Raw genomic sequence first — 144,179 nt, forward strand, 5'->3', positions numbered from 1 at the left:
GTAATTAAGATTAAATGAGTTCATTAGGACAGGCCCTAATCCAATTTGACTGATATCCTTATAAATAGATATTAGGTTGTTGATAGTACAGAGGAAAGACTATGTGAAGCTACAGGGAAAAGAAGGCCATCTACAAACGAAGGAGAGGTCTCAGAAAAAGCCTGTGGACATTGATCACAGACTTTTGGTCTCTAGAATAGTGAGAAAATGAGTCTCTGTTTTTAATCTACCCCGCCTGTGTGGTATTTTGTGAAGACAGCCATAGCAGAAAAGTACAGATGGATAGAGATTCTAAATAAAATTGAATTGGGCAAAACTCCCCACTGTGATTTAGTATTTATGCCTTGCTATTGAACAGTTGTTTCTATTCACTAGTGAGATGAAATGAGTAAACTTAGGTGAAGCAAGAGAAATTAAGACAGTGTGAAATAAGATGAGCCTTAGAAACAGCTTTAGTTCTTTCAAATTAAAATTTATTCCCTATGAACTTGTCCATTCCAACCCTAACCATAACGGCAATGATTGCTCTTACTTAATTCTTTACTCCACAAGAGTATGTAATGATTTTTATGAAGTTTCCTTGTGTATCTACAGTACCGCTTTACTCACCAGATCTCTTGATACCATTTTCCCTGACAGCTACTGTGCACCATACTGCCTGAAATGGTCTACTACTAAGTAAAAGCTGCGCCTGAATCCTTCTTTTCGTTACATATCGGAGGAAAATGAAAATAGAAAATAGAAAATAAACTTAGTGCCATTTTAAAAGTATTCCTGAACGGTTGTAATTACACTTTACAAAAAGTAACTCTATCATTTCTTGAACTGAACCCTCAAAAGAAACTACAGCAGAGTCAAGACCCAGCCGTCCGCTTTTAAAACGGAGCGAGATGTGGCGAGATGAACACAACGGATCCATCTGCAGCTGGGGAAATGTTCACAGACACACCCCGTTTCCCGTAGCTCGCCTGGTCTAACATCCTTTCCTTTTTTTAATCTTATTTTTACAAAACCATTTGGTGGCCTTTGTTAAAAGAGTGCAAATAGTACTAAGGGATCAGACCCCCCGAAAAAAAAACTGCAGACCATTGACACTTGCGCTTCAGGAACAGCAATTCCAGGGGAGAGAAGTACTAACAAAGAGACAAAAAATCAGCTAGCTCCATATAAATTAGTAAGGTTAAGCGGAGAACTTCGAACTTGGCGTGTCAGTAACAACAGTGAGTTTTTTTCCCTTCACCTGTTTCACCCATTCCCCCCACCGCCCCTCCCCTACGGTAACCACCAGTCTGTTCTCTTGTGTTTATGAATCGATTTCAATTTTGTTTGTTAATTTGTTTTTTAGATTCTACATGTAAGCGAAATCATACGGTACTTGTCTAAAATAACTACCCTGAAGAAAACAGGGTTAAGTGCCGTCTCTTCACCTTCACAGGCGGTGAGCACCAGCATCAGTTCCCCGGTCCCGCGAACTTCTGGACACCCTGTATGCGCATGCGTCACAATCTTGGGCGGTAGAGCGGCCCAGACCTAAAGGATGGGCTGGAGAAGTTCCGAAGAGGAGATGAGGGAGGGGCCACCAAGGAAGGGGCGGGGCAGAGGGCGAAATAGGCATAGGCACCGCCCGTCGCAGAGCGGCCCGGAATGGCGTCATCAGCTGTATAAGAGAGCGTGCGCAGACCGCCGCGCCCTTCTAATTCGGAAGCGTCGCTTGGCGGTGAGAGGGTTCGGTGGAATTTTGTATTTTGAAATAATTGGGACAGAACTTTTTGACTTAGTTAAGATGCAGGAGATTCAAGAGTGTAGTAGTGGTAGATCGAAGCCAGCATTGAAAACCTCCAGGTTCCAAAGCCTGAACGAACTTAGACGTTCAGTAAGTCGCGCGGTCGCCACGTGCAGCCCTGAGCGCTGAGACCAAGAGGGGTCGCTCGTGGGCAGCTGGCAGTCGGCCAGAGTTCCGGGCACCCTGACTTCGGTGAAGGTCGTTAGTTAATGCTGTCGATACCGTGAGGCAGTCTGGAGCCTACTCCGGTACTATTTAAATAGTAACGCCGCACGCTGTAAGGCGCCACAGTGGACCCTCTGGGTGAGTGCTGTCTGGAATGGTGCTTGCTGATCAGTTCTGAGATTGTGGATCTCCATGTGTCTTTGGGATCTGTCAGCTGTGGCAGTCTCCCTTCCTAGCCATGGAAGAGTATATTCTTGTTTATTGGCAAAGCTGTCACCATTTAATTGGTATCAGATTCTGACTTGCACAAGTAACATTTAGTTTAAAAACCTGGAGGGCGCTGAGTTATTGGGAAAACTGTTCTTCAAATGTTTGCAGGAGGCTGAACTAATTCTTCCTATAGGTGATGAAAGATACAAGGTACGTTTCTTTATGTCGTATACCCGAGTTTATCTGAAAAACTTGGTGCTAAAAAGTTGGAAGGTCAAAGTCGGCCCATTTTTTAAAGAGTAGCCAGCTGAGTAGAAAGTCATAAAAATGGCTAAGATCTGAGCACAGTAAGGTTAGTAAGTACACAGAGTTTTATAAAGCTGGTTTTCTTCTATTGCAGGTATCAAGAAATCCAAATAGGGATGAAGTGTGTTAAGCAGCTTGCAGTGCACTGCCAAACGTGATACTAAATCTCAGCAGCTTGGGGATTCAGTGGCGAATGATGTCTGGAAACACCTGGTGCAGTATTTTCAGTATAGGCCTGAATGTTATTTTTTTATAAGTATGGCATTTAAGGAAAAAATTAGTGCTTTATAATTATAATTAAATAAAATGATTTTTCATCTCAATCAGTGTTCCCTGACTGAATGATTAATAATAGATGGAAAATATTTACAAATAATAGACTACCTCTTGTTCTGTGAAGAGCTCTTGTAGATAGAGGTAGTGTGAATGAGTACTGTAAGACGGTACAGCATTTTGGGGGAAAACTGGTAACATAAAAACCAGGTTACCCTTGAGGGGGAGAGAACAGAGTCAAAGATCAAGGCAGCTATATAAGTGAACAGCTATGCACTTTATTTATGCAAATGTGCACTGAACACTTGTTACCTTTCACGTGTTAACAAAAAGTTAGCTATCATTAATGCATATTTCATGAACCCTATCCTCAGAGGTTTAAGGCCACCTATTACTGTCCATTAAGTTTCCCATTCTCAGGTCTAGTTAAAATTTAAATATCAATGTTGCTTTCATTCACACTAATTGTAATGGTGGCCTGTGAGAAAGTTTCAGTAAAGACAGGTTTTCTTGGCTTTATTGCACTTTTTTCCCAAACCTTTGAACAAATGGGCACTGTCTGTAGCTGTATACTATAGATGTAAATGCTTGAAAAGTTTCTCCTTTATCAAAATCTTGAGTTTTTAGAAAAGTTTTAATGCTTTCTGCCTGACACAGCATTGCAGTTATGCAGGGTAGTAAACTACAAAACACCTTTAGGTTAGCACCAGTTTTTAAGAAAGCTGAGGATTTACAAAAGAATTTGATGCAGAAGGGAAAGGGGTCAAGTCCCTCCGTGATGACTTAGCTATTTAAAAGGACTACTACCATTAAGTTCACACTGACCTCTTTACCTCTTGATTCATCTATCACTTGGATATACAAACTGGTGTATGAATCAAATTGGTTGAAACAGGTTATTTTAGAGCATTTTCCTTCCCACTGTATAGTCGGGGGAAGAATTTTTAATAGTGCATTTTTGTAAGATACGACTTTATGGGGATAGTCAGTAAATCAACAGGTTCATGTCAGTTACCAGAGAGTTGCAGTAGATGGCCCAGAAAAGGAGCATGATGCTAAGAAGAGTCTACCAACTTAAATATTTGAAGTGGTCATTAAATAATCAAAGTAGATAATATTAACAAGTAAGGTAGAAAATGAGGTTGTACATCCAGCAACCTGAAGGCATTACTATATTGGGAATTACTCCAAACTTTCTAGTGACATACAAGGTAAGCTAAAAGGTGTTTGTCATTGTTGCCATCGTGCTTGGGTACAACAGCTTCATTTAGGAACGTACTGTGACTGTTAAACCAGCCTGGGTTTATAATGGAATTCCTTTTCTTTTTTGGCCCTGAGTTCCTCACTTAACAAAGGCTACAGAGACTGTGAAGATGTCTTGTCAGCCTTCTGAAAAAAATCTTAGAAATTACACAAACAATGCCGCTCTTATTTTGAGTGTAGTAATGAGTACTTTATGTCAAGTGGGCATTTGATATGAATTCATATACTATACTGATTCAGTTATAGCATTCTCAATCCAAGTGTAAAAACAGCCTTATTGCACAAGCAATATAAAAAAATCACTGGAGAATGTTGACAAATAGGCAGAAGGGCTAAGTTAAGGCTCAAATGGGAATAAGGAATTTAAGTCTCAGGACACCAATCTGGGAAGGTAGCAATGCTAATTAAGGATAAAAAGTACTACACCGAGTATCTAACCAAAATTGTTCACATCACAAATTTCTCAAGCAGCAAAGGGGTACACAATTTTTATCACAACACGAAACATGGATCTCAGTCCCCATTAGTTGGCATCTCTGCTTAAGTGCTAGTGTGGAGGTTGAAATTTTTCCACCAGAATCTTTACATAGTTTCCCTTGAGGTGTCCATGAATTACAATTTGGTGACACTTTTTATCCAAGGTACGAAAGCAGAGACTTTAGTATAAACACCAGGTGAGTCCTTGACTCCACAGCCATACCCCCAGGAGGTCACCCCATATACAACCCAGCTCTCTCCTGGCCGAACACACATGAGGGGTCCTCCGCTGTCTCCTTGGCAGCTGTCCACACGTTTGTGTTCATGGAGATTTCCAGCACAGAGCATCCTTCCTGTAAACCGACCCTTATAACGTTCTTCACAGAACCTCTTGGGAAGTAAAGGTATGGCTGCTTGTTGTAGGGTTCTTGAATAGGCTCGTCCTACTCAGACCAAATAAAACGAATTAGATTCCAGCTAAAATCCTAACAAAAAAACTTTGACAATTTAATGAACATTTAAGTCTTGAAAATAAAAACTATTGTGGCATTAGTGTTTAAATGAGGGACTACAACAGTGTCATTAGCTGCTTTTGTAAATGTTTGCGCTAAACATTACTTTTACCTGTCACTAATCTGTCAGTACTGAATTTTTTGAGGAATGATGTAACATTTAGGGATTAAGCTACAGAAAAAGGTAACCTAAAGAAGGCACATTGGTGCAGGCTTTAGTATTTGAATTCCATATGTTAAAAAGCTGGGGATGTATTCATGCTGATTTTGTATTAGCATATCCGTTCCTCTAAAGATTTATCTACTTCATTTACTTTTGAGGATTAATTACAAGTGACAATTACATAGGCATAAAAGGTGGCAATAACTATGTTACATAGAAAAATGGCATTTCATAAAGATGATTCAGAAACAAAACATTCCTATATACAGGCTTAAGCTGAACCACTTGATGTTAGTATACTCTACTAGTAAACCACTCATTTCTTTTTAGTGGCTAAAATGTCTAATTGATATGTCCTCCATGATAGGTTTTTCTTAGATCTAAATTCCACCATTTTTCTTTGGCCCCATTTACTCAACTGGAATAATTCACCATAATAAAACATTCTGTAAAATTTACTTCCTTAGTCATTTCTGTTCAGATGTGTGAAAAGGAAGGTGACTGAACCCTCCCTGATGAAGTAACTGTAATTCTAAGTATACTTTGACCTCCAAGATTGGATTTCCCTCATGCATCAGCACAAGAGAAGTGTACTGAGGAGGCAGTAACTTTGGTTTTTACTGTATCACTAAGGAAATGTTTAGTGTATCTCAGGATTGGTCCCAGTGCTTTTTCAGTATTCTGTATCTGCTACAGATGTTCTACACTACTGCTATGAAATGTAACAAATCTAAAATCCAGATTTAATGTAGCATGGGATAAAATGAACAATGAAATATTTTTATTAATAACACCTTATTGAAATTATCACCTGTAGAAATACTTGATGCTCTTTTAAGAATACAGTTATCAGTGGTAGTCATTTTTAATGGCACACAATCAGCCAATCATTTCTCTGTATTCAGGAATCATTTGTGGGACCTAGATTTGATGGTTTGTGGATTGTTGTGAGCAAGCACTAGCTGATACCCATGGATTTAACTCTATAGCAAGACAATACAACACAGAAAGCAGTTGCCTGAGATAAACATTATACTTTTGCTTGGGGATTGGGAGGTGGGAAGAATGGGAAAGGAGAGGGAATGAAGAGAAAAAACTGGATTTGGTCCCTCAAATTCAGCAGCTCTGCTTTTGTCTGTTCCATATTTAAGAATTCTCCCTGAGATTTTGTTTGATAAAGAGCTCTATTACAAAGAAACAGCAAAGTCTGGGGTGGCTAAATCAAATCATCTGGGAAAGAAAGTTTTAAAATCTAGACAGTGAGGCCCAAGCCTTGGGGTAGGCTCTTAAAATCTGTGTCCTCAGTAGTCTGGGGAACCAAAAGTCCAGGATTTATCCCTTAAGCCCCACAGGCAATAGAGTTTTATTGGGTTTGTGTTAAAGCTGGTAATGGGGACCAACGAGTAACCTCAGGACATGAATCCAAGTTATATGCATGCATCTCACTCTTGTCAGAATTTCCAAATAACTAAGCCTGAACCTTTTAGGATTTTACTACCCATTGTCGGCCAAATGCATAGATAACCCCAGATACAAGATGTCCAGATCTCATTTGTTCCTCTGCACCATTTACCTGTGTCTCCCCATCCCGTTATGTAACAGTTGGAGGCTGTTCTCTGAGGCCTTTCTCTCCGGAATGGCAAACAGGCTGGCAAAACATGACTGCTGAACCTGGCACATTGCTCTTCTGGTCCCTGTAACCTAACCAGGGCGATATCATAGTCACTGATGTCAGGTCGATAATCCCGGTGAATAACGATCTGTTCAACTCCAAGTTCTTCTTCAAATTCCTCTGGCACCAGAGTATGATAATCCCCAACTCGAATGGCATAGCTCCTAGTGCTGTTCCCATACCTGAGAGGCAGAGAGCAAAGAAGGCTTGCTGTAAATGCTTGGTCGTTGCTGAAAACTGGTGGTTGTCAGCAAGGAAGTTTAATAGAGATGCTGGGTGCCTTTCTTCTGAATCATTAGCCCCTTTTCTAAATCTAACACTTCTTTCCATTTCTTTGACCCCACTGCTGTTGGGCCTGTACACAAGACCCAGTGCCAACACTCCCCCTCCTCTCACCATTTAACCCAGGCCACCATCTAACCTTCCTGAGAAGCAGCGGCTGCCGAAGGTGAGTGAGAAATAAGGGCTGATCATTAACCTGTTCTCTCCCCACCGCGAAAAGGTATCAAAATAGGAACAAACAATATAGGTCAAAATTAATGTCCTGCGTTGGATGCCTTTGTTTTTCTACCATTTCCAAGATAACTTAGTTCATCATGAAGTTCCATGAGAGGAGAACTATATGTGACCTAACTTTGCATCCCTCTAAGCACTTAGCACAATCTACTCCCTTTTCCTGTGAACGGAAGGCAAGCCAAAACTGCATTTTCAGGGCAATATATATTCATTATATTCCCTCATTTCTTTTAAATCTGTTCAGACATCACCTCAGTGAGACTTTGATGCACTCATTTAACATTGCAACCCACCCTTTGTCCTCCCCTCTCCCAGTGCTCCAGTGTCCTTAATCTGCCATATTTTTTTTTACACTGCTTTCAAACACTATCTAATTTATTATTTGTTATGTTTAATTGTTCTATTTCCCCTACTTAAACAAAAGGTATTCAAGGGCAGGGTCTTTTATCTTCACTGATGAGTCTTAAACACTTGGAGTAGTGGTACTCTGTTAAGGAGGACTGCACCATGTCTGTTGATTTAGTGAGTGAATGAATGTGTATTTTTAATGTGTATTTTTTTCATAAATTACTCAAAACAGAAAATCATGATTTACTGGATTCATAGTTCTCAGCCTGTTTTTTAACCAACATTTATACCCTGATTCTGATACATTTGCCCAGAGCAGAGTTTTTCTGAACCTCAGCACTACTGACATCAGGGGCCAGGAATTCTTTGTTGTAAAGGAACTGTTCTGTGTGTCGTAGGATGTTTAGAAGCATCCTAGCCTCTATTCACTAGTAGTATCCCAATATATCTCTTCATCTGCTATTAAACTTGCATCCTTTATGGTATCCTCTGTTAAACTGGTAAACAGATGTTTTCCTGAGCTCTGTGAGATGCTATGGCACACTAAGCCCAAGAGGAGGTCTGGCATCTAAAGTCATGGGTGGAGGGCAGTCTTGCAGGATGGAGCCCTTACCCTGGGGAATGTGCTGCTGTCTCCAGGCAGATAGTATCAGAACTGAGTTCTTGGACACCATGCTGGTGTTCGCTTGGTGAAGTCCATGGGAAGAACACACACACACACACAGGAATTGGGTCCAGGAACCCAAAAGGAGTACCTGTACTTTTAAAGTTGTCCTGATTTAAGGATGTGGACAAACTAAACCTAAGCAATGACTCCCACATTCCTTTCACTCTAGTTATTATTACATTTATGCTTGGAATTTGAAGGGCATCTGACAGAAGACTGGATAAGTTTACTAACCAGATGTATGTCTTCTAGTGTCACCTCTCCTTATGGGTGTAATTATATACTTCAGGCAGAACAATGTGGCTGAGGTTCCCAATATGACTGAACTTTAAAAGCATTTATATGGTTCTAGGCTTCTCAAGAAAATATATCAAGGAAACCTCTTCAAGGTATTTTAAGATCTTTCTAGTTGAGCTTTGGTTATTTCAACTACTTTATTATGTTAAAAAATGCTCCTAAAACACACATTTCAGGTTCTGGCTGACACATCATTCAGTTGTTTGTTTTGTTGAAATGCCTTCAACTCCCCCGCAATTGAAAATTGAATGAAATTCCCAGACAAGCTTGAGCAAGAGAGGATCTGAGACAGAGCAGTTCAGTAAAACCCAATATCCCAATTTCTGAGATTTTAGAGTTTAAAAAACAACAAAAAATTACCAGTATTAAAAATAGAAGAATTAATTCAGTTGCAGGTCACATTCTTTATGTGTGTTCTCTACATAGATTCATCTCTTCAAAAAGAGTTATTTTACATCAGCCTGTGCACATCTGCTACTACTAGAATCTGTTTTTCTCTGTTGTCTGGATGAAATTCAAAAAATAGTTGACTGGAGTTGCTTATGTAAATGGTTCCAGGTGACCTCTGTAGAACTCTGCATTGTCTTATATACATATATATAGAGAGAGACACAATTCAGGAAATGGTTTTAGCATGACTGATGATATAGGTATATCACCAAAGATCATGTTCTTAAGAACTCTACCATATACTAGGTCATGATGAAACATATGTTAAGTATCTGACACACTGTTCTTAAAAAGTAAGTTCCATTACCTCTGTGGCTCATCTTTCTAATTAGACACTTGATTTTCAGAGTAACAATTTCTAACATTTTGTAGCTGCTATGGCATTTCCAGGCAAAAAAGTCAAAATGATAAATCAAGTAAGGCTATATTCTTAATCTAATCAAATTTGCAGTAGATTTACAGAAATAAGAGAATCCTTGTTTGGGGTACATTCTTTCCTTCAAAATGGTCTTTTTTGTCAGAATAAAGTAAAAGGAATTAAATATTCAGGAATTTATCTCTCAATTATATTGCTGTACCACCATAAAGAGATGGTTATTTCATGGTACTTGTAGTTCTGATTTAGAATAGAAAGTAGCAAAAGTAAGCTATTTATATTGTAAATTGATAGGGCAACTACACAAAACTTAATTTACCCAAGTTTCCACTTCAAACTGCCAATGGCATATTTCATTCCAAAGTCTGTATTGCATTAACACTAGGGAAAATGTGAAAAATAAGGGGTTTAAAATGGTGATTGGCCAACTACCTCAGTTATCTTTGTTATGCTGGCATCAAAGACTGTTTTGGACACCTCACACTATGTGAAAGCTGCAAACTAATCACAGTTGGATTATTGGAACTCTGTCAGCCTTCCAGTAAAGTACCCTTATCATGTAGGGACTACTCTGTACAAATGACTGTAATAGGATGATGGATCTGAAGTTAACACATTCTGATCTCATTCCCCCTAAACCATCATCCCAGATTACTCTGATACGAGGATTGTATAAAAGTGACTGCCCTACAAAGGCAAGTTAAATGAACATAAAAAGTTGTCACCCCACATAATAAAATAACATTGCTAGTAGTAGCAAACTATGCCTTATTGTTCCAAAATGGCTGCTCAAAAGCACTGGCTTGTACCCCCACTGCAAAATTAGGCAACAAAGAAGGCCAATGAGCAAGAAACCATTGTATACATATATAAAATATTTATGTGTGTGTGTGTATATATACATATACATACATATATATATGTGTGTGTATATATATAAGTCCAGTTGTTAAAGCAGTGGAGATACAAAAAGAAAAAGCATGTGAGAGCTAATTTCAAACTATGAAATCTAGGTCCCCTACTAGTAGACCTTAAATTAGACTATCAAGAAATCTAAAAGGAAGGTAACCTCTTAGAACATGATTTTATTGCTTCTGCACTACAGTCTCTACAGTTCCAGAGAATCTATTTTTGCAAGGTTTAGAGTTTTGATGTTTAAAGGAGGATTATTTTAATCCAAAGTCCCTGAGCCCAGAAAAAAAAATTTGGAGCTTGTTCTAATCACTGGTAACTGTCCTTATGCCTTTTAATAAACTTAACTGCAATAAGGATGTGAGTTGTACCCTCCTTAGGCACTTCAAAACAGGAAATCTATGAAATCTGGTAAAGGTTACAGACCAAGTTGCATGGATATATAACACATGTGAAAAACAATTTTCTCCCTACTCACATCAAAAGAGTCTCGCATTATGTCCAAAGCACATCAAAACGCTGCATATCGTAATCTCTGCTTTTAAATCAACTGTCTTATACTTTGCAGATAACGAGAAGAAATTCAGAATGACATATGGAAAGAGTTTTCTGCTGATTTAGGTTTAAAATACCACCAAACTCTAAAGAGTCCAACATTCTTACATATATCCACTATCTGGCAGCTGCACCCACAGCTTCATCATGCAGCAATCATTTAGTAGTATCTACTATGTGCCAAGTAGTACACAAGACACTTGGTTTATAAACACAAATGAAGTGATTGCTGACTTGAAGCAATAAACTAGAAGAAGCCGGCCAAGGGAGAAATAATGACATGTAAACAAACATATACCTAAAAAAATAAAAAAGAAACAGAAAGAAAAAGACCTTCCAGGGAACCCGAAAGTCAAATCAAAATTTTCAACCTCAAGTATAATTTTGGGGTAATTTCCCTACTTTAATACTTTAAGCCTTGAACCTCTAAGTCTGTAACTTTTAGCAGACACTTGATAGACAAGGAGTCTTGAATAAGAGGCAGATAATCTAAAGTGAACCTACTGAATTAATTTTGCCTAATCTCTAAACTGCCCAAACAGGCTTTCCCAGATTCTCTGCAGTTTCCTCCCTTACTCTTCTCTAGTAGTCAGTAAAATAAAATCATCCTGGATTCCCTGCTTTTGCTAATAATAATCTGATTCCTGTTTTGGGAATTATGTTTCCAACATAATAATAGCTAATGTGTTCTGAATTTTACAGTTCATAAAATACTTTCACATACTTTGCAGATCATTTGTTACTCACTACGGAACATTACTGCTGTCATTTTACAGATGAAAAAACTGCGGATCCAAGAGATTAACTAGTTTCCACAAAATTAAGCAATTGACCATTGAAGGAGTTAGAACTGTAACTCTGGTGTTGATGGCCAGATCCATGTCTCTTGTCATACAGTACCATGTTCTGATGTCTATCACAGTGTCTCTACCTTCTCTTCCACCGTTTGTTTCCACCTTCTACTATAATAGCTTTATAATCAGTCTCCCTCCAGTTCCCCTACCATACTGTTTCAATCACTTGGTAACAGACCAGTTTAAGTCACTCCAATTTTAGTCACACAAAATGCAAAGATTTCATGAAATTTGAAACTCATTCAGACCCTCACATTAGTAACTTTGCTTTACCACCTCATTTCGATCCCATATATTTTCAAAGTACTCATCTCCTAAAATTCCTCTGTGGTCATATTCAAGGCTCAAAAACCTTTAGTGGTTTCCACTGCTTGGTGAATTAAACAGAAATTCACTACCCTGGCATTCCAGGCCTTTCCTGCTTCTCTACCGCAAGTTCACTAGACAAATTCCAGATCCACTATGCTAACTAATAACTGCCATCCTTCAAATATGTTTTATGCTTTCTCACCACTATGCTCCCAATGTTTGATGTTACCTACCTCCTACTACTAATACATAAATCCAGCCGCTCTGCTCAGAGACTCTGCAACAGAACTCACTCTTCCTCCCATATCCATCTTTGAACTGTTCCAGTGCTAAAGAAATAAAAACAAAAAACAAAACCTCTTTCTTATGTTAAAATGAAAATTATCTGATCTTCCACGAACATCTGTGGTATTTGAAGCCATGGATAACAAATCTAATCCAATTCCACGCATCTCCCCTTTGTTTGCCTGCCGTGTGCACCACGTGGCATTTTCGCGGTGCAGCCCGGGAACTGAGCACAGTTCTCCCCCAGAGCGACAGCACTCTTGTCCCCGCCAGGAGCTTGAGCACAGGCAGCGGGCTCTGCTGCTCTGCCTGGACACCGTTGTGTCAGCGCTGCCCAAAACTGATTAACCTAATGGGCAACTGCCTGACACCGCTGACTCATATGAGGGCTGCAGGACACCAAAACTCATGAGGTCTTTTTCACTTGTGCTTCATTTAAGCCAAGTTCCCAGGAACTAATGCTGGCATTTTACTTCCTCCTTATTCCACACTGTTTGTTAGAAAAATGAATCAAGATCTTTCACCATCTTGGATCCTATCTTCCAACATACATCTTTTCCCTCCCAGTCTCCTAGCGTCCAAAAATAGAATTACCTTACTATCAGTATTCTTTTTCAGTTTAGTGATTAATACATTGAATGGGACAAGGATAAGTATCCAGTCAACTCAGTTACATTCTTCCTCATCATTCTTCAAACATTCAGATCACATTCTATTCTACCCACTAAGCAAGTGGGTCTTAACCTTTAGCGTTCATAAGAATCATCTGAGATTCTTGATAAAAATGCAAGCTCCTAGGTCTTCAGCTCCAAAGATCTAGTAGATTTGAGTAGGGACCCAGGAAACTGGATTTTTAACAAGATGTATATATCTAATATTGTGGTGAAAAGACCACACTTTAAAAACAGTGCCATAACTTTTTCTGTTCCTATCATCCAGCTACACTGAAAATTATTAAGATAGCAAAGATCCTATCTGTCTTGTTCTCCACTACATCTTTAGTGCATACCATAATCCTGGGAATATTAGGGGCTCAATGATTTTTTGTTAAGTTAATGGATGACTATAATCATTACTGTCTGTGCCATTCATGTAACATATGAAGGTATTAAACTCACTAGTATACAGGTGAACTCTCAAACTCAGTTATTATCCCAGAAATGACAAAGGCTATGTAAAATATAGATTTTTATCTTCTGCAGCACCTTGAATATGGATGTTTATATGTATCAAAATGTTAAGAGGAAGTGAATAGAGACCCTAGAAACATAGGTACATGAAAATTTGGCATATAACATAGTTGACATAAATAAATGGGTAAGGAATGGAATGGTCCATAAAAAGTGTTGGGAAAACAAGCTTTCCTTAAAAAAAGTATAAAATTAGGTCCTTTCTCATACTGTATGCCATACACAAAAATAAATTATAAACAGTAAAACTCTAAACATGAAAAGCAAAACTGTAAAGTTTTTTAGTAAAAAATTAAGATAATATCTTCATTAGATGGTGTTAGAGAAGGATTTCTTAAATAAGATAAAGTTTTAATCAACTTTAAAAAATTGACACATTTAAAAATATTGCAATTAAAATATCTTCATAAGAAAAAGACCTTAAACAAGACAAAGAACATGCCTCAGCTTGAGAAAAGGCATTTGTAACATATGGTAACAAAGACTTTGTGCCCAGAATATATCTAAAAATTTGAAAAATCAATTACAAAAAGATAATCCAACAGAAAAATAAGCAAAGGATATGGACAAATAATTCATGAAAGAAGACAATAACCAGAGAAATGGAATTTAAAAAGAAGTCCCAAAACTCTAAAATTGGCAAGTTTTAAGTGTAAGTGCTGATAGCATCAAGTTGAGGTGAGGATGTGAGGAACTGGGAACTTACACATTGCTGTGATATAAATGGATACAATTACTTTAGAAAGTATAGTTAGTAGTCCCTAGTAAAACTGAATGGAGCCTGTACTTCAGGACCCAACAAAATGCTCACACATTTATGTACCCAATGAGATATATGAATATCTACTGCAGAAACCATTTTTTCATAATAAAAGAATGGAAATGGAAACCACCTAATTATCCATCAGTAGGGGAATAAATAAACTGTGGTTTCATCTTACAAAAAGGCATTAAAATTCAAATAGTGGTTAAAGTGAATAAAATCTACATGGAGGGACTGCAAATATACAGTGAGGCCATATGATACCACATATGAAAAAATAAAGAACAAATTTTTGCTTATAAAAACTTCAATGAAAGGTACATGTTTTAAAATAAAACTTTTTATTATGACTATTTTCAAATAAACAATTCTCTTACTCATTACCTTGCTTCATCAATTATCAATACTTTGACAAGCACTGGTGTACATTTGTAAATACCAAAATTCCTGCTAAGGAAATGGCCATTAACAGGGCCCACAAAAGAGCACAGGACAGGAAAAGGACAACTGGTGTCTAGTGTAGGCACAGTGAGCAGTGTGATGCTGGCACCTGATTTTCTCTGCATGGGCTCCCCTCTGAACTGGGAAAACTTCAGACTGTACTGATAAAACGTTTGGGACAAGAGGAAATAATCAGGATGCAACCTGACTCTCTACAAGGTACAAATAGAAAAATCTCAAAGACAAAAAACACCAAGAAGAACCAAAGGGTCAAAAATCTAAAACTCCCTATTCCTTAGCATTCATTTCGAGGTAATCTGAGGTCTCCTCTAGCTCTACAGGGATATGATTTCACCTTCAGACACATTCTTGCAGGGGAAGCACTAACATACAGCTGCCTTCCTTCCAAAAACCCATCCTCTCTTCTCCCTAAATCTAGAGTTTGCTTTATTACCAGGTAGCCAGGAGCTTCCTGAGGGTGCTCTTTTCTCCTTATATTACCTCCCTCGATACCAAGATGGTGCCACTGGACTGGATGTGGAAGTCTTTAGCCTGCCTCTGCCACTTCAAGTTTCTAGTATGTTGTAGAGCAGGAAGGGATTGGAAGACCTGTCAAATAAGAGCCAAACTTAGTTGTTTGTTAAGGTGGACACACACCTCTTGAAGCAGTGTGCTGCTGTAAGGACCCAGCAGCTGCTCAGGAGTGTGGCCCCACAGAGGAGCCTGCCATCTCCACGGCGTGACTTCAGTCGAAGGGACACTTGCCAAGGCCAGCCACCCCTGAGAAAAAAGTGAACCACCCATCAATATCCATAAAAGGCAGAAAAGCACAGTAAAGCATCTAAGACATTAAACAATGACTTGGAAGGTTTGCAGGTAAGAGGAAAGGAATAAAAAAGGGATTCTAGGATGTAAGACCCTTCGTACTTTGAGAATGATGCCCCTACAACTTGGAGCAGACCACCTTAAGATTTGCTTATAGGCATTTGTATGCATCTGCGTATCTTTGACATTCTTGGAAACAAGCTGGGTCTTCTTTATATTTCATGATTTGAAGTATATTTTCTCTCCTCACTACTCTACCAAAGCAGATTTAAGAAGTATTTAATATGCAAAATGCTAGTTTTCCATTAGAAAATTCAGCAAAAAAGTATATTAAAGCAAGTCTAAAACATATATTCTAAGTCTAATGAACTGTGTAGTTAGACATTTTTTCAGATCTTTTGAACAAGTTTCTTTCTACCACATAAGTTCTCAGCAACACATCTATTTCATAAAGCAGGAGATAGTGATATAAGAACACGGTCCATGTTCTTATACATGTCAGAGGACAGTAAAATTAGAGTAATCTGAATTTAATTTAGAAAAATAAGTTTTAAAAATCCCTTATAAAATAGTAGACAATTCCCAATTTGTAATACTATGTATACAAATAATTCTGCAGTATGGAAAATCTCTTCTGAAGAACCTTTTACCTCAAAGAATTTTTCCCACCAATGATCCGCTTCTGCCGACGGTGCAGTAATCTCAAACCACAAACGGATGAGAGGGACTCTGAAACAGAAACAGGTTATTAAGTAAACCACCATGTTGCTGATAGGGGGATAAAGACACAGTGACACATACCCCTGCTGCTTCCTCTTCTATTTTAAAATACCTCTTCTCCTCAAATTACAGAATACTTTTTCTTCTAGTAATAAACAAAAGTTGCTTTTGTTGCCCATTTAAACAGGGCAACAATAATTTGCAAGCACAGGAGGAACTTTAAGAGGTTTCCCACATTCAGCTCTGAAGAGGTTCCACAGGCTGCTGAATGTTGATAACCCGTCCAGTACATTATCCTTGTAGTTACACCTACATCTCCAACTCTCCTGATTATGGAGATTGTTTTGGAGTTCAGGAACATTAAACAAGAGACCTACAAAGGCAATAATAGTCTAATCACTTTCTTTCTACATACAGCACTCTTCTAAGCCAAAAGCACAAATGTAACTAAGAAGAGCAAAGCACATTACCAGAATGGAATTTTGGTCTAAATTTACATTTGCTCATATAGCATATTTATATGTGTAAAGGATTTGGTAAGCCAATTTAAGAAGCAAATTATATTTAAGGGCATGTAGTCAAGCTTCCCAAGATAACAAACCTCTGTCAAAACCATTAAAAAAAAGAAGAATTAAATTTAAAATATGTGAAAAGGAAGAATATGTAATATAAGGTATGGCTAGTTTTTAAAATAATTTAGGAAGTCAGAGAATATACAGAAGGTGTTATTATTTCTTGGTTAAGTGTAAGTATGTATATAAGTGTGTATATATATATAATATATATATTATATCTATATGCACGTATATATATATCTATATGCATGTATATGCATGTAAGTATATACATGTGTATAAAGTGTAGATACTACTAAAAAAATGTGGAAATTGTGTCATGACCATGAAAGTCTAGTCACACTAATGGTCTCCCATAATAACCAGGTGGAAGGGAGCTCAGTGGAGAATCAAACCAGCTATTTCTTAAGAGAAAGAGGTTTAACAATGTGTACCAAAATCATTCATTGCCAAATGATCTCAGAAGCATGCTGTGAAACTTTAATCCTCATCTCTTAGGATATGAATTCTCTAGACGACACTGCAAATTATAAGATTTCAGAAAAATATAATTTTTCTGACTATTTTTTTAAATAACTAAGGACTATGTAATGTATAGGCAAAAAGTCAATATATATAATGCCAAGACAAGTAATGATGTAATACTGAGCCAGCAAAACTGAAAGTTTACATCATTCTTTGGGGCAAAGCACTGGATTACAATAAAGTAAAATCTATTTAAAGCTATAAAATACACTGATAGAAAAGAAAGCAAAATGAAGTTCATTTATTAAAGGATCTCATCATATGAACAATAACTAATGGCTTGAGTTTGAATCACCTTATAGAAATCACTAGGTTTTGAGCCTCAACACAAAACCAACAGGCTATTAAGCCAAATTTAGTAATCAAGCTGGTCTAACATGAAATCTTTTTAAGGTATGGTAGCATTGAAACCATGGAAAGGTATCAAAGTAAGTCTTGCTACAACTCTAGAATGGCATAAAAACAAATGTATAAATGAAGAAGAAATAAACATGGTACTTCATATTTTAAAATAGGTTTACATTGAAACATAATAAAACCTTTTATAATTATTGAATTTTTATGTTTTTCTACCACTTGAGAAATTCAGCAGAATACAAGGAATTAGTTATATTCAATTTGTAACTGTAGTTTAAATTATTTAAGAGAATTTAATACATTCATATATTAATCAATACTGAGGAAAAACTGGCTTACCAAATCATAGGTAATATAAAACAAAGCACAAAAGGTTGTATGCATTCTTCTCCACATTCAAAAGCCCCTCAGATACTGAAAAATCATATCAACAGCATCCAATTTATTTACTGCACTGTCTTTGCCAGTTATTAAAAGATGTTAGAAAAAGAGAATACTGAAGTATAGATGCACCTGATTTTAAGAAAATCCAATGTGTTAAAACTGTGGAACAAAGAGGCAATTGTTCTTTTCATAAGAGTAACCATGTTTTTTTCCAAAATAGCTAATTCTTTCCCTTATTCAGTTAAAGCAGTATTTTTTGACAAAATTAAATTCAGAGCTTTCAAGAACTCTTACACTTATTTAAGTAAGAAACATCTGTAACTATTATACTAAAAAATTACTTTTCACTTTTCTTACATTTTTAAATTTCAGAAAATAAAATCTGCAAAAGATTTGCAAGAATTTTAAAAGTTAGCTCTGTTATTTATAATATTAGTAAGGGTAGAAGCACTTATGATTCATATTTACATTTTCATTTCTCTCTTTCTTTTTATGAAGTAAACACCAATTCTGAATCTTTAAGGATACCAGAAAGTTTGACAGTTTTATTACATCCCAAGAAAGACTGGTACAGAAATGGCTGAGTATGTCAAGAGGGGATGATCCAGAGATTACAAAATACTGGAAGTCCACTTCTGCCCTCTGCAAACCCTACTCTCCCTATAAGCACCCCCTAGTCAAGTTTGTCAAGAAGGAACAAGGGGTGGTATATATTCTTTCAGAAGGGCATTTTTGTTATCCTGGTACTGCTTTTAATAATGAACTGGGGTTAGTATTCTTTGACTTGTGTAGTCCCCAAAAGTGACTTACCTTTATTACTGTTACCTGATGCTTTCTTACCAAAATAATCACAAATAACTCCTGCATCTTCACTGTGGCGGCAGTTGTGTCTTCCGATATCCTTTTTGATACAGTCAGCCAGGGACCTCTCATTTCCTGCGCACTTCACATTATCCACATGGATGGGTCCTTTTCCTTCCCCAAAATAAGCCATGGTTCTTGCTCTGGCAGGACCCCTGCAAACAATGCATTCTTAAGGATGTGGTGAATCAGTCAATCATAAATTTGAATAAATCACAACATAACCCTCTTTCAATTATACTTCTTAACTTTCATATATTAACATTAGCATCTGTACATGCTAAAAAACATTTATTTCATGACAGTCAAAGAAAAGCTTAAAAGAGAGAATAACTGTACCTTCTTATTGTTTTCATACCCCACAGCTGCCTCTAATTTAGCTTCTACTAAGAAAGTCACATTTAATGGCATATCAAAAATTCATGAGAGTTTTTAACTGTTTAAGCATGAAGGAAAATCATTTCAAAATTTTATACTCCTTACAAAGCATAATAGTTTCTCAAAATTGGTAACATATTGCCAAGAAAAGTATGAGATTAAGTAATTACCTCAGGAGCTAAGAATTTTAAAGCCTATTTTAGAAGTAAAAACACAATTTTTAATAAAGAAAGATTAAACCAGGAATCATCAATAGAAGGCAGACCTACTCTTGGTATAAACTTTTTAAATTAACTTCTTTTTAAATATCCAAATATAATTACTAATAAATTAATGACAATTATGAAAAGCAAATACATTAATTGAATGCCTCAGTTTGACCCACTCTTACATGCTTGCAATAGACTTTGAGGTACATTGTTTAAAAACACTATTGGATTAAATTTGTTAATATTTTGTTTAGAATTCTTTATGTAGATTCATGAGATGGGATACAGCTCTTTTTGTTTGTGTGTGTGTACTGACCTCATCTTGAAATCAAGTTAGATTAGCCTCATAAAGTGAATGGAAAGATTTCCATCTATTTTTTTTTTTGCTCTGTAACAATTTATATAACTCAGGGATTATCTGTGTCTTGAAGACTGGATAAAATGCTTCAAAATCAGTCATTTCTTTCACAGTCATTAGTTTATTTTGGTTTTCTATCAGTTTTCATAATTATATTTTTGTTGAAAATGTACAGTTGCTTAGATAATTGTCAATTTCCTCTAGATTTCCAAATTTACTAGCTAAAAGTAGTTCATAGTATTCTTCTACATGGGTTAACCTTCTGTGTGGCTGGTTTTGTATTCCTTTCTTTTCTCTAATGTTTACTTGTATTCTCGCTCCTTTTTCTGAGTGGGAGTTGCCAGACATTGTTGTTTACTTTATTAGTCTTTTTTTTAAAAAGGAAATAATTGCTGATAATGTGGATGTGAAATGTAAAGCAATTTGAAATTCAAATAAGCATAATTTGAAAAAAACTTAATAGCATTCTGAAATTAAAGTCCCAGGTGATTCCCATCAGTTTGTGGAGTGAGAATGAGGGGAGACAGAAAGTAAACAGTAGTTTGCTAAATGTCTTGAAATTTTTCAGGAAAGGGAAAGAAAAAAATACTAATTTTTGACATTGGTAAGAAAATATGCTAGTTTGCTAAAAATTTAAGGAGAAAGACTAGTAAAACTGTAATAATGCTGAAGTTCTAATCACTTAGAGAAAAGAAAGAAAACATAAAATTGGATTGTTCGCAAATCAAAAACAGGTTACACAAAGAACAGACAATAAAGTATGATCGCATAAGAGTAGATGACAAGTAGAAGTAAACAGAAAATAAAATTACACTCATTAAACAAAACAAAAGGATGACTTCTTAGAGATTTAGCAATCAACTTACAGACTAAAAGGAAGGCACCATTTTAGAAAAGCAATAAATAGAAATTAGAGAACACTTTAACAATAAAAGGCCATGATTAAATTAAAGAGTGACATCTAATAAATATTCTTTTGACTATTTTTTTAAATAACTAAGGACTATGTCATGTATAGGCAAAAGGGAAGAAACTTCCCACTGGGATACAGGCACGCAGTAATTCAAAGCTAAGATTTCAAAGAAACAATAGGCTCTAATGTATCAGTCTTTAACCAGGGGTTAGAGTGCTCCTGGTAGTAGACAGTAACTTTCCAAGGTATACCTGGACTTTAAGGAAATAAATATTCAGCTTCTCCAATTCCAGTTATGGTCCCTCCTAAAACTGGTCTTGCTGAATCAAGATCAACTTCTCTTTCAAAATTTTCTTTCTCCTATCCCTCAAAAGAAAGGCATATTTTTTATTTATCCCAAATCCTACCACAGTTCATTGCTCCAAGACTTAAAAACCTCTAAAGTGGCCGAAAGAACAGTTCAAAAACATGACAGCAAAGGAGCCTCCTTTAATCAAGAACATAAATCCAACCCATCAATCAAAGTAAGAAATGAGAACTGGTCAGCTTTTACTTCCTATGTTTCATAATTCTTTATCAAATTTTTGGTTGTTGTTTTTAGTAAGTTGCATATTAGAAATCATAAAATCAAGATAGGATCTTGTTAGAAGAATTTCTTTTCTCTCACTTTTGCTCTCTTCATGTGCGTATGTAAGTACATATGTGTATACTCACACATTTTTATAAGCATTGTAACATTAGGATTCTGTGGGGAAAGAAAATTTAAAATACAATTTCAAAAAGTAAAAAGAATTATGCAGACGTTTTGAAGGTCAAAGAAGCGTTTGCTCATGTATTTTTTAAGTGGATGACAGAGAATAGCAAATCACTGTCATATTTATGTTCCACTGGAAATAACTAAAAGAGTGATGATATGTGTTCTTTTTTCAAACACCATACACAAATATGTAATAAATTAAATCCTTTGAAGCTATTTAACTGTTAAGATAAAATTAGATATATTTAATTTTATGTCTCTACCAAATTAGTAGGTGTACCCCATTTTCTAAGGGATTCTTTTAAGGGATACCACTCGAATATATATGCAGTTCAAGAACAATGTCATGTTGAAATACATGCTAATGGATTCACACAAAGTTCAAAAAGAATGGAATGTTCATCATGGCTATTTATTTAATCTTAGTGAGTTTAACTGATATCAACACATTCTCTCTCAACCCTCTAAAACAATATGATCATATGCTCGACTTTGTCAGACATTATGTAACACATCATTATGCATTACTTTTTATTTTCCATCTAAATCTAAGCATTTTCTATATTACTTGCTATTCATGTTTCCTGGTTTTTATTACTTCATTTCTGTCTCTCCCATTGTGAAAAAATTTTCTAAAGCTATTTTGATTCTCACTGTTACCAAGGACTAATCCTCACATATGATACAATTGGCTGTGGAACAGATCTCTGGAATTCCCATTAATAAGACTCAAGCCTTCAACAGCTTAAGTTTTCTGGATTGATTTCTTGAAACAAATGCTTTATTAAGGATTTTTAACAATTCAAAGTGGACGTGAGGGAAAAAAATCCCCTACTCTAGTCACACGCTAGTTTACAATTATATGCATATTTGTTCTTATATGAAATTCCATTTCCCCTCAGTGGAAAATTAAAAAATGGCCAAGGATGTTTAGATTGATCAAATATCTAAATGATTCTCATTTAAATATTATCTGATGGCAAATTATAGATTGTGCACAGATGATTTCCAATTTGTATGCAACATTGTTACTGGTTTAACTTATTAAGAGACTTTATTTAAAGAACAATTACACAATGATCTCCTTTCAATGCTTTTCCTGATAATTATTAGAAATAGTATTGAAAATTGCTACAAACTTTGTTCAACTAATTTGTATTATTTGTCCCTAAATTCACCGAGTTGAATGTAAAATGGAGTAAATGATGATAAGTAAAAAGCAATGAAAGATATAGAAAGAAATAAAGGTGCAAATGTATAATGAGTATGCTTATGAATTTATCCCTCCTTAAACCTGGCTTAGACATGTGATTCAAGGATCAAATTTAATCTTACCCTTCCTATTTCCTTTCATATTTCCAAAGGTAATACTAGGTTTCCTGGATCACTAAATCCAAAAATATAAAAGTATGGCAAAGAAACCAGTCTCGAATAGCAATATACTTTATTGGCTGATTTTTGGATAATGAGATTCACTGGGGATGAAAACAATAATTTTTTTTCAAACATTGGATGGAGTTTCACAAATGTAGTAAGCAAAGAAAACTTATATTGCTGATTAAATTAACCTAGGCATCTAATGTAGACTCCTCCCATCTTCCTCTGCTATCCCATATTTTGAAAGCTGAAAATCTATGTCACATGCCAATTTTGAACACTGAAAATTTATATCACCAAATAATGGGCCCATTGATCATAAGACACTTGGAATTGCAATTGGGGCCAAAACTGAGCAGTAAATTGTAGTAGTATTTAATTTAAAAAAAACACAAAACTTTGAATTAAAACTTTAGGAAAAAACACTTGAACTTTTATTAAAATAGAAATACTTTTAAAAAATAAAAATATATTCTGTATAGGAATAACCAGTTAAATTTATCAATATTTAACATACACATATATAATTAAACATATATTTTTAAATTGAAATCACGGTTAGTAATCTACTTGAGTAATATACCTAGGCAATTTATGTATATTTACTTAAATTTCAAAACCCTTTAACTGTAACATGTTCCATATATTTGCAGCTCCAAAATAAATACCTGAAATGCTTTCACAGTCATTTGCAGACTTGCACAAAGCCTCAAAAAATTTGCATTGCCCGTAAAGATCTCACAAGACAATCTGCCTTTTGATTTCAGCTCTCAAACATAAACAAGTGTCCTTTTCCCAGTATACTTAGTGCTGTGTTTTTCCACTACATCTCATGCCTGAATGAAGCCTATCTAACATGCTTATTTTCTCCATAAAGCACATCATAGCTTCTTGCACTTAAGAATGCTACAGAGCACTTCAGCACTAAACAGTGGAGGCCACATTAAACAGTGAAACTATCAAAAAAAATACTAGTAAAACACAAAAAGGACAATTGTTAGGAAGTAGAAGAGCTAAAACAAGAAGGCAGAGGATTGCCTTGTTCAACGTCAGTTCTTGAAGCAATGATTCAGTATTTGTTAATTCAGCATTCACAGTGACTTTAGAGAACACAGCTGCTATAAATATAGGGAACCAACTGCAATTTCAATAAATCTAGAATCTCTTAAAAGGTTACAGTGTTGAAACATAAATCACAAAGCAAAGTTTAACACCTTTGCCTGACAAAGGAAGTATTAAGAAGAGTCATGAGTTTAAATTAGACTGTTTGGTATTAGATAAAAGCGACATTTCTCATGTAACATAATTGTATATTTCTTGTGAGAAATGGGAAAATTTTAAATAGACTCTACTTAGTATTTCTTTATAATTCAAAATTACATCAACATACTGCCAGTATTTTCAACTGAATAACAAATTAATTTTAGGTAAGAAACAACTCATTAGAACAACCCTAAAAAGTCAGAAATATTCATCACATAACCAACCCAAATAATTAGGTTTTCCTTACTTGTAGCCAAGCTGGCGACAGATCACAGCTGCATCTTTATCAGTCCACCCATCATCACAAATTGTTCCCCACTGGCCGTTGATAAAAACCTCCACTCGCCCTTCTTTCTTATTTTCTCCATCCATCAGTCTGATAGGAAAACCTAAGTCACAATTCAAAATATCAGAAAAGCCAAATCAAGAAAACTGATGTTAAAGCATGACAGACTTTATAAAATACAATTCATCTTAAAAATCAACTATAAAATCAGCTGGGCAATTCAATAGAGAAGAGGTGTCAATAAAAAACTGTCCCCACTTTTGCTGTACCTTTTAAAGCCCTGAAGTCAGAGTGCTCAGTGTTTGCCTTTGTATCCCAGCACTTGGAACAGCGCCTGGCATACAGAAGACATGCAATAGCTGTTTGTTGAATAAATGAATGAATGAATAGCACTGTAAAATTGTGAATGGTTTTATCACCACTAACATAGTAAAAGACATTTCCTTAGAATTGTTTTGTTTCATGTCTTTCATTTATCTGTGAATATAGCTAGAAATTTATATCCCAAGGCTAAGGTTTTGGGGAAAGTATAAATAGATATACCTTTGGAATGCATGAGAACTTGTATTCCAGAGAGAAAAAGGAAGGCAGTTAACAAGGAAAATTTCCATCGCAGGCTTTCTATTTACTAGTGATTCGAAAGGAAGTGCTTAACTCGTAAAACTACTGAGATTTAAAAGTTCAGTGGGAATGTAAGAACAGCATGGTGACTATAGCTAACAATACTGTATTGTATATTTGAAAGCTGCTAAGAGAGTAGATCTCAAAAGTTCTCATTGCAATTTAAAAAAGCTTTTTGTAACTGTGTCAAGTGACAGATGTTAGACTTACGTGATCATTTCTCAGTGTATACAACTATCTAATCATTATGTTGTACATCTGAAACTAATATACATCAACTATAACCAGAAAATTGAAAAATAATAATAAATAAATAAATCATTCAATTTTTTTTTATAATTGAAAAGCTGATCTCTTGCAAACTGAAGTTATAAAAATGAAGTGACTTGTAGAGTCTCACACATTTCTATTGACTCCAATAAATACGGTGAATTGTAACTGGAAGTCCTCACTGTAGCTTGCACACTATCATGGGTTGAATTGTGGGGTCATTAGGGTGGACCCTAGTCCAGTACTACTGGTGCCCTCATAAAAAGGGAAAATTTGGACACAAAGTAAAGACAGTGTGAAGAGTTACAGGAAGAAGATGGTCATCTACAAGACAAGGGGAGAGAGGCCTAGAATAGATCCTTCCATCCCAGCCCTGCTGACCCCTTGATTTTGGATTTCTAGTCTCCAGAACTGACAAAATAAAAAACCTGTCATTTAAAAACCCAATCTCTGGTACTTCGTTGCACAGCCCAAGCAAACTAAGACACATATTTTAGATTACCTAGTTATTGGAAGAGTCTCCAGCTTCCGAACACCAAAGATTTACTGATAGGGATGTAGGGAATACAAAGAAGCAAGTGAAATTATCAAAACTAAGAAGGTAGAGTAAGCAGCTAATAAACAAAGTATCACTTAATATATGTTTAAACCAACATACTGAAATTAATAGATTGACATTTGTTAACTGAAGGAAAACACTGATGGCAAGATGGACAAATTCTATTGATTCTTCTAATCCATTTATACTTCTGATTCCTTCTTTGTTACACCCCAAGTTGCTGGCTCTGTAGTTTCGGTCCCTGATTATACTCACTTCATGGGACAGGCATCCTAGTAGAATCAATATAGCAAAGCCAAAATTTACAAATGCTTATGGAGTGCCTACACTATGCACTGCTTACATTAGCTAAAAAACTGGGGATTTTTGCTGTGTCACAAAATACAGTATATTTGAAACTTTACATTTCTTATTAATGAATCTGAAATTTTGGGTTCTTTGTAAGAGGGCTGGGTAAAAAAGTGTTCCTCAAAGAGTAAATCAAAACAGATGAAATTCTTTTCTTAAAGTTTTCGATTTTTACATTTTTGGATCTTTGGCCTAATATTAAGAAAACACATGCACACAGAATTAGATCTCCACATTTCATCCCAGTTGTTTTATGGGCAGTTTTTCATACACCATAAAAATTTAAATGATAAAGTACTTTTAAGCCTATGTTGCATGCTTTATAAAAATAACACATAAATACTTCTGAACCTAAGTTTAGCCATTCATTTTACAAAGTCATTGCATTTTCAATGCTTGAAGGGAAACTGAATGACAAAAGCCATTCTATCAATACCACCTCACTGTTTAAGTTCGTTCTGTTATGTAGTAATAATATACATGATATTTTATTTCTAAAATCTTAAATATAAAATGCTTGGAAAAAATTAACAGTCCTAGTATTTTTAATTGTATATCTCAGCCTTTCACTACCAATAGTGCTGTCTTTAATTTTCCTGTAACAGTATTTTAATATACTATTTTTTAAACAATATTTTTTTGAAAATCTAGCATAAATGTAAATTAAAAGTCAAAGTTTATATTGTAAGATTGAGTAACAGACAATCTCACTGTGAAAGAAATCTGATAGGATTTACTACTCTGAAGTTAGAATTAATGCAGTATTAAAACAAGAAATCCACATCTTTACCATCCCACAAATTTTCCCCTTAATTCACAGACATTAAATGAATTCTTCCTAAAATTACTTTTATTCACTTAGAATAGTGCTTTTGAGCATTATATCTACCACACACCCAAATACAGAAAGTGTCTACTGAACTATTACTAATTTTGAGAACAGCTTCATTCACATTTAAAGTTAAGGTCCACAAATTACACTTCAAATAGTTGAAAACAATAATAGTCCAACAGCTCATTATCTTAGTGCCAAAAAAGTAAAAAAACTGAACTGTTTTTAAAATGATATTGTTATATCATTCTTCTACAATCCCCTTCTCTAAGCTTCACTTTTAAATGTGAGTGGGAAAGTAATGATCTCTTTGGAGGAATCAATGGTAGTGTGATTCTATTCCAAAAGTATATTTGGCTCAGACATAATGTTCCTCAGACAAATGAATAGTTAATAGCTATATTACTAAAATTAGGATCACAGAGATTCATAAAAATGGTTTTATTAATAATTGTTTTATTAATAATTAATAAAACATGTTTTATTAATAATTACCACCCTCAGCTTTTTAAATTTTTTAAAAATGTATCTAGAATTCTAGAATTAAACAGATTTTCAGGGGAACTGAAAAGATTAGTTGTCCTAATTATATGCATATATTTAACCAAATAGGCCTTCAGAGAATTTAGATTATGGCATTTTGTATAGTATTTATGGTATTTCATTACCTGGAGTATTTACAGTATAGTATTTATAGTATTTCATCACACTGATAGAGTGTGCCTGAATAGATCAATCCATGACCCAAATACCCGCTACCGGGGGCTAAGAGGATCCATTCCCAGCAAAAAGAGAACTATCTCCCCAAACCACATGTAATCATTCATTATAAACCCTGGAAGGATCATAAATCTTCCATAAAAAGAAAGAAGCAAGGGAAGAGAATAAATGAAAAGACACAAAATTGGAAGCATGTCCTATAAGAGATGGAGTAAAATGTTGTATATCTAACTTGGTATTATGTTGATTAGTGCAGTGAGTCACCATCACCTCACAGTTCAGAGTACACTGAGGAACCATCCATATACTCTGACAACCTCAAATATACAATATGGTTAATATTGTGGGATTCCATAAGTTCTGTTATTTTATAATGGAAGTATTTAAGCTTCACAGTCTCAAAACGGGAGGATACAAAGGGGGTTGATTCAGCCCTGAGGGGAAAAGAAAGGACCACCTGTGGTTACTTTAACATCTATCCACAAAAATACATGTGTAGATATAAGAGAACTATGGTAGTGTCCTGGCAAGTCTTTTGAATACGTCCATCTGTATTTTTCATTCATACTTATTTTGTCCTCCTCACGACATGTTAAGTCTATCAAAGACATGTAGGTACACTCTGCTCACAAAGGGATCTTTTCCCACAAATATCGCGAGACTGTTAGACAAGCTTTCTCACCTTCTATCCAATTACAAGTAGAAGGAAATTTGGAACTGGGGAGTAGGAAAGGACCCTGATGGGTTTCTAGAGTAACAGGGTATCTTAGAAAAATGGGTAGGTGATTTGCTCCAGATAATCCACTGAGAGACCTGAAAAACCTAGGTTAGGACATGGTAGTGGATTGGATGGCTGGCGACCAGTGATTGACAAGGGCTCAGGAATAAAGAAGAAATGAATCATGGGGAGTCTGGAAGAGAGAGTTATTGTTTTGTTCTGATTTTTTTTTAAATTCTGTCTCAAATCATTCATCAGAATGTAAGGTAAAGGAAAGTCAGAATAGGTGACCAATGAGTTTGGGAATGGGTATTGCAGCTTCATCTTTCAGATATGCATGATTATAAACATTTTTAGTGAGAAACTTAGGCTGTAGGAGAAAATATGTTAGGAGTTGAAATTTTATATTGGTGGGAAGACTCAAAAATCATTTTTCTCTGAATGTAAATTATTGAAAATTAGTGCGTTATAGGAAATTGATTATTAAAAGTCAAAGACAAGATTGAGATTACAGATGGCGGGGAGAGAGGAGAGACAGAGGCTTCCTCCTAAAACTGGATGCAATTAGAAAATTTAATTGGCACAACTAATCCTGAGAGAGCAACAGGAAAGAGGACAGCGTCAGACTGCACACACCTGGAGAAAAGAGCAGACCTCACAGAACGGGGCACCAGTACCAAGCCCCTGCAACCCTGGACATTGCTTCAGGGGCTGAGCAGCTCCAGAAGAGTTTCTGGACACTAGAGGGCGTCATATACAAACATGAAACACCAAAGGAACCTTGTCCAGAGTAAAATTGTTAAGACAACTCCCGAGAAAGATTTAAATGATATGGTCCTTGTGACTCTTCCTGAAAGGGAGTGCAAAATAAAAATCATCAACATTCTAATGGAGGTACGGAAAGACATCCCAGAACTCAGGAATGAATTCAGGTCAGAGATCCAATCATTGAAGAACACGATGGAGGGTATTAAAAGCAGGTTGGATACAGTGGAGGAGACAATAAATGAAATAGAAACTAGAGAAGAAGAATACAAAGAAGCTGAGGCACAAAGAAAAAAAAGGATCTCTAAAAATGAAAGAATATTGAGAGAACTGTGTGACCAATCAAAGCGGAACAATATTCGCATTATAGGGATACCAGAAGAAGAAGAGAGAGAAAAAGGGATAGAAAGTGTCTTTGAGGAGGTAGTTGCAGAAAACTTCCCCAATCTGGGGAAGGAGATAGTCTCTCAGGCCATGGAAATCCACAGATGCCCCTACACAAGGGACCCAAGGAAGATAACAGCAAGACACACAGTAATTAAAATGGGAAAGATCAAGGATAAGGACAGACTATTAAAAGCAGCCAGAGGCAGAAATAAGATCACATACAAAGGAAAGCCCATCAAGCTAACAGCAGACTTCTGACCAGAAACCTTACAGGCCAGAAGGGAGTGGCATGATGTATTTAATGCCATGAAGCAGAAGGGCCTGGAACCAGGATTACTTTTTCCAGTGATATTATCATTTAAATTTGAAGGAGGGACTAAACACTTTCCAGATAAGCAAAAGCTGAGAGAGTTTACCTCCCACAAACCATCTCTGCAGTCTATTTGGAGGGACTGCTATAGATGGAAGTGTTCCTAGGGTAGGATAGCTGTCACCAGAGGTAGTAAAACCACAGTAGGGAGGATGGAGCAGCTGATTGCGAGGCAAACACAAAATTAAATTGACTATCCCCAAAGTCAATCAAGGGATAGACAAAAAGTACAGAATTTGATACCTAATATACAAAGAACGAAGGAGGAAGAAAAAAGGAGGAGAAATAGAAAAGAACCTTTAGATTGTGTTTGTAAAAGCATACTAAGTGAGTTAATTTAGACTCTTACATAGTAAGGAAAGTAACCTGGAACCTTTGGTAACCATGAATCTAAAGCCTGAAATGGCAATAAGTACATACCTATCTCTAATCACCCTAAATGTAAATGGACTGAACGCACCAATCAAAAGACATAGAGTCAGTGAATGGATAAAAAAACAAGACCCATCTATATGCCGCTTACAAGAGACTCACCTCAAACCGAAAGACATGCACAGACTAAAAGTCAAGGGTTGGAAAAAGATATCTCAGGCAAACAATAGGGAGAGAAAAGCAGGTGTTGCAGTACTAGTGTCAGACAAAATAGACCTCAAAACAAAGAAAGTAACAAGAGATAAAGAAGAACATTACATAATGATAAGGGGCTCAGTCCAACAAGAGGATATAACCATTATAAATATATATGCACCCAACACAGGAGCACCAGCATACGTGAAACAAATACTAACAGAACTAAAGGAGGAAATAGAATGCACTGCAATCATTTTAGAAGACTTCAACACATCATTCACTCCAAAGGACAGATCCACCAGACAGAAAATAAGTAAGGACACACAGGCACTGAACAACACAATAGAACAGATGGACCTAATAGACATCTATAGAACTCTACACCCAAAAGCAACAGGATACACATTCTTCTCAAGTGCACATGGAACATTCTCCAGAATAGACCACATACTAGGCCACAAAAAGAGCCTCAGTAAATTCAGAAAGATTGAAATCCTACCAACCAACTTTTCAGACCACAAAGGTATAAAACTAGAAATAAATTGTACAAAGAAAGCAAAAAGGCTCACAAACACATGGAGGCTTAACAACACGCTTCTAAATAGTCAATGGATCAACGACCAAATTAAAATGGAGATCCAGCAATATATGGAAATAAATGACAACAACAACACAAAGCCCCAACTTCTGTGGGACGCAGCAAAAGCAGTCTTAAGAGGAAAGTATATAGCAATCCAAGCATATTTAAAGAAGGAAGAACAAACCCAAATGAATAGTCTAACATCACAATTATCAAAATTGGAAAAAGAAGAACAAATGAGGCCTAAAGTCAGTAGAAGGAGGGAAATAATAAAGATCAGAGAAGAAATAGATAAAATTGAGAAGAATAAAACAACAGAAAAAAATCAATGAAACCAAGAGCTGGTTCTTTGAGAAAATAAACAAAATACATAAGCCTCTAGCCAAACTTATTAAGAAAGAAAGAGAGTCAACACAGCAACAGAATCAGAAATGAGAAAGGAAACATCACAATGGACCCAACAGAAATACAAAGAATTATTAGAGACTACTATGAAAACCTATATGCTAAGGAGCTGGAAAACCTAGGGAAATGGACAACTTCCTAGAAAAATACAACCTTCCAAGACAGACCAAGGAAGAAATACAAAATCTAAACAAAACAATTACCAGCAAAGAAATTGAAGCAGTAATCAAAAAACTACCCAAGAAACAAACGCCTGGGCCAGATGGATTTACCTCGGAATTTTATTAGACATACAGAGAAGATATAATACCTATTCTCCTTAATGTTTTCCAAAAAATAAGAGGAGGGAATACTCCCAAACTCATTCTGTGAAGCCAACATCACCCTAATACCAAAACCAGGCAAAGACCCCACCAAAAAAGAAAATTACAGACCAATATCCCTGATGAATGTAGATGCAAAAATACTCAACAAAATATTAGCAAACTGAATTCAAAAATACATCAAAAGGATTGTACACCATGACCAAGTGGGATTCATCCCAGGAATGCAAGGATGGTACAACATTCCAAAGTCCATCAACATCATCCACCACATCAACAAAAAGAAGGACAAAAACCACATGATCATCTCCATAGATGCTGAAAAAGCATTTGACAAAATTCAATATCCATTCATGATAAAAACTCAGCAAAATGGGTATAGAGGGCAAGTACCTCAACATAATAAAGGCCATATATGATAAACCCACAGCCAACATCATACTGAACAGCGAGAGGCTGAAAGCTTTTCCTCTGAGATCAGGAACAAGACAGGGATGCCCACTCTCCCCACTGTTATTCAACGTGGTACTGGAGGTCCTAGCCATGACAATCTGACAAAACAAAGAAATACAAGGCATCCAGATTGGTAAAGAAGAAGTCAAACTGTCACTATTTGCAGATGACATGATATTGTACATAAAAAACCCTAAAGACTCCACTCCAAAACTACTAGAACTGATATCAGAATACAGCAAAGTTGCAGGATACAATATTAACACACAGAAATTTGTGGCTTTTCTATACACTAACAATGAACCAATAGAAAGAGAAATCAGGAAAATTCCATTCACAATTGCATCAAAAAGAATAAAATACCTAGGAATAAACCTAACCAAAGAAGTGAAAGACCTATACCCTGAAAACTATAAGACACTCTTAAGAGAAATTAGAGAGGACAATAACAAATGGTAACTCATCCCATGTTCCTGGATAGCAAGAATTAATATCGTCAAAATGGCCATCCTGCCCAATGCAATATACAGATTTGATGTAATCCCAATCAAATTACCAGCAACATTCTTCAACGAACTGGGACAAATAATTCAAAAATTCATATGGAAACACCAAAGACCCCGAATAGCCAAAGCAATCGTGAGAAGGAAGAATAAAGTGGCAGGGATCTCACTCCCCAACTTCAAGCTCTACTACAAAGCCACAGTAATCAAGACAATTTGGTACTGGCACAAGAACAGAGCCACAGACCAGTGGAACAGATTAGAGACTCCAGACATTAACCCAAACATATATGGTCAATTACTATTCGATAAAGGAGCCATAGACATACAATGGGGAAATGACAGTCTCTTCAACAGATGGTGCTGGCAAAACTGGACAGCTATATGTAAGAGAATGAAACTGGATCACTGTCTAACCCCATACACAAAAGTAAATTCAAAATGGATCAAAGACCTGAATGTAAGTCATGATACCATAAAACTTAGAAAAAAGCATAGGCAAAAATCTCTTGGACATAAACATTAGTGACTTCTTCATGAACATATCTCCCTGGGCAAGGAAAACAAAAGCAAAAATGAACAAGTGGGACTATATCAAGCTGAAAAGCTTCTGTACAGCAACGGACACCATCAACAGAACAAAAAGGTACCCTACAGTATGGGAGAATATATTCGCAAATGACATTTCCGATAAAGGCTTGACATCCAAAATATATAAAGATCTCGTGCACCTCAACAAACAAAAAGCAAATAATCCAATTAAAAAATGGGCAGAGGAACTGAACAGACAGTTGTCCAAAAAAGAAATACAGATGGCCAACAGACACATGAAAAGATGCTCCACATCGCTAGTTATCAGAGAAATGCAAATTAAAACCACAATGAGATATCACCTCACACCAGTAAGGATGGCTACCATCCAAGACAAACAAAAACAAATGTTGGCGAGGTTGTGGATAAAGGGGAACCCACCTACACTGCTGGTGGGAATGTAAATTAATTCAACCATTGTGGAAAGCAGTATGGAGGTTCCTCAAAATGCTCAAAATAGACTTACCATTTGACCCAGGAATTCCACTTCTAGGAATTTACCCTAAGAGTGCAGCACTCCAGTTTGAAAAAGACAGATGCACCTCTATGTTTATTGCAGCACTATTTACAATAGCCAAGAAATGGAAGCAACCTAAGTGTCCATCAGTAGATGAATGGATAAAGAAGATGTGGTACATATACACAATGGAATATTATTCAGCCATAAGAAGAAAACAAATCCTACCATTTGCAACAACATGGATGGAGCTAGAGGGTATTATGCTCAGTGAAATAAGCCAAGCGGAGAAAGATAAATAGCAAATGATTTCACTCATCTGTGGAGTATAAGAACAATAGAAAAACTGAAGGAACAAAACAGCAGCAGAATCACAGAACCCAAGAATGGATTAACAGTTACCAAAGGGAAAGAGACTGGGGAGAATGGGAGGGTAGAGAGGGATAAGGGCGGGGAAGAAGAAAAGAGGTATTATGATTAGCATGTATAATGTGGGGGGTGGGGGAAAGGGGAGGGCTGTGCAACACAGAGAAGACAAGTAGTGATTCTACAACATCTTACTATGCTGATGGACAGTGACTGTAATGGGGTTTGTGGGGGGTCTTGGGGTAGGGGAAAGCCTAGTAAATATAATGTTCTTCATGTAATTGTAGATTAATCATAACAAAATTAAAAATTATAAATAAATAAATAAATGAATAAATAAAAAGTCAAAGACAAGAAATGTTTCACATTCTGAACCAGTGGATAGAGGTGCAGTGGCCACTGAATCATGGCTACTTCAGATCCATGGCCAGTCCTCACCCAAAGAGAGTCTCTGCCCATCGCCACTGGGGTAGCAGGCAATACCAACGTCTTCCCGATGGCTGCAGTCATGCCTCCCCCACTGTCTCCGGGAACACTGAAGGACACTGGTTTCCTTGCCTGAGCAGCAGACATCATCCAACCATATGGGCCCCATGCTTTCCTCAAAGTGGCTTGCAGAGGCTTGTCTGCCATACCTGTGGCAATAAAGTAAGCATCGTCCATACAACTGCTGTCTCTTGTTTCAAAGAACTGCAAACATAAAACAAACCTAATTAAGTGTCGTGACCTCAGAGGATAAGTATTTTCGTTCTCTTAGGGACTCACTTCTAAGAGCAGTGTTTGCTCCATCAACATTTTGATCATCTTAACCAATTTGTGATTGATTCAATGGGTAACTTATGAAGAATTAATCTTTTCTTCCCCATTCATTCTTACGTTTTGTCTGCAGTATAATCCACCAACCAGAGAGAATGCACACAGAGATAAACCTCAAGTTCCTGACCATGGCAACAATACCACAAACCAGAAAGTGAGAATGCCTGTCTTGTATCAGCCTCCAAGGAGTCCTCTGAGATCATTTGATTTCATCAGCTTCTCCTGGAGTCTTTGATATCCTCTCCAAAACAAAAATGTGTATTAGCACAGTAATTCCTCAATCACTAGACTAAATCCATGATGAAACTTGGACTTTAGCCCATCAAAATCAGGATAATGATAATGTTCTTAGTTTTTCATAAAGTGACACAAGTTGGATGTTTAAATTTTTATAAATTATATTTGTGTCCCAATTAACTTTATTTGTAACCTTGCCTTCCAAAAAAAATTTTTTTGATGTATTATAATAAGCATATCTGCTATAGAAATAGAAAGATCTTCAAAATAAAAAATTGGTAAATGAATCTGTACTTTGATTCATCCTTCCACCAGTTTTGTCTCTCTTTTAAATCCAAACCTCCAGAAATCACTAGCTAAAAGATACTTCTTGTATCTTTCAGTTCTAAGAGTGTGTTTCCTTACTGGAAGTTTTCATTATTTTTTATACTAAGAATATGAGAGATCTTTCTACCTGGCTTGAATTTTCCTGATTTTTTTCCTATATGCACTTATTATTTAGTTTATTTAACAAAGTGAAAATTTTAATCAATTAAAACAATGAAACTTTTTAATTAATCATCATTCTAAGACTTCTATTTTGCTGACTCATCAAGTCTGAGCTAGAAAAATACTTTATAAGTAAAATTACCATATTACTATTGCTTGCAATTTATACCATTTTCCACAAAATGCATCAATCTGATTATCAATCCGTATCAACTATGTAACAGATAACAGTAGGACATTTTACTTTGGGATCTCATTTACACAACGAAACCCAGAGTTCACATGTTTTTCTCATTCCAAAGGTATTTTATTCTTTCAGAAATTCCTCTGTAAACTAAAAGTAAATATAGAACAGGCCTATTCTACCTTCTAACAGAACAATTTAGAACTTTTAACAAATATTATTGAGAATATTTTTAGAACCATAAAGATCTGATACTCCGCATATGCAGGAAAAAATAAATGTATTTGTGAAACAAATAAAATATGGAAAAAAATCAGTGTCACCCAACTGCCTTCATTAATAAGGCAAAACATGAAAATGCTAAATAATAGTATTTATAAATCTTTCTAAATCTATGAAACAAGACACAATTCTTAGCTTAACAAAGATTCACTTAAAATGAAATGGTATTTATTAATTCTCATTCATTAAATATCAATAATTATTTGTCTGGTATGTCAGCCACTTGACCTGATAATTATAATAACTGCACTGCCCATGAAAATTCAAAACATTGGGCAATAATGCATTTCTATCTTCATAGCATTATTATTTATAACAGGAAAATTAAACTAAAATAGCAAATGAATTATGGCAGGAATATTCTATGGATATTACATTAACATTAAAAATTAAAAATTACTTATTACAGATCTGTTATAAAATTATATACACAATTATAATAATGATGGTATAAGAATGGGAAAATTATGGGTAGTCTTTTATTCTCTTTATTTTCCAAATTATCTCTAATGTTTTCTATTACTTTTATAAATTAAAAAGTGTATGTTTAAACAGAGTCATACCTAGCTTGAATGAAAATATGTTTTTAAAGTTTAATGAGTGTTTTAAAATTAGTTCCATCTCAAGTTGAAATGAAATAATTTTGCCAATTATTTCAAGCATAAGATCATTACTTCAAGCATGACATAGAAATACAGAAAATAAGAAAGAAGGGGCATTCATGGGCTTCATTCAAATATTAACTCAAAGGCATCATTTGCAGTTACTTCACCCAACTTAAGTCTTTATTCTGGAATGCATTGTATGTGTGACATGAAATATATCACCCAAAGCATGTGATACTCAGCTTTTAAGAGAGTGATGTCAAGGGTGAGTTTCAAAGGTCTTCCCATGACAAGAAGGCTGTTTTTCTCAAATAAAAGTGATAATTATCACCACATTCTGAGAAAGGGAATAATGTAACACCAAAGCATCTGACACTGGACTTCCCTGCAATTTTAGACACAATGATGTCAGAACTGACAACATCCAATAGTAGTGATGCATCAGAATAAAACTGAGCATTCAAAGCACACAGTCTTACTTCAACAGACACAAAGGGCCTAAAAGTCACCCATGGCTCTAACCAATTACTCAGAAGAGGGGTGGTGGCAGGAAAGGTAAATGAGATAAAAAGCAAGATATAGTTAGTCATTATCATAAAATATTATTTATTTTTAAAGGTTATTTTTGTACTTCCATATATAGATAGGTAAATAGGTAAGTAGGTAGACAGGTAACGAGATGATAGAAAATATGTATTTTTAGTATTATAGAAATTGCAAAGATTACAAAATGACACTTTTAAAAATGTAATTTGATATTTAGCTGTCTCATATCGATGGTCTTACTTAAACCCCAGCTGCCGGCAAACCACGTATGTATTCAGCCCAGTCCAACCATCATCACAGACAGTTCCCCACTGCCCGCCATAGTACACCTCCAGGCGACCCTCGTGGCGGCCATCACCACCTGCAAGTCTGATGACTCCATCTGTGACAAGAAGAAGACACAGAGACTAAGCAAGTCAATTATCAGAACAAGATGGAACAACATTTTAATTTCACTAGAAATATCACCCCAGTCAGGTCTCTCTCCTGGTCTTTTGTTAATCTTAGTTTATGACTATGCTCAATGATCTGAGGTCATCAGATTTTGTCTTAAATACAGCACAACACTTAAAAACAGTCTTTGTTTTTCATTTCTACTCCTATTTACTGAGTAGAAAAATATCTTCTGAAATAATTCCAAAGTAGATACTTAGATTTTTACTAATTAAATAATATTTGGAAAATTTCCTATGGCTTTAATTTCTTTTAAGTATGAGAAATATCAGCCATTTAAATTTAAAAAGAAGGAAAACAGCATCTTGGAAATAGTTCAAAACTTGAACTGCAAATGAAAAAATACTGAAATACAAAGAGAGAAAAAGCTTTTCTGGTTAAATAATGATCTATCATGTCCATTCACTTATTATTCCTTAGGCATTTATAACTTATAAAAACTGGGATACCTTTCTTGACTTTGTTCCTTTATTGATAATACAGATCTGAACTTGGATCTTATGAATTCAATGAATAATTAATTCCCAGAGAATCCTGTAAAAAGCTTCTAAGCAGATATACAATAAAACAAATTATCCCACAAAAAGTAGATTTAAAAGCCATTTCCAACCAAAAAGCCCAAAGAGCCCCAAATTAAACACAATCCTAGAGATTCATGTATCTCTAGGATCTTTTAAAGTAAATTAAGTTCTCAGCAACACAATCACTTACTAATGTAATATTTACTGTCGGAAAAACCACCTTACACTATTATTACCTTATATTTGACAACAACACTATAAGGCTAACCTCACTTTAAAGAAGAGGAAAAGGAAACTGAAGAAGATGAAGTGTTCTATCTTGAAAGGTGGTGTAAATTTTGTATTTGTATAACTTTATAAAAATTTTTCCGCATTTTGTAAAAGTTGTGAAATTTTCTATTTGTATAAATGTGCTATTCTGCTAATAAAACAAGTGTTAATAGAACAATGTATATGAAAAGCTGTAACTTCAATATTTCATAAGCCCTAAGAAGTTTTTCTTTTGATTTTTAAAAAAAAGATTAGAGGAGGAGCCAAGATGGCAGCATGAGTAGGGCAGTGGAAATCTCCTCCCAAAACCATATATATTTTTAAAAACACAACAAATACAAGTATTCCTAAAAGAGAGACCAGAGGATACAGTACAACAGCCAGGCTACATACACATCTGCGAGAATCCAGCATCTCACAAAGGTGGTAAGATAAAAGCGGTGGCCCAGTAGGACCTGAGCGCTCCCCCAACCCCAGCTCATTGGCCAGAGGAAAGGAGTCAGAGCATGGAGGGAGTGGAAGCGTAAGACTGCTAAACAACCAGCTCTAGTAATCCGCACTGAGAGTGCAGACACACATCGCATGGTGTGCTAGGTATTAGGTAAACAGAAAAGTAAAATCTGCGAGTGGGTCCCTGCAGCCAGCTCCCCTGGGACCAAAAAAAAAAAGCAAGTGCTTTTTGAAAGTCTTAAAGGGACAGGGGCCTCAGAGCTGGATGGAATCATCCCGGCACACTCAGCCCAGCAGGCTTGGAATCCTGAGGAACTTCAGTTGCCCCAGCCCCCTGGGTGGCAACGAAGCCCTGAAGACCCTCACAGCGATAAGCAGCCTGCCATTCATTCCCCCGGCGCAGCCCAACCACAGCGGCTGAGCAGCCGGAGAGCGGCCGCACCCACAGCAGCCACCGAAAGTCTCCTCTGAGCATGCAGCTGCCTAGGCCAGAACCAGAAGCCGCCGTCAGTGTGCACCTGCCCGGCGCAGGCAGAGGAAGCTGGGGCAATGCGCAAAGGGGCTCTGTTCTCTCAGGAGAGCACACCCACTGCGCCTGCCACTACCTGCAGGGCTCTGGGCTGCCCTGCACATGACGGCTCAAGGGATTAACCGAGAGGCGGCACCCGGTGTGCGGGTAACTGATACAGGCAGTGGAGAAGGGGAAGGTGACCAGCAACAAGGAAGGGACTTTGTTTTCCCAGCTGATAAATGCGCCACCTGCCTGCGACTACCTCTATCACCATGAAAAGGCAGAAGAATTTGGCCCAGTCCAGAATTACCCAGACAACCCATGACAGAGGGCCTGGGGAGATAGATATAAAAAATATTCCTGAAAAAGAATTCAAAATAAAGGTCATAACCATGCTGATGGACCAGAAGAGAAATATGCAAGAGGTAACTGTTCAAGTCAGGAGGGAGAATAAAGAAATAAAACAATCTCTGGAAGGATTTAAGAGCAGACTGGATGAGGTACAACTGACGGTTAATGGAATAGAAGTCAGAAAACAGGAATACAGAGAAGCTGAGGCAGAGAGGGATAAAAGTATCTCCAGGAATGAAAGAATATTAAGAGAACTGTGTGACCAATCCAATGGAACAATATTCGCATTATAGGGGTACCAGAAGAAGAAGAGAGAGAAAAAGGGACAGACAGTGTCTTTGAAGAAATAATTGCTGAAAACTTCCCCAAACTCGGGGAGGAAATAGTCTCTCAGACCATGGAAGCCCACAATCTCCCAACACAAGGGACCCAAAGAGGACAAAACCAAGACATATAATAATTAAAATGGAAAAGATCAAAGACAAGGACACAGTATTAAAGGCAACCAGAGACAGAAAAAAGGTCACCTACAAAGGAAAACCCATCAGGCCATCATCAGACTTCTCAACAGAAACCTTACAGGCTATAAGAGAAAGGCATGACATATTTAATGCAATGAAACAGAAGGGCCTTGAGCCTAGAATACTGTATCCAGCACAATTCTCACTTAAATATGAAGGAGGGATTAAACAATTCCCAGACAAGCAAAAGTGGAGGGAATTTGCCTCACACAAATCACCTCTACAGGATATTTTATAGGGCTGCTCTAGATGGGAGCACTCTTAAGGCTAAATAGATGTCACCAAAGAAAATAAAATCACACCAAAGAAAGCAGAGCAAACAAATACTAACTAAAGGCAAAAATAAATAAAATCAACTATTCACAAAACCACTGAAAGAAAACACAAAAGAGTACAGAATAAACACCTAACATATAAAGAATGGAGGAAGAGGATTAAGAAGCGAGAAAAAATAAAGAACCATCAGACTGTGTTTATGATAGCTTAATAAGCGAGTTAAGTTAGATGGTTACATAGTAAAGAAGCTACCCTTGAACCTTTGATAGCCAAAATCTAAAGCCTACAATGGCAGTAAGTACATATCTTTCAATAATCACCTTAAATGTGAATGTACTGAATGCACCAATCAAAAGACACAGAGTAAGAGAATGGATAAAAAAGGAAGACCCATCTATATGCTGCTTACAAGAGACTACCTCAAACTCGAAGACATACATGGACTAAAAGCCAAGGGATGGAAAAAGAAATTTCATGCAATCATTAGGGAGAAAAAAGCAGATGTTGCAGTACTGATAGCAGACAAAATAGACTTCAAAACAAAGAAAGTAGTATGAGATAAAGAAAGACATTACATAATGATAAAGGGGTCAGTCCAACAAGAGGATATAACCATTATAAATATATATATGCACAAAACACAGGAGCACCAGCATAGGTGAAACAAATACTAACAGAATTAAAGGAGGAAATAGAATGCAATGCAATCATTTTAGAAGACTTCAACACATCATTCACTCCAAAGGACAGATCCACCAGACAGAAAATAAGTAAGGACACAGAGGCACTGAGCAACACACTAGAACAGATGGAACTAACACACATCTACAGAACACTACACCCAAAACAGCAGGATACACATTCTTCTCAAGGGCACATGGAACATTTTCCAGAATAGATGACAAACTAGACCACAAAAAGAGCCTCAGTAAATTCAAAATGATTGAAATTCTATGAACCAACTTCTTAGACCACAAATGGATAAAACTAGAACTAAATTGTACAAAGAAAACAAAAAGGTCACAAACACATGGATGCTTAACAACATGCTCCTAAATAATCAATAGATCAATGACCAAATTAAAATAGAGATCAAGCGATAAATGGAGACCAATGACAACTACAGCATAAAGCCCCATCTTCTGTGGGACCCAGCGAAGGCAGTTCTAAGAGGAAAGTATATAGCAGTCCAGGCCTATTTAAAGAAGGAAGAACAATCCCAAATGAATGGTCTAAAGTCACAACTATTGAAACTGGAAAAAGAAGAACAAATGAGGTTCAAAGTCAGCAGAAGGAGGGACATAATAAAGATCAGAGAAGAAATAAATAAAATTGAGAAGAATAGAACAATAGAAAAAAATCAATGAAAACTAAGAGCTGGTTCTTTGAGAAAATAAAACAAAATAGATAAGCCCTTAGCCAGACTTATTAAGAGAAAAAGATAATCTATACACATCAACAGAATCAGAAATGGGAAAGGAAAAATCACGACAGAACCCACAGAAATACAAAGAGTTATTAGAGAATAATATGGAAATCTATACGCTAACAAACTGGATAATGTAGAAGAAATGGACAACTTTCTAGAAAAATACAACCTTTCAAGACTGACAAAGGAAGAAACAGAAAATCTACGCAGACCAATAACCAGCAATGAAATTGGATCAGTAATCAAAAAACAACCCAAGAACAAAACCACCAGGCCAGACGGATTCATGGCTGAATTTTATCAGACATATAGAGAAGACATAATACCAATTCTCCTTAAAGTTTTCCAAAAAATAGAAGAGGAGGGAATACTCCCAAACTCATTCTATGAAGCCAGCATCACTCTAATACCAAAACTAGGCAAAGACACCACCAAAAAAGAATATTACAGGCCAATATCCACGATGAACATAGATGCAAAAATACTCAACAAAATATTAGCAAACCAAATTCAAAAATATATCAAGAGGATCATACACCACTATCAAGTGGGACTCATCTCAGGGATGCAAGGATGGTACAACATTTGGAAATCCATCAACATCATCCATAACATCAATAAAAAGGACAAAAACCACATGATCATCTCCATACATGCTGAAAAAGCATTTGACAAAATTCAACATCCATTCATGATAATAACTCTCAACAAAATGGGCATAGAGGCCAAGTACCTCAACATAATAAAGGCCATATATGACAAACCCACCCGCAGCCAACATCATAATTAACAGTGAGAGGCTGAAAGCTTTTCCTCTAAGATCAGGAATAAGACAGGGATGCCCACTCTCCCCACTGTTATTCAACATAGTACTGGAGGTCCTAGCCATGGCAATCAGATAAAACAAAGATATACAAGGCATCCAGATTGGTAAAGAAGAAGTCAAACTGTCACTATTTGCAGATGACATGATATTGTACATAAAAAACACCAAAGACTCCACACCAAAACTACTGGAACTAATATCGGAATTCATCAAAGTTGCAGGATACAAAATTAATACACAGAAATGTGTTGCATTCCTTCACACTAATAATGAACTAGCAGAAAGAGAAATCAGGAAAACAATTCCATTCACAATTGCATCAAAAAGAATAAAATACCTACGAATAAACCTAACCAAGGAAGTGAAAGACCTATACCCTGAAAACTACAAGACACTCTTAAGAGAAACTATAGAGGACACTAACAAATGGAAACTCTTCCCATGCACTTGGCTAGGAAGAATTAATAAAGTCAAAATGGCCATCCTTCCCAAAGCAATGTACAGATTCAATGCAATCCCTATCAAATTACCAACAGCATTCTTCAATGAACTGGAACAAATAGTTCCAAAATTCATATGGATACACCAAAGACCCCAAATAGCCAAAGCAATCGTGAGAAGGAAGAATAAAGTGGGGGGATCTCACTCCCCAACTTCAAGCTGCACTACAAAGCCACAGAAATCAAGACAATTTGGTACTGGCACAAGAACAGACCCACAGAACAGTGGAACAGAAGAGAGAGCCCAGATATTAACCCAAACATATATGGTCAATTAATAGACAATAAAGGAGCCATGGACATACAATGGGGAAATGACAGTCTCTTCAACAGATGGTGCTGGCAAAACTGGACAGCTACATGTAAGAGAATGAAACTGGATCTTTATCTAACCCCATACACAAAAGAAATTTGAAATGGATCAAAGACCTGAATGTAAGTCATGAAACCATAAAACTCTTAGAAGAAAACATAGGCAAAAATTTCTTGGACATAAACATGAGCAACTTCTTCATGAACATATCTCCCTGGGCAAGGGAAACAAAAGCAAAAATAAACAGGTGGGACTATATCAAGCTGAAAAGCTTCTGTATAGCAAAGGACACCACCTTTGCTTTGTAGAACAAAAAGGCATCCTACAGTATGGGAGAATATATTCATAAATGACATATCCGATTAAGGGTTGACATCCAAAATATATAAAGAGCTCAAGCACCTCAACAAACACACAGCAAATAAACCAATAAACCAATTAAAAAATGGGCAGAGGATCTAAACAGACACTTGTCCAAAAAGAAATTCAGATGGCCAACAGGCATATGAAAAGATGCTCCATATTCCTAATCATCAGAGAAATGCATATTAAAACCACAATGAGATATGACCTCACACCAGTTAAGATGGCCAACATCCAAAAGACAAATAACAACAAATGTTGGGCGGATGTGGAGAAAGGGGAACCCTCCTACACTGCTGGTGGGAATGTAAATTAGTTCAACCACTATGGAAAGTAGTACAGAGGTTCCTCAAACAGTTCGAAATAGAAATACCATTTGACCCAGGAATTCCACTTTTAGGAATTTACCCTAAGAATGCAGCAGTCCAGTTTGAAAAACACAGATGCACCCCTATGTTTATCGCAGCACTATTTACAATAGCCAAGAAATGGAAGCAACCTAAGTGTCCATCAGTAGATGAATGGATAAAGAAGATGTAGTACATATACACAATGGAATATTATTCGGCCATAAGAAGAAAACAAATCGTACCATTTCAACATGGATGGAGCTAGAGAGTATTATGCTCAGTGAAATAAGCCAGGTGGAGAAAGACAAGTATCAAATGATTTCACTTATCTGTGGAGTATAGGAACAAAGAAAAACTGAAGAAACAAAACAGCAGCAGACTCACAGAACCCAAGAATGGACTAATAGTTACCAAAGGGAAAGGGACTGGGGAGGATAGGTGGAAAGGGAGAGATAAGGGGGGGTAAAAAAAAAATGGGGCATTATGATTAGCATGTATAATGTGGGGGTCGGGGCTTGGGGAGGGCTGTACAACACAGAGAAGACAAGTACTGATTCTACAGCATCTTACTACGCTGATGGGCAGTGACTGTAATGGGGTATGTGGGGGGGACTTGGTGATGGGGGGAGTCTAGTAAACATAATGTTCCTCATGTAATTGTAGATTAATGATACCAAAATAAAATAAATAAATAGGTAGATAAGTAAATAAATAAATAAATAAGAAAGATTAAAACCCCAAATTTCTTTCAAGTTCTTGTTAGTATAGAAACAATGGATGTGCTGTTCCAACTTCTCTTGCCTGCCCATTTCCCTCTACTTCCCTCCAAACAGGTAAGTACATACACACACACTCATTGCACTCAGACATACCCTTGTTATTAATACGCCTGACACATCTCGACAAGCATGCTGTGATTTGGAATGGTCTAAAAATCGAGGACAGGAAAGTTAACTTGCTTCTTGCTTTAACCAACAATCCCATCAATACAGTTTTATCAGCTACAAGCACATCCTGAGAGTCAAGACAGACTAGTGCATTAATGAACTAAACAATAATTATATTTAATACCTAGTACTTGAAAGTTATCATTGCACACTGATTTTTATTACTGGGTACTATGTATTGCAACAAAAGTATATTTTTTATCTACCTTTACAGGACTGTATAGTCTTAAATTGAAACCCTCAGAAATATATGTGACTGAGGAGGTAGCATTTTTGGGGGAGTATCATTAATGTACAATTACATGAGCAACACTATGGTTACTAGAGTCCCCCCATCATCAAGTCCCCAGCACATATCCCAGTACAGTCACTGCCCATCAGCGTAGTAAGGTGCTATAGAATCATTACTTGTATTCTCTGTTATACTGCCTTCCCTGTGCCCCTTGCCACCACATTATGTGTGCTAACCGTAAAGGAGGTAGCATTTTAATACAGAATTTGTGTTACTTTTTTTTTAGTTTTATTTGGGGTATTTGTGTGCTGGTTTACTAATATTATCTAAATTGAGGAGAAGGGAAGGTAAGTCCAAATGGTGCTGGGGGCAAGAGTTGGAGGATTAATATGGTGAGATTCTTACCTGTTAGAGGGGTACAGGACACTCCAGCATCTTCCTTGTGGTCACAGTTATGCTCTCCCCAGGAACTCTTTGGACATTGCTCAATAGAAAGCTCATTCCCAGTGCAACGTACTTCATCCAACATTACTGGACCAGATCCTTCCCCAAAATATGCCTGATTCCATGCTTTGGCAATGCCACTAAACAAATATAAGACCATAAGAATTCCGGATTAGACACCAAACATTGGTTTGGCTTATGTCTTTTGCCCCTGGCAAAGATCTAATTATGACTGATACATACTTTCCCTTAAAAATTCATTCCATAGCAGACATGACCTGCTGTATTTTGTTTGTTTCTTTGTTGCTCTTTATATTTTTGGCCATCACGAATGTTTCAAAGCCTGCTAGTTATCCCCCAATATTTACTCTCCTTTTCTTCATTAGTACTGGAACCTCAGATTTTTAGGAGGGCAATGGCTATCCAGAAGAAAGACCACATTTCCCAGCCTCCTCTCCTTCTAGATGACTACATTTGTTTGTTTTCAAATCTATGTAACAGGTTCCTGTTGGCGGCCTTGAGAATCCGATATGGAGAAGAGAGGTGGGGCTCGCACGGGGGCCCTGCACCGCCCCCCAGGCGCACCTCCCCCGGCCGCCCACCGCTCCCGAACCGTGACTGGCCTGGGCCCCGGGGGGCGACCTGGAACCGAGCCCCGAAGCGCGGCCGGCGCTCTCCTCCTCCTCCTCTCGGCCCTTGCCGCTCCACGCCGCGCCTGTTCTGCTCCTCCTCGACCCCCACTGCCGTCTCCGGCCCAAATCTCTCCCCCTCCGCGCTCCTGAGCCCCCGGAGCCCCTGCCCGCCTAGTCCCTCGGCGCTGCGGCGCCCACTCCCTCGCATTCTGCCTTTGCACCCCTGCCTCCAAAAACCTCACCCTGCGCTGCTCAGGTCGCCCAGCTTCCCCTTCAGCCTCTGCGGCGCCCCCTTCATCTGTAGCCGCCCCACCATCCCAGCCAAAGGAGGCGATCTCCGGAGATGTGAAGAAGGGGGGTGAGCGGACAGGAAGATGAAGGGAGCAGAGCTGCCCGTCGAGGGGCAGGAGTCTAGGTGAACAGGAAAATGACTTAAGAAACACACCCAGACGAATATATTCCCTGTCGTCCATTCGTAAATGCTTAAAGATTAATCATCAGGGGTCCCTCCTAGAACTGCAAGAATTGGGGTACTCAGACTTGGTGTGGGGGATATCCCTTCATCCAGAGCATGAACAGAGCTGCATACTCTTTCTAGAATCCCTTAACAAGTTCTTCAAGTTGTTTTTAGCAAAAGTTCTTGGTGAATGCCAGGAGGCCCAAGAGATCTATCATTTACAAAGAAACAGAAATGCCAGCACTTGGTGTGTCATGTCTGACAGCTGGCATTCTGCACCTTCCAGAAGTCAGTCTTGTACAGAAAGCCTGCTGCCCTGGGAAGCAAGCAAACTCAGCCCTAGAAGAAATCACAGGAAGTAATTAAACAGAGAGGGAAGGTGATCAAAGACTTAAGGTCCCTACCCCACTCCCTAGCATTTAGATACTCCATCTGAAGTCTTGAACTGATGCCACAACCCAGCAGTTCCCAAACAACTAGCTGAAAACGCATAAGCATGGCAAGGGTTTATGAACCAAATACATAATGTCACCCACACATATCTGTTACTCTCGCAATGTGCGTAGCTCATTTATAGAATAATAAAAACACAACCTCATTAAGACACTACCGAATTAAAAAAGTTAATGAATAAAAATAAAATAAAATATATGTAACATAAAATTTACCAGTTCAACCAATTTTTAAGTGTGCAGCTCAGTTCCACTAAGTACGTTCACACTGTTGTGCAGCCATCACCTCCATCATCTCCAGAACTTTTTAATCATCTCAAGTGAAATTCTGTACCCACTTAGGATGACTAAGTTTCGCACAAATGGTATTTAGGTAGAAGTGTCCCGTATCACTTCCAGGAATTATCCTTGTTTTACTTCTTCCTTCCTGCTGACTGCATGGCAGAGGTGATAGCTGGAGTTTGAGAAGCTGTCTTAGTCCGTAAGGTGCCATACTAAGAATGACAGAACCACAAGCAAGAAAGAGCCTGGGGCCCTGATGACCTCAGAACCACCATACTAGCCTTGAGCTGGCTACCTCTGGTCTCTCTTGAGAGAAATAAACTCTTGTCTTGCTTGTGCCATTATTTTCAGTTCTCTTTTACTCAGCGCCAAACATGTTTCTAACGAAAACATCACTTCACTCGTTCCTTCTCCCATAATTCTGATACCACATTCTATAATTCCAGATCTCAGTAAAGATCATGATGACCTGTCAAAATGGTTATGACTTCAGAAATTGCATTTTCAGCCCCATTTAGCCTTTTAATTTTTAGATGAGGGCATTTATATTTTAGTTTGTTTTTCAATGTTTCTGCATATATTCCCCATTATTTTAGTTATCCTTTTCTCGAAACATAACTATCTTGAGAATTTACAACCAAAATATAATAAAGAAAAGTTTGCTAAATGGTTACATTACGCCAGTAATGGAAAAGTCTTGGAGAGTCAACTTTGTGGTTAAAGATTAGTATGTTTGACTAATTTATTACATACTACAGAAGTTTCTTTTAAGAGAACACATGTCAAAAAAAACCACAAAGAAACAAACCCCAACACTTCTGAGAGTTAAACAATCAAATACCATTAAAGCAAATATTAATTCCATTATCACTTAACTTGCTTTCTGTTAAAAAGTCAGAGAGATAAAGGAGTGTTTACAGCAGGAGGCATGAGGGAAGCTGAGACAAAATATGTTGCTTATGCAGGATGTTTTGGTGGAATTAAAATTTTTTAATTTAGAATCCTAACACTTGAATCACTATGTTATTTCTCATGTAGTGAACTCTGAGAAGTGTGCCCCAACAAATATTGAAGACTAATACCCAGAGTGAATCAGACAAATGTAAAAGAATAAATTAAAAGGAATCCTAACATAAATGACATTGTCATAGGACATAATTTTTGAGTGAATTTGTTTTTTTTTGCTAAACATAATGAAGAACAGATAGCCACTTCAACTCTTCTGGAAAGAAGGAATAAGAGCTCAACTAATAGGACTTCTTTAAAATAAAATTTTCAGTTGTTTCCGTATTCTGTGCATGCACACAGAGGAGTGTAATAGACACATGTAAATGTGCATATGTTAGTGACCATGTCAATGAATTTATTCTTCCCACACTAAATTTAAAGAAGAAAATGAAATGTGCAAACAGACCCTGGAGTTCAAATCTGGGTTTACTTGAACCAGCTGGGCTTCCTTGAGTAAATTACTAAAACTTTCTAAGCCTAATATGCATGTTTTGAACATAGGAATCATAACTGCTCCCTTTCAGGCAGGGCTGTAAGAATCAAACTGATACAAAGTAGGAACTCAAAAAATGTTAGTTTTCCTTTCCCCCTCTGGCACTGTTAAGAAGCTTCCCCCTAAAGGCTGATGAATAACATAAATTTGCTGTGCAATTTATCTAAAAAATATTTGGTATTCAGTGTAAACAAAGATCACAGTTTCTGTTTTCCCTACTCCCCAAAAGGTAGGTTTAGGTGAGTGGTGAGGAAGACAGGATCAATTAAAATTTGAATATTTTCTGGCTTTAATGTTGTAAATATGTTTTATTTATTTGGTTTAAAGTAGTTTTTAAAAGGATATACTTCTGGAAGTAATTAGTAGCCTAAAAGACACTGGATAAATCTATGTGTTGTTTTTTATTAAGGATTATAAAATAATGACCCAAAAGATCATTAAGCTCTGACTTGCATCACTCAACTCGGGATTCTTATGGCAGAAACATAGATAGATAATCAGAGGCAAACAACTTCAAGAGTTTTAGTACATAAGGTATTTTACCAAAAAACACTGTATTGGCCAAAACACAACTCTTTTTCTATAGATAGCATTTATGCTCCCAGAAAAATATTTCTTATACCAAAAAGATCTTGTAGTAGTGGTCTGTAAGGCTGTAAAGAAATGAAAATGTTTTCAAAGTTACTCACAGTGGAATAGATATACCCTTCCAGAAAAAAAATCTCAATATTTACACTTAAATTGGGCAAGGAAACAGTGTAACACCCACTGAAAATAAACTCCAAAGTTATGTATTGATCATGTTAGTCCCAGAATTTGGAGCATTTGAATAACCGAAATGTGTCATTTCAAACATGTTAACGTTTATACAAATGCTGGCTCAAAGAAGAAGGGAACTGCTTGGAATTCTGTGCATGAGACACGTGGCTCCTCTTTTAAAAGGGAAAACCCAGGAAGGGAGCAAAAAAGCCCTAGCTAGTGGCTCTAGAGCAGAGATCAGCAAACTACAATCCAAGGGCCGAATTCAGCACACCACCTGCTTTTAAGTGAACTGTAAGCTAAGACTAGTTTTACATTTTATAAATGGTTGGGGAAAAAAATCAGAATAGGAATACAATTTTGGACATGTGACAATCAAATTTCACTGTCCATAAATAAGGTTTTGTTGGAACAAAGCTGCACTCATTCCCAACTTTGGCCTGTGGCTGCTCTTGTACTACACAGACACAGTTGAGCGATTGCAAAGTCCAAAATAGTTGCTATCTGGCCCTTCACAGGAAAAGTTTGTTGACCTTTGCCCAGAGGAAAGAGGTTAATGAAAGCGAATATGGAAAGTGATTTAGAGAACACTGCAAGTTGGAGAACAGAAGAGGAGAAGACAGGATAACTGACGCAGGTCATGGAGAAGACAGACAGGAAAGCTTCGGAGAAAAAAAGATTAACAGCCTCGGTGGATCTTTGTCCTGTGATAAAGTCTAGATAAGATCTACTAAAGAAAATGTCAGTGGGTACAATTCACTGAGCCAGGATTGGGTGCTCTAAGAAAACCAGGACCAATCTGGAAGAATACAAAATTTGATCCCAAACGCATAATGGAAACAAAAAACAAACTCCAGATAGTTCAAAGACATAAGTATTAGGAAGAAAGAAAGAGAGTGGTGGGGGCAGGAGGCAGAAGAAGGGAGGAAGGAGGCAGGGAGGGAGGGAGGGAACGAAGGAGGTGTGGAGGGAGGGAGGGGAGGACGGAATGAGACAGAGAAAGAGAGAAGGAGAGCAAGCCAGTGAGAGTTATTGGGAAAAAAAACAAAACACAGTACTACTAACCTTGGGGTAAAAGGGTTTCTTGAGTAAGATGAGAAACTAAGAAGTCAGAGAACAAAGACTAAAAAAGCTAAATTAAACCATATCATTTTTAAACTACGGTACAGCAAAATAAGCCACAGAGAGAGTCAAAAGGCAAACCAACAAGCTGGAAGATACATTTGTAAGACAGAACAGCAATCAAATAACAATTTACATAAATTAACAATAACATTATTATGCTATAATGAAGTAATAATATAAATTATTTTTATGTTATAAGGAGAATGCAGGATGGAAGGGTAGAAGTCCCAGATAGTTACTCTGGGGAAAGCCATCTATGTTAAAGTACTCAAGAAACACCATTTGGGTGTTTTATTTTCTTGTTTATTTATTTATATTTTCCATTGTTTATAAACATCATTTTAATGATCACAGGAATGTATAATTAAAATAATCAGAAAAACTAATAGAATTTGAGAAAAAAATTAACTACATTATCTAAGAAACTATGATGCAACAAACGAGTTTTTCTAGCTAATTTTTGAGTTTACTAAAATTAAGAAGATAATATTACATAAATACACTTTCTTTCAGCCAGTCACTAGTGTTTCCTGGTGCCCTGGACTGTGCTGGCTTCTAAGGGAACAGCAAAGAAACTGATGACTCTGCCCTCAAAGAGATTTTGCGATACTGGGGACAGTAACGTAAGACTCATGGACTGTTAACGTCGAACAACTGCTATGTGAATTCAATAAAACTCTGGGTTCTCTGTCCTTGCTTGGCAGAACTCATACGCACACCAGCCCTGGCAGTTCATTTCTAGGAAAAATCCCAGTGTTGCCCACTTTCTTACCCTCTGACTATAGAATAAATTTGTGGAATAGGGATGCTCTGATATAATACATTGCTTTATTAGGTTATTTTCTGTAAAGCTGTTTGACCTACTTAACAGCAATCACCAATAAACACTGAATTGGTTCTATGTCCAATCCTTATCCAAAACATTCTTCAACCTATTAGGTTAATCTGACTGGATGCATATAAAGTTTGCTTTTTCATAGAAAAAGACTAAACAAACAGCACCATCTGAGTAACTCAATCCTCAGGCTTACCTACTACTTTGAATAGACACAGAATCGAATTAGGCAATTCTATTGTGCAAGATAATTACTTGGTAGGTTATAAAACAAACTGGTTCTTTAACTGCAAATATCATTTTGTAACCCTTGTAAATCTATGGATGGAAAAATCATTTTTCACGATCAATATTCTAGATTTCTCTCTAAAAAACAATCACTTCCACCTCCAGTAATTATTTTTGACATAAATGGAATGCTTACTGTAGGCCAGGCACTGGTCTCACAGCTTTATACTCCCTATAACCCCATGATATATTATCCTCAATTTACCCATGAAACAACTGAGGCCCAGAAGGTAAAAAATTTGCCCAGCATTATACCACCACTAGGTGGTAAACGTGGTCTGGCTACAAAGCAAACCCTGGAACACTTCGCTATCCGGCGGCATTTTTAATAAGGTGCCTATCACACTTAAAACACAGTCTCTCTAAAACATGTTCATCATCATCTTCTTCCTAAAATTAGCTTTTCTCTCTTGACTTCCCTATTTCTTTCAGCCCTATATTTCTTCTTATTCTCATTAACACCTAGCTATTTTACAAACAAGGTAACATGAAAGAAAAAAATCTTACAGTGGGAGCCACAGACCTTAAGGTTCAGGCTCTCACTAACAGAATGATTCCAGGGCCTTGGGTAATCTCAGAGGGCCTGACTTCCCCATCTGTTAAATAAGGTCTCTTTCTCACTCAGTGATTCTCTGTACCAGGTTACCCTAATCGTAAAGTTTTTAATATACTAAGAAATTAATGAAATGGTGAAATAAAAGAGTGAAGAAACATTTTTTTAAGAAGCCAGTTAGAAAAACTTTTATTCTGACAACTCAATAAAATGTTTTATACAATTTTATAGCAAAAAAACTAAGAAATGTTTAAAATGTTCAAATTCCTATGTAAATTACGGCATATCCACATAACAAAATATGATGTTACAGTTCTTGGCTATGTTTAAGAGTTTCAAAAGACATGGGAAATACTTTAATACTGAACTACTTAAAACGTCTCCACCTGAAACTTCACTGGATACATACACATTCTCAAGTTCAATTTTCTAACAACCGGCTACCTCCTTTCCTGGTCCTCACCTTTCCCCAAGTTCTGGGTTAATCAAATCTAATGACAGTAACTCCTTTTGTATTTAGAAAGCTTGCCAGCTACCACCACCTAGGGATACCATTAAAAGATGAGGGTCAACAGAAACAGCTTCCCCAAAGAAACTGTACCCACTGCTCCAGGGAGGCACGATGGAGCTTCCCTGTGGGAATTCAACAAAGCAAGTAAGACTGCGATGAAATTTGCTTAAGAGCAAATCATAAACGGAGACAAGCAACAGTTATGTTATCTCCTACCAACAATGTGCCATTAAATACCATTTCATCTGAAAGTACTGCACCCTTAAGCAAGCAAAACAAATGAAACAGGGAGTGGTTGCAGAATCTTACTTTAAAGCAAACTTACAAGAGAACTATAAAATCAAGGCAAATGGACAATGACAGCTCAGAGCATCCGAGTGCTTATATGACAACAAACCTCTCCTTCTGGATTGTTGGTTGTTACACAGACTTTCTGCTCTTGTGTATTTGGAGCTATTTTTCCCTTTTTAATCACTTTTTCAAACATGAGTCTCCTCATATGAAAGACGGCAATAAACTAATGCTTGAGAAAGACGTAAACACTTTATTTAACCCATGCATGTGTTCACATTATTACACTCTTCATTGTGATACCACTTGTATATTCTATGTAGTAGACCATTGTTTGTCCACATGGTCTTTAAGAACTGTTAATTTAAGTGAAACAAAAATTGGCTATCAAGAAAGAACCCTACATTTCAACATGAATTTTCAGAATCACTCCATAACTGTAAATACGATTCATATTCAGTATTTAATTTAAATTTTCTATGCATTTTCTAAGCAACAAAAGCTTGCCTTTTGCCACAGAAACATAATAATAAAAAACGTATTATAGCTTAAGTTTAGAGTAATCCATACTGTAACTGTAATGTTAAATATGTTATTACTATACCGTGAAAGTTCTTACTATTTTTGGCAAAGATGTTTCTTAGTAACTAACATGAAAATCAATTAGCGCTCCAGTGACCACATCATTGATAAAACCCAGTAAATAGACATAGACACATAATAGTGTTTTAAAGTATGAAATTCATAGATATAGCTAACTAAATAGAAGTTCTGAATAGAGGTATAGTGTTTGATGATCTCACCACTAAATGCTCTGCTTACTTTGAATGTTTAATAGCATCTTTCTTTGAATATTTAATAACATCTTTCAGCTATAAAAGCCCCTAATAAGACTGACCTTGATAGTCAATATATATTGTGCACTTACAAGTGTGCTAACTGCTTTATAGACACTAAACCCTATACATTAGGAAATATGTTGTAGATGAGGAAATTGCAACTAAGAGATATTCTGCAACTTTTCTCACTCCCAGAAGTAGGACTCAAATCCAGATCATTCCCAGGACAGGGCACCTGCTCGAAATCTTATGCTATGCTGACTCCAATGGCAACAACTGGAATTTTGAAGAAAATTGCTCTTGAGACTGATACCCAGTCAGAACATTTAAAAAATCTAGTCTCAAAAAAATTAATGATTAAAAACAATTTTCTCAAAAAGAACCAGTTGGTTCTATTACTGACCCACTCAAAGAAAATGATCATTCCAGTAAATTTACCACCGCTGGTAACTATAAACCCTATGGACACAGGGTTTGCCAGGCTTCTTCCTGTCCCACATGTGAACTGCAAAACAGCAGTTAGGTCCCAAAATCGGCGATGGGGGAAACTGCAAGTTCACAGTGAAAGAGCAGGCCTCAGCATGGGGAGAACCCGAGCTGGCCTAAGATGCTGATGAGATGTAAGACAAGCAAATATCACCGGGGGTGATTTTTAGCCAAAACATGGTGATCTAATCAAGCCTTTGGATCTAGTCACCAATTTCAGGACTTGCAAGAAACAGAGGAGTAAACTAAATGAAGAAGGGAGAAACTAGGAAGGAGTGAGACAAATCCAGAAGGTGGACACTCTCCAGAACGGGCTTGGTCTCTTCAACAAATCAGTGTGATGGAAAACAAGAAGCAGTTCTAGATTCAAGGAGACTTGAGGGGCACGACATCCCAGTGGGTTGCGCTAGGATAGATTCTGCTTCCGACAGATCAGCTGTCAAGGACTTTGTAAGGGCAATGGTGCGAATTTTAATATGATGGGGTATTAGACAATATTAAGAAGGATTACTGATTCTCTAGGTTGTGATCATGTTAATTTGGCTACGTAAGACAATGTTCTTATTTATTTTAAGAGATGTACTGAAGTACAGGTAAAATATTATAATGCCTATTAAAATACTTCAATATAAACACAGAATTTTTAAAAAAGAGGGGGGTCAGTTGCAAAAACCAATTGCCAAAAAAATAAGAATTGGTCCAAGTTTCAAAAATCATGGTCCAGTGTCAAGGATTACACTTAATTGGACAAAATGTTACATGGACAGAGAAACCTTAATCTCAAGAGGTTCCTCCCCACCCCACACCACAACCAAGTGCTAAATGAAAAAGTTTACGAATTCAAAGTAAAATATCAGCTTTTAAAAGATCCCCTAGTATAATTTTAGAGAACCTTTTAGGCTTCTTATACCAATATTCAGAATCACTCCAGGGACGGATTTAAAAATACCAAATTGTAACATACTACTAACTGCAGAAAAATCACAACTCAGGCAACATGAAATGTTGATTTTCATACTGCTGTCTTTATTACACATGCTTCATTTACATCCCTACATGGCAAGTATTTCCACTGAATATTAATAAACATCCTTTATTCTAACATACCTAACAAAGAAGGAAGCAAATGTCAGAAGTTTAGAAAATATCTGGGGAGAAGAATTGAGTTTCAGCTGAAACCTAACACTAGTTTCATAGCATGACTGATAAGTTGATGTGGCTGACAGTGCTGGTCATTCCCTGGGAGAAATATAAAGGCTATTAACGAAAAGCAGTAAAAGGCTTAGATTCCTCGGGATATAAAATCAATTGAATTCAGATACAAACAGCTGAACCCTCAGAATAAACATAAATTCTCTGCAGGGAGCCTGGAGTCTAGTACAAAATCAAAAGGTACCTTTTTCTATTTGTTCAAGGAAATGCACAATTTAAACACACAGCCACCTGCCTTTGCGTATGGGAATAACAGATTTTAAAATGTTAGCAAAACAAAACAAAACAAGAACAAACACAAACCTCAGGCCCAGCTGCCTGCAGATCACTTCTGCATCCGCATCATCCCACTGGTCGTCACAGATGGTCCCCCACTGACCAGCATGGTAGAGCTCCACTCGGCCTTCATGCATGCTGCTCCCGCCAGCGAGGCGGATGATGGGGAATGCTGGGCCTGCACAGTGTGGAATTAAAAACAAATGAAGCCTACATATTTACATTGAGTGGTGAAATAAGGTATATTCTATTTCTCTCTCATTCTCAATAATTAATACTTATTAAGACATTTCAGTGATTTGGACTACACACACACATATCTAATATATGTAATGGTAATCTCAACCAATTAAAACACTCCATATTGAATGCTATTTATACAAACAGCTCTTGAGAGAAACTAGCCTAATTTGCTTTTCCCTAACAACCTCAGAAACCAGAAAAGACACACTCAAAACTGCAGTTTACTGGAAACTCATTTGATTTTTATGGTATTATGGTGGGACACTGATGTTTTTACTTATAGAAACTGAAGCATCACCAACATGTAATTATTAAGAATGGCACTTATATCTGTAACATACTTGTTTTAGTATGTATATTTGTAGAACTCAAGTTAAAGTTACCATCAAACTCAGTATACCAAATTGTGGGACATTGGGGCGAGTACTTTCAAAAAAACAACATTGTAAATTCATTTGGATATGAATCAGTTCATATTTATTTGATCTGTTAAGAACCACCGGCACCTTCCCATCGTAAACTCCTTATTATGGTCCATTAAGGCCCTGATTTAGCCCGCAACTCTCTGAACACCTTTCTCCACCCCTGGACTCATTCACTGGGCTACAGCCCTCTTCCTCCTGTCCCCTAAACACTCAAAGTTGGTCTCACCTCAGGGTATGTTCCCTTGCTATCCCTTCTGCTTGGATACTTCCCTTGGAGTACTTCCCACTGTTCTTCCCATGGCTGCCTCCCTCTCTCATCATTCAGTTCTCAACTCTGAAACTGTTCTTTCTTCAGGAGGCCTGCCCTGACTGGAGCTAACCCAGGACCCTAACACACTTTCTACTAAATTGCCTAATTTGCCTACAACATTGCCTTCAGAGTATTTACTTTAACTAGAATTGTCACTGATTTAGTGTTTTTTTTGTCAGTTCTCTGCCACCTATCAACTAGAATCGAGGACAGAGATGGCGCCTTCCCTTCACCTGCACATCTCAGGTACCCAGCATACAGAAGGCATGTAATAAATATGTGTTGATGGATTGGATTGGCAAGTGATAGTCAAAAAGCCTAGAAAGAAGATAACAAACAGTTACTAGGCACCTGCTGTGTGCAAGGTGTTGGAGCAGGTGCTGCAGGGCATTCAGAGGGGCACCAGGCAGGTGCTGCCCTAAAGTCACTGCCTCATCATGTACAAAATGAGTACAGAGAAAAGATCATCAAGAAGACCTTGCAGGGGTTCAGAAGCAAGGGGGCTTGCTCATCACTAGGGGTAGTTAGGGAATCACTGCTGAATAAGCTGGTATCTGAAGATGGATGGATGGGATTCCAGAAATCACAGATGGAGGAAGTACAGCTCAGGCCAGGGGAATGGGATGAACACAAGCACAGAGGTACAAAGTTGAATGTGTTTGAGAAACTGTAAGCAATCTAATTTTTCTGGAATAAAGCACACAATATGGTGAAAGGGTCAAATAGGCTGGGACCCTATTCAGAAGTCCGGTTGTACCTTTTGTTAAATGTTGATAGTGTATCCACATATGCTTCTAATTCCTCCACAGTGTAAGTGGCTGTCAGGAAATGGTATTTATATTATTTATATTTGTATTCAAATATCATACTTGAGTTTTATAGCAGAGATTTTCAGATCACTGAATATTTGCAAATACCTGTATTCTGATATTTATAATACTATTTACTTACCTAAGTCAAATAGCACTTATAATTTGTAAAAGAATAAAGACCGGTTTAATAAACATAACTGTTCTCAATATTATACACTAGGTTCTTATAATTAACATGACTAAATGACGGTAAGAAACAAATTTGCTTGTTATATATATTTTTCCTTTAAAATCCTTGGAAAATATAGTAAAAATGATGGGGAAATGTATATTTTTTAGGGTATCATGTTCTCTTCTTCTTCCCCTCCCTGTACAACCATGGTAAGCTTGGAGAAACCAGAAAAATTTTTTAAAGAGAAAATTTTAAATCACCTACAATCCAGAACTATTATGGCCTACTACATTTTTTTAGTGTGGTGCTCTCTTTTAAAATGTGGGTTTTTTCCTGGTTGTATAAGTAATTGTGAAAATATAGCAAAGCTCAAGAACAAAACTTAGTTAACATCCCCCACCCTCCCAACAGACACACAAAAAATCATTTGAAGGAGAATTCAGTGGCAGAGTTGCCTCTCGTTTAACTTAAGGACAAATAAAATTCCCAAGCACTTGCATTTAGACTGCCACTTTCCATGCCAGTACTGGTCCCTGATCTTCTACGTCGTGAGTGTCGGAAACGCAACAAGCACTACAGGGCAGACACTAAATGTAATTACCAAACTAAAAGGACGATTTAATGTCTATCACTGTGCCTTCAGGAAGACCCACTGTGATCTGAGCTTTCACACTCTCATTTAATCTTCCATAAGAGAACTTTTTACATTCTCACTTCTAAATCATCCCAACTTCGTATATTTTTTTGTATGCTTATAAAAAACCTTAAATTTATCTTTGTAACCAGAGTGTAAGCAGATGGATAGATTATAAAGAGTGGAAGGAATTTTTTAAGTCATCTTGAAAGAAAAATAACTGTTCTCAAGATTTTACTTACTTCACTACTTTTAAAATGTTAAAATATTGTCCATCAGGTTGAACATAGTATTCAAGCAGTCATCTACAAAAAGCAGGGCATTATTGAGCCCAGGCACATCATCCTCGAAGCACTGATGTAAAAACATGTACTTGTCAAAAGCAGCATTACCCGAAGGTGGAGACTCATAAGAAGACCTTACAAAACATCAAGACTTAAGACATACCCACAAAAGGGCTGTGGCTCTCAGAGCACACACTGCACCCATCCTCCCGTTGCTTCTCCCAGCCAGTTCACAGGAATCACTCTAAACTGGGCCTCTATATTTTGTGACAAGGGATTTTCTATTCCTTTTGACCTCAAACAAAAACTACTACCCTGAGCTGGCTGTTAGCTTTTCAAGGCCTGAGACATCTAACCACGCTGCTGTTTCCAAGGCAAATGCACAGAAATGCTGTATCAGTGTGGCGGTCATGGCCACCCGTTATAGTACACCATGTTCCCCAGAAAACCCATCAGCCATCATGAAAGGCAGCTGTTCCCTCCTCTACTTACGTTCACATGAATATATGCATATATGCGCACTGAAACTGTACTGCCAATCACCTCATGCCTAAGATACTGTTCTTGGAAGGGGCCTTTACAGAATGTGCCACCTGCCACTCACAGGAGAACACTGCTCCCATGATTACATGTCATCCTATGAACTGAAATTATTTTGTTGGAGCTGCTATACTACAGATTTCATTTCAAGTGATTTTCTATCTTGACTCCATCATGATTTTCCATTGGCAAAATAAATGTTTCATATACAGTATATAATATTTCTGTAAGCAAATTGGGTAAGACAGAAAACATATTAAAAGTCTAATACTATTTAGAAAATCAAAAGTAATTCAAATTGTTAGATGCATTCCTATTGAAGGCATTTAATTAGACTGTTAAGTCCTACAGAATATGATGATTCAGGCTTATGTATTTAAACGCTTAGGAAATTATTTAACTAAGACACTTTTATCATCTGGAATCATGGTTGAAAACACAATGGAAGTAAAACATGAGGATATTTTTTTTTACCATGGGAAAAGATACACGTGACAGCAGCTGCCATCTTCTGAGGACACACCCGACCCTGCCAGATGTCTTTTTCACAAAGCAGTATATTTTCTTCATCTCCTCGGCAACGGACATTGCTCCAATAAATGGGAATAAGGCCCAGTCCAGAAAAGGGCGTTTGTTTTGCTACTCCTTTGCCTCTGGAAGTACAATGATTGGTGGTTAGGGTTTATCAAATGTAGGAGAATTTTTTTATAGAAGCATTTAGATTTTTAAAAAATATAATAAATCAATAAAGATGAGTGTGGAAAAGAAAAACAATGGTTTATGTAAGTTTCAAGTAGCTTCAAAACATCAGATCAGAACTTGAGCTGACTACCTATGGCAATCTTTTTAATCAATCTTAAATAATTAATGTACACACGTGCCTTCACTGTCTATGGTTGATTTTAGAAGAAAAGGAACACGTACTATGGATATAAAAAGGAAGCCAGGTGACTATGCGGAAAAAGTATATCATGTGGCCCAGTGAGACTTGGATTCTAGTCTGGACTCAGCTGTGAATCACTCTCAGCTGCAACCTTCTGTTAGTTCTGCCTTCCGACCTATAAAAGATGCTACAAGATTCTTTCCTTCACCAGCACTTTAGGCAAGCGTTTTCAAATGATTATTATTACTACACATAAGCAAGGTAATACCAAGATAGGCAATAAATTCACAATTTTTAAAACTATAAATAGTATTTGCTAGCAAAACTTTGAAACCAACTAGTAAAATGAAAACTTGCTGGTGGGCTCTGCTTCTAACTCGTTTAATCTATGTACATTGTAAGTAAACTCTGATATGTACAAACTGATATTAAATATAAAAAATGAAATGCTTATCTGACTAACATGGTAATCTAAAGAATTGTCACAATACAAAAACTTCCATCAACTAAACACTATATATATGGGGTGTATCTAAAATATGAGAGTGTCTTAATAGCAGTAAAACCGGGTTGCTCCACTCTTACTGCACGATTCTTTTTTTTAATGGACTACTAAGAGCTGATATAAGCACCCGGACCAGCTTTATCTGAAGTTTATGTCTACAGAATGATAGCAACATTCTTTCATCAACAGAAAGACTGGTAACCACACTGCAGGGCACACGTCCACCATAGTGTTCTTGCTTATGTCGCAATCTCATTGGAAATTTTATCCTTCCCTGGTTTTCAGGGGTAATAAAAGCACATGAAGATACGTATATAAAGGAAGACACGGACACCAACCTACAAACTTGTTGTATCTTCAGTCCATCAAAACAAAAAGCATCAAGTCCACATTCTTTATGACCTGCCCATCTGCCGATGACTCTTTTGTCAGACAAAATATTCATTGATTAAATCAGTAATTAACATTCCTCACGACCCTAACACTTGACAGGCTTTTGCCTTACTTTCTTTCACGCTGATATATACCAACACTCATTTTTAAAACTAGTTAATTAAGTACATTAATTCTATTTGCTTCTCTAATAGCATCAAAAGTCTGAATAAAACTTAAGCCTTCATGATCTTCAATAGGAGGAATTCTGCAGTAGTAGGAGAGAAATTGTTTAAATGTTTTAAACTATGTATAAAGATAGTGAGTCCATATGAATCTTAAGTGAAATTGACTTGTGTGAATGGAAACAGAATGTTTTAAAATCAGCTCACACCACTAACTTGTTATGTGATCCTGATCATGTCTCTTAACCTTGCTGGACCTCATTTTCACTGTTTATAAAATGAAGGATGAGAAAAAAAACAAAACAAAAACTTAAGCCTTCAAAGTTTGCCTTTACTAAATACTCATTCCATGCCTTCCTAGGGGGAAGACAGGAGGTAGATGGAAAATTAAGTTTGTACTTATTTCACTGGAGTTGACTAGCCTTCATTTATATCATCATATTAGATATTACTGCTCACAATTATTAATCTAAACCATTCCTGAATTGCAAGCCTTTCTTTCGGCCTTTTAGACGTCCATTTTTCATAACAAGATATTTTCCATGCTTTCTAAAGTTCTCTGATGATAAAGGTCAAGAAAAAATTTATCAATGTGTACTTAGGAAAAATAAATGAGACACAAAAACAGAACAATGAGAACAATAACAAAAACAAAACGTTTTGTACCAAAATGGAGGCTTCTGCTCCCCTTGGCATAAGAGCTAAAGGTGCTGGGACTGGTGGAAGGCAGGGCACCCTGCCTGTGCATACAGACTGCCTAGAGTGGGGTGGGGCTGACCCGGCCTCCAGGCGCTGCTGGGCTGAGAGCTGCCCTGTCTCAAAGGATGTTGCAGGGAAGAGCCCCGAGGGCCAGGCACCACCCCTCACACACCTCAGGAGAAGCACACAGATGGACACTGTCTCCTTCACACACACAAATGGAATTTGTGGGTGGCCAAAAGTAGAAAGTTCAAAGCAAGTGAGAGCAGTCTAGAGATGCGTGAGCTGCTGAGAAATTACTATTCTTAGACTCAAATTCCCTGCTTCTTAGGACTAAACAATTATTTTGTTAAAGACAAAGACCAAAAGAGGCTTTTGACTTCTGGCCACTTAGCATCTGCCCACTTCCTAGTCTGAGGGGCAGTAATATGTGAAGCACATTTGTAATGAAGAGAACTCATTCCATCTTCTGGGGCCCTTTCTTTAGAACTCTTTTGTGAGAGGTGAGACTGAGGAAGGAAGATGTGACCCCTGCCCAGCAATGATGGGTGCCCACCATTCTTCTCAGGCTGACGGGGCCAAGGACGGGGAACTCACCCCGGCTGCAGCTGGCGACAAATGACTGATGCATCAGAATCATCCCAGTGGCTGCTACAGACTGTGCCCCAAATTCCATTTGCATATATCTCCACTGTGCCTTCAAACTCATTTTTGCCACCGTGAAGTCGTACGGATCCTACAGCAGAAAAGAATCCCTAAGTCCTTTAACAGTGAATAAGCATCTGAACAAACTGAACCAGTTCTCGGTTCACATGATTTTCCCATGGAAGTGGTGAGAGATCCACTCAGAATAATTTGGCCTCACTCTTCACAGCATGTGCTTCTTTCTTCAAATGAGGATTCAGCAGGCTCTATTTCTTTTTGTAACTAACATCCTGATGTCAATGCTAATTACACTTTCTTTTTTAGCTAGGCAAACAGGAAGCCCAATTATAATTTTGGAAAGGCAAAAGTGGAAGAGTGTGACTAATGTTTAATATTACATCCCCAAATTAGGTCACATCACAAATGAAATTATCATTTATTTATCACCTTCCATCTTCACATGAGGTCATAGAAAAAAAGACAAAATTTAATGCTCTGCTTATAAATTAGCTGTTATTGGCTGTATTATATCTTTCTTTAATCTCATTTGTTCATCCACTAAAGAGTAAAATGCTTTTTTCCCCTTTTAGCCTCAAGCAGTAGCCACGAAAATTCTAAAGACTATCTGTAGTTACAAAAAGGAGTTAGTGTTGAAAACATTTCAAGTCTTATCCCTTCCTTGTGATCAAGGCTCCACATTTCTCTCTTCACTGGCCCTGGTTTGCAGAGTGGAGGCTGGGAGGCAGCAACTGGGACGTGTGACTGGAAAGAGAATCAAACTCAGTCAATGAAGAATTTCACAGCATTCTGTTAAAAGTCACTTGTGATACCTTTATTTCATAGGTAAAGAAATGGAGAAATTAAGTGCTATAAAAAGATTCCAGCATGTTCTGCATATTTCAAAGTTCTTATGTATAGTTTTAAAATAATTTTTCAAAGCTATTACATTCATAAATTCTCCATTTCATTTGCACTGGGCTAGTCAGCTGCCACTGTTATTTCCACGTCATCATCTATAAAAACTGTAACTATTGAAGAAAAACATATCCTATTTCTCATGACAAACATAAACTGTCATTTAATTCAGGAAAAAAGACAATCATAAATGGAGACAAAATAGTGCACTGCTAAATCCTGATTATTCAGAAGAGAACATGGAGCATTCATATGGCAGATAAATCTGTAAGTCATTCATATATTCCAAGCCTCTTTAACTCACATTAAGCAAGAGGAAGCCCCTCTAGCTCAGTGAAAGGTGTGAACTGCAAAGCACTTTTAAAGAAATATGGCTGAAGAGTTTAATTGAACTTGTGACTTTAAATCAGAAAATCTCTTCTATAGAGACCCACACAATACTATACATATCACAAATGTCAGCAATTATTCAATTATTTCAATTCAAATAATTCATTCATTCACCTCAAACATTATTTGAAATTATACTTAAATTAATCTATTATCTATTAATCCCACTATCACCAAATTACTCATGTCAATGGTTTGGAAGAAAGTTATAGTAAAGAAAACAAACTGGATCTCTATTTATGGATGTTAAATAACCATAATAAAATACAAAATATTGTCTAAATCACCCAAAAGCTTTCAAGAAGAAATGATACATTCATACCATCTAAATGACTAAGGCATTTAGAGGTAAGAGAAGGAAAACAGTGCATAAAGTAAAATTACTACAGTACATCATTATAATGGCAATGGTGGATCTGGAAATAGTTGAGAAAACCTGGACTCATTTAGCTGGATTGGCTATATGGCAAGAATTGTGCAGTACTCATCCAATTTTCCTTTAATAAATGAATACAAACATTTGCAAATCTGTAAAGGCAATTTGCATATCAGTGACCAGTGAATTCTCTGTCAGAATCCACTCCCAACACCAACATCCAAAGGCACACACCCTCCTAGCAGCTTAGCTGTGGCTGCCCCAGCCCTCTCAATACACACACACACACACACACACACACACACACACACACACACAGTTTGTGCTTTCCTTAAGGCCATAACCATTTCTAAAGTATTCTAAGCAATTATCTACCTTAGAATCAGAGTTAGTATTCCTTACTGGTACATAATTTTGTGAAGTTCATTCACAAAACTAATTATTCTTTGAAAGAGATTTTAAAAATATTAGCATAATAATAGGCTCCAAAATAATAAAAGTTTGAAAAAATAATTTACACTATATATACATTTAAGATAAGGAGAGGTTGTTTTCGGCTTTACTTCATTCTTGTTTCATTTATTCTCTTAGAATGGTTAAGATGGTTGAGATCTTAAAAACTGTAACTCACTTATGTCAGGTTATAGATGAGGAAGTTATGAACCAAATAAACTGAGGACTTGCACAGCCATGCCCAAATATGCCCTATGTTCCTGCCCTTGCTATTGTTCCTGTCTCCAAACCCAAGGAAAGACCCTGCAATGTAATAAGCACCTTTCAATATTCAGGTATTACTTTATGCATTATGCCACGTTGGCTTTCACCACTCTATTTGAAATATTGTAACTAATCTATCAAACAGTATATAGGAATAAATGACCCAGACATAAGCATAAGACAACCTGAAGAATTTCTACTCAATGCAAAACAGGAAAAAAGTGACTTTCTGGTGATCTACAGTTGAAGCTGATCCTCCAGGGGAGGAGTCCCATGCGAATCACAAATTTGTAGGAGGGCCAAACATTTGCATAAATTTATAGGTGAACAATTACAAGGTGAAGAAGCTCAATGAAAAAAAAAGATGAATCAAGCCACAAAGCCACAAAGGTCAAAGCCTGGTGAAGTTATTTCTACTGCTATCCTACTCACAGAAAGTTCTTCATATAAATTCTAGACCAAATACTTTGGCAAATATTGCTCAATTGTCCCAATCTTTTATTATCAAAAAGGATCCCTCCTCCATCCCCCATACTCTATTACTCCAGCCAAGCACTTTGCAAGGCTCCTCACAGTCTGAGCTAACGTCTCTGGACCACATTCTGGCAGCTCCGGGGCTGCATTGTCTTAAAGTCTCTCAAATGTCAATTTGATGGAAACTACTCTATTCTAGATATTCCAATTTTTTCTAATTTATGAATAATGATAATTTAAAATTTGACATCTCAAACAGAGATTTTAGGTCAACTATAATAGGCATTACAAATTTATACACCAAACCAATAATAGAAGAAACTCTGGAACTATAAAGCAATACATGTTGTGTATCAAGGAGAGGAAACTCCACAGTTCATAAAATGAATTGTTGCAAAAAGAGAAGTCAACTGTTTGCAGCCATTACAATTACCTAAAGGAAAAACGTGCCAAAATACAGCAATGCTCAGAATTCTACGATCTTAATTTCCTACCCAAAATGTTGAACTTACTGTCATTTTAGTTTACTATTATTTTTTTTCTATGTGGATATACCCCCAGTTTTATAAAGGAAAGGGAACACAAAAGATTCATGTTACAGAAATTTGCTTTATGGACAACTTTGCTAAAAACAGGAATTACCCAAATGGATAGACATTAAAGGATTCTCTTTAATCATTTTATCAGTCTCAACCAATAAAAGATGATGTAGGGAACAGCTGACTAGTAAAAAGTCCCTTCACAATCTCATTGTTTTTTCAGTTTTTAAAACTATTGTGATAGGTTAAATTCTGTTCCCCAAAAAGATGCTTACGTGCTAGCCCCCAGTACCCTTGAATGTGACCTTATTTGGACATAGTGTCTCTGCAGATGCTCAAGTTAAGTAAGATGAGGTCATTAGGATGGGCTCTAATCCAATACGACTAAATTGTTATGAAAAGGAAAAGTTTGGATTAAGAGACACATCATCTGAAGATTGTAGTGAGACTTTGTAACGAAAATGGAAGTTCCATGACTAGGATCCTCACCTGATAGCCATTATATACCAGCAATGAGGTAATACTTAGCCTGCTGCACAAGTGCATGCTTGCGTAACAGCTGGCAATAAGCTTTTATGGCCGGTATTGCTTTAAGCATTCTGCCCAGTGCTAAGAGCAGAGGGAAGCAGGAGAGCAGCCTAGAGAAGAAAACAAGAGAACAGGAGAGAGGGGAGCAGAGGCTGAGCTGGGGGCAGAGATGGAGGTGGACAGGATATCTAGCACTCCAGCCAAGCACTTTGCAAGTCTCCTCATGAGAATAAAGCTTGGTATGAGCCCTTTTTTACCTGCAACACTTCATTGTCTATGGTCTCAACAAATACCTAGTGAACTTGCCTGGAGCTGGGAACCTCCTCTGGCCTGGAGCTGCAGACTTCCACAAGCCAAAGACTATCAGAAGCTAGGAGAGCCCTGGAACAGATCCTTCCCCAGTGTCTTCAGAGAAAGTGGTGCCCAGCTGACACCTTGATCTCAGACTTCTAGCCTCCAGAACTGTGAAACAAGTAAGTTTCTGTTGTTTAAACCACTCAATCTGTGGCACTCATTGCAGCAGCCCTAGCAAACTAATAGAGCCATCATGGTATTACCCCTCTTGGGAAAGCTAGGGAAACCTCTCTTCTTACACCCAGCACTTCAAGGAGTCCTAAAAGAAATACTATGAAGGGAGCCAGATAAGTCAACAGTCTTTGCTCCGTAAATCCAGCTGTGGGTAAAACTGCAATATTTCCTTAATCTCTTGCCTGGCCTTAACCATCTCCATGTCAATAGGTGTTTACAAGAGATGGAGAGAAGTAGTCCACCTCCATATCAATGGGTGTTTACAAGGATTGGGAGAAGAGGCCATCCTGCACTGGGACCAGAGAGGCTTTTTTGGACTCTTCCCAGTCACGATGAGGAGAGACATGGGCGAATGGGAATAGATGAATGGAACCAGGGTTCTTGTAAGCAATAAAAGGCCTTCTCCCCATCTAGTTTTTCCTTCGACTGATTTTGGTTCAGTGGTTTGTGGTTTATTTGCCCAAGGTTGGGAACACATTTTACTCCAGGAGTTACAGCTGGACTAGTTAGCAAGATCTCTGAACCTGAAATCTGTCTTAGATGCTTGGTCAGGCTGCACCTGGAGATGGTGGGGAGATACCTGGAAACACCCTGTGGACGGTGGGGAGGCCCCAGTGGCTGCTGCAGTAGGGGGTGACAACTCACCCTTCCCTCCAGCAGTGGTGGATGGTATAGGTTCACCTGGTTACCGCCTATTTGTGGGGCTTCCACTCGGGGAACCCCTAGTGGGGAAGTGGTCCAGGGTAAAGTGCCTCCCAGATGAGTGGGCTCTTCCCCAGCATTGAGGAAGGGTGGAGACACCAGAAGCTGTGCAAATAGCCCTCTGTGAGATAGGATACTGCTTAGAGTTCCTGAGTGTCTGTGTGGAGGCTGGGACTGTGGGATTTTTGTTTCTCCAGATATGGGAAAGGGTTACCAAGGAAAGAAATACTTCAGTGTTGCTTGGAGGAGCTGGAAAATGAGCTATGGGATGCCCTTAAGAATGAGAGACAGCTTTTGAGAACTGAGGTTGCCCTGCTGAAAGACACACTAGCAGTGAGGGAGGAGGCAGCAGGAGAATCCGCCCTGCAGGAGGCTGTGGGCAAGGGGGAGGAAGGAGTGGTGTCTTCAGCCCCCGAGATGGCAGAGGAGACACTGGGGAGAATGAGGGGGAGCCAAGGGCTGAACTATTGCTGAGGCCACTACCCGAAGCACCAGCCCCTCCTGTATTAAAGGCCCACCTGTTTGTAATTAAGAAAATAAAGACACAACAACCACAGGCTCCTCAGAGGAAGGAGCAGTCACCTCCCCAGATTGGGGACCACTCCATGCTCTGCCCCTGTACCCAGGATGAGCTGATGGCCATGACCATCTGGTTTCAGCAGAAGCCACTGGAACCTCTGCTTACATGGCATTTGCATCTTTGTCATATGGGAGTGGAAACCATTGTTATGTCAGGTTCTGAAATAGGTAGACTGGGCTCCCTGATGACTCACCGCTCCCTCTGGAAGCAGTTGCAATGTGCCCGTCACACCTTAGGGAATTGTGCACTTCTGGATTGGCTGACAGCAGCCATCAGAGCACTTTGGCCTAATCAGGGGGATTTTCCATACTTCGCCACTAGCTGGAAAGTGTATGCAGAACTCGAGCAGGTGTTATTAGAGTTAAGCATTAAAAATATCATCTATATTATGGACCTCCAGGCCCCCAATGAGGAGGTACTCAGCATGGGAATGAGAAATCTGGTGCTCCACACAGCTCCCCCATCTCTCTTTGGGTCCCTACTGACTATTCTTGTCCCCCACATAGGACAACCTGTAAGTGAGGCTACTAGTACTTTAGCAGACGTGGGGAAGGTTGAAACAGTAAGAGCACAGAAGGAGATAAGGTCTGCTACTGAAAGAAGGGGATCAAAGGGCCCCGGGAAAGTCTTGGGGACCCAGATGTGGGTTGATTTGATAAAGGTGGGGGCAATGAAAGAAAAACTTGATGGGCAGACCAATAAAATCTTGTTACAGCTGTGGCACCCATTAAAGCCAGGGCAGCACTTCCAGCCACTGAGGTCCAGGACACGGAAGCCAGAGGCAAAGCCCCATGTCCGGCCTGTATTCCTGCTGGACTTCCTGAGGGAGGACATGCAGAACGTGCCTGGACCCTTGTCAGAAGATAGTTGGGCATTATGGTTTGACGAGGAGAGGGCCAAGGCACCTGCCTTGAGGGGCTGGCTGGGGCCTCTTGAGACAAAGGCTCCATGTTGGGTGAATGATCAGTCCCCAGTGAATGTGTGGTGTGTCCTGGCTTTGGTGGACACAGGAACTGGATGCTCCTTGGTTTACTGTGACCCTGGGTGATGTCCTGGGAAGCCCACTCCTATACAGGGTGGGGCTGTCAGAGTGGAATAACCCACTGAACCCCCTTGGGAATAGGGAAGTCTAAATTTGTATATGATGTTATGCTCACCTCTGATTCTCTTACAGATAACTGTGGCATTATTGCAAGAGCTTTTTGGTCTTGTAGGCTACTGGACTGTATTTATCCTGCACTTGGCACAAATTCTGATGCCCTTGTGCCCCTTGGCAGCAAGGGCATCAGGTGGGGCTGGGATAAGACATGTGCAGTTACCTCCACCATTGCAAAATGGACCAACTAAATGTCCATGTGACTGGGGCCTCCAGCAGCAGCTTACAGGCCATTTACCTTGGCATCCCCAGGGAAGGATGGAGCAGATGACTTGGTCCAGGGTAGAGGACATTGTGGGCTGTGGGCTGTCATAAGACTGCATCTGCCTGGCAGGAACACATGTGAGTGAGTCCCACGGTGACCTGGAGACTACATGGCCCCAGACATCTAACACATGGACCAGCGATGGCTGGCCCTTCTGGCGCCTTGGGGACAAGGCCCGGAAGTTGGCTTCCTGTGTGTTCCTGGAGTAACCAACTGTAGAGTGGCCCCCAGAGGTCAGGGAAGTACACCCAAGACTGGGAGGTGAAAGTACTTTGCTGGGAGTTTGTCTGAATGTGGTCAGTGCACATGCTTCCAGTAGCGCCACATCCACCCTGATCCTGCCACTGTTCCATCACAGGACCCTCTCTGCACGCATCCCACCCACATCATACCATCACAGGGCCCCTCTCTCTGCATGTGCTCCTGCACCATCCTGTCACAGGGACCCTCTCTCCACACACCCCACCTATGCCGACCCATCGCAGGGACCCTCTCTGCATGTGCCCCACCCACACTGACCCATCACAGGGACCCTCTCTGCATGCACCCCACCCATGATGTCCTGTCACAGGACCACTGTCTGCATGCATCCCACTTGTGTCTACAGTCCCTGTGGCTTGGACCTGCCCCTTGGCTGCAGCTGCCCCTTGCTGAGTGGGCACAGAATTTCCCACCAATTCAGCTGCTGGCCGCCTATGGATGGGCGAGCTATGTGCTTGATCTGAATAGGACTTTGAACCTACCTACGTCTTCCATGGCAACGATTATCATGATTTTATTGCTGTTGTTATTGTATGTTATTAGTCTGGTTACAATGCTCCAGTTTTCTTCACAGGGGACATTATGGAAGATGGGGAGCGAGCAGATTGTGAAATGAGATTTCTGGAGGGGTGGCTGAGGGTAATATTGTAATATTTCCAGAATCTCCCACTGGCCTTGATCCATCTCCATATCAATAGGTGTTTCCAAGGGGTGGAGAGAAGTAGTCCACCTCCATATCAGTAAGTGCTTACAAGAGGTGGGGGAAGAGGTGAGCTCATGCAGGTAGGAAGAGGTTTTCTGGGGCTCTTCCCAGCCAGGACAGGGGAGACACAAGGGCAAGGGGTAGCAGACGAACAGAGCCAGGGTTCTTGTAAGCAATAAAAGGCCTTCTCCCCTTCTAGTTTTTCCTTCAACTGATTTTTGTTTCAATAATTTGTGGTTTATTTGCCCCGGGCTGGGATCACATTTTCCCTCCGTTATACGAGCTCATTCATTGTACAACAAGCCAAATGAAAAGATATGCCTATTTAGCTAATTAACTAAATGTGCTTGTAAAATAGCATTCACTTGTTTGAAGAGAAAGAAAAAAGCAGCAAAAACAAAGACTTATCCCAGCAGTGTTTTCTGAATACAGTGGAAATAAATATTTTTAAATCTTTTAAAATCACAATCTGATAAATGAATAAAAGAAAATTAATGTTATCACACAATTCCTTTTTAACCCATTATTGAACTTCACAAAGGCACAAAATAATTAATTTTAGTAATTTGTATTGCTGTGATGGAATCAAAAAGAATGCATGCTGGTGACATCAAGCCATTGTTCAGATCCTTGACAAAAAGGATACTTAAAGCTGAAAGTGATAGAGAAATTTCAGTTTATGAATTACTCAAAAAAATAGAAAAAAGGCCATAACATGTTGGACAATTTAGTACACATATTTGATAAATGAATTGCATATATACAACACTGGGAAAATATAATAAATGAGCAATTCTTATGAAATATACAAAAAAATTACATTGCCTAAAAATAACTGAATTGGGGGCTTTTACTTGGAGTTTTCAAGACATTAGAGTAAGCTAGTTAAATTTTGATGTTATTTTATCTACATGCTATCTAGTAGTACTAATCTTTTTTGTGTGTATGATATATATTACCCATAATGGAAACCAGTTTTAGAATTGTGAAATAGATTTTATTCAAATCATGCCATGTCAAAATGAAATTAAATGATCTTTTAACATACAGAGTATTCCCCTGAACTGAGATCCAACAGAACTATACCTGCCTCCATTAGTTCCCATCTATAATTCATATTACTTGTTTATTTATTATTCATATAATTAGTGCAGAGTAAAAAATGTGCACTGGTTTAGTTCAATCTGAATAAACAGTTCTACCCATTTATATTGGGCTTACTAGAAATTTCTAAATCTTATTAGTCTTCAGTTTAATACATGGTAGGGTATCATGCAAAAGACTCTATCCACAGTTAAGTTATAGTCTACTAACAATATATGCATATAACTAGCAGAAAATTTCACTAATTGTGTCTTTGAACTATTCACACATAAGCAAATGGTGTGGATATTACTATTTTATTGCACAGCATTGAGAGATAAAATTAAGCTACACATAATAGTAATCCTCTCATCTGTTTCCAGAGTAGAAATTACAGGAACGGTGATGAAAATGCTTAAAATTCTTTTTATATCTCAACCAGATACTGGGTGTCATCAACCAGAGGACACAGGTAATCTCCTGTTCATTTCTGTAATTGCTGCTCCTAGTGTGAACTCAGTAAATGTTTAATGAAATCTATCTTTGCCTTGCTACAAGAATCAGCATCTTCTACTCTTTGTATCCTTTTGGTGATCCTAATGAAAAAGCATTGAGGCTGGATGTGCGTATGTGTCTTGTAGGGGAAAATAATCTCATTACTTTAGTGCTTTGCATACAATAAACTTTTTATTAATATTGTGCTGATTTGCAGGAAGGAGGAGGAGGGGTGAAGGGACAGCTCTGGAAAAGCAAGATGGTAAAAAAGCAAAACTAAACATTTCCTGATTTTCTAACAAGAGCATGTCAACCATGTAGAAGGCACTCTAAATCAATTGTTCGTGTAGTGTACAAACAACCCAATGCCTGTTTACCATGTAGACTAAAGGAAGAGATTTCAAAGAACTGCTTTCTTTACAAGTTAGTTCAAGGGGGGAACGCTTAAAATTAGAACGTTTACCTAACAACTGAACTAATTTCCGTATTCTTAATAATTATGGAATTATTCATTTTGGCCATAAATTTGTTACATCAGCAAGTATCTTCTTAAAACAAGAGAACATGCATTTTCAGTCAAATCAAGGTCAAAATGCTATTCATCTAGATGTGGCTAAAAAATAGATGTAGCACTTCACAGCACCATTTTTTAAATTATTACCATTTTTTAATTGCGTTGAGTCCCCCAAATGTAAAGACAAACCTCAACCACACTTCCTAGCATACCCTGCTAGTTCTCCCCAAGAACTACCTCACTTCCTCCTCCTAGGAGAGCCCTCACGTGTTCAGAGGTTAATCCTGATTAATACAATACAGGGTACTCTATTTTCCTTCCCAGAGAGCACTGAAGGTACATGGAGATCCAGTCTGGGCCAGTGAAAGGAGAGAGGAAGTCTGTGGGGAAGTCTGGGGAGGTTTCCTTGCTCTTTCAATGAGACAGGCAAGAAGGGCAGCCCTCTTTGGCAGGTTATTTGTATCTCAATGTGAAGCATGAAATGATCCCTAGCCTCAGGATAAAAGCCACACTTAGAGAATAGAGGAACAAGAGAGTAGCAGAGAAACAATATGTACTATGTTGGAACCCAACTTCTTGTAATGTGAACAACAAATGTCCTTATGGCCTCACTTTGAATTGGGCGGACCATTCCTCACCATCACAACCAGCCTAACTGAGCTACGCCATGTTCATACACAAGTTCATAATCATAATTTGTTCCAAATTTCCCACAAGCATGTTTATTTACAGTAACACTGTATATAAATGTTGTGATCCATCTCTTACCCTTGACATTATCCAAAGCATTTTTCCTATTGTTATATATAATCTTTATAATTGTCACTTTAATAGCTGCATAGTATCCATCAAATGAAAGGACATCTGAGTAGTAGCTTATTGCTAAAAATTAAGGTTTGCCTTCACAGTTATGAACCAAATTACTTATAAAGATTACTTTAATACACACACTCAAAAACAGTGACTACATATGATATACAATCCCAGATAATCACTCATAAAAGGTAATAAGTGGATGTCTTATTTTCTTCTTTAAAAAAAAATCCACACACTAGTAGAGTCAGATAATACCCCCAATCAAAGTATTGTATTTCTGCCTCAGCCTCAGAAGCAGATTGAGCTCAATATTTAAAATCCAGCCAGAAAATTTATCAAATCTGAAAATAAATGTTTTTCAGCACCTGCTACATAAAATCAAGATACAGCATTTTTTAAAAGGGGGACAGCTTTCAGACAACTTTTTAATTAACATTCACTTCAAACACCAGATGGACTTCAAAGAGAACAGCCTGTAAACAACAGTACTTGTCCCACAAGTCTGTTACCTCTGTCTGAATCGGGAGATTTGGGTTGGTACATGTATATGAACAGATTAGTGTGACTTGACAAAAAGCCAGATCTATGCACCATTCTTTCTGGCAAAATCTCAATTATCAGAGCATTATCACTTACTGTACCTGTTTTACCCATCAGTCATCAGTCACCTAGAGTTGAGTTCCACTTGGCTCTTTGTAACAAAGAGGAGTTCCAAACAGAGCGTGGAGCAAGTTGCCCCATCTGCCATGCTAACCAGAAACTGGAAAAGTGATTTCCCTTCCTGGTCAAGAAGCTCTTAATTATTGCAAGTATTGTTGGGGATATCAAGTACCTTTTAATTCCTCCTATAGAAATGTGAAAATAACCTAGCTCACATTCAGTTAATAATCATATCCTGATAAAGTAGGCTGTTAAACCTACACCAAATAAAAATCAGTGGTGCCATTTTGTAAAACCATACAAAAAAGTTGCCACAAGAATGCCTTTAGCTTGTTCCTGACCCCAGCAGGATGAGTCACAGAATGGTAGACTCAGTTACTCTACATGATCACCCATCACTATACATTCTAGATGGGTTCTGATGCCTGCCCACGATTTTCCCACACTGTAACAAAGGGTCTTCAGCAGCCAAATTACCTTGTCTGCTCATCAGAAATGCACACTCCTCAGGCAGATCTCAGATTACTTGGTGAGGGCTTCTGAAGGCTACAAGCCAGATACCTGCATTTTAACAAGTCTCTTGGTGATTCAAAAGCTCACTATGAGAACAAACTCCCTGGGCTGATTTAGGGTACTTAAACTCTCTGGGTGATTTCTTATTACTAATTTGAACGTTTCATACAACCAGGGCTCAGGTATCGTCTTCTTCAGTCCATGACAGTTCCACCACTGGAGTGTCCACACCCTGCCCTACTTCACCTGGGATCCCCCACACCATCCCTTCAACTGGCTTCAAACAGCTCCGCCTCAGAGACACCAACTTCCTCATTTCTTTCAATGCAACTAGATACTTGACTCTGGCCTCCAGTTTATTTTGTAAAGGAAGGATCTCATTACTATGAATTTTCTTTCCTTTTGTCCTAGTTGGTTTTGCAAGGGAAAAAAAAAGAAAACTCCAGATATTTTCTAATCATAAGAGACTGGAAATCATGAGCACTGGCCCAAACATAATTCCCTTTCTTTTTACACTAGTTCTTAAGCTACAAAAATAGGACCTATTAGACACCTCAGATATTTCTACATGTTTGTATAATTAAAGAACTAGAGCAAAATGAGCAGTGATATGAAAACATGCACTACCTTCTAAGTCGTTATGAGAATTAAATGAAAAAATGAATACACATACTGCTATGCCCAGCATCCTACAGAGTGAAAGCTTAACAAATCCTAGCTGTTATTATCAGGCCATTTCTGTACATGCTCAGAGCTGATAAAGTTCTTTGAGTTAACGTATTCAAAAACTGCTTTTCTGCACATAAGGAAACCAAAGTTCTGGGAGAACGAAACCGAACACCAATGTTTTCCAAAGCACAATTCCAAATTTTCTCACCACTCCATGATAGCTTTGTTCACTCTCCTAAGTGAAAGGTAGGACCAAGGAAACCATAAGGGTCAGAACATGCCAGTCATTCCAGAGGCGTGGGTTACACCTAATCAGAGCATGAGGAGCGAGTGATGGAATGGAGAGCTTCCGTTATTAAGGTTGAGTCTGTCAAAGTATAATTCCGTTATTACACAGTCATCAACTGCTTTCCTGCTTCGGGAGGAGCAGGGGAGAGGGCATATATCTCCCACCTTGGGTGGTTTCTTTTGTTTCTCTTGTGTCCAATCACTTCACCCCAGGAAGTACACACAACTATTATGCAATGTTTGAAGTCCTGTCTGGTGAAAATTAGCTACAAACATAAGGGCATCATAAAAAGTCTGTGCTGCTGCTAAGTTTACATTTCTATCCAACACAAGGGGGTCGGGGGAAACTGAAGGACAGTTTACTCTCTTCACTCAATGAGTGAAGAGAATTATGTCAAAAAGAGAGCAATAAATCACTATAGTGTTTTAAGTTTGAATTCCATTTTTTTCCTTCTATATATATATATATATATATGCATAAATATTTCCTAACATATTTCATATATAAATAAGACATAAAATAGAAAATGAAAAAATTGCATATATTTTACTATAAATCTCTTACAGTAAATAATGAGATAATGCCATGGCTCTTTGGTTGATATTACCTCCATATTTTATAGCCACATTAGCATTCTGTCCATGAAACATGAGTATAGCAATGACTTCATTCTCTAGTATGAAGGATAATTGATCTTCACCTTCCTATCACTTCACTTTAACTCAGAGCATTAATGCAACAGAAGGTGCAGATAAATAAAAATTTCTGTAGGAAGAGAATGGTACTGTGAAAATAACCTTCAAATTACCTCCAAAAGGTACAAAGTACAATATATTTCAGAATCCCAAATCATGAAACCCCTGCCCCCTAGTTTGAGTGGAGAACAGCCAAAAAAATATTTGAAGGACTATTCAAATTTTGAAAGACATAAGGTTTTTCTTCCCAGCTACTAAAGGGGGAAAAAAGCCCTAATATTAAAAAAAAAAACGAACACCAACTCCACAAACCACTATTCAAAGGCACATTATTCACTTACATTATTTCTATTAATGTGATGCTTTTATTACCAGAAAACCAAAACATTTTACCAATTTTATCTTTTGATGTTACCAACTAATCCTCATGTTGCACAAATAACATCTATAGTTAGAGAATGACATCCTTGAAAAGTATACTTGATTATATCAAGTTGCTTCTTCCCTAAAATAGTTACTGTTTATCTTTCTTTTTTCTTCACTCACTGATGGTATTTGCCATGTTGTGCCCTAGAACGTGAACATCATTTTGACAAGTTGTATTTTGGCCAGGAGATTATGCCATACTTTCTCAAACAGAGGTCAATGGTGGGAGTAAGACAAAAACTGTATCATATATTTTGTCCGTGGGAAGGGAGGTTATTGGTTGTGGTATTAGATTTAATATTTCCTTTTCCAAAACAAGTAATTGCAAACTTTATCTCCTCCTTTGCTTTGCTTCTTTTACGTAAATATGGTAACACCCTCAAGGCAAGCTGAACCAGACAACACACATCCACTCAGGGCCCACGCATCTACCTACACGCGCACACACATAACACGTAGTGGCCAGAGTCCATATCCAGGAACTCAGAGCACAGCACCTTGCAGAGAAACTATCTCCCCTAACAACCTTCAGACACAAAGCACGCCTAGCTAATTTCAAGTCCAGGTACCAGTGTACTTTGCCGGTAACAGCATCGGCCAACCAAACCGTCACACTGAGCAGTGCAAACTCGAAACCCCACACTTACTCTCTTCAAGGAACGCCTAACGCCCTCTCCCAGCCAGCTGGCTCCCGCACCAGTCCCGCTTGCCGCCGCTGCCCGGTGCACTCACCGTGCCTGCAGTCGCAGTAGCCCCAGTCCACCCTGCCGTGAGCGCCCCCGTAGAAGCACCAGGGTCTGCCCGCGCCGTCCGGGCTCCGGCAAAAGTTGTGGCGCTGCCCTCGCAGCTGAGCCCAGCTCGTCGGGGGCGACCGCTCGAGGAAGGGTGGCACCTCCGCCCAGCGCAGACAAGGGGCGCCGAAGTCCGTCACGTCGACCCAGGGTTCGCCGGCGGGGCAGCCCCCGGGGAGCGGCCCCGGCCGGTGCCCCGCGTGGAGGGCGGCCAGGCGCCGGGCGGGGAGCGAGGACGGGGGGCGTGGGACGCGCTGGAGGGCGGCCGGCGGAGGCGTCCTCTGGTGCCGCTGCGGCGTGGAAAGGGAGTGAGGGTGCCGGGGAACTGGAGCGGGTGAGCCGCGATGGCGTTGGTGGGGCGGGTAACTGAGCACCGGATCAAAGCTGACCACTTCGGGGAGCGCCCCTAAGACCAGAGCCGCTACAAGGCGGACAAGCGTCATGGTGCCAGAACGGCGGGCTTTGGTCCATGCTCCCCGGCTCCTCGGTTCCGAGGCGGAGGCGAGGGAGCGGGGCGGGGCTGCTGCTCCCCTCGAAGCCCCCCTCCAGCCCCTCCGCCCCCGCGCGCGGACCGCCTTCCCCTCACCGCCCGCCTCCCGCGGCGCCTCTGCTGCGGCCGCTCGCGGGCGGTGAGATCCTGAGCTCCGCGGAGAGCCGGCGGGCGGAGACGACGAGCGCAGAGACGCGCACACCGCCGGCAGTGGCGGGGCCGGGCCCCAGAGGGGGAACTCTGCCCCCTGGCGGCGGGCCCCGAGTGCGCAGGCCCTCCGCGGAGCCCGGCCTCCGCGCGGCCGCTCCCCAGCTCCCTGCTGTCGGCCCGCCCGCCTGCCAGACTCCCTGTTGTACCCGAGCTGAGGCCAGGGTGCCAGTGCGGGGGCCGGTCTGGGCTGCCCCTTGCCGGCAGAGCAGACACCACCAGCACAGCCCCTGGGCTCCCAAGCCTGGCTTCAGGGTCTGCAGCCATCTCTCCTCCACTCCGTGCCGCGTCTCTTTTCATCGGTTTTGAAATCTTCAGAAGAAAAGTGTGGATGGATTTAGTTGCAACTCTCCCTGACAAGTCCCAGGATAAAAGTTATCAAAGCCCATGAGGAATGCTGAAGCCATTCTGCTGAACTCTGGGCTCCTCAAGGACAAGACCACGTTTCATTCGGCTTTATTATCCCAGTGCTTAACACCGTGCCCAACACTTACGAGGCTCCAACAAACATTTGCTGAAATTAAATTCCTGAACTGACCCAGGGAAAAGAGCTTGGGCCTTTCTACTTCCTGCCTCCCACTTTCCACCCGGTGTCCTGGACACCACCAGTTGTTTGCTTATTATTGGGATTCGGTGAGGCCCTCTTAATACCAAATTTCCTTTCTAACCAGAGAAAGCTTCATCCGTCCGGGTCTCCATCCTACCCAAAAAGGCGGTCCCTCTAACACCTGCCTGCTTTTTGCAGGTCAGGAGACTTGAGTTAAGCCTCCTCATTTGCCTCTCCAAAGTGGACTCTGCCTGCCAGCAGTTTTGTAGCTGCACTGCTGCCTTGACCTTAGTTTGGTACAGCCCTTTCAACAGCCCCACTCCCCATCCAGAAGGAAAGTAGCCTTAGAATTTAAAAAACTCACTGAAGCTGGATGGTTTAGGATTTCCCCTTTCAGTTGTTGCTGACTATGGCACTGAAGTTAAACAAGGAAAAGGAATGCCATAAAGGTGGTAATATTTTACTTTCTGGTGATCGTTTTTCACTGTGGCGGAGGACTACTGTCCCACAATATACCCTAAGAAAACTTAAGCACAACTTAAATATTGATTGTTAAAACCTAAGTTTCAGTTAGGAACTCTTCCCTATGCCTAATTCAAATAATCCATTTTAGTTTATCCTTCTAAATAATATTATTGGGTTTGTCTCCCCACCCCTATTAATAAAACATTTTTTAAATTTCAGACATAATTGGGTAAGAGGAATGAATTGGATAAAAGAGTAAATGAAGTGAGTACAAGAGGATTGGGTAAAAGAGACTGAACATAAAATACATATTGGGGAAGATTTACATATTTTAGTAGGGTCAACAGAGATCACCAATCAGATTCTTGATAATAATAGGTGGCAATTCTAGTAATAGTCACCCTTTTCCTTTCCAGCTGTTTCTCTACCTTCTGCCACTCACTTGATAGCCCAGGGAAGGCTAAGGCTCATCTTGGGTTTCTGGCTGGCTGGCTTAGATCCTACTAACCAACCTTTCCTGCATGGCTCCTGCAACAATTGCTTTCACACTTCCTGGGCGGTCTGTAGGCAGACCCAATGCTCACACATGTATGTACTTTGAAGATAAGGAAATAATGAGATAGAGTGAAAGAGAAGATTGTTGGAACTAGGCTCCAGAAAGGAGGGACCCTGGGCAGGCTGACCTTTCCTCAAGCTACCTGTACTACCTAAGAGGAGTTGAAGAGTTTCCAAGGCCTACTAACATTAACTTAACATTATAAAGCTGACACATACAAAGTGGAGCTACCTACAGCAAGTTCTGGACAGGGACCTGGGGTGGGGGGCGTTCAGTCAGAGTAGGGTGAGGGCCTCCGGAAAAAGCAAGGCAGGATGTTTGCAGGCAGAACAATGTAACTACATGCAAGGAAACCCCCTACCAAAACTCTCTGTTAAACATTAAGCTCTAGAGTCATTCTTCAGTGAGATCAGTTAATATTCCCCAGACAAAGAAGAGTAACACATGTTTTTATTATGCTAATCATTTATAATCATGTGTAAGATTCACTTCAGCATGCTAAAACGCCCAGGCCTATGTGCTGTCTTTCCTTCTTCCAATCTGATAAGGTGATTTTGCAAACTGGGCAACTAATTTAGCAAGTAAGCCCAGACATAAACAACATAGTAAAAGGCAAGAAGGATTCCACCTTAAAGATAAGATTGCATTTTAATACCAAGAAGTTAAGAAGTCAGAAATTCTTAACTTACTCTTTAGCAAACAATACCTCAGCCCACCTTGGAGGCTGGGCAGGTGGCATTGTTTGATATGCTCCCTGACCAACATGCTGGTGTCTCAGGGAGAAATCATCAGAGCAGGAAGTTGCTTGTGTTAAGTTAATTCTAAATATTCAGGGACCACTTAATAAGTCCACACACCTAAGCTTTTTTTCATGTTCCCCAAAATCCTCAACTGCCTATAAAACCCCTAGACAACACACTACCCCAGACTCTCTTGTCCCCTCCTGGAGTGAGCCGGGAGCTCTGTCCTTTCACTTTATCTCTAAATAAAAGCCTGTACCTTGCTCTCCTACCTTGAGTGTTTGTGAAGCTCATTCTTCAATTTCGTGAACAAGAAACCAGGCATCAGTTCCACATCTGAAAACATTTTAAAACATAACTTTCTTAGAAAATAAAATGGCATTTATGTAATTGGACTATGAATTTAGGGGCCTTGATTTGGGTTTGGCCCTCTATCTTACAGGCAAAATATGACTTAAACAGACTTGTTCCTTACATATGACTTCCCTCCTCTGCTAATTATTTTCCTTCCCTCTCTTCTTGCATTCCTCCTTGCTGCTGCCAACATGCAGATGTTTACGATTTCCAATTCCCAGCCCAGTGCATGAAATGCATGTCTTTCTCCCACCTCTGTACATTACAGTATGCATGCTGGCGTGGGCGTTTTCATGGAGAAATCCTCTCCTCTGCCTTGATGAGGCACTGCCTAGCCCCCGCTCCCGCCTCAGAGTCTCGTCACCCTCTCAGCACAGTATCAGAACCAAAGAACAGGGGGACGCAACTCTGTCTCGTTACAACTGTAAAAACCTCACCGCTGATTCTCTGCTTCCCAAGCCATCAGCAGCAACAAAGAAGCAAGGAAAGGGAACATAAAGAAACGAGAAAGACACCTTGCAGACTTTCCCCACCACAATGCTTAGAAGCACCAGGAAGACCCTATAATCCCCCACTTCAGCTCCACCACCTGATTCCCTCAAGCAAAGTTGGTGATTTAGGGTCCAAGAACTAACTCCCTTCAACTGCAAAACCTAAAACCTAGGCTAGTGAAGAGGGGAATCTCTGCTCATATTACAGCAGGGAGGTGACAATGTTGGGGTAAGGATGGGGGACACATACATCTACATATCTGCCCTTCCCCATGACAACTATGTCGTATATGAACTTTTGCCTTTACCATGGTTTACAGGATGATTTTACTTCACTGAATTAGTGTAGTTTGCTTGGAAATATAATCAATATGCTTATTATTTTCACTGAGTTCCAAAAACCAATAAACAAAATAACTATTAGAAAAGTTTCATTTGCAATTTGGCTACTATCTGTATTGGGGAGAGCTGCAACCTTTCTGAACATATGGCATAAAAGCAGTATTTACTTGTATAATTCCAAGTGTGAAAATGAGTTAAAAGAACACTGAGCTCTGCTCTTTCACATCAAATATGTGGACCTGTGTAGGGACTATGAGAAATTTGAAATTATAAGACATTATCTGGCCTTTGGTGTTGGTTGGGGGGTGGGGATGGGAGGGTGTTCATACCCCTAAGATATTATCAGGCATTTGCATATGTCCTTTATGAAATAAGAATATAAAATAGTTAAAAGTTCAAGAAAATAAAAGATCCAGAAAGTAAGTGATGAATTACTAAATGAATGATGCAGTGGTTAAGAGGCAGAAGTCTCCTGTATGCAGGTCTCTGGCAGTGGAAGTAGTCTTTATACCTCTGCTTTGTATTGTTCCCACTCTTCTCTGCAGGCCCTTGGCCATGTCTGAAGACATCTGAGGACACAAGATTGCAATGTAGGGCCCAAGCCCCACATTTAACCAAAATATAACCATATTTGAGGGGTGTTGACCTTATAATGGTGTTTAAGGGCAAAAGAAGTTCTGCTTGACTCGTGTCCATAATACTCATAAGAGTCATTTGATCTCTATTTTGTCTCATTGCTTAAAATTGAATTTAATAAATAGACACAAATACTCTTCAAATATTTTATTTATTTTTAAAAATTCATCTAACCTTGCTATAATCCCTGTATGGAAACTATATCCCACAGATTCATTTTCAGGTTTACTCAAATCACACATACTAATAGATGAGGAATATATATATGTGGATAAAATGAAAGTTCCTGTGGCCAGGAACCTCACCTGGCCCTGGTTGGCTAGCTCACTACACACGTGCATTGCTACTGACTCTATATAAAGAGCTCCGCCCAGTGCTCTGGGTGACACGGTGGCACAGCTGCAAGGCTGCAGGAGAGTGGAGCAGAGGCTGGAGTGGTGGCGGAGCTGAGGACAGAGGCCCCGAGGATGGCTGTGTGGGATAACTGTGCAGGCAGAGAGGCCCAGAGGCAGAGACCGGCTTGCTGCATGCAGACTCATTCTGAGTGAACGAGATTTTAGTGATTGACCTGCCACGGTGGAAATAAACTTGGGTATAACCCTTTTACACCAAGAATGTTCTGCCGTCATTTCTTTGGTCACACTGAATCCGTAGTGAACTTGCCCAGGGCTGAAACCCATTGGCAAGACAATATATTCATTCTCTAATGTTCAGTCTGGCTCTAGCTTTACTCACTGTGGGATCTTAGACAAGTTCCTTACTTCTCTGAGTCAAAGGCTTGACATCTGTGGAAAAGGGACAGTAAAGGTACTTATGTGGTAGATATCTGAGGGGTAACCCAGATAATGCACGTAAACTGCAGAACACAGCACTCAGTGCCAACCATATGGTAGAATGTCTCAGTAACTGCCTTTGAATTGTTAACCCTTCATACTAAGTCACCCTTTGAAAACTACCTCAACAAAGCAGGCAATTTGTCCAGATGTACTTCCCCATCATGTTTCTCTCTCTTGTAGCACCTGAGTAATTCCTTCCATGATCAAGGACAATCATGAGGCTGCCCTAGCTCTGCTCACTTGAGTGCCTGTCCTCTATGATGTTTTCTCTCTGTTCCTCCCAGCAAGTTTGGTCCCTGAAAGCCAATAAAATACTATTTTGAGTTAAAAAGCTTTTGTTGAGGAGTGCACCTAAGTATAATGAGTGCTTTTCAAATTCCTCACTTGCAAGTGGGCTGTGGCCACAGATAAAAAGAGTAAACAGACTGAAAGAAAAACAGCACTAGAACTGCTTGCTAGTGATCTAGGAATCACAGGATCTTAGTGTTGAAAACGACTTAGAGCAACTTTCTGTCAAATGCAGGAATCTTTTCCAGAATTACCTAACAAGTACATTTTCAGCTATTTCTTGAAAACTCTCAATTGGTAAAATTTCATACTTGGAAGCCAGCCTACTCCATCTCTACAGAGTCCAAATTGCTGGAAAATCATTGCTTTTACTGAGCAAGAAGTCACCAGGTAGAAACCTACTTTCTCATGCTGTGATTCTGGTTCTATCCACTACTGATTTGGTATCATTTTAGAAACCAGCAGACCTGGGTTCAAATCTGTGTTAAATTACCAGCTTCTTGAGAAAAATGACAACAACAATTCAACACCGCAAAACCTGTCGGACGCAGCCAAGGCCGTACTAAGAGGAAAGTACATTGCAATACAGGCCTACCTCAGGAATGAAAAACAATCCCATATAAGCAGTCTAAACTCACGATTAATGAAACTAGAATAAGAAGAACAAATGAGACCAAAGTCAATAGAAGGAGGGACATAATAAAGATTGGAGCAGAAATAAATAAAATGGAGAAGAATAAAACAATAGAAAGAATCAATGAAAGCAAGAGCTGATTCTTCGAGAAAATAAACAAAATAGATAAACCCCTAGCCAGACTTATCAAGAAAAAAGAGAGTCTACTCACATAAACAAAATCAGAAATGAGAAAGGAAAAATCACAAAGAATTACTAGAGAATACTATGAAAAATTATATGCTAACAAAGTGGACAACCTAGAAGAAATGGACAACTTTCTAGAAAATAAAACCTTCTAAGGCTGACCAAGAAGAAACAGAAAATCTGAACAGACCAATTACCAGCAACAAAATTGAACGGGTAATCAAAAACCTACCTAAGAACAAAACCCCTGTGTCTTCCCAGTGGGTTTCAGCCCTGGGCAAGTTCACTATGGATTCAATATGACCAAAGAAAATGACAGCAAAATGTTCTCGGGATGAAAGGGTCATACCCAACTTTATTTCCAGGTGGCAACTCAGTCACTAAAATCCCATTCGCTCACAGTAAATCTGTATGCAGCAAGCCAGTCTCTGCTTCTGGGCCCCTCTGTCCACACAGCCATCCCACACAGCCATCCTCTGGGCCTCTCTATACAGTCATCCTGCACAGCCATCCTCTGGGCCTCTGTCCTTGGTGCTGTCACCACTCCAGCCTCTGCTCTGCTCTCCTGCAGCCTTGCAGCCATGCCACCATGTGTGTCGTGACCAGAGCACTAGGCGGAGCTCTTTATATAGAGTTAACAGCCATGTATTGCCCACAGGTGTGCAGTGAGCTAGTCAACCACAGTCAGGAGAGAATCCTGGCCACAGGAACTCTCATTTTATCCACACTCCACCCCTCCAGGATTCTCTCCTCTCAATCTATGTACCCTTAGTCCACTGCAATGGTCCCTGTGCAAGGAAGCTTGAACATTGTTCTCCAGCCTCTTCCCCAAAAAGTCTTGCATACACGCAGGCTGGACTCGTGCCTCTGTCTCTGACCTCTGCCTCTTTAGTCTTAATGGCTGGAACTGCTGCACTGATTTCGGTTGTTGTCATAGCTCCAATAAGGTCCTATTTGGCTTCCCGTCTAATTTCCTTCCATCTACTCCTGCCCGTATCAAATCAACCCACATCTGGGTCCTTGTAACCCTCACGGGCCCCCTCAAATTCCTCCTGTGACTAACAGGTCTTATTTCTTTCCGGGTTCTCATTGCTTCAGCTACTGTACATGTCACCTCGCATTTTGTAATCACTGCCTCAAGGTGGGCTGCACTGTCAGGGAAGACAGCTTTCCCATCTCTGATCCTGACAGAACAATTCCATCCACCCCCAAGTCCCACAGCCACGGGTGCTCCGGTGTATAGGGGTGGACCATAGAGTGCTCCACGAACTGTGGAGGGGGCTGCTCCTCTCCTTGGGGAACTTGCAGCTGCTGGGTCTTTATTTTCTTTAAAACCACTGGGTGTGCTTTCAGTACAGGAGGGGCCAGCACCTCCAGCACCACCCCTTCATCCTTCCCCAGCTCCTCCATTTCTGGGGCTGATGGCACCTTTCTCTCCACTCCCCCAAGTGCCTCCTCTGCTACAGTGCCTCACAACAATGCCAGCTCAGTCTTCAGAAGCTCTCTTACCTTCAGCTCAATGCTTCGCAGCTGAAGTTCTTGTGCCACCTCTGCCTGTGCCTCCCTCAGGAGTTCGTCCTTTTCCTTCCTGGCCTCTTCCTCCTTCAGAAGACCTGGCGGCGCAGCCATCTCAACTCCAATAGCACCTTGCTGCCGGAGCTCTTGTGCTGCCTCCTTCCACATCAAGGCCATTTCCCTCTTCAGGGAATCTACTGAAGTTTGCAGATTGCGTTCTCATGCCATTTCTTGGGTTTCCTCTGTAGACCTTTTTAAGACTGTGAGAAGCAGCCAACCCACAGTCTCCACTGCCTCCTGGGCACTCTGCTTCTCAAAGGATCTGCTTACTATACCAAGAGGCATCCCTACTACATCAGGTGTCACCCCCACTTGCTCCAGTCCTGGGGTGGGGCCCAGTCCTCTAGGAGGCAAGCCACCTAAGACCACATACCCATTGGAAGACGATCCACTGTCTCCCCATTCACAGGGGCAGCCTGCTGAAGCATCCCTCCCATAGGGGAAGCCTGTCTTTTTCCTTGATCAACAGTGAACCTGCCAACTTTTGCCAATTGTCTTGCCAATAGGTTTCAGCTCTGGGCAAGTTCACTATGGATTCAATGTGACCAAAGAAAATGAAAGCAAAATGTTCTCGGGGTGAAAGGGTTATACCCAACTTTATCTCCAGGTGGCAGGTCAGTCACTAAAATCCCATTCACTCAGAGCGAGTCTGTATACAACAAGCCAGTCTCTGCTTCTGCGCCCCTCTGTCTACACAGCCATCCCACACAGCCATACTCTGGGCCTCTGTCCTCGACACTGTCACCACTCCAACCTCAGCTCTTCTCTCCTGCAGCCTTGCAGCCACACCACCATGTGTGTCGCGCCCAGAGAACTGGGCAGAGCTCTTTACATAGAGTTAACAGCCATGTATTGCCCACAGGTGTGCAGTGAGCAAGTTAACCAGGACCAGGTAAGAATCTTGGCCACAGGAACTCTCATTTTATCCACATCCTGGAGCAGACGGCTTCAATGCTGAATTCTATCAAACACTTAGTGAAGACCTAATCCCCATCCTCCTTAAAGTTGTCCAAAAAGTAAAAGAAGAGGGAATACTTCTAAACTCATTCTATGAGGCCAGCACCACTCTAATAACAAAACTAGGCAAAGATACCACAAAAAAGAAAATTAGACCAATATGCCTGATGAACATAGATGCAAAAATACTCAACAAAATACTAGCAAACCAAATTCAAAAATACATCAAAAAGATCATCCATCATGATTAAGTAGGTTTTATTCCAGGGATGCAAGGAATGTACAACATTTGAAAATCCATCAACATCATCCACCACATCAACAAAAAGGACCAAAACCACATGATCATCTCCATAGATGCTGAAAAACATTTGACAAAATTCAACATCCATTCATGATAAAAACTCTCAAAAAAATGGGTATAGAGGGCAAGTACCTCAACAAAATAAAGGCCATATATGACAAACCCATAGCCAACATCATACTTAACAGCGAGAAGCTGAAAGCTTTTCCTTTAAGACCAGGAACAAAATAAGGATGCCCACTTTCCCCACTTCTATTCAAAATAGTACTGGAGGTCCTAGCCATGGCAATCAGACAACACTAAGAAATAAAAGGCATCCAGATTGGCAAGGAAGAAGTCAAACTGTCCCTGTTTGCAGATGACATGATACTGTACATAAAAAACCCTAAAGAATCCACTCCAAAACTACTAGATCTAATATCTGAATTCAGCAAAGTTGCAGGATAGAAAATTAACACACAGAAATCTGTTGCATTCCTAAATACTAACAATGAACTAACAGAAAGAGAAATCAGGAAAACAATTCCATTCACAATTGCACCAAGAAGAATAAAATACCTCAGAATAAACCTAACCAAGGAAGTGAAAGACCTATACTCTGAAAACTACAAGACAAAACTACAAGAGAAATTAAACTAGATACCAGTAAATGGAAACACATCCGTGCTCATGGATAGCAAGAATTAATATTGTAAAAATGGCCATCCTGCCTAAAGCAATCTATAGATTCAATGCAATTCCTATCAAAATACCAATAGCATTCTTCAATGAACTAGAGAAAACCATTCTAAAATTCATATGGAACCACGAAAGACCTCGAATAGCCAAAGCAATCCTGAGAGGGAAGAATAAAGCTGGGGGGATTTATGCTCCCCAACATCAAGCTCTACTACAAAGCCACAGTTGTCAAGACAATTTGGTCCTGGCACAAGAACAGAACCATAGACCAGTGGAACAGATTAGAGAGCCCTGGTATAAGCCCAACCATATATAGTCAATTAATATATGATAAAGGAGCCATGGACATACAGTAGGGAAATGACAGTCTCTTCAACCACTGGTGTTGGCAAAACTGGAAAGCTACATGCAAGAGAACGAAACTGGATTATTGTTTAACCCCATACACAAAAGTAAACTCAAAATGGATCAAAGACCTGAATATACGTAATAAACCATAAAACTCTTAGAAGACAACACAGGCAAACATCTTCTGAATATAAACATGAGCAACTTCTTCCTGAACACATCTCCTTGAGCAAGAGAAACAAAAGCAAAAATGAACTCATGGGACTACATCTAACTAAAAATTTTCAGTGTGGCAAAGGACACCATCAACAGAACAAAAAGGCATCCTACAGTATGGGAGAATATATTTGTAAATGACATATCTGACAAGGAGTTAACATCCAAACTATATAAAGAATTATGTGCCTCAACACCCAAAAAGCAAATAACCCGAATTAACAAATGGGCAGAGGATATGAAGAGACAGTTCTCCAAAGAAGAAGTTCAGATGGCCAAGAGACACATGAAAAGAGATTCCACATCACTAATCATCAGGGAAATGCAAATTAAAAGCACAGTGAGGATGGCCAGCATTGAAAAGACTAAGAACAACAAATGCTGGTGAGGATGTGGAGAAAGGGGAACCCTCCTACACTGCTAGTGGGAATGTAAGCTAGTTCAACCATTGTGGAAAGCAATATGGAGGTTCCTCAGAAAACTAAAAATAGAAATACCATTTGACCCAGGAACCTCACTTCTTGGAATTTACCCAAAGAATACAACTTCTCAGATTCAAAAAGACATATGCACCCCTATATTTATCACAGTACTTCTTACAATAGCCAAGATATGGAAGCAACCTAAGTGTCCATCAGTAGATGAATGGTTAAAGAAGAGGTGGTACATATACACAATGGAATACTATTCAGCCATAAGAAGAAAACAAATCCTACCATTTGCAACAACATGGATAGAGCTGGAGGAGATTATGCTCAGTGAAATAAGCCAGGCGTAGAACGACTAGTGTCAAATGATTTTCCCTCATTTGTGGAGTACAACAACAAAGCAAAACTGAAGGAACAAAATAGCAGCACACTCGGAGACTCCAAGAAGGGACTAGTGGTTACCAAAGGGGAGGGGTGTGGGACGGCATGTGGGGAGGGAGAGAGAAGGGGATTGAGGAGTATTATGTTTAGTACACATGGTGTGTTGCATCACGGGGAAACAGTGTAGCACAGAGAAGGCACGTAGTGAATCTGTGGCCTCTTGCTGCACTGATGGACAGTGACTGCATTGGGGTATGGGTGGGGACTTGATAATATGGGTAAATGTAGTAGCCACATTGTTTTTTCATGTGAAATCTTCCTAAGAGTTTGTATCAATAATACCTTAATAAAATTTTTTTTTTAAAAAGAGTTTATAGGAGACAAAAAAAAAAGAAAAAATTACTAGCTTCTTGGCCTCTGGAGGACACTAAAAACTCTCCCACAGTCCTTGTTACTCACCTTCAAGAATGAGATGCAATGATTTGGAGGAGGCAGATCCAAGAACAGTAATGTGTCCACAGAACTAGAGACCCTAGTAGTATTATCATGAGATGTAAATAAGTCTGTATAAGGTAATCGGTGCCCTATTTTTCCACCCCCCCACTCACACCCCATCCCCATTTGCTTACTGTTTTTCCTCACTTGATCTTGGAATCTTAAGAACCATAAAGCTCAACAAAAAGATTTTTGTATGGATTGAGGTTGAAGGGGAGGAAGAGAAGCTGGTTAGCTGTTTGGCCTAGCTACTAGGAAACGACTAGTTTCGGGGCTTGGGCTCAAAGCCCCAGCTAACTGTAAAAGCTGCATGTGCCTGGGCCTATCCTCTACACATCAGTGTCAGCTGGGGAACTCACTTTCTGAAGGTGCCCTATGTGTAGGAGTAGAGATAGGATATGGGGATCCTGGCTCCCCAGTCATCCATCAATCACTGCCAGCCTCCTAGATGTAGTTTGTTCAAAATATGGAGGTAAAAATTCAAAACAAGAGCTTTACAAAGCTCTAAGAATTAGAAGCAGTATGTTAAGTGCTGGACAATGAGCAAATGACTATTAGTTAAAAGACTTTATACTTTCTCTAGACTAAATATGGCACTATTCCTCCTACAATTTCTTATTTTCAAGTAGGCTGGAACCCTTCTCTGGATAAACCCAAGTGTGGCAGTATCCTCATTCAACTGTTTAGCTCATAGAATTAAAAACAATACCTGATATTATTGACCCGTTGCAGATTTCAGTGGGGAAAAAATGTCACCCTCATTTCAAATATCACACTATAATTGCATTAACTTCTACACAGCCATGTAACATTTGTCTTTTATACAATCAACAAATACTAAATATCTGGGGGATACTGTCAATTCAGCAATCATTTTACATAAAACATACAGTCAGCTCTAAACAAAAGTGTCTAGATTTCCCTGAAATTGCATCTCCTACTTTATTAGCAGACCCACTCTTGTTCTTTGCTTGCAAGAAAACAAAGTATTTTGTCCATGAATTCAGATATCCAGACTTCTAGTAGAAGACTCCCAAGTGGACCAGCTACCTCATAAGGCTTAATATGTCAACTAGTCTGGAGTTATTAACATTTTAACATGGACAAAAGAATGCATGGAATAGACAAAGGAATTATGTGATTTCAGGCATTCCCTGAACTGATTCCCATGGAAGCAGGTATTAGAATAAGAAGATGCCTCCTGAAATTGTAATACTTGTAAAGCTGCCCAAATAAGAATATTGCTAAAGACAATGAAACACAAAGCAAAACAAAATAGCTGAACTTTATAATTTGATAAGATTACCAACCTTTTTGGTTAAGTTGTATTTACCACCTATAAAAAAATAACTCCCAGCATTTTGTAATGCAACAGCTTCTTGTTCAAAAAAATTAAGCTATACACACCAGTAAGGATGGCTACCATCCAAAAGACAAACAACAATAAATGTTGGCGAAGTTTTGGAGAAAGGGGAACCCTCTTACACTGCTGGTGGGAATGTAAATTAGTTCAACCATTGTGGAAAGCAATATGGAGGTTCCTCAAAATGCTCAAAATAGACTTACCATTTGACCCAGGAATTCCACTTCTAGGAATTTACCCTACGGATGCAGCACTCCATTTTGAAAAAGACAGATGCACCCCTATGTTTATCGCAGCACTATTTACAATAGCCAAGAAATGGAAGCAACCTAAGTGTCCATCAGTAGATGAATGGATAAAGAAGATGTAGTACATATACACAATGGAATATTATTCAGCCATAAGAAGAAAACAAATCCTACCATTTGCAACAACATGGATGGAGCTAGAGGGTATTATGCTCAGTGAAATAAGCCAAGCGGAGAAAGAAAAATACCAAATGATTTCACTCATCTGTGGAGTATAAGAACAAAAGAAAAAACTGAAGGAACAAAACAGCAGCAGAATCACAGAACCCAAGAATGGACTAACAGTTACCAAAGGGAAAGAGACTGGGGAGAATGGGAGGGTAGAGAGGGATAAGGGTGGGGAAGAGGAAAGGGGGTATTATGATTAGCATGTATAATGTGGGGGGTGGGGGAAAGTGGAGGGCTTTGCAACACAGAGAAGACAAGTAGTGATTCTATAACATCTTACTATGCTGATGGACAGTGACTGTAATGGGGTTTGTCGGGGGACTTGGGGTAGGGGAGAGCCTAGTAAACATAATGTTCTTCATGTAATTGAGGATTAATGAAAACAAAATAAAATTAAAAAAAAATTAAGCTATATACATTTATTTCTGTTGCTTTTCTCTACACCTCATCTGAACAAAAATCCCCAAAGCATCAAAAAGCTTTTATTTAGTCTTAATACCGCAATAACAACTAGAAATAGAATTTGCTGGTAAAGCTGATATCAGAAAATTTATTTTTCTGCCTTTCACTAAACAGTTACATTGGTATGCCCTCATTTTGGTACTGAAAGATAGATACAGTTTTGAAAGAAGAGATTCACTAGAAGTATTTATAGCTGAGTTGCTGTAATAAAACAAACTCAGGGCACTAAAAATATAATGTTACTATAGACTAGTCTTTATTTTTAGAAGGTTTAAAAACCTCTACCCTGTGTAAAAATGTTCTATATATGACTCCATGTTCTTTGCTATCAAATGGTTATTAGACAAATGAAATATGGTCAGTTAGTCAGGAAGGAAAATAATACTTGGCACGTAGCATCCCTTGTGTTTCCGCTCACAGCTGAGTCTAAGCAAAGACAACTCTATGCTGGGTTCCATCTAAGAGCCTAAAATAAGAAATATTAACTAGTAAGATTCTGTTCTGTGAAACAATGCCTGTTAATGTAACACATATGTCTTGTGGAATGAATGTCTTCAGAAATATTTTAAGTAAATTATTTCAAAAATCAAAAATAACTTTGAATGACATTAACCTTTGGAACTTAACCAGCTCAGCAAGGCATTTAATGATTAAAGTAGAAAGAAGAAACCTGTTAAGATGAAGGTCTCCTGAAGTGAAGTATTTTAAATGTTTAAACACTGAAAAATACACAAAACCTGAACAATATTGTCACTTCTAGGTAGATAAACAATGCCACGAGTTATAGGTTTGTATGTGATACATGATAGTCTTTGAAAGCTAAGGTTTTGTACTTCAAAATATTCTATTTTTTTATGTTCAAAATATGTTTGATAAAAGACTTAGAGCACAGAGTAATAATACCTTTAATGCACACCCATTAAGTAGCATACAATTGACCACTTGTATACAGACTTTATCATAATGCAGGAGAATTTTTCTCAAGTAAATAGATTTGTGCTGGCTGTAAGTAAGCTCTTGAGTGAGGAATTGGGTCTTATTTATTTCTGGATTCTCATTACTTAGCACAAGCTTTTTGGTAAATATTTTCCACTGACCCTATCTCTAGTTTTTCATCTAGTTCTCCTACTAGTCAGTGACTGGACCTTTGTAAGATAGTTGACAGGAGTTAAATGCATAGGACACAGTGGGATGCAGGAGATTTTTCTTGCAAATTTGGTGCGTTTTAGGAGAAATGTTACTAAAATAAAGAAAACTGGTTTTATCTAGAATATTTTATTTTGCTACAAATATACATTTTCCCATTACATTTTCTTTGTGTTAACACCCTCATAAAATGGATTGGATTAATAATTCTAGAGGAACTGTAACCCACACAATTTCAAAGTGCCTGCAGATGAATTTGGGGCAACATCAACAATTTTTAAAGAACTTCTGGTGGTCAGAATAAGTCACAAATGCAAATTCAAGCGGGAGCTCACACAGCCACACTGTTGATATTTCACTAATTGTTTATATAGCTTCACTGAAGCCCACAGGGCTCATGAAGTTGTAGGGTATCAAACAGTATGAAAAATAATTCTGAAAGAAAAATAAAATAACTGTATTTTAATTAGCAAAAATTAATATATGCTATGTGCAATAAAAATAAATAAATAGATCTGACATTTTGGGAAGTTATAAAGTTAAAAAAGTCATTAACAATGCTGTTTTGTTTAAAGAAAAAAGTGATGGTGTTAGCAATGCAACTATATTTCAGAGAGAAACTCTCATTCTCTACACCTGATTACTCATAAACCTAGGTAGCTCTAAAAGGTTTGAGAATTTTTATGATTGCTTGTTTTTTATTTTCAAATAACATAGCAAGTTTGTTTCCTCTTTGTGTATACCTAAGTATCTACCATGATTTGCTCCACACTGGACTACATTGTGAACGCCAAATCAAACTGTAGATGAACTACTGAGGAGCAACTATAAAGAAGAATCATAAATAATAAAATTACTAAGTACTAGATTTTAAAATACACCCCTCATCCCTCAGATCTGTTACCTGCTGGGCCCTACCTCATCATCAAAGCTCCTTCAGCAGCAGGAGATTCACAGGCGGGGTGGAGTCAAAGGAGCTGTCTGTACAATTCAGGTGAAAGGGTCGATGTTAATTAAAGTTATTATATCCAAGTTCCTGCACCAACCACATTATAAACCACTCATTGAATATATAGTTATTAATTCTTTCCAAATTCTATAATATAGGCATTATTATTCCATTGAAAAAGAAAAGAAAATTGAGGCTGAGTCTGATCAACTTGCCTAAATCTATACAGATAGTGACCAAGGTGTGAGCCCTAGGGATGCCCTTAACCACTGCATTATACAACTGAAAATAAGTTTTACTTTCAATTTAATTATCCTCATTGTTATTTCCAACTATAAATCTCAGTACACATGTTCAAGTCGTCATTTCTCAAAGAGAAAGAAAACATCCTCTTTGACTTTATCAACCTACAAAGTTATAGGAAGCTGAAAGCTAGCATCAGGCATTAGGGGACTGCAGCTGTGCAGCCATACAATTCAGAAAAGTAAAATTGAGGAGCTGAATTCTTTGAGTCTAGTGACTAAGTTTATCATATATAATGATGAGAGACAACTACATGCCACTCTGCTGACTGCATGACTTTGTTATGATTTTATCACATAGGTGAGTTTTAATGGCATAAATTGTCAGCTACCAACTCTGGATTCAGGAGGGTTTGGGTTCAAATCCATCTCAGCAGTTTACTATCATTTGGACAAGCTGCATAAGCTTTCTAAGCCTCTTAAAATTGTTATGAGAATCAAATGGCATAATTTTTGTAAAGCACTTATTTAGGACCTGACTTTTTTGTTTCTTTTAGAGAGAGGTGGGGAGATCAAAAGAATATTAATTAAAGAGGAAGTTAGATGTATTTAGTTCATAAATTGCCCTTACTGAAAATAGTAAAAATAATAATTTGAAAACTACTGCCCATTTAACAGTTTTAACAATTAACAGAAACATTTTAAAATAAGTTTTGTATTTATTATATCATGCAATGTAATTACTAAGCTGTTAAGTCTGCATTCAAACCCTGACTCTGCTTCTTAATACTCAGATGACATGAGGCAAGTTGCTTACCTCTTTTAGCTTAATTTACTTGTCTATTAAAATGAGGGTAACTCTGGATAAATGATGACTATTCATATTATTATTAGCAAACAAGTAAAAAATAGGAAATCTAAACTCAGGTGGGGAGAGATGAAATGACATTGGCATTTCTTTACTATTTTCAATTAGAATTGGCCAGAGACTAGGCCAATGAGTCGTCTTCTGAGAAAAAGGTAGGAGAGGTTAAGTGTTGGACATTGTTTAATGAAGCCACAAGCTCAGGAACAGACTCAGCCTGCCCAGGAGCCAGTAAACATTAGGTTCTCTGGCTCAAGTGATTGATGCTTCAGAGGGAACATAACAATCTTTTGCTAAGAGAAAATACTGATCCATAAATATAAATTTACCTGAGAGAGCTCCTAAACGTTTGTGCTTCTTGGAAAGGAATAAAGATTGTTTCTAAAATTGTTAAAGTGTTCGCTCTAGGCTTCTGCGTGAATTCCTTAGTAGTTACAGACCAAAGGAATTAGAAGAATCATTTTCCTCAACCTCAAATGGATAATGCTTCCAGTGCTCCCCTCCCACGTAGGCTATAGTTAATTGCAAACTGTTTTATTTCCCCTCCTTTCACCAGGCCCACCTCCATCACAAACACTTTGAAAGGCAACCTATATCCTTGACAGGTTTCTAGAAGTTAACCTTTTTGAGAAGGAGGTGTTATGATTATGTGTGGTGACCATGATAAGCTGAATTTACTGAATTTTTCTTAACAATAGTGAATAAAATCATTCTTTGTATCATCACTGTTACATCTAAATAAGAGGATACTATACTATACACTTTGGTGTGTCACCCAAGGAATGAGAGAAGAGGTTACAATTCTAGACCAGGGAAGAGATGAAGGTAAGTAACCAGTTGAGACAGATGCTTTTGATGAGGAGCTTGTTGGGCAGCTCAACTTCTTCTGGGTATTCAGCCAATCTCTCACAGCTTTCCTTTGAATCTCATATACTAACTGAATCTCAAAAATGACATGTAGTTTGGGTTAGTCACTGGGGTTCTTTACCTACCACTGATCGCAGCATTGAAGGGTTTGTCTTTCTCTGGGGCACAGATTGCTAAACCGAAGCTTGCTCACATTGGGTATCACCCAGGTTTTAGCTGGTCTTTGTTATTATACAGGCTCTACCCCCAGAGTTGCCCTCTTTTCTCCTCATCAGCATAGAATGATACCTCAAAGTGATGTTGTGCAGAGGTATGAGAAATGCTGCTATGTCCCTCATAGGCACTCAGTAGATGGTAGTTTTGTTCCATTTTTTTCCCCTTTGTATAAGCTCATGTTTGTTCAATATTATTAGAGGATAATATTTTTTTCCCTACCGAAGCACCTGTCAAGAAGCAGTTTCACAATCATGACAGAAGTAGAATTGGTCAGGAAAAGTTGCTGTAGACCCTTGAGAACATGCTTACCTTTAAAAAATCTCACCCAGGGTGTATTTGGTATCCTGAAGTCTAGTGAATAATGGGTACTTAATTAAAATCTTAGCTTGTTTGGGAAAGAAGTGAACTTTGTCTCTTAAATTGGTAGACAAACGAATTTAGACTAAAGTATTGTTAATCCTCTGAAACACCAATCAAAGAAATATTACCTGTAAGGACCAAATTATGCACTAATACTTTTTTGGGTTCCCACACAGGAACTTATTTTTTTTTTTTTATTACTTTAGTAAACATTTACGCCACGGCATTTTATTTTTTTTTAAAGGTGATATCATTAGTAATCACCTCCATTTTCCTCTGAATCTCATATACTAACTGAATCTCAAGAATAACATTGCAGTTTGGGTTAGTCACTGGGGTTCTTTACCTACCACCGATCGCAGCACTGAAGGGTTTGTCTTTTTTTGGGGCACAGATTTCTAAACCGAAGCTTGCTGACATTGGATATCACCCAGGTTTTAGCTGTTCTCTACTATTATGGGGGCTCTACCCCTAGAGTTGCCCTCTTTTCTCCTCATCAGCATAGAATGACACTGGGTCAAAGGATTCTGGCTTTACCTGAGTCTTCTCCACCTCACAATTGTTGCCTACTTTAAACTTTCCTTCCTACTTCTCTTTGCAATTTAAAGAAACTCCTTCTGTGTGTTCTGCCCTGCAGGTTTCATCTTAGACTTTTTCTCTTTTGTTTACTTTGTCTACACTTTTTTGTTGTTGCTGTTGTTCATTTTGTCCCTCCAACGTATCAAGTTCTTTGCTATTTCAGACCTTTCAGTACTTGCTGCTCCCTTTTTAAAGAATGCCCCTCCTCTGGGTCTTCACAGGGCTAGCTCTTCATTCCTTAGAACTCAGTCAAATATCATGCCCCCAGGTAGTCTCTCCATTCCGTGTCTAAAACATTCATCGTCAAACTGCCCCCTAGGTCACTCTCTGGACTCTTCTCTTCCCCTCTAGCACTCACCACTCTTTGAAATGAACTTTGTTTTTTATTATGCTCACTGCCTGACTCCTCATTCTGGAAGGCGAGCTCCATTAGGGCAGGGGTCTTGTCATTCGCATGCTTCACACAATCCCTGGTCTTAAGCACATTGCCCACAGATGCTTCATAAATTTTTTCTGAAGTAATAAATGAATGAATCAGTAACTTATTTCATCATCTTCTCCAACTATCTAAATCTTAACAATTAATCAAGGTTTTTTTTTTTCCCTACAAATACCATTCCAGAGGACTCTGGCCCACAATATTGATTTAAATAAGACCTCCATAGTTACAATTCCTTACCACCCTTCCTTACCAATTGCTGGTCAACTCTGACCCAAATGACTCGCCTTGGTTAGGTGGAAACCAATCAATTATGATCCCAACCAGTTCTCAGAGGCTATTCAGTGACTATGAAGTCCCTAAGGCATTAGCCCCAAAACTTAGTTCAGGGCTCTCGAGAGTGCCACCAGCCTACTGCAGACAAGGAGTCTTATTAGCAAGAGCAGTATAATCCCTGACATTTCAAACCATCCTGCTCAAGACTGTGAAGAACCCAGACCCCAGGCTTGGCTGTCAACAGGGCATCAAAACAAGCTAAAATATATATAAAATTGTTAAGTTAAAAAAAAAAACACCCTAGACTTCTTGTTTTTTCATATTCTTTACTTTGGGTATTTTCTGCCCTCTCTAGGAATGTGCCTTCTGAATTGGCTCCCAGGGCCTGTTTCCTTGGTCTGGCGCTTTGTGATTTATTTGTTTGCACCAGAAGGTAGCCTCAGGAATGCAACCATTGTGCTACAAGCTTCCCTCTCCCTGAAATTCCCTCATCACAAACATTTTTTATGGACAAATATCAGGCTCTTAGAGTTTACAAGTGGTTAATTTGATTAATTCCTTTGTGCTAGACTAAAAGAACCCCCAGGGACTCTTCTCCATCACAGTCTTAATTGTAGCTTTTAAAGATAACTATCCACTTTGTTGTATCACCTAAGGAATGAGAGAAGAGGTTAAAATTCTACACCAGGGAAGAGATGAAGGTAAGTAACCAGTTGAGACAGATGCTTTTGATGAGGAGCTTGTTGGGCAGCTCAACTTCTTCTGGGTATTCGGCCAATGATTTTCTCTCACAGCCTTCCAGAACTTGATAAAAAATCAACTTGAGCATGTCCTTTTGGGAAAAATAAAATTATCCACTTGATGCTTTTCATTTTCTATGGTGATTTCTAAACATCTACATTCCAAATTATTCTCATTTTTTTGGCCATTTCTTTCTCTCTGAATGCTCTCTGCCTCTCCCCACACCCACCACAGTGGTCTTTTTCCTATGCAGCTCCCTCAGCCGTACACTCTTCTCCCAGCATGTGTGTATTTTCCTCTTTCACACACATGCTCTATCGTTTGTAAAAAGTCCCTCTTTTGAAATCGATTCTTTGTATAATGGACAGAGCAGCTCTGAAATATTCCCCTCAGGAATGGACTAGAGGGAAAACAGGAGAAATAAAGATGAAAGCAGCTTGGATCTGTTTCTCATCTTCCTTTGTGGGGTCAGGGAAAGACAACAGGCCCTCCCTCTCTATGAAACCCCTACTGACCTTGGGCATTTCCATCATCTCCGTTCATGGATTGAAGCCTTAAGTATCTGCCTCAAGGCATTTAAAGAAATAGTTTGCCTTTACTGATGCTCTATTCTATTAATATTACCATTACTAATATTGATCATAATTTAAAAAATCAATGAAACTGACTACATTCTCCATTATTTAACCTCTAATCTCTAACCCATTTATGTTTTATTATTAAAATAGGATAGTGTAAATATCAACATATTAAAATAGAAAATTATTGCATTATTTAGTTAAGAATCAATGGATATTTTACCACAATAGACAGAAATAGGAGTTTCTATGAAAATTATTTATTACAATATAACTTCATGCAAACTTAAAGTGAAATTTTATATTCCAGCTTTTTAGTGACAGAAAACCACATTGAGATACAAATTATAAAATATAATGTGGTACGATTCTCAGATTTTGTCTCAACTTTTTTAGGAAGCATGAAAACATGCAACTGCATTTTTACCACTCTTCCATTACAATCACATGGTCTACTGAAATTACAATGAAGAAGAGAGCCTTTTGTCTCTGTCTATACACGAGCTCTGTGGAACTGCAGTTGTTATTTTTTCAAGCTACTGAGGATGGGCTTGTTGCTAAATAGATTTGGGTTACTCTCTTGTGAGGTTTAGCTAGTATGATAATGAAGGCACAAGGGAAAATTTCAAACAACAGTTGGAATAGGCAACGGGCAACATGAACTTAAGCTGGGAAGAGGCAGTGACCTCAAACATCAAAAGGCAAGAGCTACTACTTTGTTCTAACAGTGCAGTGGTGAAAGGTAGCAGGAAATGAATAGTGAACACAAATGTCAACTAAGTCAACCCCAAGTGCCAAGGTATCTCCATTTAATTAGGAAAGGTGTCAAACAAAAAAATAGGGAATCATTTATTTTTTAGATGAATACTGACTATAAATATATAAATAAATTCTGGTGGAGAAATCACACAACCACTATTCTGACTAGTGACTTAACGGGCGCTTTTTGTTTTGTGCTATTTGGATACTAATAGTACCCAACACTTGATTAAATTCCTGGCAATGATAAATGAATATGTTATCTCATTTAATCATCCCAGCATTGCTTTCAAGATAGACATTTTACCTGAGGATACATAGGTTTGGTGAGGTAAAGCAATGTGCTGCACCTTATGAGTGAAACCAGGACTCAAACCTGGGACTTACTAGATGCCAAAGCACTTACACTTCACTGCTACCCTGAATAGAGGTAGGAGGCAATTGGCAGAAAGAAGAACACAAGATTTCTTCTTTCAGACAGTTGTGTACTGTACTTTGTGAGCTCACCAGTGTAAATCTCAACTAAAAGAAAAGTATGAGCGCACTAAGGTTTAAAATGGACTTTAGAGTCTAGGCTTTGTCTGGTTTCTTTGGTGATGAAATATAGTTGAACTTGTGGGCCTCTCAGAAAAATGGAGACATCGTGGGAGAAAATATGCAAAACATGATAATCCTTTGCATTGTTGCTCTTATAAAATATAGCCAACTTGTTCAGACAACCACATTAGTCATGACTTATACATTCTTTTTAAAATATATCAGAGTCCATTTAAAGTTCCAAAGTATGTTACTGAGCATGGAAATAGAGTAACAGTTGCTATAACTAAATTAAGGGCTCCCCTCAGATATTTTTTATTGACAGTGTATTGGTACACAAGAACATTAAAGCTTTTGAATAAAGTGCTGCATACTCAACCTAGAGGATGTGATGGGAAATAACTTCTGAAACTGATGGTTCAAATTCAATTACCCTGTTCAAACTGATGTTTCAAACCAGTGGTTTTCTGGTTAACGTATATGCTTATAGACATTTAAGTTCTTGCTTAATAACTTGTACTGTGTTCTAGAATTTATCTCATTCCTGCAATTATTTGCTTACATCTCTATCTCCCTCACTAGACTGTGAGCCACTGGGGTGTGGGGCCTGTGTGTGATCCCTTTTTGCACACCCAGGGCCTTGAAAATGCCTAGTAACTAACAGACATTTAAATCTTTATTTTTTGTACATATGTGTAGAACTGCGTTTCTCAACCTCAGCACTATGGACATTTCAGACCAGAAAATTCTTAACTATTGGGGCGGAGGGGGGTGCTGTGCTGTACACTGCAGGATATATAGCAGCATCCAGGGATGTTTACCCATCCCATGAACCCAAAATATCTCCAGACATTGCTAACTGTCTGGGGATATTGTCTGGAGACACTGGAAATTGCCCCCACTTGAAACCACTGATATAGAATAATGGGTACACACACACATACATGATAAAAACACAATGCTTTTATCTGTTTTTCAAATTTCTTTGGATAAGAAAAAACACACAGAGTACAAAAATCAAAAGTATAAGAAGATACAGTAAAAGGAAAATTTCTTTCCTTCTGTTTCCCAAACAGTTTCTTATATATTATTCTAGACCTGAGATGTTCAACACAGATGCCACCTGTGGCTATTGTGCACTTGAGATACGGTTTGTTCTGAGTTGTGCAAAGTATAAAATACGCAATGGATTTTTAAGACTAAAATCTAAAAATATATATACCATTAATTATTTTACATTTATATATGAGAGTGATATTTTGGATATATTGGGTAAAACAAAATATATCATTAAAATTAATTTCACCTTGATACTGGCACTGGGACTAGCAGAGTAAGAGTATATCAATTCTTGGTACTATTTTTACAATTAAAATTGCTTTGAAATAAAAGTAAATAAATAAATGAAAATTAATTTCACATTAAAAAACTACTTTACTATGGCTACTAGGAAATTTTAAAGTACATATGTGACTCACATTGTATTTCTATAGCACAGCACTTTAGGGGAATTGTTTTTGGGGTTATAAAAATATAAATATTTGTATATAATTTTAAACATTTCTATATATGTTGTTTAATTTTAAACTTAGCGTAAACATAGCACATAGTACTTACACAACAGATATTCATGAATGAGTCAATAATGATATGTATACATAAATATGTACATACATACCTATTCATATACATATAGAGTACTTGTTACACAGGATTTTGACATATTTCATTTTATTTGAAATTCATAACCTTGTGATAAAAATATTTTCTTATGACTCTCACTTATCTCATCTGTAAATTGGGTGCAAGAACAATATTGTAAAGATTAAATGTATTTATATAAGAATTTAGAACAGTGTCTATCAGATTACAAGTACCATATATCATCATTCTCTTTGTTATCATTATTGATTTTGTTATTACTATATTTTTAAAGTAGAGGAAACCAAGCCTCAGAGAGGATAATGACCTAAGTCACAAACCCACTTAGGTAGTCAAAACTGGAATCTTGTGCTTTGACTTAGAAATTCATGTCTTCATCTTGATTTTATGCTGCTTCATTATATTCACTTACAAATAAAAAAAACGAAACACATGCCCAGATCTTATGTTTAAATTCCATTCTCCTTAAATGGAACCAGGCTCCTTGGAAAACTGTCTATTTCCAGGTCTGGAACAGGAGAGTACAAGCCTGAAAGACATCCTTTGATGTGCCTAGTAAGTGAAGAAGTACTCAAAGACTGTGGGTATGGGAATTTTGTATACATTCATGAAACATTTAGGTAAATTTCCAGTAATCCCAACTCAAAATACAAAGCTGAAAAACTAGTAAAAACAAAGGGGAAAATTTTGTTCAGAGTGTCAGAACACATGTTGTTAGGGTCCAGGACTCCGGGGATTCTCCAGAGAACAAACCACACAGGCACGGAGATGCAAATCCAAGCAAAGTCTTTATTCAGCCAGCTAGCTGGGGCCGACAGCACCTCCCCAGACACGCAGGTCGAGTCCGAGCTGCCGACCCCTAGGCAACTTTAGGTAGGGATTATATAGGGTTTTCACAGCCGTTGCACCGAAGCCCACGCATTTCTACAACCAATAATTTTAAAACACATTCTATATATTCTATATTTTAACCAATGGAGTTGAAAGGAGAACACCCCAGTTACCTAACCGCTTCCCGTAATCTCTAGCTCACACAAGCGTGTCTACGTGACTTATCACGGGTTATGTCCCGAGGCTACTGCCCACCTCTGGTTATCTAACTTAGGGCAGGCGTGTTAGCTTTGGGCAGTTTCTACGAAAACTGGGTGGCTCTTGCTCTAGGGTTTAGCTAGGTTTTATTAGTTCTTTTTCCTGACTTTTGCTGCTCTTTGCACTTCTTTACAATGTCTATCTAATTTATGGATTAAAGAAGTAACCACAATGGAAGTTGATATTAAGAACTAAATGAAAATGAATTTACTTTTCCAATTTGTGTGATCAGCTATGATAGTAGTTGCAAAGAATTTAAAAAGTTTTATATGCATATATTAGAAAATAAAAAGTATAATGGGACAAATTGATGTGATACAGCTGAAAAAGACGTTAGATCATCGTTTTTTTTTTTGAGAGGGTATCTCTCATATTTATTGATCAAATGGTTGTTAACAACAATAAAATTCTGTATAGGGGACTCAACGCACAAACATTAATCAACCCCAAGCCTAATTCTCAACAGTCTCCAATCTTCTGAAGCATAACGAACAAGTTCTTACATGGTGATCATTGATTTTATATTTTTTGTCAAAAAAATTTCAGCTGATTCCAAATCGGGGTAGACTCATAGACACTGAGAATTAACTATAGTTACCAAGGGGGAGGTTGGGGCAGGCTGGGGGAAGGGAGAGGAGGACAAAGGGGCACACTAATTCATAGTCACATACATTGGTCACGGGGACATTAATACAGTATGGAGAATATAGTCAATGATTCTGTAACATCTTTCTACATTGATAGATAGTAACCACAGTAGAAGGAGTGAGGATTTAATAATATGGGTAACGGTTGAACCACAGTGTTATGTACATTTGAAGCCAATATAAGATTGTATTTCAATGATACTTCAATTTAAAAAAACTTCAACTGATTCTAATCATGAGGAAGCTATCAGAAAAATTGAAATTCTGGACCATTTTACAAATATCTGCCCTGGATGCTTCAAAAATATCAGTCATGAAAGTCAAAGAAAAAAATAAAACACTCCTAGAGTAAAAGAAGCTAGAGAAATCAATCATCTAAATGCCTGATTCTTGTTTGGGTCCTGGATTAAAAACAGAAAAATAACAAAAATAATCAAAACCTTTAAATGTTATTATTTAGATAATTGGCAAGAATTATATGTAACAATATTACTGCATAGTATCATATTTCTTGACTGTAACATTAGTATTATGTGTGTGTAGAAGAGTATATTTTTGTTCTGTAGGGGTGGTGTGTCATGACATAGCAATGATAGAGATGACAGATAGATATAGATAGATCTCACCATTTTTATTTAACAGAGTACTGGATATCCTAGACATAGCAATCACACAAGGGAAAAAAAGCCACTCAAGTTAATAAGGAAAAAGTAAAACTACCACTATTTGCAGATAACATGATACTATATATATATATAGAAAACCCTAAAGATACCACCAAAAAAACTCCTCAAACTAATAAATTAATTCAGTAAAGTTGCAGAATACAAAACAGGTATTTCTATACCCTAGAAGTAGTAGAGAGAGAAAAATAAAGAAACAATCCCATTTACAATTGCATCAAAAAGAATAAAATACCTAGGAATAAATTTAACCAAGGAAGTGAAAGAACTGTGCTGGGAGCCATGCTACTCAAGCTGTGTAGCGAAGCTCAAACTGGAGGAAGAGCCCTGCAAAGCAGGGGCCTTCGCAGCTGGCTCCCTCTATTACCCACCTTGATTTTGTTTTTCTCCATTATACTATTGGTTTTGTTTTTTGCTTGCATTATTGCCAAGAGCTAAGCTAACCTTTGCTGAGCAGTGTGGAAAGGATGAGAACATAAACTTCCCCAAAGCTTTTCAGGACAGTGCTCCTGAAGAATAGAACATGCAGGGGCCAAATCGCGATCTTAGCATAAAGTACTGAAACCTGCTATTAGTTAGTCAAACATTGACCACCCCATTTCCACTGAGAATGCCCCCCTTGTTTACAATGCTAGTGAAACTAGTGATGGAAAGTTTTATAGAAATAGAGTCATGAGAAAATATTGAATAGAATAACCCTGTTGACAATTAATCATCTCATGTTTTCTTCCCTGTGCTACTTCTATAGTTTGTTTTTCTTCTTTTCTAATTATGGCCCTTTACTAGAACTTGTGCCTCATACGTGAAATTACCAAGTACCATAATTTTCCAGGAAGTAAAGATACCTCAAAACAAGTGCTGGGCATAGAAGCCATGGAGCATAAATCTGCAAAGAAGTGAAAAACTAACCTTTTCAAAGAGTATTACTTCTCTCTCACTTACCAGCTTTACATCTCCCTGTATGGCCCCATAAGATGGCTGGTTAACCAGAGATGCGCAAAATTCCTCAAGGGAGGAACAACCTAAGACAGGCACAGTCGCAGGGGGGGCTATCAGGTGAGAAAAAGGGGGCCAACAGAGGTGAGGCTTAGAACCTCACCCCCCACCCCCCTGTTTTGAGAGAAATCTTCTACACCTGTGGATGTTGTTGCCCTTGTTCAGCTTGGATTAAGACCTGGTCTGTAGGCACAAACCTGATCATCTACACCTGCCTTTTTACAGTTCTAAATCATGCTTTCTCTCTATATCTTGTATTTACCTACATTAACATTATATTAGATTCACATATAAAGTATAAAAATCAAATGAATAATCACACATTATATTTGACGTGATTGTTTATAGTTTAAGGTTTGTAGTTAAAACAGGAACAGTTTCAATGATATGAATGCCCTTGCATTGTTCACCATGTAAGAACTTGTTTAGTCCCTGCAGTAGTGGAGTCATAGACACCTGGGTAGCATATGCCAGGGAGATTTTGGTATCTACACAGAAGAAAGAGAAATGTAGATAAGAAGGAGAAATTTAGTTTGCTGCCTACTGAGCCCTATAAAGGAGTATAAAGTGAAAATATGAGTTTATGATTTTAGATTGATTATAAATTTATTAAAGCCTCTAAAAATATTTTTGTGGGAAAGAATCCTAGCTAACTGTGGCACTAGGTGACCTGTATTTCACTTTGAGTTGATAGACTCCATAGTCGCTGTTACATACTGCACGCTCCTACGGTCACATGCACTTCTTAGAAACTGCATTGCATAGAAACGTAAAACATAATAGAGTACATGTTGACAAGAAAAGTTTTGGTCAAGGAACAGAAAAACAATCACTTGTCTAATGCTTGACCAACCATGAATAGATTAGAAAGTAAAAGAAAGAAAAAAGCTTGCCTATACTTATTAACCAACTGCCTATACTAATTAGTCATCAGAAAAATAAAAAATAATCATATCCTTGTGCAAAATGGTATAAATAAAACTGTCATTGACACTTTGTTGAGAGACCACCTTCATCTGACTCCGTGTCCTGTCTCTCCATACGCCGACTCCATCTCATCCTTCGAGCTTCACACCCCCCTGCTGGAGCTGGACTCCGGCAGAACTGTACTCTGGAAATTACAAGACTCTGATGAAAGATATTGAAGATGACAGAAACAAATGGAAGATATATCATGCTCATGGATTAGAAGACTTAATATTGTAAAATGCCCATAATTCCCAAAGCTATCCACAGATACAATGCAATCCCTATCAAAATACCAATAATATTTTTCATAGAATTAGAGCAAATAATCCTAAAATTTATATGGAATCAAAGAAGACCCAGAATGGGCAAAGTAGCTTGGGAAAGAAGAACAAATTTGGAGTTACTAAAATCCTAGATTTCAAAGTATACTACAAAGCTATGGTAACCAAAATAGCAAAGTACTGGCACAAAAATAGACATACAGATCAACAGAACAGAATAGAGATCCTAGAAATAAATTCATGCAAGAATATATAATGAGGAAAAGACAGTCTCTTCAATAAATGGTGCTGGGAAAACTGGGCAACTACATGGAAAAAATGAGACTAGACCACTTTCCTATGCCATATAAAAAAATAAACTGAAAAAGGGTTCAAGTGTAAGACCTGAAACCATAAAACTCCTAAAAGAAAATAAAGGCAATAATCTCCTGAACATCAGCTTTAGCAATATTTTTCTGGATCTGTCTCCACAGACAAGGGATACAAAAGCAACAAACAAAACCAAATCTGAAAAACAAACTGGGACTACATCAAACTAAAAAGCTTTTGCAGAGTGAAGGAAACTATCAACAAAATGAAAAGGCAGTCTAGTGACTGGGTTGAAGATATGTGCAAATGATATATCCAATAAAGGCTTATCCAAAACACATAAAGAGCTCATACAACTCAATACCAAATAATAATAATAATAATAATAAAATAGGCAGAAGACTTGAATAGACATTTTTCAAAAAAAAGGGTACAGATAGCCAACAGACAACATGAAAAGATGCTCAACATCATTAATCATAGGGAAATGCAAATCAAAGCCATGATGAAATACACCTCACACCAGTCATAATGGCTAATACCAAAAACATAAGAAATATGACAAATGTTGACAAGGACGTAGAGAAAAGGGAGCACTATTGGTAGGAATATAAATTTGTTAAGCCACTATGGAAAAGAGTATGGAGGTTCATAAGAAAATTAAAAACGAAAATACCATAAGATCCAGTAATTCCAAGTAGGTATTTGCCCAAGGAAAACAAAGTCACTAATTTGAAAAAATATATGCCCCCCTATTCTTATTGCAGCATTACTTACAATAGGCAAGATGTGGAAGCAACTTAAGCATCCATCAATAGACAAATGGGTAAAAAAGATGAGGAGGAACTGGGGCAGGGGAAGAAGGAAGGAAGAAAGGAAGGGAGGGACGAAGGGAGGAAGGGAGGAAGGAAGGAAGAAATGGAGTATTACTCAGCCATAAAAAAGAATAGACTCTTGCCATTTTAGACAACATGGATGGTCCCAGCAGGTATTACGCTAAGTGAAATAAAATAAACAGAAAAAGACAAATACCATATTATTTCACTCATATGTGGAATCTAAAAAAACAAAGCAAATGAATAAACCAAACACCCAGAAATAACTGCATAAATAAAGAGAACAGCTAGTGGTTGACAGAAGAGAGGGTGTTGGGGGAATGGGTGAGATAGGAGAAGGGGATAAAGAGGTACAAACTTCCAATTTTAAAATAAGTAAGTCACAAGGATGAAAAGTCCAATCTAGGGAATACAGTCAATAATATTGTTATAACTATGTATGGTAACAGATGATAACTACACTTATCATGGTATTTTGTAATGTATATAATTGTTGAATCACTATGTTATACACCTGAAACTAACATAATATTGTATGTAACTATACTACAATAAAAAAATGATTTACCTTATTTAATATCCCTCTCCCTCTACATTACCCCCAAAACTTCTATACTATCAATTAATCCCTTTAAATAGAAATGTGTTCATGAATTTATGTATATCTGAAAGATAAATAAACTAAAAGACTTAAGAATTAAAGATAATTTCACTAGTCCTGTTGGGAAAAAAGTACGTTTTGTTTGGAGAAGTATAGAGAGGAAAGAAAGGTTATATACCATTTATGGGGGGTGTAAATTGATAGAACTTCCTTATAGAACAATATAGCAATACCCATTAAATATTTTTAATGTGCATAACCATCTTGTAATGGTCCAAAAGTTTGCGGTGTTCCTCCAAAATTCATATGTTGAAATCCTAACCCCCAAACATGATGGTATTAGTAGGTGTGGTCTTTGGGAGTTCATGAAGTCAGGGGTGGAGCCCTCATGAATGGGAACAGTATACTTAAAAAAGAGACCTCACAGAACTTGCTACCCACTTCTGCCAAGTGAGGATACAATGAGGTCTGCAACCCAGAAGACAGCCCTCACCTGACCAGGCTGTCACCTTGATCTCAGACTTTCAGCCTCCAGAACTGTAAGCAATACGTATCTGCTGTTTAAAAGCCAACCAAGTCTATGGTATTTTGTTACAGCAGATTGAATGGACTGACATGTGTGCTTACTGTTATCTTAAGGATTTCAAAACATATATAGAAAACTTTTTATTAAAGTATCATTGACATACAATCTTATGAAGGTTTGACATGAACAACATTTGGTGATTTCAACATTCACCCATATTATCAAGTCCTCACCACTCCTATTGCAGTCACTGTCCATCAGTGCGGTAAGATGCTCTAGTCATTACTTGTCTTCTCCGTGCTGTACTGCCTTCCCCATGACCTATCTATATTGTGATTGCTAATTGCAGTGCCCCTTAATCCCCTTCTCCTCCCCAACCCCTCCCCTTTGGTAACTACTAGTCCCTTCATATATAGAAAACTTTAATTGTCCTTGGGGGACAGAGAATACCATGGATAAGGAAAACATTAAAGTCCACGGATTTATTCACAGCTTCACCCCTCATTCACTAAAGATTTTATTAAATCTTCTAGGAATAGCAAAAAAAAATGGACAATGTGATCCTCTGCTTCACTCTATTCCAAAACCACTCTTGGCAGACAAACTGATGATCAGTGAAATGGCTTAAAAGTCAGCAAAAGTGAGACAGAGTAGAAACAAAATGCTTGTAAAACCCTCAAGCAGGACAATCAGCCACTAAATAATTAAGGTTTGACTATGCAGTAGATGTCAATTATGCCTAACAAATCCCTTCTGCTCAGCCCTTTCACTGCATTGATTGTAGAGGAAGCCTTTCCACAAATGGTTCACAGAAGAGGATGTGCTGGAGTTTCAGCGGGGACTCTTAATGAACTAAGTGGTCTAAATATGGAGAAGAGAAAAAAAGATAATTATAAAGATAATAAATGGCTGGCTAGTCCTTAAGTCTCTAACACCTCTTTTGAGGTCCCTTTTAGGTCAACTTCATTCCTATGAAGAAATGGTAACAAACCAAATACTTAACTACATCCACAGAAGTCATTTTACAATCATACAAATGTCCATAAAAGACAACTTAACCGACATAAACCAAAGCTTCTTACCTCACAGAGTCACAACCCATAATTTTCTTAATGAGCAGAACTGCTTATTGGGTTTTTACACTAATCTTTCCCAGTTTGGATCTCTGAAGACTTGAAATGTGTATTATTAGCCCAGTAACAATTTCCTAATACCTTTCCTAAAAATTTTACGTTAAGTTTATCCAAAATAGTTTTATTTTTGAGTGTGTGTGTTTGTGTGTGTATGTGAATATGACAGCTAAGCAACAGGTCAGACAGTTGAGAAAGTAAAGTTACCTTACTTCTGAAGGTTTATTTCCTCTAACGCATGACAGTTGTTTACATTAAAGATCTCTAAAGTTTATGAGAAGTCAACATTGTCCTTTTGATGTTACGCTTTATCTGGATTCACATCTCATAAGTTTCAATGCAATTATCAATTTAGATAAAAATTTTATTTTATTGATTTCATAGGGTCTAAAAATCTTTTCTCTTAAACTATAATGTATTTTAATTATGACTTTAGTTGCTATTTTTATATGGGATTCCTTGATTTGAAATGTTATGTATTTTTGGAACGTAATCAATTACATTGAAACTGTAAGTAGCAGCAGGATTACTGACAACATTAAGCACAAACTATGAGGCTGATTAATAGAATTGAAACATTTGGTTTATTCCTAAAAACACAAGTTTGAAATTAACCAAACCATTTAAAATTTAAAATAATTTCTGTTTTGCTACTAGATGTAGTTTTATTTATCGATTTTTTTAGTAATTAGCCACTGCTATATGCTCTTTCCTTTGCAAAGCTGAAGCAACATAAAAAATTAAAACTTTAATGAGAGTCAAGTACTCATCTTGTCTAAAGAGGGAACAACTGTATGTAGTTCAGTTCTGAGAACTCCATTATAAAGTGTTTCTCAGTTTTAAAGATGCTCATGTAAAGAAATCTGTATGTTCACATTAGGGAGATACAGTATTATAAAGGATTTTAAAAGTATATAATAATGTATTATTAATATTAATAATGACAAACATCTCAACAAAATATTAGCAAAATGAATTAAAAAATACATCAAAAAGATCATCCACCATGATCAAGTATGATTTATTCCAGGGATGCAAGGATGGTACAATATTAGGAAATCCATCAACATCATCCACCACAACAACAAAAAGAAGGACAAATACCATATGATCATCCATAGATGCTGAAAAAGCATTTGAAAAAATTAAACATCCATTCATGATAAAAACTCTCAACAAAATGGGTATAGAGGGCAAGTACCTCAACATAATAAAGGCTATATACAACAAACTCAGAGCCAACATCATTCTAAAAACCAGAAGCTGAAAGCCTTTCCTTTAAGATCAGGAACAAGACAAGGATGCCAACTCTCTCCACTTTTATTCAACATAGTTCTGGAGGACCGAACAATCAGACAACACAAACAAATAAATGGCATCCAGGTTGGTAAAGAAGTTGTTAAACTGTCACTGTTTGCAAATGACATGATACTGTACATAAAAAAACCAAAAGAATTCACTCCAAAATTACTAGATCTAGTATCTGAAATTCAGCAAAGTTGCAGGATACAAAATTAATACACAGAAATCTGTGGCATTCCTATACACTAATGATGAACTAGGATAGAGAGATCAGGAAACAATTTCATTCCCAATTGGATGAAAAAGAACAAAATACCTAGAAATAAACCTAAATAAGGAAGTGAAAGACCTATACTCTGAAAACTACAAGACACTCATGCGAGAAATTAAAGAAGACACCAATAAATGGAAACACATCCAGAGCTCAAGGATAGCAAGAATTAGTATTTTCAATAAGGCAATCCTGCTTAAAGCAATCTACAGATTCAATGCAATCCCTACCAAAATACCAACAGCATTCTTCAATGAACAAGAGCAAATAATTCTTAGATTCATATGGAATGACAAAAGACCCCGAATAGCAAGAGCTCCTGAGAAGAATGGATAAAGTGGGGGGGACTACACTACCCAACTTCACACTCTACTACAAAGCCACAGTAATCAAGACAATTTAGTACTGGCACAAGAACAGACCCATAGACCAAAGGAACAGACTAGAGAGCACTGATATAAACCTAACCATATATGGTCAATTAATATATAACAAAGGAGCCATGGACATACAAGGGGGAAATGACAGCCTCTTCAACAGCTGGTGTTGGCAAAACTGGACAGCTACATGCAAGAGAATGACACTGGATTATTATTTAACCTCATACGCAAAAGTAAACTCAAAATGGATCAAATACCTGAATATACGTAATAAACCATAAAACTCTTAGAAGACAACACAGGCAAACATCTCCTGAATATAAGCATGAGCAACTTCTTCCTGAATGCATCTCCTTGAGCAAGGGAAAAAAAAGCAAAAATGAAAACATGGGACAACATCAAACTAAAAAGTTTCTGTATAGCAAAGGAAACCATCGATAGAACAAAAAGGCACCCTACAGTATGGGAGAATATATTTGTAAATGACATATCCGACAAGGGGATATATCAAAATATATATAGAACTTACATGCCTCAACACCCAAAAAAGTAAATAAACTAATTAACAAATGGGCAGAGTATATGAAGAGACAGTTCTCCAAAGAAGAAATTCAGAGGGCCAACAGACACATGAAAAAATGTTCCACATCACTAATCATCAGAGAAATGCAAATTAAAACCACAGTGAGATATCACCACATACCAGTAAGGATGGCCACCATACAAAAGACAGACAACAACAAATGATGGCAAGGATGTGGAGAAAGGGGAACTCTCCTACACTGCTGGTGGGAAGTAAGCTAGTTCAACCATTGTGGAAAGCAACATGGAGGTTCCTCAGAAAACTAGTAATAGAAATACCATTTGATCTGGGAACCCCACTCCTTGGAATTTACCCAAATAATACAACTTCTGAGGTTCAAAAACACATATGCACCCCTATGTTTATCGCAGCACTTTTTACAATAGCCAAGATATGGAAACAACCTACATGTCCATCAAGTAGATGAATGGATAAGGAAGATGTGGTACATATACACAAGGGAATACTATTCAGCCATAAGAAAGAAACAAATCCTAAAATTTGCAACTACATGGATGGAGCTAGAGAGTATAATACCAAGGGTATAATACTCTGTGAAATAACTAAGGTGGAGAATTCCAAGTGCCAAATGATTTCCCTGATTTGTGGAGTATAACAATGAAGCAAAACTGAAGGAACAAAATAGCAACAGACTGAGAGAATCCAAGAATGAACTAGTGGTTACCAAAGGAGAGGGGTGTGGGACGGCGGGTTGGGAGGGAGGGAGAAGGGGGTTGAGAGGTATTATGTTTCATACACATAATGTGTTGCATCACGGGGAAAACAATGTAGCACAGAGAAGGCAAATAGTGAACCTGTGGCATCTTACTACACTGATGGACAGTGACTGCATTGGGGTATGGGTGGGGACTTGATAATATGGGTAAATGTAGAAACCACATTGTTTTTTTCATGTGAAACCTTCATAAGAGTGTATGTCAATAATACCTTAATAAAAAATTGAAGAATATATATTAAAAAATAAATAAGTGCCCCTTGCAATATGTTGATTAATTAGAAACACATTCATATGACCAAAAATATATTTCCCAGGTATATCTGGCCTTCATCCGCAGTTCTTGAAAACACTGAAGTCTTAAAGGTGGAATGGGTGTCTTGTCATATTAATAAGAGACTTTGGACCCCACCCAAGGGCAGGGGCTGGAGGCTGAATCAGCCAATAGCCAATAATTTAGTCAATCATGACTATGCAATGAAGTCCTCACAAAAAACCTTAGAAGGGCTTATCGCTCTCTTAGATCCTGTTTCTCTGTTGCGGAAAGTGCTATATTTGGAGAACCAGAATGCTCCACATGCCACCAAGCCAGACCCAAACTCCATGAGAATAGAAGCTCTTTTATTTGGGGCCTTCCTCTATGTGTTTCTTCATCTGGCTATTAACTTGTATACTTTACAGTACCCAATATAAAAATATATATTAAACAGTAAACATAAGTGTTTCCTGAGTTCTGTGAGCTGCTCTAACAAATTAATCAAACCTCAGGGGGATGGATGGCTTGGGAATCTTCAATCTGTAGCCAGTATGTCAGAAGCTCAGGTAACTGCCTGGGGCTTGGGACTGGCATCTGGAGTTGGGGGAGGAGGTCATCTTGTAGGATGGAGCCCTTAATCTGGAGAATCTGCCATTGTCTCCAGTCAGATAGTGTCAGAATTGAGTTTTCAGACACCTTGCTGGTGTTCAACAATTGCCTCGTGCTATGTGTGGGAGGACACCCTCCCCCCGACACACACATTGGAATTGGTCCAAGAATCTGAAAGGAGTTACACTTATTACTGTTGTGTATAACACTATTGTTGTTGTATACGAAAAACACATGCCACACCCCACAAGGACTTGTACACCGTACAAACTCAGATGTAAGAATGATGTATATAGAATATGTGAATAATTAATTTCACTAAGTATTATTATTTTACTCTCCTACTAATAGTGCATGAAATTTCTTATTTCTGCTTATTCCAACCTGTATTTGGTATTAGCTGACTTTTAAACTTTTACCAATACTATGTTGATTTAATTTGAATTTCTCTGATTTCAAGTGTAGCTAAGCACCTCTTTATGTACTTACTGGCTATTTAGGATTCCTCTTCCACAAATTGATTTTTTATATTCCTTGTCTAATATTTGCTTCCTTGTAGATTTTAGGAGTTCCCCATATATTTTATATGTTAATTACTTTTCAGTTTTAAATTTTGATAACATCTTCTAACCTGTCACCAGTTAAGGTGGTCTATCATGTCTTCTTTGTGTAGAAATACTTAATTTTAAATAGTCATACCCATTGATTTCCACCACCCACACATAAGGTTTGTACATTTTAAGTCTTGTGTAAACATCCTTTCTTAGTCCAAGTTGATAAATATAGCCTTATATATATATATTTTTAAATTTTATTATATATTTATTATATAATTTTATTATATATATAATTTTATTGTATATCTTATTTATACATTGAATTAGAGTTAGGTTACACTGCAGAAAATACACACTTCAAATAAGCCCATGACAGCAATGTTTGGCACAGTTAACCATGAGGGAAATGCAAATGCAATCCAAAAGGACACGTCACTACACAGCTGTCAGAAAGGCTACAATAAAACATGGCACCACCAGATGCTACTGTGGGTGTGGGGAACCTGAATCACTGATCCAGAGCTGGTGAAAATGTGAAATGGCACAGCCACTCAAGAAAACAGGTTGACAGTTCCTTAAGAAACAAAACATACAACTACCATATAACCTGGCAATCGCACTTCTGAGCATTTAGCCCAGAGGAATGAAGACATGTGTACACAAAAACCTGTACACAAATGTTTATGACAGCTCTATTTGCAGTAGACCAAAACTGGAGAAAACCAAGAGTCTTTCAACAGTTGTTTAAACAAACTGATACATCCATATCAAGGAGCATCACTAAGAGATACCAAGAAATGAACTAGTAATACCTACAACAAACCAGACGATTCTCCAATTATGCTGAGTGGAAAAGAGCAAGTCCAGAAAGATTACATACCATATGATACCATTTCTATAAGACTGTTAAAAGGGCAAAATTACAAAAGTGGAAAACAAATTAGGCTTGCCAGGTATTAAAGAGATGGTAGAGGTGGGAAGGAGTCTGGGGGGCTGTAAAAGGGTCCTAGAAAGGATCCTAGTGATGGAAATGTTCTGCCTCTTGACTGTATCTGTGTTAATATGCTAGTAGGAAATTGTTCTGTAGTTCAGAGAGACATTATCATGGGGAAACTGGGTAAAAGGTTGATTGATCCCTTTGTATTACTTCTTAGAGCTACATGTCAGTGTTCACTTATCTAAAAATAAAAAGATAATTTAAAAAAAATCAACAGATGGAAGCAAAGTCATGGAAACCAGTATGTCAGCTGGCTGGTTATGACATGAGCCTTAGAACTCTGACATCATAATGGCCAGAGAGTTTGACTACTGGAATCCACAGGCTTACTTCACTTACTTCAGTGCTTAGCCAAGTACTGTACACACTCTTGGATTTCATTGCCAAGAACTTACGAAAAAAGGATGTTCTCGGCAATCAAAAAGCGACTAGATGGTCATTCAAGGTCTCAGAGCATAAGGTACTCTTCTAATATGCTACTTTCTGTCATCAAAGCAGACAGGGAGTCACAGGAAGTGTTCTCTTTTGTTTTGTCAAAAATGTATGAACTAATTCTTAACTTCAGAGCTGGATTCATGAAAAGCTACTCATGTTCCTGAAGCTTCATACTGCTGAGCATGAGAGAGCAGGCTTTACATTATGGGGAAGACAGTTTGCCTGGCTTCATGGGTGAAAACCCCCAGTAGGTCTGTGAAATGCTGCCCTACTTATGAAAGAATTTTTGTGGTCTGTTCAGGTGGGTTGCCGTCAATATCCCGGCCAGAGTCCTGTTAGAGCCCATTCATGGCTCAGGCAAATAATAGCTAAGCACTTACTTGCGTTTAGAAACTTTTTGATATTCCCAGTATTATTTGCTGATCTTTGAGAAATTGGAACAATGAGTTAGATAAAACTGAGGTTAATTTTCTGGAATCCTCCATTGTGTAGATTTTTACGTTAACATGAAACCAAATTATAATCACTTCCTCACAAATCTCCATATCACTTGATAAACTGTCACAAATTGTCCCTTTTCTCTTCTCTATCTTTTTTTTAACATCTCCTTGTAATGCCCTTGGCCTCTTGGATCTCTCATTCCTGACAGCTTGTCATGGGCTTTGCTTTCTTCTTTTCCCACCCCTAGAGTCCACCTGCTCCAGGGCTTTGTCCTGGAAACTCTTTTCCAACTGCATCAACTCCCTAAGTAACCTCATCTGTTTCAATACATTTCTGTAACTTGGTGACCCTAAATTAGAGCAATAAACCTGTTTTGGGGGTCGAGACTAATTTTTAGTGTTGTGTTAACCTTGGCAGATAGCATAAAAAATACTATCATGTATTTGGTCAGTGACTAGCTGCTTTTGGTGTTTGATATGTTGCAGGAAAAGCCCTTTTGTGGTGGACAAACACAGTGAAGTGACTACATCATGTGAGGGCTCCCTGATGCTTCATGGCCACGTGGAACTGAGAAGAGGCCGGAGGAGACAGCAACGGCACCTCTTCTTGCTCAGTGATGTGTTGCTTGTGTGTAACACCAAGTATGCAAACACCACTTGTTCTCCTCATTACCATAAAATTGCTTTCACTAACCCTTTTACTAACAAACTCCAATGAAAATGTTAAGTGCTTTTTCTTTCATTTTACAAATGTTTTGATTATTTATCCAGCAAGTACCTACTGAGGTCGTGTTCTGTGCCATGCCACCGTAGAAACAACTGAGGTTGTGATGGGTAGAGTCTCTCTTGCCTGGGGCTTACAGACAGAATGTACAATCAAGAGGGGTTCAACTGCAGACTGTGATTAGTGCCATGTGAAGAAGAAGAAGAAGGGGCCACGTTAGAGAGGGGTCATCTAGGAGGGCCTCTCTGAAGTGACAGCACTTAAAGTGAACCTATGGGATGAGAAGCAGCCCCCATTCCTATGCAAGGTGGCTGAGCCTTCTAGGCTGAGGGAACAGCAGCCCTAAGTAGGTGCTGTTGGCCCCCTGGAGGGAGGGGTCAGAGGCCAGTGGGCCTGGAGCCTGAAGCATGGGTGTGAAATCAGACACAATTCCGTGGTCAGGGATCCAGTCACACTGGGTCTCCACATGCCACAGTAGGGCTTGAAGTAGGCTAAGAGTTTTTCACTAGGCCATATCTGGTTAAATTTTTAGCAAATTCCCTTGACTGTTGGCAGATCATGGATTGGTGGGGAGGCAAGGAGACAGTTAAGGAGGCAATGGTCCTGGTGAACAGTAACAAGGGCTCCATCTTGGGAATGGCAGTGACGATGAGAGATGCAGCAGACAGACTAGGAGTCCATGTTGGAGCAGGGACCACTGGGTGCACTTTCCTCTCAACTCTGAACACAGATGCAACTAATACCCAGTCCAGACAAAACATGGTGATTGCTCATTTAGTATCTGAAGGCAGGCAGATGGAAGGGTGTCTGTTTACTTGTCCCATCATGAAAGACATGAAAGACAAAGAATACTTACCAAAGTATCAAGAAGCCTTTCAGTCACTAGAGAAAACTGAAACTCTTTTCTTTACTACCCTCACCCTCGCCCACAGTTATGCCATGTCAAATATAAGGCAGGCAAGTTCTATTCTTAATCTGAGTGGCATGAATACTAATAATTTATCATGGGCTTATTACAGGTCGGTTATTATGCTAAGGAGCTGATGTGCTTAATCTTGTCTCACCCTTACAACTACCCTGTGAGATGGGATTATGTTCCTTTACCCTTACAACTACCCTGTGAGATGGGATTATGTTCCTTATTTCACAGAGTAGTTTGATACTCAGAGTCAAATGGGTTACTTTGGACAATTAACTTGTCTGTGAGCTTCCTCACTTGTAAAATAGGCCAACAGAGAGTACCTGATGTAGTTGCTTGAGGATGAAATGAAATGATGTTTATAAAATACTTACAACAGTGCTTGGCATATGGTAAGGGCCCAGTAAATGTTACAAGAGAGTGGAAACCATGTTCTGGGCTTTTGGATAACTTGGTTTAGTTGCAAAGGAGTAGGTGATCTTGGCAATTTGTCAAGTGGAGGGAATTATTGAAATGACTCTTTCCAGGTTAACATATTTCGAAGTTTCCACACAATACCTGAGGTGTCTATACACTTGGGTACCTACATTAGAGAATTTAAAAATCTATAAAAACAAGCAAATAAGTATCTATCTTTGCCAGTGGCCATTTTTACCTTGATAATGCCTTTAGAGTTACTATCTAGAAAAAATGATTATATCTGATAATTGTGTTTCATAAAAATCTTCAATTCTCAGACATAGGGTAAAAAATGTTGAAGTAAAATGTACAAAGTAGCCGTCTTGTATCACAAGATGTATTTCCATCTTGTTTCTATTTGTTGTGACCTAACCTTTGAATCTACATTATCCTTCAGTTGGGTTTCCTGTAAAACCAGTTTCACTTCATAAATGCCATTAAACAGTCCCAGCTTTAGCTGTTCCATGAATCAGTGGACTCGTAGGAATTTTTGCACGAGGTGTCTCTGATCTCATTTTAGCTTTAGTGTTCCCCACATGTGGTTCTGAAGAGTAGGGAGTTCCACAGTGGTGTGGCATGTTTCCTAGGAATCCTTCATAAGGCTTGTAACTATTTAAACTTCAGGCCTACCTGAGAATTAAATTTATGGATAAAACAAGACATATGGTGGTTTCCATGTCAGAGGTCAAAGGAGACAAGGAAGAAATTGTCTGTCACCTGACTTCCCTGAAATAAATGGGAAGGATTTCCACCATCTACATATAACACCTCCTGGCCACTGGTCTGGGATTGAATGGCTCATTTTTAAGTTGGGTTCAATCTGTGGACTAAATTTTTCAGTTTTAACAGGACCCTTAGAGAAAATGGTATGAACAAAATCTTTTCAGAAAAGATTTTAAAATAGCTTATGCTATAAGGCTATAAAATCTTTTTAGAAATTAAGGTGCAAAATGTTAAATTCCTCTAATCCAAGTTTTTTTTCCCCAGTCTGCCTCTTTATGAGAAAATTTGCATAATTATTCTTATAAACCATGTATCATGTATCTTTGTTCACACCTCAAATACTTCTTGAGTAAGCAAGACATGAGTAAATTAATAAATATAAAGATTATATAAACAATAAAACAAATACATCAATATAAAGTGAAAGAACGGTTCTCTTCAAAAGTTCTAAAATATATAGTCTTGTCTTTACTCAATAGTCAGCATTAGAAAAATGGCCATTTGCTGCCATCAAGGCAGTGTTTTCAGGGCTTTCCTGGGTCAGGCTTTGCTCACCACACACTCTATAAAGGCCCATCTAACCATCTGCTGTGCTAATCACACAGGATAATAGAGATGAAGGAGGCACGCTTCTCCCTGGAGCAATGAGACCTGACATTTTGACGTGAACTGCTCACATAACATTTAAACAAACTGAAGTCTTATCTGGTTATCATTCTAGGTATAAACACTTCTTTAAGATAAAATATAAAGTACCACTGAAAACAGTGTGGACTGCTGACTCTATGGGGAAAGCTAACATCGATGGCCAGAGGTCCTTCGTCTTGGGCTGGCCCACCGTGAACTTCGTGGCCACCTTCAGGTATGACTTACAGACTGGCCCTATATTTACATGAGTTAAAAAGGAAAACTCTCTGATTGTGTCATGAGCCAGTGAGTCACTTTTTGACCTCTGGTCACGACACTTGTTTGCTTTGCACTTTCCCTAAATAATGTTTATATGTGTAAAATGTATGCACATTCATAGTAAACAGTGGGAACTACTGGAGTAATTTCCTCTGGTGTTGCTCAGAGGTTTTTCAAATGGGCTCTGTAAGTTACTTGGGAATGTGTATGTTCAAGGTGTGCGGAAGCAGCACTGAGAGAGAGAGGCTCTGGGGCCCCTCTCCGGCATCCTGCAGCCTAGGGCCCTGGGCTTTATGTGTTTTTTAAATCACTAGAATATCTGTCTTGAGCTAGTACTATAAGAAAGTCCATTCAAGTTTGAAAAATTGCTTTTATAGTTCCAAATTAATTCCCTTACAATTAGTATTATATAAATACAATTATTCATGGCACCAAATACTAGGTTATCTGAATTTCTGTGTACCTATGATCTTATTTGGTGTCTATAGGAAGGTGACAGTCTAAAACAAATCTGTAACTCCATGGAGTAGAGGTTAGTTTTCAAAAATATATTCCTACACTAGCAGGAGAATGGGGAATGTGGCCTCTTATCCCGGACGTCCTGAGTGGACACTCCTAGGCTGACAGGCTCATGCCAACCTTGCATCTCCTCTTTGGAGCAGCCACACCCCAAGTCTCATTCTTGTCTTATACCTCGAGTTTTCATCACACGCTCTCAGTGTTCTTCCTTCTCCCCTGCGCCCCACTCCACCAAAGTCTCAGGCGTCGTCATAATGATGAGACTACTACATTTACTAAATTCTATAATGCAACTGCTGACCTCAGGAAAATTTTTCAAGGTTTACTGGGAAGAAACATGGATTTGTATCATTCTCTGCATGTTTTCTTTTCCATGACAGATTTCTCTAAAGATTAGCAGTTTCTGTTGCTTAATGTCTTCTTCATGTGGCAAGTGGGAGGAAAGAGTTTCAGTTAGGAAGATATAAAGTATTTGATAAGGGAGTTTCTCAGAAAATTTTTTCCCTAATGAGGGGATGAGAAACCTGAGTGGAAGCCAGGTTTACATGTTTTCTTGGTGAAAAGCTGTGTAAGTGCATATGTATAACCACGCCTGGCACCTGGTGATTGTGCTGCTTGCTGTTAGTACTCTCCTACAGATGGGCTGAGTAATGAGAAGCTGTGTCCACGTACATATTCAGGCTGGGGAGCTAAGCAGGCATTCCAGTTTCCAGAAATAGGTCCAGAGTGGTGATGGGGGTAGCGGGCCAGGGAGCTATGTTGCTGGCAGGAATATAAAATGTGGCAGCCACTGTGGAAAGTTTGATGGTTCCTCATTATGTTAAACATAGAAATAGCATATGACCCAGTGATGCCACTTCTCGGTATATACCCAAGAGAAATGAAAACATACATGGACTCAAAAATGTGTACATGAGTGTTCACAGCAGCATTGTCCACAATAGCAGAAAAGATGGAAAAAAACCAAGTGTTTATCAATTGATGAATGGGTAAACAAAATGTGATACAGTGGCTGCGGACAGGGGGAATGGCAATGATTGCCTGAAGAACCCAGGGCTTGCTTTTACGTGATGAAAATGGCCCAGAACTCATTAATGGTGGTGGCTGCACAATACTGTAAAGTTGCTAAAGAACACTAATGGCCAATTTTATGGTATGTGTAATTTACCACAGTAAAAAAATACTAGTAAGCAATAAAGCTATGTATAAATGAATCTTAAAGCTTTTTCACTTTTCGATATTACATGCTGTAGAAACTTGACAAGAGAAAGTACTAATCTTTAGTAATTTAGTTGTAGGTGGATTGATCTTGGTCACAGAATCACAGAATGAAGAATAAACTTTCTAGAAACTAATTGAATGTATTACAATGTTCTATATGTATAAAGATACAGAATATTGTGGGTTTTCCCTAAAAGGATATTCTGTTTCTGGGTCAAGATAGTCCATCCAAATGCCGAGTTTCTTATGTACAGTTTAATCTGTATCATCTGTAATCATCTTTGCATTTGAAAAGCACTACCAGCTGCAGGAACACTGAGGTATAACTGACCCATTTCCAATTCTGGAAACTGAAGCTGAGAGTAGATGTCACTTGCCCATGATCGTATAGCTTGCATCACAGAGTTGCAATGAAGTGTTTAGATTCCAAACCAACTTCTCTTCCACTTTAGGACCTGTTTGCCTTCACTGTAATACTGCTTGTAAAAGAGCAGGGTCCATCAAAAGCCCAATTATAAGGAGAGTACAACTTACACATACGTCCACATCACTAACTACTGGCTGCTGCTATGGTTATATGGAATGGCCATCTTAATATGTCACTCAAAGTATTTTGTCATTTAACGTTTTCTCCCACTTTTTAAAATTGCAGATCTCCAGAACTAAAGGAAAAATGGTACTCTTTCCTTCAAAGGTATTTTGTCAATACACATATTTTATATCTTTAACCCATGATAAATATAAATCTCTTCAGAGCAGCACCCCCAAATTATTCTCCCTCTCCTTAGCAGAAATTGTTCAACTGTCCTCAAATAACGTTGTTGTTTAGATTTACTGTGGAAACTACTGCAAGTAGTGTTCTCTCACTTACATGCAGGTTGTGCTGCTTTTTGAGGGACTACTGGTACTACTGGTTCTCATCCTCACCTTCCCCTTCCCTCCAACCTAATTCCTGGAGCTAACACTCATCTCAAAACGTGTTAAGTCTTCATAAGTACAGGCGACACTACTGAGTCTCAAAGCAACTGCTACTTCCCACCTTTGACCCAGGAAGGTGCCAGGCCCCCTCACAGAGGCGAAAGCCTTGAGGATGGATCTGCTGCCCAAATCCCACTTGACAAGGGAAACCAGAAAAATTCCTGGGCCAAATCTTATCTTCTTGAAATATGTCTGCATGTTGTCTTCCAACCCACAATTTTATTTTGCTGAGTTTATTTATATGCTTTTAAAAATAAAGTATATTGAAAATATTAACAACATAGATTGATTTGAAAATAAGCAAATAGGTAACTCATCCTACTATTTTGGGTTATTATTGAATTTGAATAGATACATCAATCTAGCCAAAGAGAAGGACCTGCCCAAAAGAACTTCCCTCAAAATCTTCACGGAGGACATCAAGAACTGTGCCTCTGTAAGTGCTTTTAAGACCAACAATTAAATTTCGAGTTTCTGATGTAGGCAGAATGAGAGACAGAGCGAGCTCGGGAAGATGGCAGGGAGAAAGGAAGAGTGGAGGAGAGAGTGTTTAGAAACTACCATGTTGGGAAAATGTATTTTTGTGTATATAACAAGTGAATTCTAGGTGATATGAAGAAAGGGGAATCCATAACAGGTACAGTGCTTAAGCATGGAAAGAGCATGACATATTAATGTCCAGAAAGTTTCTCAAGATCTTTCAAATAACAATTATAGTGGCTTCTTGTAACTAAGTGATTTTTTATTTTCCTATTAGAATTAAACATTTTTTTCTAGTTGCAACTACTTACAAACAGATTGGTTTGGGTTGTTTCCACAGTTTTTATTCCCTATGTTTTATGTGTAATAATTGTAATCTTACAGAAAAGCTTCAAAAATATAGCATAAACAATACCCCATAGGCCTTTTCCCTAGATTCATCTATTTAGTAACATTTTATTCCATTTGCTTTATTATTTTCTCTCTTTCTCTGTGTGTGTGTGTGTGTATATCTATGTTTAGGGGTCATAGATTCACCACAGCCCTTCATCCTTAAATATTAGGTATGTCCTAAGAATAAAGATATTCTGTTATATAACCACCGTACAGTTATCACCTTAGTAAATTTAACATTTAACCTGTTCGTGATCCCATTCTGTCAGTTGACCTTAAGAATGTCATCTTTCCAATACAGGATCCACTCAAGGGCCAGGTATTACATTTATTTTGTATGTGAAAAACACAGGAGTTTTGAAAGTCTTCCATTCTGAGAAATGGCAGGAGTGAATTGAGCTGAGAGGATGATACTTTTAAGGGATCAGCATATTTCTACTTCATTCTTTTTATGCTATTGGAAAAAACATCAAAACATTAGCCTCATTTGTTCGTGCACAGCTTGATTTCTGAAATTATAGTGCAATAGCAAAGACATGTACAATGAGGAACAAAATATTCTGTGTATTTTCTATGACACTTATACTTTAGAGTTTTATACTTATAGTATAGAGGTTATACTTAATAGTAGCTCTACATCATACAAAATAGTATTTTAAGGTGGTGGTAAAAGGTAGTTTAAGAAAGTTATTTTCCATACAGTAGCAAAACTCATGCTGTTTCTGAGTGCCACATAGATGCATTAGTTGAGGGATATGAGACTAGACAATCCTCCTGTAGCAAAGCACAATCTTGTCTCTGCCTTTGATTTCCACTGTGGCAGTGGGTTACAGTCAGAATTTTTCATGGAAAATCACCTTGAAATTTTAAAAAATGAACTTTATTTACACATGATTTACACAAAATAAACATTTTTAATGTTCTTCATTCATTCCCGAAGACCCAAGATTCCCTCTAATACTGTTTCACTTCATCCTGGAGAAACTTCCCTTAGCATTTCTTGAGAACATCTCGTACCAACAATTTTTCTTTGTTTCTTTTATCTGACAATGTCTGTATTTCACTTACTCTCTTGACAGATTCATGTATATTAGAGCCTTTGATACTGTCTACAGGTTTCTCAGGCTCTGTTAATTTTTTTCAATCTTCGTTTCTCTCTTTTTCAGACTGGATCATTCCTATTACCTATTTTCAAATCACTGATTTTAAACTTGTCATCTTCATTTTGTAATTTAGCCAATCTGGTAAATTTTGTCTTTCAAATATTTTACTGATAAAAACATTATATTTTTAATTATTTTGAGTTTCTATGCTGAGATTCCTATATTTTTAATTATGATGAGCATATCATTGAACATAATTATAGTTGTTTTGGCTAATAATTTGAACATCCAGACATTTCAAGGTTTGCTTGAACTCTTCAGAATTAATCACATCTTTCTGGCTCTTTATATATCATGTAACACTTTAGGTCAAAAGGGAAAAATAGGTCATATTTCTGTTTTTCAAATTGTTTGACAAAATGGTTTTTTTTTTCAAGCTATTTTTATACAAAGAGCTCTATCTACTGGAATTTATCTATTTTGGAGAAGAGACAACATGCAGGAAGAAATACATACAACCCTGTAATTATTATTTTGAACACAGTATGTTCCTTATGCTGTGAAAAACCATTCATTATCTTACAGGCCAGATAAATTAGGGAGTGATTACCAGCATTTCAGAACAGATTGTTTGTGTGTCTTTTTTTACCTTACAAGCAATGTCATGGGAGATTTTTTAAATTGTACTGAAGAGTTTTTGGACATCTTTAAAAATAGAACTGTTATAAAAGTTTAAAAAGAAACTGAAAAAAAAACTGTTTTTTAAAAAAACTGTTAAATCTCAAGCTAAAACAGTGTTTGAATACTCCTATAAAATTTAGCATAGTGCTGTGAACTCTACTTCTGGTTCTGAAACACATATTCATAATCCTTAGTGCTACAAGTAATTTGAAATCCATGAATGCTTTGTTTACAAAAGTCCCATTATCAAACAATTTTTCAGGGCCATGTGTCATATCAAGCAATTGAATTCAAAAAGAAAAAAAATACAATGAAAAGAAAAATTTAATAGATGAAAAGGCTTTCTTTTAACTTTGTTCTTAATTTTTAAGGCCCATGAGTGTCCACTTACACCGTCTGTCTGCTTTGAGCACTGTTTATCAGAGGACACTTGCCTCATCGCCTGATAATATTATAATGTTATATTGTACATAGTATATGTTCTTACTTACATATTGCCTTATTTTAAAACATCTTTTGGAATTCAGATTTATAGAATATTCAGTATCCTATTAATCCCTTTTAGGGAATTTTCTGTAAACTGTTTTGTTTTTATGAGAAGTTTCTCAGTGTGAAACATGATAGAAAGCTAGTGTAAATAACTTGTTCATGGCAGGTTTGGGAACGGAACTTCAATTTCTAACATTTTCAGTCTCATTTGCTATCCTCGTTGCTTTTATTTGTCTCAACAGATTTCGACAATGAAAATCTTAGTACTCATGATGTTTGACGCAGAGAAAGTACACTATTTTTTTAATGTCTTTTATAGCCAGTTTTTATTCTGTTCTTACTGAAGCTAGTATATAACTGCAAAGAAACAAAGCCATACTATAAAAACACAACGCAGGAAGAAAGAAAAGCATCCAGTTCCTCCTTTTTCAACTGTTCCCCCTCCATTATGTTCACAGCCTGAAGATGCTGAGGCCAAGCCCATGTGCCCTCTCAGAGTTCTCAGTCTTTCTCTTTCTTAATGAAGTTGTTACATTTTGTGCACCACAAATCCTCTAACAGAAATACACGTTTTACTGAAATGCTTCCTACTAGGTTCATGTTATATAAAGGAATGGAAACGAACTGTAAATAGCGTTTGCTTTGCATGTGCTTAATTTTGTTATTGCTTGAAAACAAGTTTTGACTTTAGAATATGGATAATAATTTGCCAATGATTATTTATTCACCTAGCTTAAATTTTTTCATTCATGGCAATTTTCTTATTTCTTTTTTACAGTCTATAACTGTAAGAGTAACAAATTCAGACACAGTGAATGACATAATCAACATGTCACTACCAGTGCTAGGAATAACTGTAAGTTACCTGCAAGCTATATTTAGTTAAAAACCAACTTTGATTTTGGAAGCTTGTGTGTGTGTGTGTGTGTGTGTGATGCAGATCCCATCCTAAGACAGCTGATTATTATAGATATCAAAGTCTTATTTTGTCCCCCAAACGTAGAAATTGAAGGTAGCGAGGCTATGTTATTAGCCTATACCTGGATACTATTCCTGTATTCCCGATTGAAATTTTGTGCAAATTAAAAGTCATAGCATAAAATTGGGCTATAATTTTAGAGGGCTACTCATATTGCATATTTATTATAAATAATATAAACAAAGAAAATATATAAGACAATTCATAAGATTCTAAATATTTCTTCCTCTACGAGGCTACTCTTCCTGAATCTTCTTTCCCGATCCCTCCTCTCCCATCCCTGTTTACCTTGGTCATCACCCGAGGACTCAGTCTCAGTATCATGCATCTCAAATGACATAGATGATCGACCTACAGAGATCACCTGGCTAGAAGCTACAGCCCCTTGCTGCAGGTCCTGAGAATGAGATACCTAATGCCTCTTAGGAACAAGTACAGGAGGCGAGTTTTGAATAAGACCGCAATCTGGGGACATCTGTATACACATCACTTTCATCTTGTTTTCCCTTAAATGTCATATCCCTCATGTTTTGACGGGGCTGGAGTGAGCTGCTGACATTGGGAAAAGAGGTATCAAATGGACAGAGGTACAGGAAGCGTTTGTAATGCACAGTATCTTATATAAAATTCTTTGTAAATGGGAAATGTCCTGTTATTATGACAGAATTACAAAATTGTTACTTAAGCTTTGCTTGACCCAATGGCACAATAAAGCCCCTTAAAAACTCTGGGCAACCAGAATTTGCATAATAAATCAAGGATTTCTGTACAAATGGAATTTAATAATACACAAAATAAAATTGAATGTAGGCATTGAATAAAACACAGATTATATTGATTTCTAACCTATATGATATGTATGCCCTGAATAACAAATAAAACTTGGAAGAGAGCAGGTCATTTCAGGGATGAAGTTGGGGAGACTGATTAATGATATAACTCATTTCATTTTATGTTTGTGATTTTCCTTTGCTTAAGGTGATCAATCTCAACTAGGCAAGAAAAAATTTCTATTTTAATGAAAAACTGAGGTTATTTGGCTATATTTGCATGCTTTATTTAAAGGATTTCAACACCGTGTTTCCAATCCCTGCCTTTAATGATTTTTATTGGCTCTCGAATCCTATTTGCAATGATTTTGAGCAGATTTACCTGTGTGTGTGTGTGTGTGTGTGTGTGTGTATGTGAGAGAGAGAGAGAGAGAGAGAGAGGGACAGAGGGAGGGAGAGAGAGACAGATTGCTTCCATGCTTGGGACCCTTCTTCATCTGGGCAAGGCCATGATTTTAACCAGGAGTACAGGCAAGCATAATAAATATCACCAACTCCATTTCAAACATTTTTTGCTTCATCGTCTCCTGAAGGATTCCTTGAAAGAGTTCAGCAGTCTTTATAATTTACACTTGTTTGTTTCAAGTGGGAATGCTGGTGTTACTGCAGGGACTAATGGTTTTCTGAATCTGACCTGTGCTCTAGGTTAGAGTCCATATCCCAAGAGTGGGGCTTGTCCACACCAAAGCCGGTGGGCTGACTTCACGCTGCCATCTGCTCAAGGCCTCTTGGGCATTTGTCTCCTTCTGCTCAGGGTTGCTGAGCTGATGATGCCTTTCAGGCTTTACTTTGCTCAGGAATAATCATGGCACTGTGTGTGGCTTTCTGGAGGATGTGCTTGTCTGGGCAGGGACATTTGAAAGCAAAAACCAACATTCTCTAAGGAGTCTGGAGACAACACGAGGCAGGACTCTTGAGATTAGCCTTTTCCTCCTTCGTGATGGGGGCATAAGAATGTTTTCTTGTGCCACGAACCACCCACAAAGTGAGGGACTGATTGCCATGTGGTGCTATAGATCCTTGGCCTTTATCAAAGGGACAAGAATCTGGGATGGTCACTGGGGGATAAAAGGTGACTGAAGTCAGCAGTGTTAACTCAAATACTGTAGCTGTGTGCAACCCCCTACCCCCCATGGAACAAATAGCATTTATACTGGACTCAATTCTTTCTTTTTGCAAACAAAGAAATGCTAAGGAAATGTGTTCTTCAAGTACTACTATGAAAGATTTATTGTGAAACATAGTTCTTTTTGTCTCCAAGGGCTCTGAGAAAGATTACCAGCTTTGGGTCAGTTCTGACAAGGAAAAGACACCATATCCACTCATTGGTAAGTGTCAGGGAAAATCTAAGATGGGGTTGATGGGGCTCAAAATTCTAACTCTAAAACCTCAAGTTAATGGCTTTTTGGTCTTTAGTTTAAATACCCTTAAAAGTGAAAATCTCAGAGTGTTCATTGATATGGTTAATATTCAAGTATTCTTCTGTACCATTCCCAATTAAATAGCCTCTGATTTGTGAGAACCTTCCAAAATCCAATCATGTCTCTGAATCCAAATCAAAATATTTATCATCTGCTCTGGACCCAGAATTTTTCTCATTGTCCCAAAGAAAATGAGATGATCATGTTTAGATTCCTCAAGTCTTTACTGACTGAGCCACATGTACTTTGCCATCTCTCAGGCTGAGTTTACCAGTATTGTTCTCAAGGTTATTGATACAGAACTTACACCTCTCCTAAAACAGTTATTACAGGTCAGCTCAAAATAATAATTCTTGGATCAGCAAATTTAATCAGTGTGGAAATGGAAATACATTAAAATGAACACCTGCACAGGATCTGAGAGAGACCATGCAATAGAGTAATGGGGGCAACGATTCTTGCTAGAAATCTTAGAGCATTTCCTCTTACATAATTATTAATTTTTAAACCTTCCGACAATCCATTGGCTATTACTCTTTCTCCAATGATCTGAAGAATATTTTCAAGCGATCTGGAAAAATCTAAAGAACCAAGTTTTCTCCATGAAATAGATATTCCCCATCTTAGAATACAAAGAGTCACCAAGTGCATAGCTGAGGACAGTGTGCCTGCCTGCTTCATGGTTTTTTTTAATTAATAATAAGTCAGCAATAAAGTGAAAAACATCAAAACCCTAGGTATATTTATTTTAGTAAAATGCGTTAACTTAGATAAAACAATATAGATGGTAACTTTTATGCTTAGAACATCACGTACCACAGCTGGCTCTAAGAAATGTGAAGAGACTGCCCAATCTTGACGATCCCTTAGCAGCCGGTCTGAATACTCTTCTTAGCATGCTGTAAATTCACAGTGGTGAAACAACTCCTGGCATATCACAATACTTGTGATTTCATTGTATTTTATTGCTATCACAGAAGCTTCTTTTGCCTTAAAAGATGGAAGTCGCTGTGATTGTTGTGCCAAACAGAGTATTGACATTGCATGTGCACCAGATGAAAAGGAAAACAAGAGCTCCTCAAGTTACATTCAATAATACATGTGAGCTGAAAGAAAGAGAACTTTCATTCTACCTTGTAAAATGAAAGCCAGGTCATGAGCCCTGAGTTTTGAGTTTTCTATGGAGAGGAAGCAATTTAAAGCATGAAAGAGCAAAACAAATTTCTGGGCATGGCAACTCCCCATGATTTTGGGTGCAGTTTTCCACTCTGTAAACAAGTGTTTTGCACTCTGCTTTTGGGTTCCCAACACAGTGCATCCTTCCATCTGACCACTGGCAGGAGCCTCCTAGGTGCAGGGGGACAGTGGGAGGGAAGATTAAAGGCTCCCTGCTGCTCTTGAGTAGCCCTGGGTTTAGAACTGACAAAAGCAAATGGAAATTCTCTTAGTTAAGCTGACACATTGAGTGAGAGAAGAGTGATCATAACAATTCTTAACATATACTATTATTTAAAATTTATTAACTACCAATGTTTACTATATTTACTTTGATCCTTATAAGCAAGTGCTTGAAAGCATGAACGTAAGGTTCCAAGGGGCAATCTGCCTGAGCCTTACACACCTAGTTAGTGTCAAGACAGAAGCTAGGAGGCATTAAATAGTCTCAGATGGAAGCACAGCACAAGCCAACACGGTGCATGGCCCTCCCTGATGGGGCTGTGTATTCCAAGCAAAGCACCATGTTTAAGCTTTGTTTTTCTTTTTAAATTATTGCTTGGGCACCTGCTTTCTGCAGGGTGTCCCCCAGGTGAGGGAATATGACGCTGACTCAGAGGCAGAGGATTCTTTCTCCAGAAGCCCCAGGAGAATGGCAGCACACCCCAGTATGCTGCACATGCTCATGGTAAGGTAGGTTTGTACCCTACCCACCACCATCAGCCGGAATCTATATTTAGGTTTTTCTCCATGCAGGGCATGAACATCCTTATGGTATTAAAATGAGCCTTCTTCCTGCTCCGTTCGTGCCCCAGGAACTGCAGGATGCTATCTTTTCTTTCATCCTGAAGCCCAGGCACGTGGCCAGGAACCAACGGAGAGGTGAGCCCCGTCCTTTCCCACACGGGCTTTTTCTTGGCTGATGTCTCCACTCCTGGAAACAAACTCACAACGTAGAGTTCATTCTTCTCCATGAGGGGCTGGGGAGGCAGTACATGCAAGAACCTAACAATGAACAAATAACCCAAAAAAACCCTCAGAGACACCCAACGCCATTGCTAGGAGGGGTTTTCTCCCCCTTCATTCCTCTAGGTTGACAGTCTCTTCCTTCTCTGTAATTCTAGAGCATTTCCAACATTGAATTATGTTATGATCACAACTCTAACTTATTAGAGTGTGAGCTTCATATGTCCGGGGAATGGATTTTTCCCATGACACGGTTTTCTACAATATCTAAGGCCATCACAAGAAGTGATCAAATGGTGGCCTGATTAGAGAGACCTGGGATGAAAGAATTAAGGGGGAGTAAAGAATTACAGGACTTATCAACTTTACATAAGGTGAAATTGAACTCTCAGTTTTACCCACACAGTGATATCACTCATGTCTGCTTCACAGCATATGGAGGCTACAACTAGATAGAAATTTAGGGATTGGGCTTATTATTATTTCTTCATATGATTTTTATCTCTGCCCTGCCAAAATGCTCCCGATGATGTGTCCTTCTCAGAACACATCATGCTATTAATTTGAGACAAGTTTGAGCCAGAAAAGAATTTCTACTTAGAGCATTTCTAACATTATGATTGTTATTCTGTAAGAACAATGATTCAAAAATTTGTTTTTTAAATGTTCACACCTTAATTCCACCATGAGGAAACACTAAACCACATCATGCCATGACCATATAAAAATCCTACATTCCTAAAATTTACCTTCTTTCATCATTCCCATACACTCATGGCCAAAGCAATATTTTTAGAAGCCGCAGAGGCAACATGAACTGTAAGACTAAATAACCTATATTACAAATATTCCAGCTAAGCCGAAAAAAATTTCTGAGAGAGTACAGGACTCACTGTGTCTAATTTATCTTTGTTCTCATAAAGTAGCTGAAATATATAGCTTTCTATCAAGGGATACAACACTGTTTTTACAAAAGCTGAATAATAGACTACATTCACATAGTTCTAAAAATAACAAAACCAGGTTATGAGTAGGGAAACCAGGTCACATACAATTCAACCTACATATGCACATGTAGCATAAGCATGTGTACATGTTGACACACAGAAACCTCCTGCTGGATTGAAGAATGTATTTGCATCATTCCTTCTCTGCCTTTAAAATGGTTGGGGTGTGTATCTCAGGGCAGGAAGAAAGACCCTTAAGTAGGCGGAGTAGGGGCATTATTCCTTCACAACCATGTACCTTCTGGAAGCCAAAAGAGAAAGTGGAGAATGGGGGTGGGTATCAAAGATGCCTTAGTTCCTCAAAGTGAAGGAAGTTACTTTTATCTAGGCTGCAGTGAGCCATGTCTGGTGCTGAGCTGGACGTCATATTATTTAGTCCACCAGTAAGATACAAATAGCTTCATTTATGTTAGAGCTCAGCAAACTGAAGCTCAAAGACTCTTGAGTAGCTTACCCAACTAAGTGGGAAAACAGGAGCCTTTTGGTTACTTGATCCTGGTCTCACTGACCCAGTGTCACAAGCACTGCTCCCTATGGGTGTACGTGTCAGTGCACTCACCCACTACGTCCGTGAAAAGCCAAGTGGATGGAAATTTGGGGATATTTGGTGAAATGTTACTCATGTGCTTATCCTTCCTACAACTCGACTCCACTGTTGACTTCTTTAAAGCATTCAGTTTTGCAAGCAGGTGGTTTAAGCAAGCATTCGGGTGCCTTATGAGAAAAACATTCACAGCTGAGCAATGGGAACCTTAAACTCAAAACAATCACCTTTTCTTTGTAAAGCTCTTTGTCAGTATTGTCTTGAGCTGTTCGGTAATTAGAAATCATGCCTAGGCAGCTGGTGCGGTATCAAGACAACTGGCCACCTGCAGTCTTGTAATATAGGCAGCATGTAATGACTATTTGCCAAGGACCCTGACTGCAGAAAGTCATCCATGGAACTACCTAAGGGTTGTGGCCCCACAGAGCAAAGGGCCAGAGGCTGACGGAAGAGTGGGGTCAAGCAGGTGGTGTCAGGAAGGGCAGATCCTTTTAACAAGAGAAATTGACCACAGTTGGTCACTTAGAAAGCCCAACAGGAAATCTCAGAGTCACAGGAGACTTCCAATGACGGTAGATGATGCCCACAATCTGCGTCATTTGAATACCAAATTTTCTTAGCTTTCAAAATGGGCTCTGACACTGAAATTCACTGCACATGGTTTGTACCAGGAAACTTGTACAGCTACACGTTGAGTGTTTCATGACGCAGTGAAGCAGGCAGTAGATGCCCCAGAAAGGACTAACCCTGAGTCTGGTCAGGCCTGGAGGTTTAACTTCTTGTTAGCAAAATATGGCGAAGGAGAACACATTAGCACCGCAAGGATACAATTGGCCAATTTCAGAATGTGGGAAATTCTAAACAGCCACTGACTCAATTTCTTCTCTTCTCGACATTGGAAGAAATGTGATGTGCAATGGCAATGGTGGAAATAAGGTGAAGTGAATTAAACTGCCAGTAATGATCATCCCACTTCTTCCTTAGATTCACGCTGGAAGAGAGTTAAAAAGAGTGTTGTCGCACACCTGGCCTGCTGGAAGAGCTGCAGCGCTTCACAGGACAACCCCAGCCCGGCACCACCACCTGCAAAGCCAAGAAAGCTCTTTGGCATTTCTATGATGGACATTTGTGACGACGACAAGCTGCTCAACCCCATTCTGGTAAGTCTCACTGCAGTCTTGTGTAGCCCTCCTGAGGAAGGAGAGCTCAGGAGCCCAAGGCTTCTCCTCCAAATCTAGCTCCAAATGGCTCTGGCTGAGAGGCTTTTTCAATATTACATGAAAGAATCAAATCAGACTTAGGTACTGCAGAGTTATAAGGCAAATACCACAGGAGAAGGTACTCTTGCCCATTGCACTTGTTTCAGGAAATTCATACATGCCTGCTCAGGTCCGTCAAAATGGGTTTCGTGTGTATGAATCTCTGAGAGTCCTCCTCATCCTCATATTCCCTTTTCATCTCCTTCCTTAAATTCTACAGTAGGTCCAAGTCTCCTTCAGCTAAAGTGACTCAATCATACAACTCAAAATTGCATCCCATGGAATTGACTTGCATGTCAAGTGCTTAAGTGTAAAGACTCATCCTCTGGCCAGTAAGCACACTTTAACCCAAATGGCAACTATCAGGTTAAAGTCACTGACTTCAGCCTACGTTATCTTTAATGGTGCATTGAGTTGACAGTGTTAGCATTCACTGAGTGTCCAGTACGTTTCCTAGCGCTATAGTAAATACAGGCAATTTTATTCTACATAGAAAGAATTTCTCATGCTAGCTACTGCCATGGTTCTCGCATCCTTCCCCACAAATTAAGGGGATGGCGTAGCTGTGATTATCATCTTCTGTACTTCACACACACAAAGACACACACCAAGAGCGTCAGCAGAGTATGTATGTGTCCCACGTCACACAGAAGACAGGCTGGACACTAGATTTTAGAGCCCTTGGACTATGTGACTCCAACCCCTATTATCTCCCACACTGCAAGCAGAAGCCCTGGAGATACGGCCACAGGAAAGACTGTTGACAATGGAATGTAATCAGAGGTGGTGGTGAGGAATTGGGGCCTGATTTTAAAGGAGGGAAGGAAATAGAAAAAGTAGCAATGAGGTATCCATATACTTGCTCAAAAGGGAATAAACAAATGCAGAATGAGTATGGCAAAAGGATTTACAGATGTGGGGAAGAGTGTCTACCTCTATTAGGGACTAATGAAGAATGAATGGAAGAGGACAGGGTGATTCCACAAAGGCGTTGAAGCAGACACATTTGATGAAAAAGCATAAATTCCCTGGAAAGGAAAATCTGATTAAAATAAGTGTTTAAAGTATTTCAGTACACGAATGTATGTAGAAGGAATTGTTGGATAGAAATGTTTTTAGAGAAATGGAAAAAAAAATTCTACATTTAAGCCCTCCACCTCTAGCACCATGCCTCCACATACCATGTGGAGATAAGCTGCAGTATGTCTTTCTTTCCTTTTCTTCCTATAGGATATGCTTGCTTTTATCAATGAAAAAGGGCCGCTCACAAAAGGCGTCTTCAGGCCAGAGACCAATAGGAAATCCTGCAGAGCCCTAAAGAAGAAGCTCAAATCCGGGAAAAAAGTGAACTGGGATGGTGAATCCGTCCTTGTGGCAGCGGCCGTCTTAAAGGTAGGGAGAGTTCTGGCAGTGTCCACACACAGCCTAACTCTGAAGCTGTGTGATTGCTATCCTCCATCATGACGGCCAAGGAGCCATCAAAGACATTATAGGTTAAGCATGTGCAAAACTGAAGCACAAAGTCAAAATTTCAGGAAGCTACTTTGATCATCAAAAGCCTGCTTAGATATAATTTCCTCTTATGTCACACACAACCTTCCCCATCATCACTCCTGAGCGCTCTATGCAAAATAACCATGATAATAATAACAAAGTAATAATAAATTCCAAACTCTGCATGTATACAAAATGTTTACCAAAACAAGCATCCTAATTTGATGACTTCCTGCCAATATTCCTAAAGAGGGAAAGTTTCCAAAAGACTATTTATATTAAATACAGAGATGGTTGTATTACTTTGCCATAGCATGCTAATATTTACCTTACAAAGCATCAAAAAATGCTGACAGTAGCCACCAAAACCTCTGTTTACTTCATCATCATTCCTTCCCCTGTTACTCTCATGCCTTTTACTGTCAAGTGTCGCATAGAGTGACTCCAGCACACGGGCCTCTTTTCACCTTTAGAAAGTTTGGCATAATCAGTTAAAACTTGATTTGTTTAGCCCACTGCCACAGTCACAGTCCCATGCGAATCAGCTCCCACCACATGCCTCCGTTGGTAAATATGACTAGTAAAAAGTGGGTGCAGCACCTACACCAAGTTTGGAAATTTGAACGTTCAGTAAGTTTATACAAAAAAATAGATCAATTGTGAAGGGACACAGTTAAATCACAAGTATCAGTTACATGTCTATGAGGAGAATAAGGGAACCGAGACAGGATTTCATCAGTCCGTCTTAGAGTTCTTAGCAGCTCTGAACCAACTGCAACCAGGTTATGAAAATTATCACAGAATGTCAGTTACATTTGGTCTTTCCATGTCCTCCATGAGACTGTATGCTAAATAGCAACAGTTAGAAAGGACACAGAGTTGACGACTACCCCCACAGGGACCACAGTAATATACACGGGGTATGTGAGTGGCAAGGCTGCTGCTGCTCTCTGCAGGGTGCACACACGGAACTGCTTTGACTTCCTAGCAAGAGTCAGCAGGCTCTCGCCTAATCCTCTGTTCTAAGCCCAAACTAGCCAGAGGGTGGCACTCATAGGTACAGTTCTTAGACATTCATCAAGACTTCTCTTCCTAAAGTTGCCTGATCCTGGTGGAGAATCAGACTTTGCAACTTTGGCCTTGATAATACCATGTGAAACTAACTGGAGACACAGGCCTCAACGAGAAAGGACTATCTCCTCAGGACCACACGGAGTTGGCCATTAAGCTGTCTTAAAAGAGAGGTGCAACAACAAATACCCTTGGCACAGCCAGCTCGGGTCACAACATGCCTTCGGCAAAGCTGGCCAATGGTAGATTGCGCAGCACAGGATCAAGGAGAGAGAGGGACACACATGCCATGACAGCTGCAGTTTGGGGCACGAGGCTAGGGGCCTCCAGCTCCCTGCTGGACTCCCAGAGCCAGCCAGGGTTGTTGTGCTTCCTCCCTCCAAATATACTGGGACCATTCCACAGCAAACGCACTGAGAACTCTGTCCCGGATGCGTACTGTGTGCCAGTGACTAAGTGGAGGAATGACAGGACTGGGACTTTCCCCTTTTCCTTCACTGCTCTATCGCCAGCACTCAAAAGAGCACCTGGCACAAAGAGCGGCTCTGTAAGCATTAGAAGGAGGGATCACTTACTGGACTGTAATTGTGACGGTTCCCTGCAAACATTTTCTGACTGAGCTAAAAACTAAGAGAAGTCCTGGGCTATTAGTGAGCCCAGTGGAAGCGAGGTATGCCTGTGATGCTAGCAAGGCCTTCAGGCTTGCACAGAACATTAAAGCTACATAAATGTTCATAGGCTCACATGTATCATGGTAACACTTGTTCATCAGCCTTCTGTACTGACAGATATCCAAGCCTCCATTTATTAAGCTTATATCTGCCTGTCTCCAACCCAGAAGCCTGCAATTGTCATGTGTTCAAATTCTGAGACTCTTTCCTTTTTAGGGGGAGGAGATACATGGTCCACTCAGGGATGGAAAAGGGTAACAGGTAGCTAGGAATTGGGGATCTGGCTGTATTTCCAACTTTGGCAGCTTATAAGTCTGCAGAACTGCACTTTTTATAGGGTTATAGGAATCAAGTTATAAAAACAGAAGTTTTCTCCCAAGGGGCACAGATACCTCAGGTCACAAGGCCAAGTTCTCCCATAGTATATGTGCCATAGCATTTGCCGTGTGTTTGGCTTCAAATACTTTACTTGGTAGAATTCAGAGCAAGTATTGTGACTCAAATTAACAAGCGAGATGGGTACATGTATATCTTCTCAAGAAGGTGAATTGTTTTATCACCAGACCTGGTCAGTTTGTGCTAGTTGGCTGAAATGTACACAAAAAGTCACTTCCAGAGGCTTCACTGCCAACGGAGCCCAGACGCTGCTTTTATGCTCCTAACTTATTGAGGCAAACAAAGCCCCTGCTTTTGGGTGTGCAAGTCAGTGGAGAGTCAGAGCTGTGCTCTCCTGGGTCACGTTTGGGTGGCTATGAAGGTAGCGGGCACCAAACTGAAGTCAGCAACTCAAGGTTTTCTCTGCAATTTCTCCAATACATATTGGCTGCAATAATAATATTCTTATTTTTGTAAGGATTTTCTTCAAACTATCGAAGGAAGTCTTTTTTCATCCAGTCTGTATGATAAATGGCTTGCCATTCCTGATCAAGGGGAGAGCGAGGATGACAAAATAACTGCAACACGGAGGTAACCATGCAACAATTGATCACTCTACTCTGCTCACACTGAGAATTACAACCAACATACTCTAAGGAAAACAGGCCTATCATTTACAGCTTTGACCACTAAAATCTTACCAAAGCCAAAGGGTTTTCATTTGATCACACTCAGGGGGCCAGTTTAATACATGCACATCTTAACTATCCCTCATTAAACTCTCTTTTTCCCTAAGATTACTTGTATGGATTCCTTGACCAATTTACAACTTCTGAAAGTATGAAACTGATAGGAAATGAGACCCACTGCTCTATGAGAGATGCTAGTGGACCAGGGTGCCAGTGATATGACCTTACTTTGGCCAGGAACTTATTTAACCGGGGAAGTTCTTACCGTGTTCAGGAATTAAATTGAGTCCAACATTTCTCTACACATTCACACCCGGAGCTCTGCTAGAGTGGGCTGCGTACTTGGTGGACAAAGCGCTCTGTTTTTTGGCATTGTGTTTCGCACTTCCTCAGCCAAATAACTTCCCTCACTTAAAAGTACATTTTTCTGTCTTTAGGCTTTTAGACCAGCTGCCGAGAGCCAATGCTATTCTCTTGCGGTGTCTGTTTGGAGTTTTACGCAACATTGAGCAGCACTCCAAATACAACGAGATGACAGCTTTTGGTTTATCGATGTATATAGCCCCGAGCCTTCTTTATCTGCCTGGTACTTGCAACACAGATCTAGGAAACAATATGAAAAAGAAGGTAAGGAGATATCTTATTTTTAGGCCCTAAGGGACAGAGGCCCCACCTTGAGTCTGAAATGTGTGGTGGTAATACAGACAGACCTGTTTTTAAAAGTGTACGCTTGACCTATACGCCCCTGGAGTGGCAGGCATTTATCATACTCAGACAAGCCACCATGGTTTCTCTCCAGCTGCTGACCTTCCGTCACAGAGAACCCACAGAGATCTCTGCTTCCCAAGTTTAGGGTTCTTCCACACTTTATAAGTGAATTTCACAGATGTTTGTCTTTTGGATGCATCATAAATTTTAGTAAGGTGTTTTACATCATTTGTATCTCAAAAGACCTGGAAAGTTCTTCACAAGAAATAAAGCTTAGCAAGAGATTATATATACATCTCCAACCCAAGCATCCTATGTGACTTCCTTGCAATTTAATCTATCTTTAAAGATGTAAGCATTGATTTAAAAATGTGACCTACTAAACTAGGGCAGAAATCAAAACTTTCATTCAAGCATTGAAAGCTTTTTAACATCTGTGCCAAAGTAGTCTTGGAAGTATCATTTATTTCTTAAACAAAACTGGATTATTCTTGGTTCTTTACAATCAACTATCGATTTTTCCTCAGAATTCTTGTTCATTTTTTGTTAGACCCAAGATTCACATGTGAGATGGGATTTCTAACATTGCCATGTGAAGAAGAGCACCCTGTCTTTGCCCTTTTGTGTTACAGATATCTCTGGTAGAATTTCTCATTGAAAACTGCCACAACATATTTGGTGAAGATGCCACTTCCCTCCTGGGGAAGAGCTCAGTGAACAGTGGTACCAGTGAGGCTACAGGTACTGTGAATAATTAATTCAGTTGGCTTTGGTAAGGAACACGGTGAGCAGGGTTGCCAGGGTTCATGGGAGATGCTCAGACAGCGCTGTTCTGGAGCCTGCAGCAACACTTCCCATAGGGAGTGATTTCCACCTGCTCCTCCTCCCAAAGGCAGGCACACGGTCAGGGGAGGTTTCCCACCATTGTGAGATCAAAGAAAAGATAAGACAGGGTCCCTGACTTCAAGAGGTTGCTAGTGCAGATCGCTACCGGCATTAGGAGACGTCATGGTACGATTCAGTGTTTGGGAATCTTTCAAACAAAGCTTGCAGCAGGACCCCTTATACACATAATCATAAGAGATGTACTCTGGCTGAAAGTGGAGTGAGTGAAGGGCCTAGAGCACAGCCTCTTTGATTCACCCCACAATAACCCCGCCTTTTTCTACTCTGTGGCCCTTGAGGCACCACAGGATTCCAGTGCTCTTTGACACAGGCTGGAAAGAAGCAGCATCACTGACACAAAGTCCGACTTGACTTTGTGTCAAACAGTCAAACAGCGTTTCCAGAGTGTAAGGTCATGTGCCTCCATTTACCAGCTGTTATTTGGGCCAGTTACTCTCAGTCTGTTTCCTTGTCTCTGAAATGTGGATTAAAAAATATATATATATGCCTAAATCTCAGGATGTTTTCAGAAGAAAATGTGCCATTAATTTGGGAAGCATTTGAGCAAGAACAATTCAAAGTTAAAGTATTTTTATTGTTATGATTGTTACTCTATAAACACAAAGTTCAAAACTTTAAGTTTTTAATATTCGTAGCTTACTTTGAGCATGAGGAAACACTAACCCACATCTTGCCAGGACCATATGACAAAGCCTAGGGGTTCCTTAAAAGTTAGCTTGTTTAATAATTCCAGTATTTTTCAGGGCCATAGTGTATTTTTTTTTATTAGCCACAGAGGGCAACATGAACTCTTAACACCAACTAACATACATTTCGAGAGGTCCAGCTAAGCCTGAAACTATTTTTTGGAAAGTACAGGGCTCAGTGTCTACTTTGCTCTATGTCTGTGCTCACAGAGTAGCTGGAATATGTACCTTTGTATCAAGGGATACAGGATTCTTCTGAAGGAAGTTGGATAAAGGACTACATTTAGATAGTTCTAGAAATAACAAAACCAAGTTTCAAGTAGGGAAACCAGGTCACATACAACTCAACCTACATATGCACATGTAGTGTAAGGATGCATACGTGTTGACACACAGGATCCTCCTGCTGGACTGAAAAACGTATTTGTGTTCTTCCTTCTCTCTCTTTAAAACGGTTGGGGTGTGCATCTCAGGGCAGGAAGAAAGACCCTTAACTAGGCAGAATGGGGGCATTATTCCTTCACAACCACGTACCTTCTGGAAGCCGAAAGAGCAAGTGGAGAATGGGGGTGGTCTGCTGTGGGTGTCAAGGCTGCCTTAGGCCCTCAGAGTGAAGGAAGTTACTTTTATTGAGGCCGAGTGAGCCGCGACTGGTGTCGAGCTGTACGTCATATTATTTAGTCCACCATTAAGATAGAAGGAGCTTTATATATGTTAAAGTTGAGCAAACTGAAGCTCAAAGACTCTTGAGCAGCTTACACAAGTAAGTGGGAAACCAGGAGCCTTTTGGTTACTTGATCCTGGTCTTGCTGACCCAGCGTCACAAGCACTGCTCCCTGTGGGTGCACGTGGCAGTGCACTCACTCACTACGTCTGTGAAAAGCCAAGTGGATGGGCGTTTGGGGATATTTGGTGAAATATTACTCACGTGCTTATCTTTCCACAACTCAACTCCACTGCTGACTTCTTTAAAGCATTCAGTTTTGTAAGCAGGTGGTTTAAGTGAACATTCAGGTGCCTTCTTAGGAAAACATCCACAGCTGAGCAGTGGGAACGTTAAGCTCGAAACATCACCCTTTGTTTGTTAAGCTCTTTGTCAGTACTGCCCTGAGCTGTTGGGTAATTAGAAATCATGCCTAGGCAGCTTGGTGGGTATCAAGAAACTTGACCACCTGGAATCTTATAACACAGTCAGCATGTAAAGACTATTTGCCAAGGACCTCGACTGCCGAAAGTCATCCATGGAGCTGCCTGAGGGTTGTGGCCCCATAGAGCAAAGGGCCGGAAGCCGGCGGAAGACTGGGGTCAAGCAGGTGTGTCAGGAAGAGCAGATCCTTTTGACAGGAGAAAGTTCATGACGTTGGTCAAATAGAAAGCCTAACAGGAAATCTCAGAGTCACAGGAGACTTCCTATGAAGGTAGATATTGCCCACACTCTGCGTCATTTGAATACCAAATTTTCTTAGCTTTCAAAATGGGCTCTGACACCAAAATTCACTGCACATGGTTAGTACCAAGAAACTTGTACAGCTATAGGTTGAGTACTTTGTGAGGCAGTGAAGCAGGCAGTAGATGCCCCTGAAAGGACGGACCCTGAGTCCAGTCAAACCTGGAGGCTTAACTACTGGTTTGCAGGATACGGGTAAGAAGAACGCATTACCACCACAAGGATGCACTTGGCCCATTTCAGAATGTGGGAAATCCCAAATGGCCAGTGACTCAGTTTCTTTCTCTTCTCCCCATTGAAACAAATGTGATATGCAATGGCAATGGTGGAAATAAGGTGAAGTGAATTAAACTGCCAGTAATGATCATCCCACTTCTTCCTTAGATTCCT

General features: G+C 38.6%; 3 protein-coding genes, 1 long non-coding RNA gene and 1 other non-coding gene across 8 annotated transcripts in view; 4 read left to right on the forward strand and 1 right to left on the reverse strand.

Moving 5' to 3' along the window:
* The first annotated feature begins 1,620 nt into the window (after window positions 1–1,620).
* LOC118913598 (uncharacterized) lies at window positions 1,621–2,787 on the forward strand. Its single transcript, XR_005025270.2, has 2 exons — window positions 1,621–2,086; window positions 2,559–2,787. It is a non-coding gene; the product is annotated as an uncharacterized LOC118913598 (long non-coding RNA).
* Window positions 2,137–2,267, forward strand: LOC118913600 (small nucleolar RNA SNORA24). The gene has a single exon (XR_005025271.2). It is a non-coding gene; the product is annotated as a small nucleolar RNA SNORA24 (small nucleolar RNA).
* Window positions 2,788–2,979: 192 nt separating the features above from the next.
* On the reverse strand, window positions 2,980–79,279 carry LOC118913597 (neurotrypsin). 4 transcript variants are annotated; one of them, XM_057502592.1, is made up of 13 exons: window positions 78,564–79,278; window positions 63,490–63,628; window positions 60,723–60,901; window positions 56,856–57,006; window positions 46,291–46,469; window positions 37,813–37,954; window positions 34,852–35,048; window positions 24,537–24,678; window positions 18,984–19,189; window positions 16,263–16,341; window positions 15,445–15,567; window positions 6,726–7,006; window positions 2,981–4,920 (listed from the first exon to the last, which is right to left on the reverse strand). In XM_057502592.1, exons 1-13 carry the CDS (start codon window positions 79,063–79,065, stop codon window positions 4,613–4,615), a joined length of 2,628 nt encoding a protein of 875 aa, XP_057358575.1. In that variant the 5' UTR covers window positions 79,066–79,278; the 3' UTR covers window positions 2,981–4,612. The 4 variants fall into 4 exon arrangements, with proteins under 4 accessions (XP_057358576.1, XP_057358577.1, XP_057358575.1 ...); XM_057502593.1 differs by lacking the exon at window positions 15,445–15,567 and having other exon boundaries at window positions 2,980–4,920; window positions 78,564–79,279; XM_057502594.1 differs by lacking the exons at window positions 60,723–60,901; window positions 63,490–63,628 and having other exon boundaries at window positions 2,980–4,920; window positions 78,564–79,279.
* A 53,469-nt stretch (window positions 79,280–132,748) lies between these two features.
* LOC118909998 (rho GTPase-activating protein 20-like) lies at window positions 132,749–142,353 on the forward strand. Its single transcript, XM_057503270.1, has 7 exons — window positions 132,749–132,848; window positions 135,468–135,643; window positions 136,973–137,134; window positions 139,832–139,944; window positions 140,480–140,669; window positions 141,383–141,491; window positions 142,292–142,353. Exons 1-7 carry the CDS (start codon window positions 132,749–132,751, stop codon window positions 142,351–142,353), a joined length of 912 nt encoding a protein of 303 aa, XP_057359253.1.
* Window positions 142,354–143,914: 1,561 nt separating this feature from the next.
* Window positions 143,915–144,179, forward strand: part of LOC130683981 (rho GTPase-activating protein 20-like) — a 5,516-nt gene continuing 5,251 nt past the window's right edge. The window contains exons 1-2 of the mRNA XM_057503271.1: window positions 143,915–143,984; window positions 144,174–144,179. The exon at window positions 144,174–144,179 is cut by the window's right edge and continues 170 nt beyond it. Of these exons, the coding sequence (XP_057359254.1) occupies window positions 143,915–143,984; window positions 144,174–144,179 (76 nt within the window). The remainder of the gene's footprint in view (window positions 143,985–144,173) is intronic.

The sequence above is a fragment of the Manis pentadactyla genome, chromosome 5 (genome assembly GCF_030020395.1).
Source record: "Manis pentadactyla isolate mManPen7 chromosome 5, mManPen7.hap1, whole genome shotgun sequence".
Taxonomy (NCBI): domain Eukaryota; kingdom Metazoa; phylum Chordata; class Mammalia; order Pholidota; family Manidae; genus Manis; species Manis pentadactyla.

Bases quoted from the DNA above. Each gene is read 5' to 3' on its own strand.
- LOC118913597 (XM_057502592.1), bottom strand. From the start codon at position 79,065: ATGACGCTTGTCCGCCTTGTAGCGGCTCTGGTCTTAGGGGCGCTCCCC. The intron at 60,902-63,489 runs GTGAGTTCCCCG...TTGTACTTCCAG, and splicing joins TGTCGCCAGCTGCAGCCGGG to AGGCAAAGGAGTAGCAAAAC. The intron at 35,049-37,812 runs GTAAGACCATCG...TTATTGCCACAG, and splicing joins TGCCGGCAGCTGGGGTTTAA to GTATGGCAGACAAGCCTCTG.
- LOC118909998 (XM_057503270.1), top strand. From the start codon at position 132,749: ATGAGCCTTCTTCCTGCTCCGTTCGTGCCCCAGGAACTGCAGGATGCT. The intron at 135,644-136,972 runs GTAAGTCTCACT...TTCTTCCTATAG, and splicing joins AGCTGCTCAACCCCATTCTG to GATATGCTTGCTTTTATCAA. The intron at 140,670-141,382 runs GTAAGGAGATAT...TTTGTGTTACAG, and splicing joins GAAACAATATGAAAAAGAAG to ATATCTCTGGTAGAATTTCT.